The sequence below is a fragment of the Aythya marila genome, assembly GCF_965140915.1.
Source record: "Aythya marila genome assembly, chromosome: 3".
NCBI lineage: Eukaryota > Metazoa > Chordata > Aves > Anseriformes > Anatidae > Aythya > Aythya marila.
In genome coordinates this window covers 83033139-83171865 of record NC_139044.1, presented here as the reverse complement: position 1 = coordinate 83171865, position 138727 = coordinate 83033139, and the positions used below count along the sequence as shown (strand labels likewise).

General features: G+C 38.5%; 2 protein-coding genes across 4 annotated transcripts; both read left to right on the top strand.

Annotated features, from left to right (window-relative positions):
• Positions 1–34554: 34554 nt before the first annotated feature.
• Positions 34555–94877, top strand: HBS1L (HBS1 like translational GTPase). 2 transcript variants are annotated; one of them, XM_082756451.1, is made up of 18 exons: positions 34555–34678; positions 36529–36594; positions 38331–38468; positions 41561–41755; positions 69674–69782; positions 77668–77915; positions 78362–78527; positions 79612–79729; positions 82534–82680; positions 83380–83454; positions 84226–84343; positions 84528–84596; positions 87676–87780; positions 89808–89898; positions 91423–91531; positions 92167–92267; positions 93126–93270; positions 94208–94877. In XM_082756451.1, exons 1-18 carry the CDS (start codon positions 34636–34638, stop codon positions 94217–94219), a joined length of 2055 nt encoding a protein of 684 aa, XP_082612577.1. In that variant the 5' UTR covers positions 34555–34635; the 3' UTR covers positions 94220–94877. The 2 variants fall into 2 exon arrangements, with proteins under 2 accessions (XP_082612577.1, XP_082612578.1); XM_082756452.1 differs by lacking the exon at positions 82534–82680.
• Positions 94878–97315: 2438 nt separating this feature from the next.
• ALDH8A1 (aldehyde dehydrogenase 8 family member A1) lies at positions 97316–108689 on the top strand. Of its 2 annotated transcripts, none has more exons than XM_082756453.1 (7): positions 97316–97505; positions 101831–101978; positions 102369–102524; positions 103676–103825; positions 104439–104695; positions 105485–105646; positions 107012–108685. In XM_082756453.1, exons 1-7 carry the CDS (start codon positions 97368–97370, stop codon positions 107462–107464), a joined length of 1464 nt encoding a protein of 487 aa, XP_082612579.1. In that variant the 5' UTR covers positions 97316–97367; the 3' UTR covers positions 107465–108685. The 2 variants fall into 2 exon arrangements, with proteins under 2 accessions (XP_082612579.1, XP_082612580.1); XM_082756454.1 differs by lacking the exon at positions 97316–97505 and adding an exon at positions 97526–97622 and having other exon boundaries at positions 107012–108689.
• The last annotated feature ends 30038 nt before the right edge of the window (positions 108690–138727 follow it).

The following is a 138727-nucleotide window of genomic DNA, read 5'->3' as shown; positions in this document are numbered from 1 at the left end:
ATTGTCATGACGGCGCAGCTCAACTAATTGTTACCCTGTGGCCTTCCCATATGATGGATCCTAATGAACAGGATGTGCGTTGTCCCCTCTAAAGTGCCTGTTCAAGGCTGGTTCCCCCCCTACCTATCTAGGGCAATGCTGGTGAATTTTAGCTTGGATAGTAATGAAGATCCTTGTATACTAGCTCTGGCAACAGAAACTAATTTTAACTGTTTAAAGCTCATATACTTACCATGGATCTGGAAGTCCACTTTCCAGGCTTCATCAGCTACTAACACAAGTAATAGACCCTAAGAAAAATGTTCTGCATGCTCCTCCTTAGTGCCTTTTGTTTGGCACACAACTGAAAAATGACCTTTCCTCTGGCATTTCCCACATTTTGCATTTCTAGCACATCTATGATAAAGATCAGACTTTAGGTACTACCTACTGCTTTGATTATATATGGTTGCTATGCTTTTCTGTGTCCTGTCATTTGTTGGAAATACTTTTTAAAGTCTGTATCAAATATTTTGCTAAATGCCTGACATTTCTTAGGGTCATATCAGTGGTGTTCTTTAGGATGCCAATGGTGTATGACTAGAAAGCCATCCATCAAACGTTTTCAGAAATAACAATTACCAGGTTGTCTCAACTTTAATTGTTCTTACAGAGTTACATCTTGGCAAATACTTCACAGCCTCCCTTTGGCTGCACTACCACTTTTTAGAGCTTTATTTGGACATAAAAATAAATTCAGTTCAGTACAATTCAGTTTCCTAAGGCTTTCAAGGCTTTCATCATTTTTAAAATTTTTTTTTTTCCCTCCTTGATTAGGAAAACTGTGATCAGTAAAGCAGTGCTCTCCATTTACTACTCTGTTGCAAACTAAGGGATTTCTCCTTTACCTTTAACTGTCCTTGTGTTAAAACTTGGTAGCCACGTGAGAATTCCTTCCAGTCTTGCTGTTCGGCAACTGTCAGCATTTTAGTGCTTTGAAGCGTTAACACCAGACTTAGGTTTTTGTCTTTACAGAGATAAAGTTAAAATTGTTTAGCTTGAAATCACACTGGAAAGCACATTAGTGAAAACAGTGCAAAACACAGTATGAAAGCTATTAATATTGTTCAGTGTGACTCATATTAATTTAGCTTAACTATCTATTTTGGATAGTTAAATAATACATAAAATAATGCATATGCATAAAATGCATATGAATTGCACATGGTTTGAACTGATTTTACTACATCAACTTAACTGAAAATGTAATTTTAAGACTATATAACTTTTAATGTAGAGAACCCTTACTGGTGATACATAAATAATAGTATTTACAATTAAAACTATGTTTGAAATTTATCATTATTTACTTTTACATTCACTTCTTCATATTCTGAGTTAGTAAAAACTACAAGCCAAATTATTGGAGAAGGTGCAAGATACAGAGATAAGAAGTAGCTGACTTCAGTGTTTGTAGATCAGTTGCCTCATTTCTGTACTGAGGTTTGAGCATACAAACTGCAATTTAAAAAGCTCTCTTAAACTTTTGTGTGGCAGTTTCTGAGGTGGTGGGTGAGGATATGTAAAAAATCATGGAGAGGAGGTAAAGTTTTAAGTGGGGTAAGAAACAGGTTGTTAGAAGCGATAGAAAAATATGTGTACATATGAATATGTGTAAGTACATACATCGGTTTAGACAGACGAAATCGAGACTCAGATGTAAGCCTGAATTTAGTTCTCAGTTCTTTAACAGGCTGCCTTCATGATGTCATATGTCTGCTTCTGTTTATAGCAGAGTCAAAAGGATTTTTCTAGTAATCTAAATGAGAGAAGAACAAAGCCCAGAATATAAAGCATGAAGCTCCGTCCTACATGGGATGACCTCAGTAGCAATAGCCAGCAGCAATTTACACAGGTACAACTTCCTCAGGTGCTCAAGTGTTCTCCTGGAGTTGCTGAGATCACTTGTGGGGCTAAGAGTTTAAGTGAAGAGGATTGCATGCTGCCATGGACCCACTGCATGACGCAAAGCACATCATCTAGCTTAAGCATGTCCAGCTTTTGGACTGTTACAAGTGGTAATAACTTTTCCATTCCTTAGAGGACGTTGCAAAAGTTAGTCCAGTAATGTTCATAAGAGTCACTAAAATGATCGTGATATAAATCAAATGGAAAGTTACTGAAGCAAAAAGCTCTCTGAGAGATATCTTTCTTTTAGAACAGTCTCTCCTGCTCCACTTCCTTCTTTCCACACAGGTCAGCAGGGGCAGACACAGCTGTATTGACTCTACACATTTTATTAAATAGTAGCTAGGCAATTTTCTAAAAGGGGAGCAATACTTATGCCTTTTTTTAAAGCCTTCTACATCTTTGGCCTGAGAAAGTTCAGCTTGGGTTTTTATATCAGATATTTAGGTCTGTTTCTTCCTGGAAGACAATGCAACATGGAGGATAATGGTATCAGTGTCACCCATACAAGTGAGACCCGATTAAATAAGGTGGGACTTTTTTTTTTTAATCTTAATTTTTCCAAAGTTTATTTTCCATAACACTTAATCACCACAAATGCCTAGACTATTTGTGAGAAAAACTTCCTTGTTCATTTTTAATATTCTTATCCTTCTTCTGAGGCTGGAGAGAGCTCAAAACGCAAGGAGGATTGCTAACAAGGGAAGGTCTGATCTATAAAAGCAGGAAGAAAACAAAGCAAGCAAAAATTTGCATGAAGTATATGTTCCTTTAAAACAGCAGGGAGAAACATACCATGCCATATTTTTTTATTCTTACAGAACATGTTGTACAGCAATACTCAGAGCCTTCGTTACAAATGATAATAGCAACAATATTAACATGGGTCCTTATCTGAGACCTACTGAAGTCAGTTAAGGACTTCCATTGATTGCAGTGGATACTAGATCAGGCCCTTTCAGAACACATTCTGGTCAACTCTTGTCCAACCGTTATTTCATATGAGAGAAATGGGTTTTATCTCCTTTGTGCACTCTGGGCTTCTATCAGCAGAGTGACATCCAAGCGAGCGATCCATGCCCAGGAGAAGCCCAGGCTGTTGCGCTAGTGAAGTGAGGAGGGAGTGGCAGCTTTTAGGGAGCATCAACATGACACGCGAGGGAGAAAGGGAGGGGAGACAGAAAGAGTGAGGGAAAATAAATCACAGAGGGAGACTGGAAGGTGAGGAGGTAGAGAGGTATGAAGGCAGTTCTTCAGTTTTTCTAAAACAAAAATAGTCCGGTCATGTTAAGACCTGAGCAGGTGGGAAAGTACAGCTTCACAGCTTTAACATTTTATATTGTTATTCAGCTGTAACACAAAGGAGAGTTTGAAAAAAGTGAAAAATGTTCCAGCAAGTTTCAGAACAGGAAGGAGGCCATGCCAAATTACTGCTGATGTTCAGCCTTTACAGGTGTGCTGTCTTCCTCACCTTGATGGGAAATCCCCACGTTTAATCTCATAAAAAGTGGCAGAGTGATTGCAAGCAACTTCCTACCTGGTGTCCTTTTCTCCTGCATCCCAAGCTGCAGTGAGGACACAGGAGTGAAGACCCTGCAGGTTGCAGAAGACAGATTAAGTCCTCTTGCCTCACTCAGCAACAGTGGCAGCACGTGCAAGGGGCACTGAGTGGGGCAGGGGCCAGCGTAAGCTGCTCTCTGTGGCTTGGTCTTGCCCTGAATACTTTTTCCCATTTCTCTCTTTAGCAGGGAAGTGTTGACTGTAAGAGGAATGGGCAATTGCATGGTATTATATTGGAGTGAATATGCTTCACAGGGAAAAAATACTTTAAACTCTATCCTTGCTTGTCCTTTCTCCATTATACAAGAGGAACTACATATTAGTATCTCCAATTGCGTATTTTGTTGCCCCAAAACCAAAAAGGACAAAAAAAAAATATTGGAAAGGACAAACTAGAGCAAAATACATCACTTCCTAAGGATCATAAGATCCTAATTATTGGATTCCTTCAAAATACTAGCACATTTTTATCAGACAATACCATTCTGCTGTCAAAATACAAATATTTTAGAAAGTATTTTATTTATTTAATAGTTTGAACCTTACTGGCAGTATCAGCTTCTGTATGTTATTTCAGTTTTCTTGTGCTATTTCATTTTTACTTCACTCATTTTATATACATATATATTAAATTTGCATTAGCACTAATATGCTGTCTGTATTGTGTTTAACAATAAAAGAAAGAATAATAACACATATTGTCAAACTGACATCACATAGCAGAAACACTCTAATATTTAGAGTTTCAGTATAGTTGTTTTGGTGTTTATACAGAAACCTTTTGGAATTTGCTTTCTACAACAAACCTCAATATTTTGACTATTAGCCCCAGATCTGTAAATGCAATTTCTTTTTATCTGGCAATAAGATGCTAATCAGCACCATTTTCTTCTCAATTTTCATGGGGTGCATATGAGATCAGACATACTTCTTGTCTCATTTTCATTCCTCTTACCCACTCATTTCCATCCTAATGCTACAGCTGTAAAACCAAGACCAGCCCAAGCCTCTTCCCTGTGCAGTTGCTCAGCAGTCTGGGATGAGAGTAGAAACTCTTCTCCTTCAGTTTCTCCTTCTGTAGAAGCTTAGATGCCAGGATTCTGATAAAAAACCTAGATAGTTGAAGCAAACCAAGGCCACATCTTACTGATATAATTTGGGTGAGATGGTATCTTATTTATTTATTTTTATGACATATTAGTATGAGGGAAAGAATGGAAGATGAATAACTCGATGAGCTCTTGTAGTAATTATGCAAACATACCACAAGAAAATGTACACTTCACAATAGTTGGTAGCAATGCACATATACATGCTACTCCTGTATATGCAATGAAAACATACAACATGTTTCTCTAGCACTGTCACTGGAAAATGTGAGTTGTTGAAGAGCTTTTTCTAAATACAGAAAAAAATTTTAATTTATTTTTTATTATTGTTTTTCACTGGTTTTGCACAGAGTAAATAGAGTATTACAAATGAAGTGTTTGACTAAGATGAACTAAACAACAAGTTAGAACAGGCCTTGAGAAAAAAAATCTATTAATTATTTTTGAATAATTTATATCTCTTGAGATTTTTACTGTGATGAAAGATGTAATTATTTTTTCACCAAGGGTCTGATTCAAGGCTTGTGAAAGGTTATAGGTGATATCACAGTTTCATTAAAACTAATTGGCAAGACTCCTCCATCAGGAACAGATTTTGAACATGTAACTTGCTTGAGTTTTGAAAATTCAAGCCTTATATTTTGAGATTGAAATTCCTGTTCATGCAAGTACAGCTTGTAAAAAATAATGAATGGAAAGTTGGGTGGAAATCTTGTAGTGCTTGTTCAATTAAATCAAACTGTTTTCAAATTAAATTTTCCTCCTGTTGGAGGAACAACAAAATGTTGGCATCTCAGAGCCTCATGGGAGTGACATCACGAAGATGCACATTGATGTCCCACTTTCTTTAGTCATATGTCTGGCTTGCCAACAAGTTGTCTCGCTGAACCCAATCAAAATTTTACTATTGAGTGAAATAGGGGGATAGCTAGGAACTTTATTTTCTTTTACTTTTGATTAAACACAAACCTTTCTTAGCTGTTCTTTTTACCTCACCATTTCCCTTCCCTGTGCATCTCCACGGACATCTTTTGTTTTATACAGCCACGGCCTTTTCATACTCGATAGACCATGTGCCACATGGAGATCAAATTTTCTCACTCCAGGCAAAGGCCGCCTTATTGTGATGTCTTCTGGGCTGCCATCTCTCTGTGATCAAAAAACATCCCTGTTATGTGAATGTAAGCTGATTCTGACTAGCCAGGAGGAAGGACAAAAGAGGAAGGATGCTAGTGTGGTTATGGTGTTAGCCAGAGCCTCTGGGGATGAAGGTGTATTTCCTGCTTCTGCCACAAATGGCTGTAGTGGCCTCGGATAAATTATTTAATATGCTGTATAAGCCCCTAAAATGGTAATTAGGCAACAGAGGACACTTTAAAAAACAAGGCCCTGAAACACTTGCTTTAGCTGGTTGTGGTCTGAAATTCATCAGGCCCCTAAATTTTTGTTCCTATCTGCTTGTGTAAAAAAATAGTGCAGTGTGGACATGACCAAACAGCTCAGTGCCTGGCTCATGCCTGAGCCTGCCTGGCCAAAAAAGCCTTGGCACTTCTCCACCCATCTCCCGCTGGGGACGCGGTCTGCTTGGCAGGCTCACCTGCCACCAGCCCACCAGGCTGAGTCCCCCATGAGGAGAGCCTGCTGTGAGGGGCTTCAGGTGGCACCCCCACAGTTGAGGCGCTGCTCCAGCCTTTGGGAAGATGAAGTGTGAGGCCCTTTCCTGGGTGTCTCCCCCCATCACCCAGCCCCATGTCCTCTGCTCCTGTTTGTGCTGCACAGTGTCCCAGGAGTGCACGAGCAGGGTTTTTCCTTCCAGGTGGAAGTAACCTGGGTGTGTGCAGTAGGAGCACACCTAATGCACTGCTGTGCTGAGGAGCTTTCTGTGCGTAGTGCCAGCCTACAACTGCTCTCGATTAAGTCCTCCTGAAACACTCACCGGATGGACATGGGGACCCCACCTCCAACCATTCCATGCAGTTAATTCATTCCCGTTGAGCTGCTCTGCTTTCTAATGTCGACATAGGGTTAGGTGCTTAGATGCTCAGCTATGTCCCTTTTTTGTACCCAGCCTTAGAGTGCTCCGTATCTCAGCTCTCCATCTAGAAAAGAGGATGACTGTACATTTTTATCTTTCCAGTGTGTAATTACTGGATTTCACCAGTGTTTGCTTGAGAAAAGATTTCATGAAAATAAAAAATATTTTTTTCTCTTACAAAGATAAATGTTAGGTCAATTCTGTGCTTATTTAAATACAAAGAGCAACCAAGACCTTGGAGTTCTTTTCCTCTACTTAGACCTTTGCAAAGAGTCAGAAAACCCATTGTTTTTTCCCTGATTTCCTTTAGTAAAAGGCAGGCAACTGTCCTGTTTTTTTTTTTGTTTTTTTTTTTTTTTTTTTTTTTTTTTTCCCAAGACTATGGCTAAGGAAGGATGGGAACTCCACAATCTGTTTTCAGTGTTTTGTGGACTTTTACATTTCCCCAGTGTTTCTTAAGTGAACTATTCTCCACACCTCCTTTTTCACAGGTGTAATTAACTGATGTACATTTGACCTCCTTGCTTATCTCTCTTTGCACTTTGCCACTATCAGGTGGTTAGTCTAACTTCTCCAAAACTGTCTTTCTGTCTGTATCATTAAAATCTTTTATTTTCATATCCTGAATCTCCTAGTAATAACATAAAAAAGAAAAAAGAAAAAAAAAAAAAAAAAAGAAACAGCCTTTTTTATATTAAAAAAGGGATACATTTCAACCCATGCTAATTAATCTTTGATAAAATCTTGAGGAAGACAAGACAATTGGAGTGTTTAAGCCCTTTTAGCCAGTGAGGAAGAGCTAGGGATTTTAACAGAACTGTAAATACAAAAACAGTTTAAGATGTTTTGAGTATTTAAATCTTATGAAGTAAGTTTTTGACAAAGATTAAAGCTGAGGTAGAAGTCTGGCATCAGAACACTTGAATGACTGGTATCCAAGTGACTCTGGTTTGCGACATATTTTTAAGCTCCAGAAAGTCCAAGAAAATTCAGAAGAAAGAGATAGGTACACTTCCTAGATACCAGTCAAAATGATTACAGTAGGTTCCTTGGGCACTTGTTTACTGCCAGAGAAAGCTTAAAGATTGTACTTTCCTTGGTTTCAGGATTGTAGCATAGATCATGAATGAACTGGATTAAAAACAGAATTCACTTTTTTGTGTGTATCTATTCCTTTTTAGAGAAGACAAGGTCTGTATATTAAGTAACTAGGCAGGTGCATAGAAAAGCAATATATAGTTTCAATATGAAAATGACCATCTCTCTGCAGCAGCACCCTGTAATATATGCTTTATATAACATGATCCGGAATATGTTGTGATTGTCACTTCCAGAGTCTTCAGAGTCATACCAGCCTACTGTGCCCTAACAGTAAATTTTGGATCAGGCCCTTGGTTTCCTTTTCTGAACTAAGACCTGTCTCACTTAAAATCCTTGAACAAGGCACTTGGGGAAATCTTTTCTAAAAAGTCCCCCACATTTTGGGTTCTTCTTTTTTTAGACAGCCCAATTTAGACACCTGCTGGTAAGTGCTTAAAGCCAGACAACCGTAAACAGAGGCATGCAAAGTCAGTGAATACTTTTGAGCCCTTTCAGCCTTATCTCTATATGGCTGATTAATTTCTGCTATGATTTGGGAGGCCCAGATGAGTTACATCAGGGCTGAATTGTAAAATACAAGTTAACAATTAAAAAAAATATATTGATTTTTTTTTTTTTTTCCAAACTGGTCAAGATTTTTAAACTGTAAGGACTACAGGTAAATCTTCAAATCTATCTGCCTATTAAATATGGCCTGCTTGGATGGGGTTCTTTGTCTCTGTTGACCAGAGATGAACAAGACACATTTATTAGCTTCCATAATTTTAGGCACATTAGTTAAAGACTGAAGTGAACCAATCACTTCTGACCGTTATTACCAACAAGAAGTCCTGAATTGCAACTTAAATTGAAATTACCAGGGATGATATAATGAGAAGAAAGCATATTTGATTGTTACTGATTTTCAGTGCTAAGCTCATCATTGTCATGTGGAATTAAAAGCATAATCAAGAAATAAAATATTGAAAACAGAAATCCACAAGAAAAAGAATCTGACTCATAAAAGGGATGCCCTTACTTTCCCTATTGGTAAAAATGAATCACCTCTATGTGTGAGCTAGGTGAAAAAAAAAAGATCAACTGTAAATATTGCTTTCTTTTTCCTCCCTTTTATCCTGTTCTTGCACATACAAGCTGTGGTTGCTATGAAAAATAAATGACATTTGCTGAAGTGACATCCACAGAGGCAGAGTCCCAGTGATACTCAGCCAGCTAACATGGAATTTAATCTACCTTCCCTTATTCTGTTCAGTCATGGGCCGGATAGCATGAGACTAATTTTTAAGATTCAGTTGATCTATATTTTAATTTAAAGATGGTACCTTGCTATTTGGGAAGGTTTGTACTTGGCTAAGATGTAGGTGTGTTTTGCCTGAGCAGGCTTTTGAGTCTTTGATGCAGAAACTTTGTGCTTACCATTTGAGTTTACTATGTTTGATCAATCTTTATGGCACCTTGGTGTCCATAAATAAGCCTAGTCTTTTTCTGTGTAATCTGTAAGAGTAAAATAAAGAGATTCAGAACTAAATGTAATTTGACTGTGAAGCTGACAAAAAACATGGGTATGATTCAGTACTTAATGGAGATCCTGCCCCTCAGCTTGACTTCAGTGGATGCTGGCCTATGATATAAAGCCTAAGAATGGGATGTGTACCAATGTTTGGTAAAAAAACAAAAACAAAACCAACTCTACTGATTAACTTTTTCTTTTCTTTTCTTTTCTTTTCTTTTCTTTTCTTTTCTTTTCTTTTCTTTTCTTTTCTTTTCTTTTCTTTTCTTTTAATTTTACTTTTTTGACAAAAGATGACAAGATGACATATAAAGCAGAAATGTATATTTCTCTCTCTCTCTCTCTCTCTTTTTTTTTTTTTTTTTTTTTTTTTTTTTTTTTTTTAGAGACAATAAAACTCAAAAATGCTCCAAATAGAATAGCACCAACAATTCTGACTAACAATACTCATGTACTACTGGCTGTCATATTAGCATTTGAACAGTTGGGGCCAGACCACAAACCAGCTTATAAATCTAGCAAACTTATTTTTTCCAGGCAGGGTTATAGACAGCTTTCACTCTCTGAGCATCTGGACTACTGTTTCTAAATTAACATTAAATGAATGGTGGAAGCGTGGTGCCATCCCCAAAAGACTATTGTCATTGAAGTAGAAACAAGTGTAATTGTCAGATTATTGTCCAACCTGCTCTTGAAATACACCCATCACTCTGGCAGTGAAGTGACTGAAGTCTTCTGCAATACGTCCAGAAGACTTTAACACCCATCTTCATACCAGCACATAATCACTTATATTAACTGAAGTGGCCTTTAAGTCAGATCTGTAACATTTGTCAACTTCACAGTATTCCTCACCAAACCTCTCCAGCACAGGCAATATCCTTCAACCTCTTACATGTATTTAGCAGAAGAACCAGGATGGCTACCAGGATTTGCAGGAGGACTGAGACACAGAATACATCCACTATGCACTCTGGATGTGAGTAGCATACTTTTGGGAGCTCATAATACAAGCACATATAGGGCACTGTCAGAAATCTCCCTAGCAGAGAGTAAACCAAGATTTGCTTTCTGTCCTAGCCATGTGATGTTGTCTCTCCTCCAGTTTCTGGTCTGCCACACTGCCAAGATAGTTCCTCCTTTTGTGTTTGTGGTGTTTTGCTTCTGTGTAGCATTGGGCAGGTTTCTTGTTTGAATTTTGGTTCACTAAATTTTCACCATTCTTCCCATTTAAAAAGGCTAGCGTGAACTGTGATCCTACTTGTGGCTGCCCACAAGTTTCTTTATGTTGGATTTCCCTTGTACTGTGCAAGTCATTATTGAAATATTAAATACATCTAGAGTTGGAAGAACCATGGCAGAATCCACTTGAGATACTTTCTTTTTTTGTTGGGGAATTGCTGGTAACTGGATTTGAAACTAATTTTTCAGCCAATCTTATCTACCTGATGGTCACTGTATCTAGATTCTGCTTCCATATGAAAACACCACATAGACAATGACAAAACTACTGTGGTTGAGATACAGCGTATCTTCTCCTTCTCCCCTGTATGCTAGGTCTGTTAACCTATCAAAGAAATAATTTACTTTAGTTTGAAGTGAGCTGTTCTTGACACACCCTTGTTGCCTGTTTTTATCACTTTATTATCTTCAAGGCACTTGACATGGATTGTTTAGTAATTTGTTCCAGGATTTTTATAGACTGATTAGTTCATAATGCCTGGTATCTTCACATCTTCCTTTTCCCTTCTTTAAAAGGTGTATGTCCTTTCTCATTTTCAGGAGACTCCTTTGTCCTCCCTAAGTTCTCAAAGGAAATCACTCATATCTGGGAAAGTGTCTCTGTTAGTTCCAATTTCAGCTAGCTTGGCTACTTCCAAGTTTTGCTAGTTTTCTTCTAGAGTAATTTTCATCTTGCTCTGCCAGCTAGAATGCAAGTCACTTATCTAAATCTTCCTTAGAAAGAATACACTTGCTCTTTCTGTGCTCTGCCCAGTATTTTTCTGTCCTTGTTAAAATACATTTTCAGACAAATGTCTTGATTTGATTGCAACTTATTTCTGTGTTTGTGGTGTGAAGGCACATTTACTTTCCTCTTACATAAAGCAATGGATCTATGCATTTTTTTCCTCTTTTTCTAATACATTTGCAGCTACCTTTTTTTTTTTCTTGCCTTTTATGCTTCATGATAATTTAAATCTCTATTTCATCTGAGGTTTTCTGTTTTTTTTTTTTTTTTTTTTTTTTTTTTTTTTTCCCCCCCCACGAATATGTTTAGTAAATATATTTGTAAAATAATATGCCTCTCAAGACTGCTTGCTGTAACTGTGGAAATCCTAACCTGAAGGCCAGGAAATACAAGTTTAAGTACTACTTACCTTGCAAAATAAAGCTTCAAAATCAATGAGAATGAAAGTGAATAAGAAACAGACTACAATCACTGTTCAAAAAAAAAGTGACCTCTTCATCTGACTCGAAGCCGAAAAACAGTAACTATGTGTTATATGGCATTATGAACTAACTCAAAGATACTATATACACACACACACACACACACACACACACATATATATATATTTTTGCCTGTGTCTTCTAATATAAGGAAATTCTAAAAAAAATAGTGACTGATACTATTAGGAAGATTGTGCTAAGTGTATAGTGGGTATACATATATATATGAGCTATTGTTTTTTCTGTAGAAGATCATATTGTAGATTTGACAGGGGAATACCATAGCTATATTATGAGATGGGTTGTACTGATCATGTAACTGACCTAAAATGTTTGGAAAATATCATATATACTTCACAAATAGCTTCTGTGAATACTTATTGTCCCTTGCATGATCATGCACCTTTCTCTCTTGTCTTTAGAAGTCTGTGTTTTTCTAAAGAGGATGTGTTTTCTTTTAAAAGCTGCTGTGATATGCCTTTGAGCATGTTTCATTTGCTGTTTTGACTGGCTTGACTTCTCACTTCAACAATGCAGCTGAACTACAAGTCTTGCATTAATTTTAATTCATCCTTTTGATAACATTAATAAAAAAGAAGTCACTCTTATCAGGGGTGAGGATCAAGGAGGATTAAGAAGCTGAAGCTTATGGAATAGAATAGTGTGTGAATCAGGTTTGCCAGATGGGAAATGAAAAGATGAAGAAAGAGGAGTAGGGGAAGGCTCATGAAATGGAGGAGGAGGAGGAAATTGGGAGTAGAGTGTTACTGTGAAACTTCAGGCTTTGTGGGAATTGACGGTTATCAGACTTGCCTTCAAATATCCCAGAATTTTCTTAGGAGCACTATGATTATAGACAGTACAGTTCTGACATTGATTGCAACAGAGGAAGGTGGCTAGCCTCATTATTGTACTGCATGAAGATGGAAGCGGGTCACATGCGGCTGCTGTGGTGAGATCATGCGATATGAGTCTGTGCAGGGGTGTGAATCACTAAGTACTTCAGGATGCCTAGAGTAAAAGGCAGAGAAGGTTCAGATGCAGGCTGCCCAATGACCCAGCTCCAAGCCCTTTCCCACCCATTTCAGAAGGCAGTGGTGGGGCATCTGAAGGAAAAGTTGCTTTACCTCTCACCTGTCATCACATCCTCCCCCAGTATCCCTCTGCCTGGTCTCTGGAGATACATACTGAGTTTTCTTGCTCTTGGCCACATGTGGATTATTTTAAGTCACCTGAAGGAGCAGGGAAATTGACTGCAATGGATGGGTATCAAGAAAGCCAGGGAGCAGACTGGTTATGAATTAATGAACACAATTGTGGCCACATTAATTTAAAATAGAGACAGAGTTATTAGCATGTTACTATTCATAAGGGAATTTGCAAAACACTGAAGGGCAGTTTGTGCCTACTCTGCGGTGAAAGTCAATGATGGCTAGACACCTGACTCTCTTCCTTCTGAATCACTTATAAGGGCTGAGAGAAAATAAAATTAGGGAAGAGGTAGCCTAAGGAGTGTTGCAGGGGTGAGTGGAAATGAAAAGGGAAAGAAAAGGAACAACAAAACTTACCCACATTTTGGGCTTAAAGGAGTAATATCTTGACAGGGAATGGCAATTGGCAATGGGTAGTATGTGAGGCAGAAAAATACATCTGCATGCATCTGCAGAGAGAACTATTTTTATTTTTATTTTTATTTTTAACAAAAGAGTATTCCATGTAATTGCAGATTTCATGTTAAAATAAGTTGATGCTTCATTAGAGCATTTGCAGTGTGGCTGGTCAATTTGTAGATATATATAGACATCCTCTGGAGTCCAAGAACCTTTTCTCTGACTTCCAGTGCTATGTTTAAAATAGCACTATGCCTGTTACTATAACACAGCTTTATCATGTGCACTATTCAAGTCTGCCAAAATAAATGGGGATGCAAAGGGAAGAGGGACAGTGGCTGACTGAGTAATGTTCAAACTGTCAAATTCCTCATGAACAAATTAGCTGATCCTAATCTAGTTGACAATGGGAAACTGTCCAGGATTTTTTTTATTATTATTATTATTATTTTTTGATATAAGATGATGTTTTATTGGAACTGAAACAACTGCTTCATTGGCTTTGATTACATCCTTCCTCATCAGAGTGCTTGGAATGGCTATCAGAGAGAAGTCTTATTCCTTGCCTTACACATCTTGCATGTACATCAGTACAACAGGTTGGGGAAGGGGAGAAGGCGAACATCTTTACTGAAGGCAGCCTGGAGAGGAAAGCCTACAGTAGTAGAAGTGAAAATGCCAAGGGGTTGCTAGAAGGCTAAGCCAGAACTGAGCAGTTCCGCCATACAATACCAAGCAAGACTTTGTCCTGGTCTTTCTCAAATGGGGCCTTTCCTTATCCATCAGCTTGGAATAGTTATGTACTCATATTTTTTTCTCCTTGAGCCTGTTGGAATCAAACCTGACAACAAATGCAAAGACATGAAAGACTTCTGTTGTTGAGTTATGTGAGTGAACTGTGCCAGTTTTCTTGGGAAATCTCTCGGTGTGCATATGATGTGCTTAAATATGGTGCTTAGGAAAGCTCTTCAGAAGTCTGTTCTTCAAGTTTTGTTCCAGTTCCAGCAGGCTGGTCCACAAGCTCAGCTTTCTGCTTGAAGAATGAACAATTTGTTACTTCAAATACCTTTGGGTTATAGATTAAAAGTGAGGTTTGGCTAAGTATCAGTGGATGTTTGCTGGATGCTGGGGAACTAAAAGGCCACAACCAGAGGGAAGAGAAGGAATCTCACGTCTTCTGTTCAGAGACAAAGACAGAGGAAAAGAAAACCCTTGAAAGGGGAAAATTAAGAGTTACAGCAACCACATATTAGAGCTAATTGCCCGGACACTTTACGAAATTTGATTTCAGTGTGGGGGGAACTTAATTTGCTCTTGGCAACAGGGTAGAATGCTTAATTCAACTTAACAAAAATACGTTTTTTGAAAGAGGAAACAAGACTGACAGAATTTTGGCATGTCAACAAAAGGCAAGAATACAAAAAGAAAAGGATTAGTGAAAATGAAGATCAAGAAAGGATCAAAAATATATTGGCTAGAGTCCAGGAAACATTTGTTACATTTTATAAGCAGCGCTATTCTTCCCAAGTGTGTAGAACAGAGGAACTAGCTGATCTTTACCTAAAGCGATATTGGCCACCCTGCGTGCTAATGAACAGATGTCCCCATAGGAATCAGAAAAGCATTGATCTCCATACTGTAACTGAAATGGAATAAACTGCCAGGTCCACGTGCATTAAAAACAAATGGCAAATTCATAAGGGACTTGCACAATTATATTGATTAATAAGTAAATATTAATGTCTAATACATTAAATATGACACAATAAACTGGTTTTACACTTCGTAAAAGCTTTTCTTGACTTTTATTTCTACTTCTTACAATACAAGGACTAGAGTCACTCCGTAAAATTATCTGTAGAATTATCAGGCAACAGGTTTAAGTGAAGGAGCATATTTTTTCCAGGTGATGCCCAAGTGCCATAGGATACCAAGATGTCCAAAGTATAGATGACTTAAAAGAGATCAGATAAATCCGTATAGAATGTGTCCCTCAGGAGGTTTCAGCTTTCACCAAAACTGCTCATTGCTGATAAATACCAGCATTACTCAGTACTTGGCCTTGTTCCTTATGTTCTCTCCTTAGCATTTTTGCTGGTGGCTGACACACAGGTCCAATACGGAACTAGATCGGTCTTAGGTCTGATCCAATATGAATATTCTTACAGTCTACAGTCTAGACTTGCATTCCTATGCCCTGATCATATTTCTGCCCTATTTTTCTAACAAACAATTTAGGAAAAATTGACACCCAGCTGAGATTCCCAAGTGAGACTTGGTAACTAATACGTAAGCACTCCTTTAAGAAGTTGAGTGGATTAGCTCAAATGAGGCTGAGAGTGGTTCAGTTAGCCTCTCTGAAATGGACTAGGAGTATTCACATGGTGAGAAATGATGTCTCAGTGCAGTGCTCAATGAATAACCCAAGACCAGCTTTTATTTCATGTGGTTGCAATCACTGATGTATGCCTTGGAGTAGAACGAAAATTTGGAGCAGAATTACTGGAAGAATTATCTGACTATTGATGTTTCCCATCCCAAATTTTCATATTTCTTCTGTGTAATAAGATGCAATGGAATGAATAGACTGGAGAAATTCTTCCTGTGGTCTCAGCTAGGAAGTGTGTTGTTTATTTTATTCAAATAATTTATCTGCAAAGCAGATTTAACTTGAATGACTTTCTGAAACTATTCAAAGTTATTCCAAAACTGTATAATGTCAATTTTCAAACCTCTTGCCTGCAAAATTTGTCTGGATACTGTGAGACTGCTGGGACACTTTTTACCATGCCTAAATTCCGATCAAGAGAGGAAAGAAAAGGTTTAGGACAGAATACTGTGAGGACTGTCTGAAGGACTAGTAATAATAGAGCTGAGTCTGTCACTGCTAAATCCTGTCTAAATGGACTTTGCTGACTTACTTTGATTTAGCTAGTCTCAAACAACCCACAACCGTCTTTTTCTGATATGGAAAAACTTTTTTTTTTTCAGTTTATGTTATGTCATTTGGAAAGGGATTCATGCTTGACTAGAAGAAACGTTCTCATACCTGACAGAACGTCCATGGTTCTATTTTTATCTGTGCAATGATACTGGTGTAAGCAAGTGATTAAACATTCCTGCATAAGCAAGGTATGAGTCACTGGCTTAAACAGAGGCCATGTTAGCAACCAAAAGATAGAATCAGATGGCATTCCAGTGGTCTCTGAGCATGAGCCCTATTCCCAGTTCCTAGGAAATGACCATGACCACCAGAAGTAAAAGTAATTTATAGTCGGAGTTGGAGCAGTCAAGTTCTAAATGTACCACACTAGAAATGGCCTTCCAAGAGATGAGGAACAAGAAATGCAAGCAATCTTAACCTAATAAAACACTAATATGCTTGTTTTGGGGCTTACAAAGAAGATGCACGCTTGTGACATGAAAAGCTGTCCAAGCCATTTGTTTGAAAAAACGTTTTTGGAAACAACTAGAGATTGTTATCAGAGTTTTTTAAAAATGGCAATGAATCATCAGAAGTCATTTGCAATGACTCATAATGTGGTCAGAGTTTTCATATGTCAAGCAGGTATTTTTCTTAAAGAATACCTTTTGGTATTTCTTTTTATTTTCAGTTATTCAGGATATTACTTAGTATTTAATCTTCTGCAGAAGTTCATACTATTAGGACATTTGGCTCAGACTGCCAGACTAGCTCATCGTGCAACACTACCTTCTGTACCCCTTTCAGTTCAACTCTTGCATGCTTCAATTGTCAAAACAAAGAGGGTTGAACTCACCTTTGGGTTCCATTAATTTGAGAGAGAAATCTACGGGTAGGTACTCAAGATTGCAAACTGCCACAAGATGGGTTTCATGGGCTTCCTCTCTTCCAAGGCCAGCTTTTGTGCAATTGGGGCCTAATCCAAAGCCCACTGAAAGCCCACTCATGTTTGACTTCACTGAGCTTTGAATCTGGATTCTCGCTTAGAGCTAGCAGCAATATTGTTCGTCGACGTTACTGCCTGTCACATTGCCAGGACGATTTAGCTGTCTGCTGGAGCAGTGCTTAAAACTCTCAAGGCAGAGGGATGCAGTTGAGTTCCAGACTTCCTTCTTAACTTCTGTCTTGTTAAGCACCTGTGCAATAACAGTTCTTAGAGGTTCAACAGCAGCTAGGTGGGTAGGATTTCATTTTCCTGTAATGCATGATTTAGTGTGGTACCATACTACTTCCTTCAGGATACTAGCCTAAAACCACTCCACCCCAATTTCAATAACACCTGTTAATTATTCAGTAGAATTTTTTATTTTGACTGTACTCGGTCTCTGGGGAAGATTTGTGCTGATGATTTTAAAGGTAATTTTCCATTTAGCTTGTTATTTAATCTTCTTTTCTCTATTGTAGGTGACATACATTGGAATTTTTCATTATTTTAGCAATTAGTGCAGAACTGTAGCTTATAATTATGATCTGTAAATGTTATTGCTTGTACCTGCAGTCACATCAGGAAGATGTAAAAAATGTAATAAAAGTACTAGAGAGTTTCCCCACATTTATTTCTTCAGAAGTCAAAATAAAAACAAATGCACATATAAAATCTCTGTACGTATTTTTAAAGACATCTATTGTGTGTTAATTTTTAGGTAATTACTTCATTTTAGAGTGGTTTGTTGATCTGGGCAGAAATATTCTTCACCAGTAAAATATATTCTTATATATAGGGATGGATTCTTAATGCATGTTCAAATTAAAATCAGTGAGCTTAAAGCTGTAATGCAGTTTTGCCAGTAGTAGCCCCCACACTTCTCCCTCCTGGCATTCTTGGAGTGAAATCCAAGGGTTTGCTGTAGGTGGAATAAGAACATCTTGGGGAACAGTTCCTGGGGCACCAATACATCTCTGCTGGGCAGAGCAGCTGGGATCATGGGATAATCTGCAGCAGTATCCAAGCTGACTCCCCACTGCTCTTGTTAATGCTAATCTCATTTGCAGACAGTTTTGCCCTTTTGTCCGACTCACCAAGGCTTGCACTAAGTGGTGCATGGATGGATTTGATGAAGAAGTCATTTTGATTCTCCTCTTCTGGCATACTCGAATAAAGCTGTGGAGGCATGTATGAAGTAGTGTGGTCTACAAATGTGTTATCTCCTTTCTGTTGTTTGACAGACTTTTGATCCCCTGCTGACTCATAAAAAGGCAAGTTGGCAGAGAAGCCACGGTGGGCCATGTGCCCCACTGGTGATAGCAATAAAAAAACAATGTCTTGGACTGGAAGTTTTTTTCAGCCTTTGTTTCAGAAGATATTTTTCATTATCAGCCTTTGCTTTGAAACATATATTCTTTCAATTAATTATATTCAGTTTTGGTCTTGTAACAGTTTTGAAAGTGTTGCTTTGGCAAATAAATAAACGTATATACAGCATACGAAAATACTTTGGGATAGTTTTTAATTTTTTAATTTGACTTGAGATTTTTGTCACTAGTCTTTGGAGAAAATTGGTAGTGTTAATCAAACTGAAATAATAATCAAATTTGCTGGGTGCCTATATTATAACAGCTGTAATTGTACATTGTATTTGTATATTCAAGTAAGCATTTGAATATATAGAATTGATGCATAAACATATAAAAATATTCCTCAGCTATTTTGTACACATATTTAATGGCATTTAAAGATGCATTTGGGGTACATCTTCATGAATATGCTTATTGAAAAGCCTACTGCATACTGAATAATTCTGGTGATTGCAAAGATTTTTTGTATGGTTAATTAATAGGTGGTTCTATCAGCAGAGGAATTGCTGGCTTTTTACAGATTTGAATCCTTTGTTCCTTAACCCTTTCCACCACAATAGTCCCTTCTCTACAATAATTCCCTCAGTACCTCAAGAGGGAAAGAGATGTTGATACTGTGGTTAACTTGGGGGTAATACTTGGAGGTATTGTAGTATATCAGTGGCCAGACACTGTGAGTGAGTACATTGGCCAGTAAGGTAAATATTTTTTGTAACTGCCAAGTTCTCCTTCCCTGTGCTCTATTGCAGTATATATGTAGAATGCTATTCCACCTAGAAGCTGAATTCCATGAAACACTGAAAATCATAATTATCATTAAGATGCTTACCACACTTATAAGTTTGTAGAAACTGGTCAACGAAATCAGAAGATACTGGGCAGGAGGCACACAAAAGAAGGGACAGAAAGACCTCTGGACAGATAGCACAGTCAAATCCTCATTACATTAGGAAACCAAGATAAAAAAAATGAAGCCAAGCTAAATAAACTGAAAAATGAGGGCATCTGACTCATCTGAGTATTTTCCCCAACTCTTCGTTAATTCTAGGAGTGAGTTTGCCACAGACAACTCTATAGTTGTCCTGAAACTAAGTTTTCACTGAAAAAGTACAAAAGCTAAAACAGCAACAACAAAGTGTTGCATGGTCTTAGTGTTGTAAGCACAGTCTTCCAAAGAAACTTCAGTAAATAAAGCTTTTCCTACTTTGTTACATAAAGTCTGGAGTCGGGAAATAGGGTAGGGAAATTGTACAACACATGAAGATAAGGGCTATAAATACAATGTTCTTGCACAGTATTTCCTCTGGTCTAGCTAGAATGACCCATAATTCTCTTGGTTTGGGTTCTTTTTATCTCAAAAACAATTGTCAAAACTTTTGGTGCTTTTGCATCCTCTTGGCCTAACTTTAGTGTTTCTTTCTTTTTTTTTTTTTTTTTTTTTTTTTTTTCTTGCTTCTAGTCTTCAAGGTCTCTCAGCACCTGTTGACTGTCTCATTTCCCACACTTTGTGTCATCATGTGATAACACCAGCTGAAGGGCTTCTTCTAAAACAACAACCACAGAGGCAGTCTGTGGTTTTGAGAAAGGCACATCTTGCAGAGGGTGATATCCAACACTGTTGTGATGCCACCTGCATCTATGTTTGAGGTAGTCTCAAAAGTAATGTGAATCATGTGTGACTATATGAGTTCCAGAGGTCCAGTGTAGGACCTTGAAAATAAAATTAACTAGCTTTAGAGAAGTAACTATCTTAGCAAAAAGAAACAAATTTTAAACACTGAAGTCAATTACCTCCATTAAGGTACTTTGGGGCCCTAGCTATGTCCTCACATGCCACAACTCCTATTTCTTAGCTCTTTCCCAGAAAATATGACCCCAGTCTCTGTACCACATTCCCATCCTACCCTGGGATCCCAATAGAAGTTGTATCCATAGAAGGTCATTTTTATTCAAACTGCCCCTGATTCAAGGGCTGTGAACATCTACTTTCCTAAGACCTCATTCCCTGCCTTCAGACATATTGAGTGAAGAAGGAAGTGACATCTCCTGCCTATCTGAAAAGAAAACTCACCACTATCATGACAGAGTTATGATTGGACAAGAACAGTCAACAACTCCCTCCTTCCTCCACAAACAGATAAAACTAGGATGGTATCAGTAGCTGTCTCTCAATGTTCAAGCACCTCAGCTTGGAGGGTTTGGCTTTCTCACGTCACTAGTTTTCACTAGAGTATATGATGCTTTCTGAAAGATAGGTACCGCCAAAAAGAATACCAAATCATGAGAAATACTGACAAAAACCAATAGGGTATATGATGAGTAAATAGAAATTTCAACTACTTCACTAGCCCCCAGAATGAATGGGAACCTGAACCTGTGGAGAAAATTTAATGCTGTAAAGATTAACAGTGTACTCAAATTCATACTGAAAGATCGTCTGTGTAATAAATCTTGACTTCTCCTCTCACAGACTACAATTATGGTTGATTTTAAGACAGTCTAAGAAGACAACTGTATAGAGTTATGATTAGTTTGTTTCCTTTACCTTCACCTTTCTGTAAGTCCTCAGATTTTTCAATTATCAGTTTTTTAAAGATTTCTATGCCGTCTCATTGTTTTATTACATTCAAAATATCTTACCATTGCATACATCAAAGCTGTGACTTTTCCCTCACACACTGTTTTCGTTTGGATAAAACCAACCTAGTGTCAATCAAGATGGCTACCACCTGCCCATTTTCTCAGCAACTATGGTCAGGTTTCCATAGCTAAGGCAACTGCTTCATCCCACTGCTTTCAGCTAGCCGTTAGCCTGCTGTAGAGGATAGCTATTACATCACATTTTTATCTGAGGGAACAAACAGGAAACAAAATATGCAAGAACTGGGATGCAGGTTGAAACTGCAAGAGCACTCATCTCGGAGACCCTGAGGCCCCCAAACTATGATGGGGTGTAGCAGATAAGGTTTTTAGACACAGAAAAGTCAAGACAAATAGAAGGGAGGAGTGAAGGGATCATGACACAGAGAACTGAATAAATGACAAAGAAGTACACTGCAGATGGAGAAACCTAAGAGAAGAATGCTGCAAGCTTAGATAAAGGTCACTGAGCTTTTTTATCCTTGTAAATAAAACAGGGTTCAGGCTCATACTCATGCACCCTTCTGGAGTTGCTGATACTTTTACAGTTTTATCACACTTCCTAGCATGGCTTTAACCCTAGACAATTAGAATTACCCTGGAAAATGTGTGGGTATTACAAATTGGACAGCACGTTATATGAACGTTTCCATTTAGGACATTTGGATAAAATGGGTCTGGATTCAAACCACATGATGTCTAAGGTCTTCAGGGCAATCTGTTTTTCTTAGTTGTATTCTTAGTTGTAGCCTGTAAAACCTGTTTCAAAAATGGAGGTAGAAAAAAGTGGCCAGGAGTTTTTGATGCAGGCCTTAACTTTTTTTTTTTTTTTTTTTTTTTTTTTTTTTTTTTTTCTGATTTTGAAGCATTTACTCATGAAATTATCATAAAATAATACAGTCTAAAAGTCATGCACCAATTCATAGAAGAACTCATTCAGATAGTTGCTGTAGGAGGTCAGATTATGTGATAACAGCAGTCTCTTCCTGATTGATAATATGTAAAATGGTCAGTATTCCCGGACAAGACAGAAAAGAAGTTTGTCAGAAAAGAATAATAAACTTGCAGAGAAAACATGTACAGGTGAGTTTAACTAACTTGAAGATAATAGCTGCCTCAAGTTTAAAGACAGGAACTTACATGTGGGTCATAAAGTGTAACATGAACATAAAATATTGTCTTCTAGCTCTCACTGATGTTACCAGGAAAATCTCATGGTCTTCACCAGCTAGTGGATGAAACACAAATAAATGAAATATTTCCAGTTATATACTACTTTTATATATTATTCTTGATAGATTACTTTCTGTCTTTTGTACACGGATCAGATTTAATTGTTTTGTAAATGTTCTCTCACTTTTATGCAGATCACTGTTTCCTTTTAGGATTTTTTCAGGGGAGAGATTTTGATTTTTCAGAATCAGGTGGGTTGTGAGAGCAGAGATGGAAATAGTGAAATCATCTCATTTTTGTTTCCCAGTGGGAGGCCCACAGGGAAGAGTAAAAACTAGTTTCCTCAGCCCAGACAAGTTTAGCAAGATAATGTGTGGTGAGGGTTGAAATATATTCTCTGATCATCTGCAGGCCGTGGATTTGATGAGCATAGAGCCCTTATTGTTGATGCTGTACAAATCCCCCAAGAGTTGTCACACTCAAATTGCATAACCAACCATTCAGTGTTGAGTAGAACAAATTTACATTACTGAATGAGGAAACTCTGAGAAATATTGTTATGTGAATTCTCACGTCCATGAATCAAGCAGCTAAAAAAATGGTTCTTACGTATAGCTAATTTTTTTGATTGATGGTGGCTTAGCTGTAATTCCTTATCAGAAAGGAACGCCATAAGTCATGATTGCATGGTTAAGCCTGTGGTCTTACCCAGCTGCCTGCAGATCACTCCCAGACCCACGAAGGCTAGTGTTTGACCCTAGCTTCTTCCCCCAATCTCCTTTGACTCCCATGCCAGTGAGTCACCACCATTTTTGTTCTACTTCCAACCACCTCACCACTTGAAAAGCTCTGTGCTGGCTTCACTTCCTGGTTTTCTGTGCTAAGTTTAGTTCACGAGAAGCTGCTGAACTTCTGTACACAGGTAACATGGAGCAGGGGTTCACCACAATTGCTAAGGGTGAAGCCAAGGTCACCAAGAAACAGGAAATCACTAGCTGAAGGAGCAAACACCATTGACAGAAGAGCTATTTGTTCATCATTTAGGAATGTACCTGTAGATGTGTGTGTTCACAGAGGCTGGATCCTACTTCTCCAGCCCACACAGTGCATTCCTCAGCAGGAGCCCTGCACTCCAGCCCACCTCACCACTAACCTGCACTGCCCTGGCACAGTATGAGCCTTCTTCCAGCTGAGGACATTCAATTCCTACCAGCAGAAAGTCTAATGAAGAGTAATTTGAAGCTAATACTTGTACACACTGACAATAGAGCTCTACAGTTTGAAATATGTACTCTGCACATCTGCTGAGCTGTGGTTATACAAATCACTCTGTATTTTTATTAGACATTTATTCATCTTCTAAAGTCAAGAAGGGGAAAAGCGTAAAGAGTAAACAAAGACAGGCTACATATGGACTGCAGAGAACTGGTAGAAATTATTGATTTTTCAGTAATGTTTAATTGGCTGGCTTTCCAAAGGTCATTATTTAAAGATTTGGAATCACTGTTATTACAAATGTCCCTTTTCCTTGAAGATTTTGTCATGGGGAACATGAATATAGAAGAATCCATTATTCCCTCCTTCCCTGGGGCTGCAATTATAATGTTAGGCCAGATAGTACCTATTACCTGCCTGCTTCCTGTTATTTTTGGAAGGATCTTCAACGGGGTGAAAGTGCTTATTCAGGGTGTGGGAATAGGAAGGTTTTATTTCACTACAAATATAAACTCGGTATTGAGACAGTATTTTACATGACAAGCTAAGGACCAAAAAACATTGAATTTTATGTGAGTCTTACAATAATATCAAATAGATTTGGAAGACACCCTGAAATAATAAGAATGCACATCCTGTGAAGATCTGGAGACGATGTTGCATTATCATTCTCAGCAAATGCTCTACACCATGTGTCAGTGCTTGCAAACAGCATTTTTTTCACATAACCTCACAGAGTACTATTCACACAGTTAAGTGTGTTAGGTCTGTATCAGGCTTTCACTATAAATAATCACATTTGCTTATACCTTGAACAGCTTGTTTGTTTGAGCATTCTCATAGGAATAAAACTTGTTACATCGAAGCAACACTTTCATCCATTCACCAGCTAAAATAGTGTAACTTTCTTCTCAACCTTGGTGATGCTAAGAGATCAATTTTAAACTATATTAAAAGTCTGTCTGTGTTTTACTTCCTGCTACTTTATAAAGTGCTACAAGAGTCAGTGTTAGCTAGCAGTCTGAGAGACAGAATAGCAGAAAGACTAGCAATTTGTTTGGGTAAAACTTACATAGACCTACTTTTACGTGTTTTGCCTTTTCTGAAGGAAATATATGCAACCATTTTGACTTTCCTCAATTTTAATTTTCCTTTCTTGATATGTACACCTTTTTGTGGCAATAATTTTGCCTTCCATTTTCATTTGTTTGAGTTATGTCCCTGGTTATCCCCCAAAGACTCCAAGATATCATTTTGTACTTTGGAATAGCTCACAATCGGTGTGACTAATTAAGGCTTTTTTAACTTTCTTTGGTGAACAACACGATTTTCTACCATTTCACACATAGCTTTGGATACTTCTTAAAATGAATGCATGATGTAGAAGACAGGAAAATCAATTTATCTGGTCCTATAACTAAACAGGATTTATTTATTTATTTATTTATTTATTTATTTATTTATTTTTAAAGCATGTTTCTTGCATCCAGGTTATCAAATGGAATCCTGCAAATTTAATGTGCAAGCACGTTACAGGTGTCTGTAAATTCATTAAATGATTCTCATTTGAACAACGTTAATATACTTCAGAGACTTACATAATTCGTAGATCTCATACAAATGAAAAACTGCTCTAAGATCAGAAGAGGATTCTCAATACAATCTATTGGTATTCATATTTGTTGATATCTGCATTTGAAATACCACTGTTATATCACTATTACTTTTGTGGGCCAGACTTGGAAAAGGACCACATTGTACTCAGCAGGGTGCAAATACAGAAAAAAATAAAGATGATCCCTTTTCTAAAGTATTTATAACCCAAGACAAGCATTCTTTCTGGTTGAGAAATAGTTGCGTTTCAATGTAAGTTATTTTTAAAAACTTCAAATCAATGGATCACAAACAATCTCTTTTTCCTCTTCTGTTCGAGAAGTGATCATTTTTCATGATATGCACTCAAAGATAATGTGTCAAGTCTGCTTTAAAATACTGGAAAGTGTCATGTCTTTATTCCAAGGTGAAGGAAGTCTTGTATAAGCACACAGTACAAAAGATAAGCTCCTATATTTTTGTAAACTGGCAGGCTCCCTCAGCAGCCGGGGAAAAAAATCCGGCACCACACCCAAGCTTCTTTACGGCCCTTCCCTCAGGCACAGTTTATTATCTGAAATGCAAACTTTACCAAGCAGCACGACACAAGGTTATTTCCCCTGACTAAAACTACCCCCAAGGGCCCCTGCAACCAGGAGTCAACGGATCCAAACGAGTTTCTTGGGCCTTAGGAGGCCTCAATTGATGCCTTGCCTTGGGTCGAATAACTGCTCAGGACAGGCTGGTTCCAGTGCTCCTCTCCCACCCTTCTCTGACTCAAAGGGGCAGCCGCAGCTATTCGCCTCCTCTTTTTTTTTTTTACTCAATCTTGTGTTTTCACAGATAACATCCATTGACATTTTCTCACTGCCTGAGAACACAGATAAGAAGTTTTCTATACCTATTATTATCTTTTGTTGCTCAGCTCATGGTTCCTCTAGCAGTAATAGGGTGCCTCTCTAAAACAATTTACTCCACTGGAACTCGATGTACAATTTTGCAGTTTTGTTCTACCAAAATCATCTCCTTTATATGTTTTATTGGTCCAGTTAATGTCAAACTGATTCATGAAAGCCAATGCAATTATCTCCATTGACTTTCATGAGGTTTGGACCAGGCCCCAAATGCATTTCTATAAAAAGATGACCAGAATCTTCTAGCTGGAGAGTATTAGAATTCTGCTGTGGCATTTATTGAGAATGAAATGTGGATTTCCACATGAGCACAGCTGAATTGAAATGAAGTAGGAATATCTTTTGTTTCTTTTGATAATAATGCTTGTACTGATCCTGCTTGTAACATCTCAAATAATTCTAAACTTTCTTTTAACAAAGCTAAGTGACCAATACAGGATGCTGGCATTGCATCACAGCTGTAAATTATGATGTCAAAATTATGGCCTGTAATCCAGCAAAGCACTGATGCATCTGTCTAATGTTTCACCAGAATAAGGTTTCTGAATGGCAAGTAGATACTAAAATTTATTACTACAGGTTAAATTCATTCCTGATTAAATTTCATTGAAGTCGCTTTTACCTGCCTTGCCAAATAAATTACACTGATTTAATTCATCTACTTTTAATACTGCTGAGTATCAATTATTAAACACTGAATAGAAGTAATTTCATTATCTCCTGAATATCCTACCATCAACTTAAGTAATGTGGATAGACTGTGACTATTTATATTAAATACTTCAGACTCCAGGAACAGTTTCTGCCAAATGAGACAGGCTGTTCAGCAAACTGCGAAGTGATGAAACCCGGATTCTTCTGCACAGTAACTGTTGCACCCCAGATGCCCTTCACAAATGAAACCAGGGCTGTCTCTGCATCTCTGTGACACTATCACTGGGCCCATAAAATGGCTGACTTAAAACTTGGTACATGCAGGACATGCAATTGTTCAGTTTTGGATGTTGTTTTTTTTTCTGCCTGAGTGAGCACTCATTTGTGTCCTTCTCTTGTATTTACCTCACCACTGAATTTTGTGAAGGAATATATGACAACCATTTACCCATAGGGATGTCTTCTACAGAAGCTTGTGAAAACAAACAAACAAACAACAACAGAAAACAACCAATCAACCAACCAAAAAAAAAAAAAAAAAACAAACCACAACCACCCAGATTACTGATGTAGAAAGAAAAAAGAACTTAATTATTGATTTCTGAGAGTGAAGAAGATCAAAGAGAGGGATCAGCTTCAGGGACCAGCTCTGTTCATACATGATGTTGTTGTTATCAGAGCTCAGACATGTTAGCCTCTTCAAGGGTTGTCTGCAGGAATGATTTGTGCAAAGTACACTTGATTCAGCATGAAGTCTTGTGGGAAATGATTTTATCCATAAAAGAGGGATAGAAATAACTATTTCCATTGTGTACTTGTTTTTTTTTGGGGGGTGGGGGGGAGTGAGGGGAATGACTTTAGCTTTTAGGAGAACCTAGCTTACACTACAACATTGTGATCTTTTTCAGTAAATTTACTGCATGAATACAAATATTAAAAAGATGTGGACTTCAATGCAAAGGTGAACATTGATACCTCCAATCAGCAATAAAATAATATAAAGCATATTATAATTTTAAGTATATTAAGCAAAAATTTATGTGTCGTTAGCCTATACTCAGAAATGGCTTAGAAAGTGAGAAAACCTTTCAGAACAGGATACTTTGGAGGTAGGACAAGCTATATCAGTTAAGCTTTTGACACCATTGTTAAAACATTGATTCATAGAGCCTAAACCATGTTTGTTTTTATAAACAGTGTGAGTATGAAGACTGGGCAGATGAGTAAGGTACCTGCAGTTAAACTGCCATTGCACACAACGTAGCTGCTGCAGCACCATAAGGCCACAAGTTAAATGTTCATTTTTGTAATATACGGTGTACAGACTAGGGAACTTTGGGCTGCTACTGTTGTTTTTAATTGGTGTTTCTCCTTTACACTTTGTGGCTAATGTTTTCCTATTATCAAGGTCTTGCATATTTTCTGCACCCACCCAACTCTGTGGTATTATATATATTTTTTAAAGGTCTGAGTGACAAGTACATTGATATAAGTGAATCATCATTTTGCAGGCATAAAATTTTATCAGATTGGTTTTCAAGTAGATTTATACATTTAAGAAAGTGCATCTGCCATACAAGATTAGCGCATGGAAGATAGGACATTTGTTCTAATAGCAAGTGATAGAATTTTATACTTTATACATGTGAAACAAACTAGATAGTAAGTTAGCAACTTGTTAAGTAGTTCCTGGTTATCAGATACATTAACCAAAGCTGAACTTAAAGGACATTACTGTGAAAGATTAGGCCAAGTTTCCATTCCTTGCTTTATGTTCCAGGACTCCATTCAACCCTAGGGCAAACAACATATCCTAGGTTGATAACCTAATGACAAAACAAGAAAAGAAAAATAAAAGAACATCTGAAGTGCAGTATTTTCTTTAATTGCATGATGAATTAGCAATACCTGCTATGGGATTCTTTAGTCTGCAGTACATGAGAATTAATCAAGGGAAAAAAAGGAACTTGTTAATTTCATGTAGAAATACCCCTTTAAAGTGAAGATTCTGGGGTAAAGAAAGTGAAGACTTTAGTCAAAGACAGACTACAATCTCAGTCAGAATGACTTACTCATGTAGTGATGCTCCCTGTCACACTTCATAATACCATGTAAAGCTTTTCATCCTGACATAGCCAAATTACAAAGATTTTGCAAGGTGGACACATGCCACCATGGTGTGGAGGGCAGCAGGCCATACAAGCCCTGCCATGCTGCCAGTAAGGGGGTACTTGAAATGAGCCTAACAAACACTGTATAGCTGAGATTTTTTCTCTTTCAGGTCACCCTATGACTTGCCTAGAGCCCTAGTGTGAGTCTGCACTTCAAGTAAAACTGATACAGATTCACTAAGTTTGCCAGAGCCACAATTAATATATAACTATCAAATGACGATTCTTCTGGATGTCTTCCGGCAGTCTGAATTTATTCTTCCTCTGGGAGTCGTGATGTTTTCCATGTATTAGCCATGTATTGTTTGTTTGTTTGTTTAGGGCAATAGCCAGAAAGGGCAAAAAACAAGTCCCAGAGAGACTAGTATATGGAGTTTCCTTGACAACACATCCAGTCTGGTCTGCCCAGCTTATAGTTTATATAATGGAGTTTGCCAAAGGCTTGTCCCAAAAACTCAGAAGTGTAGGACACAGAAAACAAATTCAGAGTAATTATGAGATAATATTCTAAAGTTTAACAAGCTGCCTTCCAACAATTTAGCTATAATTATGCCTCCCTCAAGGATATGTGTGTCAGCATTTCTTTTTAATTTAAGGCCTATACGTCTATATGAAGAGATCAACAGTGGAATGTCCTGGTAAGATTTGCATGATGAATGACTGTAACCAGGGAAGTGAGGGACTTTTCAAACTATGTTAGTCCTACTTTGATTTGCACCTATGTTGCTTAAAAGATATTTTTCAGAATATAAGTTCTGTTTTTCTGTTGAGTGAATAGAATAAGATCCCAATGGTGTTACTGGAAACTTGCCTGAATCCCTATGTTTAAGAAATATATTGCACCACAGATGTATTGGTGAAGACATACAGTTTATGATAGTAGCAAGGATCCATGACAAACTTGTGACTGCTAAGTTAATGTACACAATCACATACAAGAGAATGGTGCTACACCATAAGTATATGAGTCATCATAATATGCTTTAGCACAGACACGTGCATCTTGTTTAACCCTGAATCATAATGACAGCCTCATGTTTTGTCTCTTCCTTGTCTGTAGCTCTCAATAATTTATTCTGTCAGTTGCCTGTAACAATTAAAAGTGGACTGAATCATTTATATGAAAATTTCAATCCCTTCCAAAACTTTTATACACATTTTTAAATATTTGCTGTGAACATGTTTAAATACTCTCATCATCTACACAAGTATCTAAACTTTTTGAACCCTGCTGAGCTTTTGACCTTGATATTTCTTCTGGAAGTGAATTTTACAGTCCAATTCAGTGTTGAATGAAAATTGTTTGCTTTTATCAGTTTAAATTTGGCCTCCTTTTAGTCTTGAGTAATTCCCTCTTTTTCTACGAGTGGAAGAAACAAACAAACAAGCAAACAAAAAGAAATAAAAAGAAACAAAAAAGAAACAACCAATGGCTGTTTCTGAGCCACTCCCTAGCATATGTTTTGGTCATGTCCCATTTTCTACATCTCCTCTGTAAGACAAAGTCTTAATCGTTTCAATCTTCATGTAAGAAATTTCCCATGCCCTTGATGATTCTCATCACTTATCTCACCCTGTATCAACTGTACACTTCATAAACCAATTAGAAGTGAATGCAACTCTCCAATTGTAATCATGTCATATCTCAACTTTTCATTTGCATTCAATGGTAAAAACAATTGATCTAAGATTTTCAGTGAGTGCTTTACTGTGGCTATGTTTACTATGTTTTCAGCAACTGTACTTGAATTCAAACTCCTGCTTTTGCAGCTGTGTGGTTCAACAACAGCACCCCTCCTCACAGAGGAGCTGAGCTTCCCTTTCTGGACCATCATTTGGTTCATTCCACATGAGAATTAGATGGAGAGAGAGCTGGGAGACAGCAGGATGACAGGAAAATTTGGGCTTGAGCCCGAAGCCGTCGGGGAAATAAAGACATAGTGAAAGTCTCTCAAATCCTTACTACAACGCTAAGCTTATAACTTGTGAGGAACACAAAATGCTCCACATTAAACCATCCAAACAGGCAAATTTTCCACATCAGATTGCCAATTTATTACCTATTCATCTAACTTATTTGGATCCTGTTGAAATTGTATAAGGTCTAGACTAATGTAAATCACTTTAACTCAAACACAAAACTTGCTGTTCTGCAGATAGATCCATTCTCAAAGAAATAAAAAATATATTCAACAAGCTCATTCATGCTGTAGGAAATTGGAAACCCTTGCTAAGTTACCATATGTACAAAATGATCATTTATTAATACTATTTGCCTTCTGACTCTTAATCAACTTCTGATATAGACGATTTCATTTTAAACAAAAACAGACATATTTAATTGGCTGCAGTTCTTTTGATCTAGTAGGATCGTTTATCAGCTGGAAGAGTACATAGTGACATTGATAATATCTATATTTTAAAACCTAACACACATAATGCATATGACATCTGGAATTATGCTGCTCTTTTCCAAACCATGTCTTGCTTAACTTTAGTTTAAAAAGAAACAATATTGAAATTGGCTGGATATTTTTTAACTAAGAATGTTATAACTGCTAAAAAGCTGGCTAATTTCATAACGTCACATCAAGAAAAAGTAACACCATTGAAAGGATTTTCTCCTTAGCTAAACAAATGATTAAATATTAAAATTACTTTATTCTGGATTATTAAATATTGTATTAGTTTTTTCTCACTGTTAGGAAAAAGAAAAAAAAAAAACCAACAGTGGTGCTGGGGATAGGATTGCTCAGAGACTGATGAAAAAAACAGATTACCAGTACTGCCGCCACCTGGATTGAGTCTAGTGGTCTTGGTACACTTCCTAATGAACACGCTTTAAAATAATATATAATCTCAGTGGGCAGGAAGGAAACAAATGCTCATAGTGCTTACCAGAAGTGACCTCGTTAGTCATTCCTCAGAACTGCTGGAGGCAGACTGACACGGTTCTCTGCTGGAACTGTAATTGCTGCTGAAGGAGTAATGTGTAGTCAGACTGCTTTGCTACCTGGTGAATACCTTTCATGAACCTTGCATCCACTTACAAATAGCACTAACTGAGCTATAGCTAGGGCTTGAGAACTAAAGCTCATTATTTCCTGAACACTTCAGTACCTCGTCACCTTCCATAAAATTAGAGTGAAGGAAAGGCAAGGGATGATCACTGTGTATTTATGACTCTTTGATGATACTGCTGTACTATGAAATAAAAGGGAATTTCTGTATGAAATTCTTGTTCTTGTTTTGCTTTGCAGATCTTTATTTGCTATAAATTACTATACTTTAAATGAATAAAAAGAGCCACCTCCAAGTTTACAGTTAATGTTGTGGAAAGACTGTACAGTATGTTGTCTCCTACACTGGGCTTAGATAATCTTTGTATTTTTTAATGCTATTATATTTTTTTCTTCTTTTAAATATTAATTTTGAAATCTTGAAAACAATGTTACATTTGAATATCAAGCAAATGAAACATGGGTTGTATCTGCAGAGGTCACAGTCACTGAAAATCAAGAGCGATAACATGCTGAATGTGAACATAAAATTCAAACATGAAAAAATGATTAGTTGATAAGCAGCTGGTGATTTGTGTAAAAAGTGTGATTAGAAAGGATAAAAGAAACATCTTTGGAATATGATGGTCAGGTTTTAAATGAGAAATGTTACTACTTGAGAGAGAAAAAAAAATCTAAATTTACGTGAGTAACTTTTATTGGACATTTAACATTTGAAAAATGGGATCTAAGTAATTTTGGAGGCTGAAAAAACTGCTATTTCCAAGTTAGAGCTGTTGGAGGCAGACTGGGAAGATGTTGTGAGGGTAGTAGTGCTACAAGATCTTAAGTTACCTTACTAAAGGCTCAGACAGTACATGCTGAAATCATTTTTTGAAATTGGAAGTGTGTCACTCAACAGGGGATACCACCACAACTCTGCACACTGTTACACAAACCTTTAAAGGATGTGGATCACATTTTAGAATTTTCTACAAACATTCCTGTTGCAAATTTATTTTGAATGTATCAGTCTGCTCATCTAGTTGTCGACTTCCGCTGCTATCAGCAGCAATGGGAAACAGCTATTTAGAAATTTCACACATTTCTGTTGGGAATCACTACTGTTACAAATGGTTTTGGTACATTTTTGTAAGCAGCCTTAATCCTTTAATAACAGGATTTCAAAACACTCAAGACCTTCCAAAGGATGTTTTGTACCATGTAGAACTATCATACAGCAAAAGTGTAACATTAAATCATAATGTATAGTGGCAATTCTTCACTTCTGTATCTTTGACCCATATCAAGAGATTGGGACAGATAGCGATTAACACTTCTTCTGTCAAACCTCTGCCGTAGAGAACATTTGTGTCACTGAAGGTCATCAGTACACCAACTGTACTTAGGAATTTTTGTTTCCAGCTCCCCTTTAATCTTAGCGCCATGTGAAAGACATTGTATAGATCATAAGTTTGTGCAGCTGCATGTGCTGTTCTGTACAAAATAATTAGAAATATGCAAATAACACAAGGAAACAATCTGCACATTTGCATACAATTTGTATATGAACACAAACTTTGGCTTATGTTTAACACACCCTGCCTCTGGCGGTGACAAGGAAGGATGTGGGGCAGATAGTGACAGTTTTGGCTTGTGGGAGGGGACAAGACAGTAGCCAGTTGCCAGCTGGAAAACCAGGGCCTGTGTGCTTGTGGGGATGTGTGTCTGGAAGGTGGGATATCTGGGGACATCTGGGCCATGCAAGTGGCTGGAGGAGGCTGGATTTGTGGCAGTGTCTGAGGAGGACAAGAAAATGGTAAATAAAGTATTGGAGGTCTCAGGTGGAAGGTAGAGACATCTGACTGGAGAAATATTGGTGGGATCACCAGCCTAGCAGCGCGTGAGCACGTGGATGAGTGCAGGTATCTGGGGAACAGGTGAGCCGTGGAGAGAAGCAGCAGAGGCTGTGGGGCTGGAGCTCGGCAGAGGCACACCTGTGTTAGGGGCCTGGGAGCACCCGTGGGTCTGCGACCTCCCTGTGCCACTGAGGCTGTAGGCGTGTGCTTGTGCTACCTGGCCTCAACTGGCTTTTGGGTGCTGCCTGTCACCGCATGGCAATGAAGTCAGAGCACGAACACCACGGAGCCCAGCCCTGAATTTTGGGCATTTAATGCTGCCAGTAGCGACGCTGAACAACGCAGCCTGCATTCACCGACAGCCGCCCATGTAAGCGGGTCAGGCACTGGGCTGCACTGGGTGCGGGTGGCCCTGTAAGCTCAGTGTAAGTGCTTAGACACGCACGGTTCCAGCAGCTCATCACCTTTGTGCTTAAAGAATAATGCCACAGACACTGAGGGTCACACCTCAAATGTCCGGACAGTGAGGTTGGACGGCTGCGTGCAGGCGGGCAGCGTCTGAGGGGAGCAGCACCCACCCCTTCCCCTGCCCCTCCACCCCCGCCTGCTGCCACCCAGGCAGCGGCCGCGACAGGCGGGAGTGTGTGTGTGTGGGGGGGGTGGAAGCACCGCGCATGCGCGAGGGCTGTCCGCGGGCGGAAGGGGCCTGGGCGCGCATGCGCAGGGTGACTCGGCCCGGCCCGGCGGAGACCAAGATGGCGGCCTAGTCCCGCCGTGCCAGCGCCAGCGCGGGCCAGCGAGGCGCCCGCCGCCATCATGTCCCGGCACCGCAACGTCCGAGGCTACAACTACGACGAAGGTAGTGGCGGGCAGCGGCCGCCGGCGGAGCTGCGGGGGCCTCCGCCCTCCTCAGACGCCGCCCCGGCCCCGGCCCCAGCCCCGTGGCGCTGTGGCAGCCCCGCGGCGGGGCCGGGCCCGGTGCCGGGGGCTGCCGGGGCGGGGGGTGGGCAGGGCAGAGGCGGCCCCGTCCCCCCCCGCGGGGGTTGGGCGAGGCCTCGGCCCCCGGCCCGGGTCCCCCCGGCCGCGGAGAGCGCGGCCCCGGCGCGCTGGGCCGAGTTGCGGCGGGCTGGGCTGGGCTGATCCGATCCGATCCGATCCGATCCGCCTGCCCCCGGCAGCGACCGCCTCCCGGAGGCGTGGGAGGGGCCTGAAAGCCGGCCCGGGGGTAACCGAGCTTGGGGTGCTGCGCCCGCGCTGGCCAAGGGGTGCCTGTATTCTGCCAGAGCACGGGGGAGTTGTCCTAAAGGTAGAGCTGAGCGTCTGGGGAAGAGCCACCTCCTCTGTGGTGTTTTACCCCACAGCTCGTTCGTTCCCTGCAAGCTGATGTCAGGGCTTGGTTCTTACCTGCAGTACGTTTACTTTATTTGTTTCCCGTCCCATTAATGTACGCAGACTGTCAATTGTGCCCTTCACTCAGAGGTTTTGTTTGTGTTGGCCCTGAGTGTGGAAAAATGGACCTACATTCACTTGATACTGTTTCAGATAACGCTTTGGTTTAGGAGCAGCTTTTTTGATGGCACTCTTGTCAGATACAAAACATTGCACCTGTCCACTGAATATTTCTTGCAAAGAGCGTAGGCCAGGTTTTGTGCCGTGTTTTTGCAACTTTTAGGGTAGGTCATTTAAATCCGTGTGAGCCATTACCATTGCATGGCCTGCCTTGCAGGTTATACTAGTGCAGGTATACCTAATAAATTACCAAATAATTCTGTGCCTCGTTTGGATGGATATGTTTGTAATGTCCCAGCTCAGTGGTTGTTAAGTTGATATCAGAGTACCAGAGTACAGAATTTCCTTGTAGCTGCTAGCTTTTCCCTTTCACTCTTTTTTTTTCTTTTTTTTTTTTTTTAAAAAAAAAAACAAACCCAAATGCAATAACATCCTTTAAAAATGTTTTTCATGTATTTCATTCATACTTAATGAAAAGTGCAAATTTATTTTCAAGACTTACATAATATTAGAATAATTTATTTTTTATTTGGAAATAGATTACTTTCTCATTGTGATTCCTGATAAATTATTCTTGATATGATTTTTATTTCTTAATTGAGAGAGCATATGTCTGTGTGTAGGTAGTTGAATAGGATTCTTCCTCTTTGGTTGAGACAATTTTGCGTAGTCAAAGGGGATTGTGAATTGCATTTTTGCCTTATTGAACTTGAGTTGACAGGTGGTTGACCATGTGGATAGACCAGAGAAGAAAGGTGAGAAATTGATAAGTATGGAGTAGAAATACCAGTGTGAGTTACTGACGTAGGGATCTCTCCGTGGTTAGGCTACTGAGGTGTCAAGCAGAAATATCAAGAGAAGTGCCATGGATAAAAGCCTGTGGAACTGTAGAAAGTTGAGTTTGGCTTATGAGGACTGTCTTCCAAAGGAGATGATGAAGGAGGAGGTGTGAAGCATTGCTACTTTAAAAAAATTTCAGCTAAGGAATAGTGTATTAAACGATTAATTCTGTTCTCTAAAGAGAAAAACAATTCTATTGTTGCGGCATTGAATTTCTTACCTCGGCAGATTAACAGTACTTACTTCTGAAATACTGGAGATACATAATTTTTTAATACCGTATATGAAAACGGTCATTTGAACCAATGCATTAAATATTTAGAAATTGTGCAGACTAATCTTAATGGTTTTGCTTCATAGATTTTGAAGACGATGATGTGTATGGCCAATCAGTAGAAGATGACTATTGCATTTCTCCTTCAACAGGTTAGTTCCAATAATTACATGTAAGTACTGTCTACGTGTTCAATCATGCAATTTTATTATCTTGGATAATGGATGGTCAGAATGTACTTGAAGATATCAAAAACCTGGTTTATGGGGATGTGTTGATGGTCTTAAAACATATGGTGTCTTTAAAAAGTGTCAGTAGGACCTGGCTGGGCATAACAGCTGTGATTCTGCACCTGGTATTTGACATCTCATACCCAACTTTGAGTAAATGTTTGGCAAGGAGTCTTATTGTGGGATGCATCACTGGTCCTCAGTTCTCATGCAAGATTGTGTGGTGTTAAAAAGCCTCTGTGCTTTGGGGACATTGCAAAACAGGAGCAAATATAGTGATGTTGTGTGCTTGGGTAAGATGTGATTGGAGTGGCTGAACCTAGCTGAATTCAACTTGACTGTAAAACCATGAGGTTGTGTTCATCACACAATTCTCTGAAAGATTATTAGTTCAGGGTTTCCCCAGATTTGGTGGCAGTGTTTCTAGAGCTGAGTAAGCCCCAAAAATAGTATAGCTGATGTTAAGCTTGTGATACTGCAGGTAACTTGACTGGATCTAAACCCACTGCATCTGTGATGTAGTCTGTGGCCTCTGGCTGCAGGTACTTGAGTTAATTAGGTCTTTAAAAGTCTGCCCCTCTGTCATCCTGTTCTTTTTAGATAAGCTAATCAAGTTGTGTGTTCTTGTTATTTGTAGTCATGCTTCCTGATTTAAATTAAGATGGTCTCATAGTCAATTTCTAAGTTTAACTGCTAGTATTTTGCAAACATTTTCTAAGAAATAACGTAGTTTCATATTTGGTGATGAACTCCTGTAATGTATAAACTACTAAATTGCAAAATTAATTCTGGTGTTTGTGCACAGTAATTTTCTTAAGGATTCTTTCTATTTAATTCTTTGTATAAGAAATAATCTCATATAATAGTCTTTTAATGTTAATAGTTGTTTCAGTTATGGTGATTGAATATGAAATAGTATCTGTTTGGGAAACAGTTGCTAAGGTAATACTACTTCTGGATATTGCATGTGGTTTCAGTAAGTATTTCTGAGCTTGGTAGAATATTAAATTTACAAGGACATCAGAAACATAAGGACATCAGTTGATGTTATGCTTTGTACATTTCTGAGAGTATGTCATGAGGTCACGTTCAGCATGAGCTGTACATACATGTCTGTATATATGTTAATGTGCTGTTAAGTCAGAATGGAGTTATGCACCTGTTAAAAGTTTGGTGTGAATGTACGTTTTAACTCATGACCTGTGTTTCCAGCAAAATTCCACAAAAAGAAGAATGTGCTCAACTGAGCTAAACTGTTATCAATAGTTTAGTAGTGCAATACTGTAAAAGCAGCGTTTATTTTCATGCTTTTGTTTTTTCCTGGCACTGAGTTTTTTAAAAAAGAAAAAAAAAAAAAAGTGGAGTAAGGCTATGAAGATGTTAGGCCACAGGTGGTAATTCAATATGAAAAATACTTTTTCATATTGAATATATTTTTCTGGAATATATTTTTCTGGAATATATTTTTCTATTTGAGTACTGAACTCTGTAGAATAATTTTGTTACATAGAGAGATACAAGGGTTTTGCCCAGCCTGTCTTTTCACTTGGTGAAGACTGGTCAGCATCTTAACCTTTTTTTGTTGTAGATAGGTTTTGGTTTTGAAGGAAGAAATAATATTTGAATTGTTTTAATACTTTGCTTTTTACCTAATATAGCCGCTCAGTTTATCTACTCAAGACGAGACAAACCAGCAACATGTGCTGAGCCGTTAGAAGAAGAATATGGCTACGAAGGTACAGAAGATACTGCTGGTTATTTTGCATCCAATCATCAGTTGGATGATGTTGATAGAGGTAATTATAGAAAAACAATATTTCTCAGATGAATCTCTTTTATGACTTAAAGACTAACTAAAATAATCCTAGTTTAGGGTTTATTACATGAAAAAGACTTGAATTCATTAAAATTCATTATTTTGTAATCTGGTACTAGAATAGCATTATTTTGTAAGCTGATGTTGGAGCAGCACACTTCATGAACAGTAGCATTGGTGGTTCTTCAAATTTGTAACTACCTTTTGTGTGCCACTTGTAACTTTCTTGCATACAGTGAAATACGGTCTTAGTTTATAATTGGAAATGATGAGATTTGATATGAAATTCAAACATAAGAACAGCTGTACTGTTTCAGACATCTAGCTCAATGTTTTGACTCTAAAAATGGATGACTAGGGGAGAGTATAAGAAATAGAGTATTTATCGAATAGTCTCTTGTATTACATTCAAAATTATTGCAGTTAGGAGTATTTAAGAGGTCTTCTAAATCATGCTTTTCCTTGAAACAATGTCTGTAGATTCTTTTATCCTCTACAATCTTCTCTAATATTGTTTTAAACCCACTAGGCTTTGGTTTTCATTCAGTCCTGCAGCTGTGAGCTCCAGGTTCCAAGCAGCGTTCCATGCTGATTGATGTGGGGAAAAAATCCTTGCTTTTGTATTTTAAACTTGCTAGCTGATAGCTTAATTAAATGTTTTGTGAAAAAGATTCACAAGTCTCTTTCCTAAGTATTAATAGCTAATTTAGTTCTTATTTTTGGGGGAGTATTCAGGATTATTTTTATGATGTTAATAAGCACAAGGTAAAGTGTATCGGTGAATGAACAGACAACAAAATGTATGAATGAAATTTGTTATTTAAAACAGAACTTGCAGAAAATTTTGTAACAACAGACATCTAGATTCAATATCAAGTAAATTGGTAAAACCTACGATAATATGCAGACGTGGGTAAATCTGTTAAATTGGGGTGTAATACAGTAGCAGTAGTTAATGCTGCATAGGGTAACTTAAAAGAGAGTCAGTCAGTCTGTGGATAAAGGTAGTCTAGACAGCACAGTAGACTGGGTTTTTGAGACCAGAGGAAGGGGGGAGAATCACTTTCCTCACCCTGCTGGCCACACTTCTTTTGATGTAGCCCAGGGGCTGATTGGCTTTCTGGGCTGCAAGCGCATCTTGCTGGCTCATGTTGAGCTTCTTGTCAACCAACACCCCCAGGTCCTTCTCCTCGGAACTGCTCTCAGTCTGTTCTCTGCCCAGCTTGTATTTGTGCTTGGGATTGCCTCGACCCAGGTGCAAGACCTTGCATTTGGCCTTGTTGAACTTCATGAGGTTTACAAAGGCCCATCTCTCAAGCCTCTTCTGGTCCCTCTGGATGGCATCCCATGCCTCCAGCATGTGGCTTGGTGTCATCAGCAAACTCGCTGAGGGTGCACTCAATCCCACTATCCAGTGCTAAACAGCATTGGTCCCAGCAGTGATCCCTGAGGAACAACGCTCATTACCAATCTCCATCTGGACATTGAGCTGTTGACCGCAACTCTTTGAGTGCAACTATCCAGCTGATTCCTTACCCACCAAGTGATACATCTGTCAAATCCACGTCTCTCCAATTTAGGGATGAGGATGTCATAGGGGACAGTGTTGAGTGCTTTTCACAAGTCCAGGTGGATGATGTTAGTTGCTCTTTCCTTATCCACCAGTGCTGTAACTGTGTTGTAGAAGGTCACCAAACTTATCAGGCATGATCTGCCCCTAGTGAAGCCATGTTGGCTGTCACCAGTCACCTCCTTATTTTCCACGTGCCTTACCGTAATATCCAGGAAGATCTGATCCATGATCTTACCAGGTACAAAGGTGAAACTGACTGGCCTGCAGTCCTATGGGTCTTCCTGTTTTCCCTTTTTAAAAATGGGGGTTATGTTTCCCCTCTTCCAGTCAAAGGGAACTTCACTGGACTGCCACAACTTCTCAAATATGATGGATAGTAGCTTAGGAACTATAATCAGCAAGTTCCCTCAGGACCCACAAAATGGTCAGCAAACACATTGTCCAGGGTTCTTCATGTACTTGTTTTGAAGAGCAAATGTGGGAGAGCATAGGCTTCTGTTTGCGTTATGGATCAAGGCTGCTGATTTAAGTAACCTCGTGGAAGCTGGAGTTCTGTGGTGTTGAATTTGTTCAGCAGAGTTCTTTAATCCTCACCATCTTTGAGGAGGTGTTCAAATAAAGAACCTGCAGTTTTCTTCCTGTTGTTTAGTAGTCTTCCTGAAATCTGAACAACTGGCAGAAGGTATTCATGATATTCAAGATTTTCTTTGGTTGTGTTTGTATCTGATAAGAACACTACTTCCAGCCTCATGAATTTTCAGTCTCCAGTTGTGTGGAAAGTCAAGATGTAATAAGGTTTATTTTAATTGGCAATTTTACCGGCTACTTTAACTTAAGAAAGTTTGCTTACCAAGTTGTATACTTTCTTTCATTGTGAGCTGTGCTCAAATTCTGAACATTAAAAATAGCTTCTATATATTTTTTTCACTTTTAAGATTTGATTATTTAAGTTTTGTTTTAATTTCCCTTTACGTTCTGTGACATTTTTTCATAGGAATGGAGAAATATGTTACAGATAAAATGAGATTTTGTGATCCAAAAGATGTTTTACAGTTTTAAGAAAGCTAAGATTGCAGGTAATTTTAAAGAGCTGACATGTTGATCCAGGGATGCTAGTATTTATTTATTTTTTGTTAGGGCCCGAAGGTCCCAAAAATGCTGTTTTATTTTAGATCTAAATTATACCATCTATAAACACTTAAAATGTGCTGTTAAAATTATTCAAAGTCATTTAGTAAGTCAATGCAGAATCCCATTTAAGGTGATTATTTGTATTTCTTCTCTGCGGTCAATTGTACATTAAGATTTTTCAGTGACTTTAATGAATATATAGTAGTCAGTAATATGTTCCTTGTAGCAATATTTGAAATGAGTCAAATATTCTGCAGGGTTTAGGGGTAAAATTTATCATGGCAAGAAATCAGGTGCATGGTGTTTGTAGGCTACTTTATTAAGACTTTATTTTATGCCAGTTTATAACAGTTGTTTGTCTTTTGTAGCCCGTCTTAATTCATGCCTTGATCAAATGAGAGAAGTTTTGGCAGAGTCTGTACCAGAACAAACAATGGTGCAAGCAGTACTGGATAGTAAATTTGATGTACAGAAGGCTTTGGATCTCGTGCTTTCCCAAGGCAGTAAGCAAAATGTGAAGACCCACAATGAGGATGCTATGATTGTAGGAAAGACGACAAAAGGTATACTGCTATTTCATTGTTTGGATTCAAGATGCTTCATTTCTGTATACAATTTAATTTTGGCTTCACAAGCTGTGAAGGTGATTATTGTTGCATTAGTAATTTATTGTAAGTTTTAAAAACACCAACTTCTATTTCTGTGTTCTAAAAAGCATTTAAAGGAAGCAGTAGCTTTTCTTGGAAGTTGGAAGTCAAAACCTTAGTCTCGGCTTAAATTCAGACTGTAAGCAACCATCTGCATTTCACAGTAAATTTCTGTATTCTAATATACGACTTAATTGTGTGAATACATTTCCTAAGTTGTACTTATTGTTTGTTTGGTGAGCTGATATCTCCCATCCCAAATGCCTCTTTTTTTTTTTTTCTTTTTTTTGGTAATGTTTATACAGTAACTCTAGTGTTTTTGTTTATACTTTAAATCTTCATAACCTTTGCTGGCATTTCTTTGCTGATTTGTAAAGTTTCTTAAGTATTTCAGTAGATAACCATAATTTAATTGTAGAACAGTGGATATATATGTGAGTAACACTTAGTAATTAAATGCCTTTTCATGTTTCTTCTTGATTTTTGTTGCTGCTGTCTACTTAAAAAAAAAAATAATGGATGTTTCGTTGTGACTGCACTTCCATCTGAAAATTATTGGCTATTGTAAGGTAAGGAGACTTACTTTGTTGTCCAGAAATATTTATTAATAAAGACAGTTTCTCTTGTGCAGTAGAAAATGTTGCTGACAACACCAGCAAACCTGGGCTTGGAAACTTGACAGCCAAAGCTGGTTCAGCTTGTTACTCCTTAGCTGCAAATGACAAAATGCTCCTTAATGTTAAAAAATCCAGTGTACCTTCATCTGAAAAGAAAGGATTGAAATCCTCATCACTTGTTCTGTCTTCTTTCAGTGATGATTTGTGTAAAGGATCACTTTGTGAGCTTGTGAATAATCAGGCAGAGAATCAACTACCAGAATGTGCTAATGTAGTAAGTTTGATTCCTGACAGTGAAGATGTTTGCTTTAGCATAGGAAGTAACCCATCTGGAAATTCTTCCTTTAAGAAGTTCAAAAGCAAGGAGACACAGGACTTGAAATCCTTGCTGACGCAGAATGTGGCTTGTGATTCTCTGAGTATTCAAGACAGCATTCCTCTTGTTTCCTCAAACGTTTCTGATGGTAATAGTAATGCAAATTTTTATAGTCCTCCTTATATATCAAGTGCTTTAGGAAATTTGGCTCTTGCTAATGAAGTCAGTCATACTGCAGATAGAAAGAATGAACTTCTTGAAAATTTATCTTCACTTGCGCAAAGTAGAAAACAAGAAAGCCCCTCTTCACAGATGGCTGCTTTGCCGGTGTTAAGGTCTGGAAGTACATCATTGGCTGACTTACTTCAGGAGCACCAGGAAAGTAGTGCAAGCCACTGTTACTCTTTGGCTGATCTTTATACCCAGTCGACAGCAAGTCTCACAGATAGGAGTTTGGGAGCGTCATCATTATCACAACTAGTAAGTCAACCACAAACTTCAGGTGGGATGCCAGAGTTAACAGGATCTTTGTCTTCGCTAGCCCTCTCTACGGTTTCTCCACTAAAGGAAGTTGAGAACTTATCACTCTCTGATTTAATAGCAGAGGCTATTGAAGTAGATAATGCTCAAGAAAAAAAGGACGTCTCCATGCTCAGTGTAACTGAGCCCTCTAAAAGAACAAACATTGATTTAAGTGTCCTTTTAAAAAATACAGATGCATCTGCAGAACAAAATACAGTAGGACAGTCAAATATCTTAATTCCTGAAACAAAACATTTAAAAGTAAAGCAGGGAAAAAGTTCTGGTTTTGCTAAAACAAATAAAAAGATCAAAAGAGGGCTTGCTTCTAAGAGGCAGGACTTGTCTCTTTCATGGGTGAAGGCTCTGTGTGCAAGACCTTCAGCTTTTGCTTTAACCTTATGTCTTCGTTATCCTCCAAAAGGATATAAGCGACACACAACTGGTAGGCACAAAGCTTTCCTATACAGTAGACAAGTACAAGATGTAAAACCCAAGGAAGTAGCTCCTGTAACAGCCATAACACCGTTTGACTTCAAATCTGCATCTCCTGATGATATTGTGAAAGCTAAACAACAAAAAGCTTTTACAAGACAGTAGTGCAAACAAAACTGAAATAATTGATGTTTATATGTTGGTATGTTGAAAAAAAAAAATAGGACCTGTTTATAATCCAGAATTGAATTTTTAAACTTTTTAATTGACATAATAGTTCTCACTACTAAATTGATAACAAATTTGTATGTGAACTTCTAAGGTGTTGCACTGAATATTTTTATTTTTGCCTAATTTTCACTGACAATTTAACATTTTTAACTTTTATGAAGTCTTGAACTTGAGTGTATAGATAATTCATGTACAAAATTCTGTAAACACGCTTAGACTTCTTGAAACACCCCTCTAGGGGTGTATGTGTATATAGTTGGGAAGAACACTGACTTATTTTTGTAAACAATTTAGTTTTGGTATGTGGTGTATAGTTTGGGAAGTGGGAACCTCAGTTTATATTACAACTGTTCTATTGAATAGTCTTAAAGCTAAATATTCTCCTAAGGTATGTTACTGAACTACCACTTGTTACTGATTTATTTCTACTCAATGTAGCTATTCTCTTCTGTCTTTATTGTACTTAAAATATTACAACAGAAATACCTTCAGTTTTTAAAAACCTCACTAACCTCAGGTTTTAATTAACGGTTGTGATAGGACATATATAGCTTTTTGATAGGACCAAATTTGTTGGGGAGCAAGTTAACAAAGTTAAAATTGTGTTCCCTACTCTTTCCACTCTCCAACCAGCTGTCAAAATGTGAGTTTTTTGTAGATACATACCTGGCATGTGTTTCATAAAAAGATTTAGTAGGATTCTACAGTTTATTCTCAAGTATTTCAGAAAAGTATTGGAATAACAATTCTCCTTTCAAATTTAGCATGAGAGTCTTTGCTTAATGGAAAAAAAAAACATTTTGGGCGAAACATAGGTGCTGTTTGTATCTGCATCTTGCATGTTTTCAGGAAAATTCCCATATTAGTGAATGTGTGTTCTTTTCTACTGTTGGCACCCATCACTGTTATTTAAAGTTTTACACTGAAGATCAGAATCAGGACATTTTGGACTTAATTGTTTAGCTTGTTACCATATTCTGATGCCCTCGTAAGTCAAATCAGTAACTGCATGTATGTTTCAATTTTTCTATTAGTATACATTAATTCTTTTAATATACTTCTAGTGTCAGTGTTTTAGATCCTGATCAGCAATATTTACAGTAAGGGTACTGCTGCAACTAAAAAAGAAATAAAATACATTTGTATATGTACTGCCATACATTTATCCCTACTAAACTAGGCAGCTAGTATGGAACAGGAGATAAAATTTTAATCTATTTCAAATCTAGTTTTCATTCAGCATGTTGCATCAAAAAGAATGCAAAAACTTAGGCTTTTTCTTGACTTCAGGTTGCACTATAATTTTCTTTCTAAATCAAAACAAATACGTTCCAGTGCTCTCAGGTACAGATTTCATGTTCTGTATATTTTGATTGTTCATCTAGTTGATGCTAGCTGTTGTCTTTTAGGACTATGCTGACTATGTTATGTTGACTTTTAGGACAGTTTGACCTCTGACCTCTTGAATAAAATTGATATTTCTTATCCTTACTAATAAATGTTTTATCCAATAGCAGTGCTGCAGTGTTTATGTTCTAGATTACTTCTTAAATGTAGCTGTCTGTATCTGTACTTATTTCAAGTGCCTTAAAGCATTGAAGAGTAAGTAATATCATCCAGCATACATACTATGTTCTCATAACTTCACCAGGAACAGACTTGATACGCATTTTTTCACTTTTTTTTGTTGAGGATCTAATCCATAAACTAACATCCAAAGAGTTTCTGGAGCCTTCTTGGTTAGTGTCACGTGCCTGTTCAAGATCTGTTTCAGAGTTCTGGCTGATACAGGTTGTACATACACACTGTTTGCTTCATTTGTTAGTCTTAACAGCAAATGCTGATTTTTGAACAGCCCTAAATATTTTTTAGCAATCTGTTTATCTGGAGTTAGTCCAACTATTAACTTCATACTGCTATGAAGTTGAAATGTATTTTTCCCGCTTGGGCAAAATGTCTTACTTGAAGAAGTTTAATAATTAAAGTTCAAGTTTTCCGAAATGGTTCATGTTTTTCTAGTAGGGGAATTATATATTTTAGAAGTAAAATACTAGTCCAAAGCTTGATGTAGGCATGCCTGGCTATGCAATGAGTTGTTTTTGCTTTCTTATGCTCCAAATACTATTTGGGCTCTAATTAACGTTTTTGTAGGTAGAGTTTTCTAATAACATGCCTTTTTTAATTTTATTTTTTCCTTCTAAATCTTTTCTCTTGTTCTTGTTGAACCTTTCATTGTTTTTGGTCTGTTTTCTCATTCCCTTGACTGCTGTTCTTTGCCTCAGACTTCTTAGCATTTGTAATAATCTCAGAGCCAAATACTGGATATATACCAAGATGTATGTTACATGGGTTCATTTGGGTTGTTTGTACAAGTAGTAGGTAGCAATGTGTGGTACTTGGAAATCAGTTCTGGTATGGGTTTCATGTAGATTAGACTTTGAACAAGTGAGTGAAGCTAAAGGGCATCAGCATTATATGTTTATAGGAGATCTTACTAAGGATTGATATTGTAGTAAACAATTTTGGATCTTGTTTGGTAGCTAAATTTTCATATATAAATATCTTTTCATTTGCATGTATCTCAGTGTTGTCAGTGATCTTGAAGAAGTAATACATACTGTTCAGTGTATAAGGAGGGGGGGAGGGATTTTTTCTTCAGTTTGTAATACAGAATCCTGAAATGAGCCTTGAATTAGTACAAACCTGCAGGCTGAACGCTGCAAAGCTATGTGATGGATAAACCTGAATTCCAATGAATTTTCAGCAGAGATTTATTTTGATGCTTGCAAAATTTTAGTTTTTTTGTTTTTTTTTTTTTTTTAACTAAAGGTAATATGTTACTATATATGTTGTTCAAATGAAAAAGGTATTTTAATAATTTCCTTAGTTATTCCTTAATTTTCTTGATATTTTTCTTAATGAGAACCAGGTTTGTTTGATCGGTGACAGTTTAAATTGTCCTAGAATCACAATGCTGCATGATATTATTGTGTATGGTATTTTTGCATAGGAGCTCTGTTCTGTCTTTGCACTGAACTGTGTCTGCTTAATGAACATTAGATTTAGTTATCAGTCTGTCTGTTTTATGCTTAAAACAATAAGCTTATTTTATTGATTTGTGTATATATACATTTTTTCCCCCATTGTGCATCTAGTATGTGTTTGTGTCTAATATGAGTTAGCTGTGTTATTTGTTTTGGAATTCACATATTTACATTGTAAAATATTTGTGTCTATGTTGACAAATACAGACATGCAAAAGTTAATATTTAAGCTACATAGACCTACTCCTGCTGGTATTGGACTGTATACTCTTAAGGTATTGTGTACATTAAATTTATTTTGTACATATTTTTTAATTAAGTGGTTGCTGAATATTTTTTTAATATAAAATTGCCTTTTGGATATTGCTTTATGTGCTTAAATAAAATGTATATTCTGAAATATTGACTTAATTACAATTTCTTATTCCTTTACCTACTAGAAATGGAGTTGTAATTTAATGTTCTATGATGAATTTTTCTGTTGTGGAAACAGACTGTAATTCTTATCTAGGTTTGCACAGCATTATTCTTCTTGTGGAGGATTCTTCTGCAGAAAGTAAGGCAAAAACTGGTATATGCTAGTGCATCTTCAGATGGGATACTGAGACTCCAATTGGCTTTTGGTTACAAATGGGTTTTTGAAGTTATTTAGATGCTCTTAATAGCTTTTTCAAACCTTATCAGGGTCATAGAAAGGAAAGGATATCAGTGAAAAAAAATAAAAACGCTCTAAAAAAAACTCTAATACTGGTTGTCTAGCTCTTTGTTAAAGTAGAAAGTCAAGCTACTACAGCTGAATAAAACTTTCTAAATACATCTTTGATTTTGCTAAGTTTCCTTTTCTAGCTGAACTTGTTTTGGAAAGTTAGGAAAGTTAGGGTAAATTGATTTTGATTTCTATCTGAACTTGTTTTGGAAAATCTGGGCAAATTGAAAGTCAAAATACGAGAAGAGTAGGAAAACAACAGCGCTTGCTGGGATATCAGAAACGATTGCTGCATTGTACACTCTGGAATGTGATTTTAATGTAGTTATATTTAGATTATTTTTAATCACAACAGAAAATGATATATTTTTTTCAAAGAACAGGATGTTTGAAGCATAAAATTCAGATTTTAAAACCATGACGTTAAAACTTCACATATCTAGCTTTTATTTGTTATTCAGAAATATCTATATGAGTAATTTCTCATTGAATTGTTCAGACAATTCTAAGGATCTTAAGCTTCAGAAGCAGCCAGGTACTTGAATTTCTGGAACTATTGTACAATAATATTTCGAAGAGACTAGGTGGTACAGAGAGTTAGTCTTTGTAATTTTGTGTTCTGACTTTTTTACTCTAATCATATAATTCAAATACACTTTTCAGTAATCAACAATTTCTGAAACTTAAAACGTAAGCAAAAAGTTTCTGAGCAAGTACTACTACTGCAAAAATGAATAGCTATGCAAAATTGTTGTATGAAGACAGGGTATGATTTTTTTATGGAGTATAGGTAGTTAATTACAGTACCTTTTAGAAGGGCACTGGTCAAATACAGTCTTCTGTGTCTCTGAAATCTTAAGTGTTCAGTTTTGCAAAGTTCTTGTTTAAATATTTTTTATATTAAATGTTGATTATGAGTTGGGGTTAGGAAGGGAAAAAAGCAAAATTTCATCACGTTATAATTCACTAACTATTGAAAGTGGTTGCTTATCTGGTTTTGTTTCTTTGAGAATTGAGGTAATTTTTAATTGATAATGTCCTTTTTTTCTGAAATATAGACAGTTGATAAATTCTTAAGTGGATTTTATGTTCAATTCACAATGTTTGATCTTCTGTTTAGATGATGAGGAAATGTCATTACTCCAAATTATCTATACTTTTATGTGCTAATGGTTTTGATGTTACAGGATTTTTTCCATGGTGATGTAAGAGATTTCTTTTTCTGAAATTGTTGTTTATTGTCTAGTAGAAGATATGGATGAAACAACAATCAAAGCCACTAGCAATTTATTTACTTCTCAGCAGCTCTCTTGCGCTTCCTAAATCACTGGATATAAAGGGACGGTTTAATGAGAATGGGTCTGAATTTTAGTAATGCTGTACTCTGCAGCAATTGAGTAATTGCTCCTTTACATAGGCTTGTCTTTTGAAGTACTTTTTTTTTTTTTAATAACCAACAGTTAAAGCTAATTGCAATTTGTGAATTAAGGTGATTTTGGGAAATGATTCTTATGAAATGGTTCATAAGTTTCTGGTGTCTGTGTGGTTACAGAAGTATGTTATCTGGTTTGTGAAAACATTATGTTGCATACTTAAAAATGGCCTGTTAGAAACAACAGTCTCTGACTTCAGAGGCATGTCTGTGGTTTGATCAGTTAATAGATTTGGATATTTAGTGTTGGTAAGATTCCTTTAGGAAGCGACTCATTGCCCTTCTCTACAATGTTCTGTTAATAAAATGAATGCGAGATGACCTTGTAAGAACTTGTAAAGAGTTGTTGTGAGCTTCAGAGATTACAATGGTAGATTTAAAAGAGAGTTCATGCTTCATGAACAATTTGATAAAAATTACAGATTTATGAACACACAGTGCAAATTGTGTATAATGAGAATATGGGTGCTCTAGAGAAGTTTTTTTTTTTTTTTATTATTGTGAGGTGTTCATTTATTACATCAATAGCAGATTAAGATGGACCTTATCTTCATATTTCAATTGGCTATCTTGAGTCTCTTTGCATTTATAAAATCAGAGTGAAATCTTTGTGTTTTTTTTTTTTTTTTTTTTTTTTTAGGTGATGATGTTCTTCACATATATAGCATTGCTCAGGTGTCTGCTTTCTTCTGAGCAGTGACTACTCTGTGATATTTAGAGATTCCAACTTGAAGTGTGCTGTTGCAGTGTGTTTGCTCACTGTAGTCAGAGAAGCTGTAAAGTTGAAATTTCTCAAAAATGTTTACATAAAAATGGTACCTTCTTAGTCAAAAGGATCTGCATTCTGTGCATATTGGTTTAATTTCTGTTTGCTTTTTCTGGCTAAACTACATTTTCATTTCTTTTTACCCTTGTTAGTATTTCAGAACAAATACAGATACTGGTGAGTGAGCTAGATTCTATTCCATTTCAGGCACTGTTAACGGAATTGTTAACCACTTTATGACACTAAGATTTTTGGTTTTAGTGATGCATGAGCAAGAAGGAGGTCAGATCTCTGTAAATGTGCCATCCTTGCAGGAAATAAAAAAAAAATACTGTGAACTGAGTATGGTTAGTTTGATTGGTGGTAGGTAGCAAGGGATATAATTTTTTATTTTTTTAATGAAGCCATTGTCATAATTGAACTCTTTGGGGGCACCAGCTATTTTGTATTATGGTTGCTTCTCAAGACTAGCAGGGACCTTTACAGGGCTATATATATTTAAATACCTGATGAGAAACAAGCTTTGCAGTAAAGAGGCAAAATTGAAAGTAAGGCACCGGAAGGTGAAAAACCTTACTCATGGTGTGCCAGATAATCTAGGAATAGAATGCAGGTCTCAAGCTCAAGTCTACTTTTCTAAATATTGGACTGTACTGCTTTGTGGCTGTTAACAGAGAAATGTGTATTTCTTCAATGGTGTTTATCGATGATTTATGATTTTTATTAATAGTCCAGGTATTCAGATTATTGACATAGTTATGAAGACAGTCTAGGCAGTTTCAAGAATACAGCCCACAAGCAAAACAACTAGATGCTTAGCTTGCATTTTCTTAACATTGTTTATCTTTCAATTTTCTAGAATTCTTTCTTCGCCTCTATAAATATCTTCCTTCACTTTTGCTTTACACAAAAAAAAAAAAAAGAAAAAGAAAAAGAAAAAAAAAAGATGCTACCACAGTGTGACTTAATGTAATTAGCTTTTTCTTTTCAGTCAGTTGAATGCAGCAAGGTTTGTTTTTGATCCACAATGATGGGGGTTTCTCAGTCCAAGGACTGTCCAAGTTTTGTCTTCTGGCATTATAGCCAGAATATCAGCCGGACATCGATATTAACAGGTAGCTTTGGTGACTTTTATGTTGTTATGGGCAGGTGAAGTTGGGGATCTTACTGAAAAAAATCATGAACTGATATTTTTCGATTTTATTTTTAGGGACAATTCCAAAGAAAGCTTGGAGGAAAAAAACATTCTGAAGTTTAATGGTGATGTCCAATATATTTTCACTAGCCAAGAAGAAACCCTGAGGTTTTACTTCCACTTATCATGTTATCATGCATGAAAATCAGTTGGCTATGCCCATATGGCTCAGAAGAATTTTTTCCCCCAACTTCTATTGACTTTGCTAATTATTCAGTAACAGCAGTTCTCAAATGCCTGCTAAGCCTATTGTACTTAGTGATACTCAGGTACTGCATGTATTCAGGCTGAGACAAGGAGAGTATGTTCTTTACTGAGTGGAAATGTATGAAATCTGACATGACTGATGATAGATCTTAAATCATGGAAAGTAATGAGAATTTAAGACTTCCGTGTTTTGGGTAAGAAAAATGTATACACAGACTTTAAGAGAAGTTACTGAATCTTGACATAAGGTACTGTGTGGGTTTTAGAAAGGAAGTGGCTTATTTCAGGGAAAAATGTGTCATCAGCAGTGAAAAGCTTTTTAAAATCCTTTGAGATACCTCTTTGAGCTTCTCCTTATATATATTGCACACCTACACTGGAAAAAGTGACACTCCAGGCCTTTTCTGAGTTTTCTTTTACGGTCCTTTAACACTAGCATGGTTTACCTTTTTCAGACAAAGTATACATCAATGTAGAGTTGATCATTTTCACTGTTGACTACATCATGTATAAAAGTTGGATATTTTGGTTGGAAACTTAGAGTGCTTAGACTAAAAATGGTTGCATCCTTTTTAGAAATTCAGGATTCCAGAAGGACCAGATATATTGGGGGAACAGTAGCTCTAGTTGCTCTTATAGTGGCCTTCTATGTCAGACCTTTCAGATTATGGTAAAGATCAACCACCATTTGCTTTTTCTGTGTCTGTAGAAGGTCAAATGAAAAATGTACAAAAATCTCAGATGTGATTGCTGGAGAGCAAGGACGGTATGGTTGGAGTCACAGTTTTTAAAAATCTTGCTAATTGGAAGTCTGCAAGGTAATATACTCTTCACTTCCTATTTTGGTAAAACATATGTTTTTCTGTCATATTTATGACAAATTCTTATGTATGTGAATTTTCTCCATTAACATGTGAGAACTATATATCTGTAGATTCATTAATACTGTTGAAGGGCAGTTTTCTTCCCTTAAGAAGATCATTGGAAAGTCAATAGAGCAGTGGGTGCAGGAAGTTGAAGTTCCTTCTTTCCTTGTGTTTCTTTTTAGTCTGGGTGGACCGTGTTTCTAAAGTTGTTTCGTAAACACTTTTAGATAGTATTAAATGTCCATTATCAATATGTCAAGGTTTTAAATACTTGGTTTATATCGCATCGCACTGTCATATTTGGATAAATATGGTGCTGCGAGCGCCAGTCAGTCTAATGCTGCTTCAACTTCAACATGAGCATTCTGAATAATCAAAATCATTAAAATAGGAAGCAGGCTGGTAGGAGGAATTCACACTATAATGGTTAAAAGATGTAAGAAGTTAGAAAAGAAATAAAAAGTTATTTTCGTCATAGGATTCCGAAGTTCTGAAAAATGGTTGTAGAATTATGTACAACTCATGAAAACTATATGGTAAATAAAGAACCTCGTCTTGGAAAACATAACTTAAGGAAGTAGTCTTTCTGAAATTAAGACTACAGAGACGTCTCATACAAGGACTAGTTTATTATTTTATACATTTTTATCAGGTCATTGATCAGATTTTTGTATTGTCTGTGAGAAAAGTTTTTTTTTTGTTGTTTTTTTTTTTTTTTTTCTAATTTATTGGATTGACAGTTGGAGTTCTTCAATAACAGTGAGTGTTCAGCTTTACCATTCCCAACCAACACTTACCCCACAGCAGGAAACAGAATTCAGGGACATTTGCTTTAATGAGATATTAATTTGAAGGCAGTTTAATTAGATTACTTATATTTTATTCCTCTGTTTTCTGAGGTAGAATACTGTTCTTTCCAGAGACAATCCACTCTTTGCACAATGTACCACTTAGCAATTCTATGGATAAATGACTGCTGCTGTAGTGCTGTTATATTATCGATTTGGAAGTTGTAACTTGCCTGAAGTTTACATTTGAATACTCAAAACAAGGCTGTTGACAAGACTTAAACAGTGGTATTTCACAGGTGTACATCAATACATTTCAGCTCTAGAAAGTGGTTAACCTAAACATTAGAAGTATTGGTGTATCGAATTCAAAATTGAGGAAACAAATGAAGCAGTTTAAAATATAATCAGTTACCAAGAAAAAGGAGCTTGAATCCTAATAGGAAGCACATTTAAAAATTCAGAAATGAAATTAAAAGGCAAAAAAAAAAAAATCCCTCAAAGATGTTAAAATACAACATTGCATTACATTGTATGTTTTACACTAGATATCTTTCCCTGCAAAAGCTATTGTTCCCTGTAAAATTTACATTATCAGTAGCTGCTGTATCTCTCTACTGTCTTCTGGATGTGTTTCTGGAGTATCATAGATTTGCTTATTCTGTGTATTGTTACAAAACTTTTTAGTCAAACTCTACTGTATTATGGCATCAACAGAAATTCTGCCCACTCACTACTTGTGTGCCTCTGTTTTTACCCAAAGTGTTTTGGCCTTGGGTGTTAAAATATTACCCCTTTTTAATCATCCTTCTTGTGTATACTTTCATGATATTATGATTCTTTTATGATGTCTGACACATTTCAGTGTTCAGAGTAGACACTTACAAATGCTTTCAGTCTCAGGTTCTTCTCTCCCTACCCGTGACATTTAAAATTTGCAGTCAGAATCTCTGGTAGAAATTTATGCTTAAAAAGCCATAAGCTTGGAAAAGTAGGGTTGTTGGTAACTTTAATATGAAAGATACCTGTGTTTGCAGAACATGTGATGCCCAGTTGACAGAGACTGGGAAGAGCTGTGACTCATTGCTTCAGTTCTTCCATATTTTTACTGCATTTAAAAACTCATATTAAATGGAAATTTTATATCTAATAAATTCCAGAATATGAGTTGAAGTTGTTTTGGGTACTCCTTGTTTGAGTCCCTTTTTGTGGTTTTAGAATCACATTTTCCTATTTTTCAAGTTTTCCTTTTCCTTATTGCTGACCTATGTAAACAGGAAAATGACTAACTTTGCTTGTCAACTAGGCAAGATGGTGAAACTGAGTATACGCGAAGCGCTACTGCATATGTAAGTTTAAAAAAAAAAAAAAAGGAAGAGTATTGCCACTTTTTAAGTAAACATTATTCAAGACAAAAACATGATTTTAATTGTATGATTTAAAAGCAATTTTTCTGGCAATATACATATGTTAAGAAATACTGTGAGGTGGTGGTGGCTATCTGTATGCATGCAGTTACTACTACAAGCGTGAAGTGTTTTAACTCCACTTTCACTGCAACATGGAAGAAGAAGAAAACATTGAAAAAATGAACTTCAGTCCACACAGGTTCCTCTCGGAAGTCCAGGTAAAGTGAAACGCACTTCTTCAGACTGGCAAGTGAACTCTCCTCTTCCCGATATTCATCTGCATCTGATAAAGTTTACAGAATTTATTTGAAACTCTATATTGTGTCCTACTATATTCAGGTTTTATACTAGACTTGGATACACAGCTTTTTTATAAGTCATCTTGCATCTCTGAATGGTTTTAGCAATGAAGAATGGAGCCCCCAGTGCTGTTTCATGTCACTTTTATATTCAGGGTGTCTTTTCCACATAACGGGTCTCCCTTATTCAGAGTATGGTAACATTCAGTCTCTAGTCTTTTTCTAGTCTTAATTAATCAATTCATCTTTGATAACTCTGGAATCCTGATCTTTGACTTGGGGCAGAGGAGTTCATTGGAAACTGTGGAATAGTTAGAAGGAGTTATCAGAGGAATAATGTATGTAAATTAATGCAAATGTAATATAAATAGGTAATGTAGATAATGTAAAACGGGCTTCAGTTATAAAGGGAAAAGTTTATGTAAATGAATTAATTATGCCAAAGAGTAGGGCAAATTTTATAAACTTTTCCTAAATTTTAACGCAAAACATTTTTTTTAAATGTATCTTTTGCTTCTTAAATGTATGCTACTATGTATATATATACATATATATATAAAATATATATATATTAAAAAAAAAAAGTAGGTTACATTTTGCCTTGCTTACTTCTACCTTCTTACCTTAGCATGACCAGGGTCTTCTCACAACAGTTTCCCTGATAAATACAATTACTGCCGAATACTAGGATATTGTATCAGTTAGTGAAAGCCCTACTGTCAACTTAATCAACTAATTTATGTTAGGTTCACTAAATTCCTAATAATGTCCACTGTTACTGGCAGCATACATAATGTGTTCCCTATGGAATAATGTCTTGTGTATAATCTGTTTTTGCAACATGTTTGCACAAACGACATGGTGTGTAGTGGTGGTGCAGGAAAACTGCCTTTTTAGCTTTCTGGATAGCTTAAGATTTGTCTCTAAAGTTGTACTAATGTTTATATAATAATTGACTGCAGATGAATTCAGTATGCTTGATCAGCCTACTGCACTGATAGAGCTTGTGTTTGTTTTGCGAGTTAGATTCAGAGATCTTTAGCAGTTTCACACCTAGGTTTCAAAGATCCTTTGTCTGTAAATGTGTTGCCACTAACACATTTAAATAACAAAGAACAGTAAAGCTTTTATTTTTCAATATGCTTTGTATTTTGAATAGCCATTGCTTCCTCTGCAATTTTCCTTTTTCCCTTCCTAAGGTTAGACCAGATGATCTTAGAGGTCTTTTCCAACCTAAATGATTCTATGATTTAAATGCAGTCATGAACAGGGCAACATAGCAAAGTGGCAAACCAATTGTGTTTATTTTGGAAATGAGCAGGGTGTCTTAAATTAGAATTAAAGGAAATGGCAAAAGCAGATGCTGAAGCCCATTGATCTGACAGATGAGACAACAGAAAAAATAACAGTAACTGGAAGAAAATAACTTGGCAGTAAAGTATGCCTCAGTAGTTTCAGACTGCTTTATCTAATCATTTCCTTCTCAATCCATGCGTGGAGAATGTGGTTGTCCTTCCCTAGGAATGTGTTTAGTAATGTCTGCATTTCTATGATAGACGGTTGATGTTGATCTATTGAACTTTAATCTGTGTAGCACTGAGGACAAAATTGAGATTTTACTTTTTTGTTTTCAAATGACAGAAGTTGCTAGGGTTTAGGAGGTACATAAGTTTAAAAAAAAAAAAAAAAAAAAGTCCTTTACAGCACAGGAGTATCTGGAAAATGTACCACCAGAGAGCTCCTAGAGGTGATGTAACTACTTATATCAGAAGAGTTGTGTCAAGAGCTTTGAATTGTAGTAGTAAGATATAATTATACTAGCAAATCGGCATTTTTATTCTGACCAGTTAAAGGCTTGTCCAGTGGAGAGTTGTGAACATACGGAGTAATATCCCCCACTGATTTGGATGTCCTATTGAAAACTGGTAGATTGGTTTGAAAAGACCCTTAAAGGTTTAATTGATGTTGAATGTTTTTGAGTACTTAAAACTGCCCATCTAAATAGAAAACATTTTAAAATCTTATTTCTTTTTAATTATTCTATGTCAGATTGTATATAAGAAAATCTGTTAAAAATTAAGTATTGTTAATGAAATTTCTATAGAAGAAATGTGATGCTGCAGTATTTTTTTTTAAAGCTACTTAAATTAATATCTTAGTTGAGGAATAATGCCATAACCCTCCCTCCCCCTGTAATCTAAAATCATCATATAGTAAAGGAGTGGAAGAGCAGGTATTTGATCAATATCAGCCTCTTACTGGGATTGAAAAAGAAAAAGCAACACCTTGTTAATTACTTCACTTGGTTTTGATAAGCGTGTGTTTTGCTTCATTATTTTACATTTAGTCCTAGTAAAACAAGTACTATAAAAGGTGTATGTTCACTCAGCAAATTTCATTTGAACAGATTTTGTGTGAAATGTTTAACTTTACCTAATTTGCATGTGCAAAGGAGAACAATGCATTTTTAATGTCTTTTGTTTCCCACTTGTCCTTTCTTAACAGTTATTCTTTCTGTTACATTAAGAATGATTAAAAAAAAATTGAACCTGCTTAACATTATACTCTTCAAAGTAATTGCTTTATTTATAAATTGACTTTTAAATGTGTGTATTAAACAGACACACAGCTTTTTGAGGTCATTCAATATATCATTTACCTCTTTACAAGGTTATACATTTCCAGTATCTTCTTAGGTTTTGGATATTAAGAGAGTGGTTGGAATTGCAAAAGAGGCGGGATTTTCAAGTTACAGTTCCACCTTTGAGCTATGGTGTTTTACAAAACCCTGTAAAATATATCTGAAGTACTTCTACTCTGTCCTTGTTCTTCCATAATTGGGAGCTTATCAATTGTGGACTGGGAGTTATTTTCTGGCTTGAGATCATCAGCTGTGAGGAACCTCTTGCATCATTCCATCAGCTGTATGATTAAGGGATGACCTTTTTAGTCCCATTTCTGTTGGCAAATACCATTGTTACCATCTCTAGCTTTACCTTTAATGAAGTTGTAATGAATATTGTCATTTCCTTTCATCTTCTTTATAGGTAAAACTTTCAAAATTGTAGTCAGTTGCTGACTTTTTGTAAAATGGGTAAGTAGAGAACATCCATCTTTTGCCATTTAAAAGAAAAAACAAACCAGAAGGGGGCGTTCCTGAGGATTTACTATTGAATTAGCATAACATTGCAAGCAGAAATGCAGAATTTGAGTTAGTGAGTTTGTCTCCATTGTACTCATGCAATTCCTACTAGTGTGATTAAATACATTTGTTTCAATTTGCTGTAAGCTGTGTGTATATTTGTGTGTATATATAGTTTTCAGTAATTGATGTACTGCTTGACCATATCTTTATTTTTTTTTAATTGTACTTAATCTGTTGAACATTTTTTTTAATGATGCCTTATGTTGCTAAACTGCTTTTTTCAGTAGCTGATGAATTCTTGACTATATGATTAAGTTATTATTTTGGTCCCTTGAAGCCACACATCTTTCACTCTGAAATAAGGTTAATGTGCCCTGTGCTATGACATTGCAATCTCTACTGTGATCCCTTAAACCACAGAGTGGCACCAGTAAACGTATTTTTTCTTATACAGGGCTGACTTTGCAGAGAAATAGAAAAGTGAATGTGTAAAGTTTTATTTGTTTTAATATACATATATACACACACACACACATATATGTGTATAAAAGTAAATTTGCCTGACTTTTTAAGAAAGCATTGATTAATTTTCACAGACAGGTTATCTCTCTGACCCAGACAGGGTCTAGTGTGGTTGTAATGTTACCAGCAGAGTGGGAGAGTTGCAGATTCAGAGAACCTAAATTAAATAAGGTTTTAGCTAATCTTACCTTGGAAGTTCTCACTGCACTAATAGTTGACAGTCTGGAACTCAAGCTGAAAATACTTGCAGTTTCAACATGCTGAATTGTGCAGAATTAGTAAATACATTTTTTTTTTTCTTCTGCAACTTTAAAAGGATACATCATTAAGTTTCTGGAAAAAGTATGGAACAGTTGTGGAAGAGCTGAACATATAACATGATGCCACTTTCTGTGTGCTTTCGGTTTGCCAGTATAGTTTTCTTGTATATTATTTTCCATATTTTTAACTTCTTGCTGAGGATTTTAATTTCTTGCTGAGGATATTTTGGTGCATAAATAATAGTTGCAGGTTGGGAAAGCTTCCTCTTGTAAGATGACTTGCATTCCTGTAATACAATCAGTGGGAATGTACTTGTGTAGATCTAGTCTGTGTGTGTGTAAAAGGTGTGATGTGTCTGAATTACCTTGAGGATGTGCAGGCAAATAGCACCATCCTCTGGCATTATAATATTGGTTAAGAATTAAACTTGAAATTACTGTCTGTTACTTTTGGAAATTGAATTCTAATTGTAATAGAATGTACATATTGTACTTTCAGTTTTACATACTCATTTTGGGTCAAGCTTTTAACAGAAATTCTGTTAATTTGCATGGGCTGTGTGTATTCTGTCGAATTAAGTGAGCAGCAATGGATGTATCTTTTCAGGGTTATCCTGCACATTGTGCTGACTCTGCTCTTTGTATTACCATTTATGGTAGGAAGTTGCACTTCAGAAATACTGGACTGAGCCTTTTCTAAATCTGTGAGAGACAAATCACAGTCATTTAAGAAAAATTCGTTGAATTAGAGAACACCACCAACGACTCAATGTTGTGTCTGTGTGGGAGAGTAAACATGCGTGGTACAGAACAACTGTAAATGTCTAACACACAATATTTTTACAGCAAATTGTAACTTTGATTGCAGATTGAGAAGGAACATTATTGGCATTGCTAGAGAGTAGAGCAAAGAAATACACCTCCCACAAATAAGGTTTCGGTAGTTACAGGATGAGTTGTACTGTGTTACGATTACATGAAGGATTGGATTTTAGTCCATTTAACTCTAAGCAATAGGCATGAGAAATACCTCAGGGACATTCTCATCAAGAACTTGACAGATGAGAAAATCACTGTTTTGACAGTTGTGGATTTGTATTGGACCTTTAAATGTTTATTTGTCAGAAACATCAAAAGGAGACAGCTGATACTTGTGTAATCTCTAGAAGATGACTGGCACTCCCCCCCAGCCCCTCCAGGTCTGCCTTTTTGTACCGTAGACCTCTGTTCCTTTTACGCTGGAGGTGTGATGGCTTAACGAAACTGGAAATCTTGAAATGAGAGTTTTACTCCAGCAATAGTGCCTTTCTTTCCTCATTAGTAGATAAACTGTGAATGTAAACCTGACTAATTGTCCGTGTCTGTGGAAAGACCATACCAATGACCTGTATATAGAGCTGAACTATGGGTTCTGTTGTTGAAGTAAATGACTTGAAACATCACTTCTTTGAGGTGGGTGCTGGTTAGAATGCCATATTAAGCATCCAGAAACTGGGAGAGAACGGTTTAATTTACTAAGATACTGAATGTTTACAGTTGTGAGAAATTTTATATGTAAAATATACTACACCATTCTCAGAGACATCGTTTTTTTCTGGGACATCAGGAATTCCAAATTACTTCCTCATGTTGGGTAAAGACAGTGTGATTAAAAAAAATGTACTAAAGTGGTGAAAATAAGTTTTCTTGAGGACCTTGCAGGTACAGTAACAATGGAAAAAAAAAAAAAACAACACGTGAAAGGAACATGGAAAAATGAACAATTTGGCATTTTAGAGGGCAGATTGGAAAAGAAAATATTCCCGACTCATTAAATGAAGTCAACGGACTCATTGCAATAAAGGATCAGAGAAAAAAATAGCTTTAATTGGTAATATTAATTTTGTAATATTTAAGTATTCAAATACATACAATTAGAAGCCCTGATTGGTAAGAAGTTCCATCAGAAGGTATTTATTTCTAGTAAGAAGAACTAGAGTATGTATCAGTAACTGACTGCTATTTCTGCATCATTTGTATTCAGTTGGAGATTAAGTGTCAGTGGCAAGGGACTGGTGGGACTACAGCAATTTTGGCTAAGTTCCAGACAGGGAAGAAAATGTATTGTTGCCTAAGTATAACACAGTCCACCCCATCCACTTCAACTTGATCTACTTTCAGTGCATGCATCTTTCTCACTTTCTCATTCTCAGATTTATTTAGTCATGGTCAAAGTTTTTCATTTGACTCCTATTTCTGCCTTAAACGTTCATGTCACTCTGAGTTTTTTATTGCATTTCCATTTTTTTACACTTCATTTTTCCAGTCTCTGTAGCTAGCCATCCCCACTCTCCCTATCTATTTTCCAGTCATTGACCTTGATTTTTTTCCTCACATTCACTTTTTTTTTCTGCCCATTGCTTGTATTGCTTTTCAGTGTTGATCCTCTTCTCGTTTGTTCATGCTTAGCTTCTGTATGTGATTTGTCCCTGAGTATGTGTCCTCTTGCTTTTTCCTTAAACACGTTTTTTCCACGGGTTAAGTCATTAACATTGTCAATTTTTATTTATTTATTTTTTTTCAGCTCTCACCTGCTTTGTGTTACTGATTTCTTGTAATTGTTGATAATATGCTTGCCTTTCTACTTGCCAGTGATCACTTTGCCATTGGCTTCTTCTCTTGCCCTCCAGTTGGGTTTAATTTTTAATGATTACCCCAGGCAGGTTCACGCCTTTGGTTTACTCGTGTGGTAGGAAACCCCAGGGAACACAGGAGAGGTTGGATTTGCTCTCAGGTGTCAGGACTTAGTCCAGCCTGGCCAAAAATAGCCAGAGCAGTTATATATTTAATGTTGAAGTATTTGGCTGATTTAGTTGTTAAAATTTAGGCCATGTGAGCATGTGCAAACTGTTTTCTAAGGCCAAGAAAAAAAAAAAAGACGTCAGCCTTAGGCAGGCACTTCACTTGAGCAGATGACTTTTTTGGACAAAAGAGTTCAACTAGCCAAAAGTTGTAAGCATTGACAGCAAAGCCTGAACAGTGACAAGTGCCCACTAACTCTTAACAGGTGAAGCTGGCAGCCTTTCTGCCTGTGCCTGCTGGGCATCCAGTTGTTGTAGTAAAGCAAGATATTCCTGCATCTTGGGTCATGGGGTAGTAAATTGTGGCGGTTGCATGTTGTGGGGACTGCAGAGAATTGGCCGATGTTAGAGACACAGCAGGCTATTTTATGATACTCCTGAGCATCATCTCTTCCCCCCTGCTGTATCAAACCTTAAAACCAAAACAAAAAATTCATGTAGTCAGGTGTAAGTAAGGATTTTTATTTTCATAATTTTTCAGTGAAAATACCTGCTCCTAGTTTCATGAAAAAAGTTATATTCACCTTCTGAAACTTTGCAGAGAAGGTAATAGTTAGAACAACAAGCCAAAGTTACCTGGAAAACCCCTGACTGTGGTTTCTATTAGGAAATAACCTTTCTTTTAAAAAGAAAAAAATAAATGTTCTTGTTTGGGGAATTGTTTTCAAGTAAGATCTTTAGAATGGCTGTGAATCAGTACTGGGGGGATGACTTAGCATATTGCCTTTTATTTTTATAGACTTTTATTACTTTTGTAAGTGATGGATGCATCACTTACTACATCAACGGTAGCATCTGTTGTACATTGCAGTTTATAATACTACAATCCCATATCTTTTCATAAAATCAGTACTTTGAGCTGATGTAGTTTAAATACAGGAGAGTAACATTTTATTTTGAATTTTCACAAGTGACATATTTATTAGAGCTAGTTGGTATTTCTTTTTTATGCAGGTATTTCTGTGGGTGCTGAAGTTTTTGGGATTACAGAAGAGTAGGAGAGACTTTCCTAAATGATCTTTATTTCCTTTCTGTATTATCCTTTATTGCTTATATATTTGCAAAAGAAAGGATTTCTGCATGTCGAACTTTAGCCACCAAACTGTTGCATGAGAAGGAACTTAAATATTGGACTATAGGGATGAGCACATGGCAAATTCTATGTATGTAGGCAGAATGATAGCAAACTGTGAATTTGGGAAATCTGGGGTGTTTTAAGTTTGGTGGTTGTGTTACGTGGCAGTGTAGGACATGGCTGGGAGTCCTGGGTTTCTGGTGCTATTCTCAGTGCTGTGATGTGTTGATAATATTAAAACTGTGCACCACCACCACTGATGATCCAGTGTGCTCTGGGGCAAACTTAACTGTGCCAATAGATGCCCCTGTGTTCTAGGGCATTTAATGGAATTTTTGATATTTTTAAATAATTCAGTTGGATTATACAAAGAAACACTTTCACTACTGTGCATGTCTCTAACTTGACAGGTTTTTTATATTTCCTCATATTACTGTTTTCACTGCATGCTGTGAAATTTGAAGGGAGAAAAATAAAACTATACTGTTTTTTAGTAAAATTAAAGGATAAGATCTGTTGAGTTTTATGGTGTATATGGATAGAAACATTATGAAGCATGTTAACTGGGGTATGTTATGGTCAGTATTTTGAAAAAAGATGACTACAATGATGGATGTGTGTGTTAAATGTTAATATAAGCCCACGTACATGTGGGCAAATAGGTGATAGATGCTTCTGAGCATGAGATTATATGTGATGAGTCTGGCATCTCTTCATCTATTGTCTCATAATCCATATTTTGAATATTTTTTGCAATTTTAGGACCTTGAAGTTAGTTTTAAATTGTAACATAGCATATAGGAAGGAAATTATTGGGATATAGGCCTCAGTTACTAAATCTGTTTTTCAGACAGGACTGTGTCTTGTCTGTACTTTTATTGCTAATATACTCACCAGTTGTACTGCCAGTAAGATGTGCAAAAAAAAAAATATTTTTTAATCAGTGAGTCATGAAACACTTGGAACAAGCTCATGACATGGTAGCATACAGCGCAAAACCAGTGCCTTGCCTTTTCGCTTTTATGCAGTTGGTGGATGTTGCTGTATAATCAGTTGACAAAGGTTTAAGTGACTTGGTTGTGGTTATATAGAAAGTCTGTAGCAGAGCATGGGATGCAAACCATATCTTGTAGATCAGAAGGCATGGTTGTGTGTATATTTTTCCATGGTACTGCTGATTTACACAGTACCTAACCCCTTCCCACTCCTTTATTATTGCTTTTTTTTTTTTTTTTTTTTTCGCTTGTATTACTTTGTGTGGTTTATCTAGAGTGGAAACACAGTTGAATGCAATTTATTGGGAAGTTTTGTAAAGCATAATTTCTAGTTTGAGGATGAACACTAGAGTTGAATGCACATTTTACTATATATAATGCTAGAAAAAATGTTTAAAAGTAACTTCATACTGAAAAATCATTTTCTGATTCTAGCAACGGGTTGGTGCTGCACAGAAGGATGAAGATTGGATTATCTGTAGTATTACAATACAAATTTCTTTGTCGCAAAAATGAATATAAATTTATTGGGATTCTTAGGAACATGCAGTGTTCAGCTCAGGGGGCACTTAGCTTTCAGCACAGAGGTGTCTATCAGAAATAGTAGTTCCAGTAATTTCATTGGGGGGAAAAAAAACAAAACAAAACATACAAAAGCATACAAAAACCTGAGTGGACATTCTTGTTTGAAACCTTGTTACTTGAGATTAAAAAACTCAGGCTGTGAGTAAAAGGTAAAGATTGCATGGATGCTGCATTTATTATGTGAATAAACAAATTTCATTTTCAGAATGACCTGCATATAAATGTAACATTTTTGAGCACCATTTAAAAATAAAGTAGATGACTGAGGGAGGGCCTGCTTAAGGTAATGAATTCTGTCTGTTGTCAGTAGCATCTAGGCTCCCAGCCACATTCAGAATAGGAATTGTATGCAACTTCTTTCTTTAAATGCTCACACCACCTTTGCAAGCAGAAGGATTAATATGCACCAAGTAAAAAATACCTGAAGTATGTAAGTGGCTTAAAGCTTTAAAGAAAAACTGTGATCTGGCCACAATTAGTTAATACATAACTCCTTTGATGGTGCTCTCCTTTGCCAGTGCTGCCTTTAGTTGCTTGGTACATAGACTTTCTTTTGGTGGACTGTCTTTTTTCCCTGGTAAAGCTAGGTTTAGAGGTTCCTGTCCCTTGGTGCTTTAGTACTCTTCCAGTTGTAGTAATGCAGCTGTTACGAAAGATACTGAAACAGAATTGCTGAAATAAAGTTTAAAAAACCCATAAACAACGAACCAAAGCAAAATTAAAAGCGCAAAGTATTAACTGCAGATGGGTGAGCAGACCTGTATTCATTTAAAGGAATTGCCATCTGAGAAGGCATAGGCTTCAGGCATGCCTGACACCATGATATTTTATTCCTTTTGTGTGTGTGTGTGTTTTTGGTTGTTTTGTTTTATTCAGACATAATGAAAATTCTAGTTTATTTTATCTTAATAAGGATTCTCTTTGTAATGATAAAGTTGAGTTTAGAGTTTCAGTGCCATTGAAAATTGTATAATTTTCAATTTTTGTATACAAAAATTACATTGTATACAAAAATAACAATTTTTGTTTTACAAAAATTGTATAAATTTTATAATTTAATGAAGGGAAGCCAAATTGTGAGGACCAGTCCCTGTGCTTAGGAATTGAAAATGATGACATTTTTTCATTGTCATCTGAACTAAGACAGTGTGGTTTTAGACACCCAATACTAGTGTTCATTTCTCCAAATTTACCAGTATAAACACTTTTTGCTCCCCACTTCACTTGGCATCAACAATTCTTAGGTGAGATGGCAGCTGTTTAGCAAACTTGTGGTGTTTTTCTGCACCTCTAATTTACCTGGGAACAGAGTAGACCAATAATCGACTGTTTTAAGTAGTGAAAAGTAACTCCCCCATACCTCCAGCAGAGTTAAAGACCAGTTCTTACCTTCCTGTTACTTTCAATGTAAGTAAACAAACAAAAACTGAAAAAAACTCAAGCCTCAAACTTTCTATGCGATAAAGAAGCTGAAGTAATCTGTTGGTTTGTTTTTTACAGGTAATCTTTACAAACATTTTTTACAAAGGAAGCCCAGAATTTGGGGAGTTGCTTATGGTAAAGGAAGATGGTTGACTTTATCCATGTGCTTTTGCTTTTCTACCATGAACACACAGAGGTGTTCTGATGTTTCACTTGGTTCCTGTGTATATGTATCTGCCTCCTGTTTTTCAGACTGAAAATACTTTATGTTGCCATCAGGTTTTAGGGTTGTACTTTTAATTGCAGTCACAATAGTTGTCACTTTTAGTTTGAAGTTGCAGAAGGTGCCACTAGTAATATTTTTTGAGCAAATCAAAAGGATCATCAGTTGGAAGACCACAGAGCAATCACAGGGAAGGGAGAAGCAAAGAGAAGAAAGAGAAAAGATATTTGGTTGTTAAGTTGTCACACACTGCCATAGTGAGACTGGAGTAACTTCAGTGCAGGACTTTCTGTTACGTTTTGTATTAAGCTCATCCTCATTTGACAGTGAGGCAAAGTGCATCAATGCATATTCTGCTTTGTGTTACTGTTTTGACTTGTAGCTACAGTATACAGGTGCAGTGATGTCAATGTAGTCTTCAACAGCAAGTATCTGTCTGAAAACTACTTTGCTTAAAATATTAAAATACACTGGAAGTTTATTTTTTTAATCATTTTGAGTTGTGGTAACTATCATGCTGACAAGCCTTTGTATTTTTATAATTTATGAATGATTCACTCTAATTTTTGCTTTTTGTAAAGCTAAAGTGAAGCGTAGCAAGGAGGAATTGGAGATTCTTTAGTAGTTGATTAAATATGCAAAAGTCAGTATCTCTCCATTTCTTATGCACTCTTGGTGTAGGAAATATTGCCATTTAGTTGCTTACATTTGCACTTAAGAAGGTCCAAATTGCACAGTGCATGAAGAATGTTTATCAAGACTTCCTAGGCAAGTTTATATCCTTTCCCTTCAGAGACTGATTTCCTTGCAGCTGCTCTTTTCCTAATCGGATTGGGATTACCACTCCTATGCTTTTTTCAGGGTTTTAGCAGACCTCAATTGCTATAGGATACTCTGCTTGCTTATTCAGAAGTGTTTCTCTTAAGAATTGTATCAGCATTGTGCATTGACTTCCTTTTAGTTCCAAGGTGCAATGTAAGGATTTGCTTTTGATCTGTTAAGTGTTGAATAGTTTTTGCTTTGTCTGCTAAAGCAGATAAGCATTTATCATGCAGTTTTCTCCAATGCCCTATAGATTAGATAGTAAAGTATACTCCTTTCCTGGGCTTCTGTCCTTCGTACTGAAGCTCGTAATTATTAATCTTTAATGGCACCTGCAGTACAAAAACGAAGGTTGGTCCTTATCTCAAATGAACTGTTTGATTTTATTGTACTTGGTTATAAAAACACTGGAGTTGATGCTTCTGTCAGTAATATTACTAATGATTCTTGTTTGCAACATGGTTGTTGCATCTGTTTGAGTGCAGCCTTTCCACAGTTATCTTCTGTGGGTTGGTTTGCCCTTATATATGATCTTGGTTTTCTTCTTCAATCCACCTATACTGATCTAAGTGGTGTTTTTTTGTTTTTTTTTCATCTTTAGACAGCAACAAACTGTTTTGTGCTGCGAGTGGACAATTATTTTACTTTCTCTTGTTCTTTGTACTTTTATTTTTTAAATGTTTTTTCACCTTTTTAGTGTTTCCTATTTTTTTTCCTCTGGTTTTATTCCTTTTTCTCTAGTTTTAGATTTCTGTGATTTCATTTGTCGCGTCATGTGTTTTAGTCTTCAGTTGTTTCTGCTCAAACCTGTTTTCCTAGCCATGTTAAGTGTTTTGCATATGGAACCTTCTCTCCTAACAGCATCGCTTCATTGATACGACAAAATATTTCCTGAGGGTTCATAATTTAAAATGCTCACTGCAAACTGAAGAATTACATTGTCTTATGACAGAATTATGCTGTCTCAGTGATGCAGTTTTAATGAGTCGTCTGGTCTTCTAGATTTTATCTAGAGAGTGAATAGCGTAGTACTTCTGAAATGGAAGTCAAATTCTAGATTCATTAAATGTATTTCATCTCCTTGTACATTTAGTTTGGATCAGTCTCAAACACCCCAACAGTTCAGAGTTTAATTTCTGTATTTACAAGATAATATGTATTTTTTTTTTAATATTCATATGTATTCAATATGTATTATATTCAATATGTATTTTTTTTATATTCAGTGACTTTTGATTTTGGATCAAATGTAGCAAGTTTTGCAAATAAATTGCAAGTTATATGCAGGGTACATGATAACAATTGTTATCTTGTTTTCTTTCAACTAATCTAAGTTCATGTTCACTATGTGTTTGTTTTTTATTTGCAATTTTGAATTCTTAGCAGCCAGACTTCAGATGTGGTATTTTCTGAGAATTGACTGTCATTCAGCTTTCAAATGACTTGTAAAACATTCATGTTTAACTGGTAGTTGAAGGTGATGTCTGCTTGGAAATTGTTAGAATTGAAGTAAGAAGAAAACATACCAAGTTGGCAACAAAAGTAATGCCTTTTTTTTCTGTAACTCATGTGAGTAACTTCTCATTCAAAAATAGGTAAAGGTGACCTGTGTAGAAGCTTGAATGTGAAACAAAATCTTAGTTTAACTGGTAGTCCTCGTCCTTTAATGTGAGAATTTTTTATCCTGAATCCTTATGATTTGTTTGGCAGTTTTATCATATGTAATTGTTGTTAACCATCATTTGTGGTATTGCCTTTATTTCCTTGTTACTGTTTTTTCTTTATTTAGTATAATTGGTATGTAACTATTAATAATATGCATACAAAGTACTTCTTCCAGAGATCTCTAGGCATTTTATAACTAAAATAAGTATCAACAGATAAGATAAATGAAGGAGGTGATGACCAAAGTAAATAAACTAAAAAAAAGTTGCACAACAGAACAGCTTTTTTGGTGTGCTATATGTTGTAGACATGTCTCTGGTATGTTTCTGTACCTGAAACATACCTTCAACAGGCTTGACCACAACTTATATATAACTTGCAAAGCACTACAAGCATGAGGTTTTAAAGGTGTAGTTGTCATGATTTAGAGTGCAATAAAGAGTTCATCTGTATGAGTAAGACCAAATGACTCCAACAGTTCATCTTACAGTAGGAATCTAAAATAATTTAAATTAAATAAATAAAAATTAACTTGTTCTTCAAAATAAGTCCTCACTTGTTTGTGAGTATTCAGAATCAGGGTATTGCTTGAAGAGTATCAGCATATTTTCAGATGCATCAGTAGGTAAAGATTATTTCAAACTTTCAGTTTAATTCTGAATTCAGGTTATTGTTTTTGCTTTTCTGTGTATATGATGTCCTTCAGAACACAAGATACAGTCGTTGTCACTCATACTGTATAACGTTGGAAGTATTTTCCCATAGAGAAGGGGAGAAGGGAATTATTTAACATATTAAAGAGGGGGTCATGGAAAGAAAAGAGCTAGTTTACTATTTTTATTTATACTACTCTTCCCCATAGTAAATACATAGCTAGTTTGGGTATTTCTTGGCTTCTTAGATGTAACTAGGTAGGAGACAACTCTGGTCACAGGTCTCAGGAAAGGCCTGGTAGCTTGTGCTGCTGTTAGCAGTACCTCAGGTAGACTAGTGTTTTTTTGGTTTGTTTTTTGTTTGTTTGTTTGTTTGTTTGTTTTATTGGTTTAAACTTGTACCCTTGAGGCTTGCCAACGTTAAGGCAAAAGAAAACCTGTAAATAAGAATTAGCTTAATCAGCTAGTGAGCAGCTGCAAAGCGTTTCTTCATCCTTGTATAAAATGCTTCTGGCATTCTGCAGAACTGCTATCAAAATAGCAAAGCTCTTAAATGGTGTGGGTGTCAAGCTGATCCTTGGAGATACTGATAAGATTTTCACAATAAATACAAATGTTTGTGGATTAATTTGAATAAATATGTAACAGATAAAAGTAAAAGACTGAAGTGTGAGACTTCATCATTATCACAGACTGCTATCTTTGGGTTGATGAAAAGGAATGTAACTTGTTAAGCTTTATATTTAACACCTGTTAGTCACAACATTAAGTTCAAACTTATTTTTGTCTATTACTAGGAAAATCAAGGGATTCCCAGTCAGCCAGAATGGAATCTGAAATTGTGCCAAAAGTTACCAAAATGACAGTGTCTGGAAAGAAACAGTCTATGGGATTTGAAGTTCCATGGTAAGCCAAAGCCCTCATACATCAAGGTACATCAGCAGCCCTTCTTTCAGACTGATGCACCTGTAGCAAGCTTTCTTCTTCTTTTTTTCTATTTTTACAGCAGTTTTAGTGTCACTCTCCAGAACTAACCATCTCAGCTTCTTGTTTGACTCACAATTACTTTCAGAAGATGGTACCTCACGTTTTGAGTTTAACAAATCCTTTCACTATGAATAGTGCAGAGAGATATCAGCTAGTCAGATTATTTAAACATCCGCTTCATAGAATACTGAACTTTCTTGGGGTTCGTTTATTTTAAATTTAGTTCTCTAAGTGGAATTATGAAATCAATAAATCTTAACTGCAAATGCTTGTTCTTCAAAGGAAGTAATACATTTAAGAATAATTTATGGGGAAAATAATCATTTATAGCTAAACTTTGCCTTCCTCTGCAGCTTTTATTAACTTTAACAGGTGTTCGAGGTACAACTGTTATAGAGAAGAATAGCGTAGTTGAGTAGTAGTTCTAATTTTACCCTAACTTGGAACTGTTGGGGGGATGCTCTTGTAAGAGCATGAAAACAGACATGCTGGATCAGAGTCCATCTACATCAGTAGATGCAATGCTTCAATAAATGAATAAGGACATGTTAAGCATGCTGGGAATACATTCTATGAAACGTCACTGCATGAAGCATTCTGTGCCCCACCGCTTCTTTTGCATTGGTCTGGTTTCAGCTAACAGTGGCTAATGGATTTTTCTTGTTTGGATGTGCTTATTCTGGTTTTGGGTACAATCTTGCTACTCTGTGGCAAGAAATTCCATAGTTATGCTCAGGAAAAAAAAAAAAAATTGCAAGCATGAGCATTGCCATCATCCTTGCCTCAGCCTGCACTGCTTTCAGTTCTGATCTGGAAAGCATTTTTGGGAGCAAGAGGGATAGCATGGTCTTTACTTTACAGTATCTTGTGCATGTTTGGTGAAACTATGTGGAAAGCATTATGATGCATCTACATAGTCTCTTCAGTGCATTTAATACAAGGATGTAAGACCGATGTCATTATTTTCTTAAAACTTCTAAATGCAATTGATGAATGACAGTGATGTCTCTTAGCTACTTAGATGCAATAAACTAAATGAAGAATTCCTGTGACTTTCATAATTCTTTCTGTGCTATTTGAGATCTGAAATGCAGAGAAAGAACACAATGTTTTGTTTTCTTTTTTTTTCCCCCCTCCTCATCTCTGCTAATTAGTGACTCTGGGTGTGACAACTGGACTTGATCATTAAATTCCTGTGAACTTAATGTAATCTTCATCTTTTGTGTTCCTATTACACCTCTTACAAAATGGAGTTTGGTTTTTTTTTTTTTTTTTATGGTGACTTGTGTGGATTACAATGATTTACATGAAATTTTATAAAAAGAAAGGAGTCATGAAGGAGTCATGAGTGAAAAGGATCTGCCAATTAGTCCTTCATAAGATCACTATTGATTACATTTTTTTTAGCTGTAATAATAACTATTTAAGATATTTATATAGAAGTCCAAAATTTTGTATCTCTGTTATTGATTAGTGACTGCCACACCTTGTGTGTGTGTGCTCCATAGGGAAGGATGAAATGAGAAGAATGCTTTTTCCTTTGCAGACTGGAATAATTCCTGGATATGCTAATGGTGACTCAGTCTTTGAGGGAAAGTAGTTGTTTCTAACATGGCTCTCTCAACCACTCTACTTCTCTTCATGGACCTAGAAACAGTTTGTATCATGCTTGCTTCTATTGTAGTGACATGGTCTTTTTTTGTGACAAAAAGTGTTTAATTCTCCTCGCTTGTTTCAGCAGTACTGCTAAGTAAGAAGAAACCTCTCTTCTTGTAGAAATTGTATCGACATTAGGCATTTATTTTTAAGCTAGAACAAATAGGAATGGAGTGGTTTGGAAGATAAGAGAATAAGATTTGGAGTATAACCAGTGACTAGGAAAGAAAGCCCAGCTGAAATTGTGAAGTTACCTGCATGCGTAAAGACCCATGCTTCAAGGAAACGGTTATGGCCTCCTTTCTTTGACTGATTATAGGCCTCCAGAGGCACTATCAAGTCACTAGGACTTTGACATGAAGAACTGGGGAAGGAGGCCTTGACCATACTTGTATCTTATTTTTCCTTCTCTGCTCCAGGACAGTCTAATTTGCTCTGTCTCATTCCTTTCCTAACAGATGAAATTTGACTAGCTCCTGTCTAGTGTATGCGTAAAGTCTGTGCTAAATTTTATATTGAAGTTACATGAAGTGCTAGCATTGTCTTGCAAGCTTCTAATGGCTTTATAGCTTTTATTCATCCACTTATAAACTAATAAAACAAGGAAACAAATGGGGGGGGGGGGGAGACACGACATGGGGGACAATACACACACACGATATTTCTCCCTGTCCCAATTCCATGAGTGTCAGTGTTGTTTTTTTCTTCTGCATTTATCTTCTGGATTATTGACGGTTTACATGAGGATGAGTTGTCAGGGAACACAGTGAATTTGTTTATTAATGCCTAAGAGACTCTCTTTCTTTTAATTCTTTTCAAACTCTCTTCATGTTACTTATGCATTGATAAGTGTACTGTGAAGGGTTTGTAATAATACAGATTTCTAAGTACATAGTTTTGTTTCACTCACCAAAAGCACAGTGCTCATAGCAGTTTTGATAAAATCTAAATTCTAAAACACCTGTAATTTATTAGCCTTTTCAGTTTATGCCCCCTGCTCACATTCCTGAATGTTTGTGTGATGTTGGTGCAGACACCATTGAAGGTGATTGTACAGCATGTATGAATTAATTTTTGTTATCACCTCTTATGGGATCTTAAACACGATTCTTGGACAACGTTTTTAAAACCACTGGCCTAGCATTAGCAGAAGTAAACATTCTTTGACTAGCTACTCAGTCTTCATGGTTAAATCTTGTTATGAGGCATGATCTCATTTTAATGAAGATTCAGTTATTATTACGTAAATGGATTATTAGAAGTCATGAATTGCTTTGAGCATTGATTGCCTTTGCCATGTGTTCTTAATAGAATTGTCTCTGGAAAATGGAGTGTGCTTGTTTCTGACAAGATGCCTTTCTGGTGCTCTAGCAAAACTAATTACCAAGCTTTTTCTTCTTGTTAAATCACGAAGGAAACAAGAAAAGGTTGTGAGCAAAAAGGAGTGATTATTTTAACCAGCCTGACCAATATTGTGTAATTAATAATTTTGAAAGGGGAAATAAATGTAGACATTCCTGTAATGACTATAAGTACTCCGAAAGAGTCGGTTGCATAAAAATAATTCACTAAGCATCCAGACTAGAAGATTGAAAATAATGTTTAAAACCTAAATTATGCAGAGTTAATCTTTAGAAGATAAACTTTCAGGTTCTTCTTTGAATGCCTGGTTGTGTGAACCTCAGTAAACACAGTTGTATGAGGATTAGTCTTTTAATATGTCTTTTAACAGCGCATGTTGTATTTCAGTGTTTCTTACTGTTCCCAGAAAACAATGTAACCATAATATTTTACTCAGTTTACTCTTACTGTCTGTCTTGGCAAGACAACATAGGATATTTCTAGCCTGGCAATTCTAGTTTCAACTAAATAGTAATCCTTGCCAGGCTTCTGTATGTCTTCTGATTTGCTAACAAAAAGCTTCAGTAAGTGCTTTTGACATTTGTGACTGAATTGCTGGTGGTCAAGCCTACTGTAATACATGAGCTCAGTGTAAGTAGAGGTGCTTAATTGTTCTGTTAGTTCAAAGAAGTACAGAGTTAATCAGTTTAATGGCTCCACATTAGTGAGCTAGTAGTGATGTGGCAGAAAGGCACGGATGTTGGCAAACCAAATCTGCTCTTGGCAGTTTGAACAAGTTTGTATACAAAGATGCAAGCAATTGGCTAGGAATTGCTCCTCCTCCAAGTAGAAATTTATCCTGGTATGGTGGTTCAACATAATTCAGACCACATTGGAACTTGGCTACCAGAGATGTTTGCTAATACATTTGACCCTTATTTTATACCCTCAACTGCCTGCAGTAGCAACGTATCACATACTAGAGTGCTCTCTTATATGCTCTGTCTTTTGACAAATTTTCAATTAACTAATTTTGAAAAATCTCAATGGGAAAGACTGAAAAGAATTTTCAATGTCATTCATTCTTTAGACTGTTAGAAGCAAAGCTTCTTAGCAATTTTCTGAACTTCTGTTAGTTGTTATCAAGCTTTCAATAAATTACTTATCTAGTTGCCATATCAAAGTCTTTTTTCCTGCATCTAACTGCATGTGCTTCTGTGAGATGTGAATTGTATGTTTCACCTGTGCATCTTCCTGTTCAGGTATCTGGTAATAAACACCCTCTCCTTTTCCCCAACACAGCTCAGCAAAAAGCTGAGATGGTGTAGAAGTACATCATACACTCTCTCCATTCTGATGTTTCTCTTCAGAAACAATGAGTCTTGCATTAGCATGGAACATTTTTTTTCAGGTTTCTAGAACATGGTGATATCTGAAACCTGTAGAAGTCTAAATGGAGCGGTCTACTAACATTTTCAAATATTATACCATTGAAATAGTAGCAAGGCCTGATGTCATGACAGCTAGAGTCATGTTTCACTCATTATTTTACTCGTATGTCTAGCACTTTCTCTGAAGCACCCAAATGCAAACTATTTGACAGTATTTAGCAGTGGTAATCACACCAGAAGGTACTTGTTAGTAAGAGAATAGTTGTTTCATCAGGCCTTGTTTCTTTGAGGTCTTTAGTTTGAATGTTGCCATTCAGTGTCCATTGTGTTTTTTTGGAATCCTTCCTGACCTAGGCTTACAGGATCTTAGCATCTGAGACTAGAAAAAAATATTAGTTAAATAAATATAATTTAGAAGCTTACTGACTACCTGTCTTTCAAAATACATTTTCATCTTTTATGAGGCTTAATGTGACTGTCTTTAATGTATTTTGAAAGGTATAGAGAAAACATAGTTTTGGGTTACATTATTTGCAGTTTCATCTAAATGTCTTCCTTTTAATTTTTTTCATTTTTGAAAATTTGGTTTTAGAAGTAATGCAGACATTGAAAAGGATTGAAGGGACTGACAAATGCAATGGCTGTTTTGATATTGCTTCTTATACAGATGCTTCTCTCTAGAACTTAAAATGTTGGAATTTCAAGGAAAAATAACAGATATTGATATAAAATATCATATTTGTATTACAGTATGACTTTTGCATATAACAGTAGTGTTTCAGTGTGAAAGTGTGTTTCAGTGTGAAAGTGATAGATGTTATGCTGACAGTGAACTGAAGGGTGTCTGGGGGAAAAAAAAAATGAGTCTTGATGTAAAACTTCGATCACAACTGGGAAGACTTCTAACACAACTGAATTTTAACTATATTAGGTTCTCTTAATACATGGTTCAGGACAAACTGGTCTGGTGTGCTCTATATAATGTAGGTGCTTTTAAATATGTTGCTAGAATATGTAGAAAGCTCTGTCACTGCAATTCTATGCATATTGCTTTCTATCAACTTGATTGTTTTCAGTCAGTTTTTATGAAGTAAAATGTCTGTGAAGAAACATTGGATAATAATGCCATTCCACAGTAGATTTTTAGCTTGAACTTAATGGAATTTAAAAAAGAGACTTCTGTTCAGACTGATAGAAATGCACTTTTCTTTTACCAGTAAAAGAATGCATGAGCAACTAGTGACTATTTTCCTTGGAAAAATTTTCCTTGTAATTGCCTCTTTCCCATAACTGCATGTAAGACAATGATGAGTCACTGATTTGGGAAGTTTAGGAATTTAAGTATATCCTCTTATAAAGTGCATTCAGCTTGTCAATGTGCAATATTATATATGGGAGCTTGTCAAAGGCTATGCTTGATGGCACAGTACAACTGGTTTCTGAGTGTCAAATCAGAAGTGTCATGACTGTGTGACCGAAGGTGTAGATTGATATTGACTTGTTTTCCCTTAAAAGGCTTAGAAAATGTTGATAAGGTAACCTTATGTAAATAAACATTATACAGAATTGTACATCCACTATGCAGCAGCACAGGTACTAACCTTCCCCTGCAACCATCATGGCTGGCACTAATTAAGTTTGATGTGTAGCTAATTTAAGAAAATTGTGGTTGTGTGTCCACCCTTGATGCAAGATTTCAACCTTGGATTGTGGAACTGTAGCCAAGAAACCAGTGTTCACATTTCTGCTTTGGGGTCTCACAATCTAGAGCAAAGACTTGGGTTTGGGCCTTACAAAAAAAGATGTCAAAATTAATCATTCCGCCACAGTACCAGATACTTAGGTAGGTTCTGAAACTGAGTTAAAAAAGGGAGGCCTTATAAAATGACCAGCATTGGTTCCTGGTAGTAGAGAGGCTAAATTTGCATTCGATCTGAATATTTCCTAGGTTTAATGTTTTAGATTGTAACTCATGAACTGCTTTGTTCAGTAGGCTGACATGGTTGGACTTCTTTGTTTCCTGAGATTCAGGAAATGGAAAGGGACTAATACAATGCAAATATTCCTATGAAGGCCGATACAATGCAACATTACTATTCACTTTCTGTCTGTATTATCAAATGAAGATTCTATGAGATGGGATTCTGATGTACCAAAATAAGTAGTTTTGGTTATAAAAATTGAAAAGAGGAAAACTGTGAAGTTAACTGTGGTATGTAAATGGAAAGCGGAGAGTGAAAAATTCACTCTGGACATGATGACAGTTCTGTTTCCTTTTGGTAGCTCTCTGAAAGACTGCTTGAATCAGTTCCATAGAAAGTAGCCTGCACCACAGTGGTACTGCATTGAAAAGGGTTCCAGTTTTCCAGAGGAGGAAGTTTCTGTTTTTTTTTTTTTTGTAGAAGGCTTCTTGTAGAAGAATTTTTAGAAAAACTTTCAAAATACTGGAATGGCCAGTGGTTTGTGTGTTAAAGCTTGCCATAACATGTTCTGATGCCTGTAGTAGCTGCTTCTGTTTCTGTCTTGCTGTACACATTAATGACTCACCGTGGAGCTCTGTCAGCCAGCAAGAAAGCTTTTGCTGTCTTGAGGATGTTATTTAGGTTTTGCTTTTAGTGGTCATATTTGCCATAACATGTTAAAAAAATCATATATCCTCAGAACATGTACGTGAATTATGAAAATAACCTTATTAATAAATGGGAGAGAAAGAGTGTGAGAATAATAGGAGAATAATGCATTCAAGATATTTAGTATTAGCGTTAGTATAGTAATTTGTGGTAGAACAGGGTGGAAGAGAAGGTGAGTTGGGAAATCCAAATATCTGTAGTTCTAGATGCCTTGTTTTGTACGTAAAATAGGTTTTCTCAGTGTTGATATGTGGCATATCTGTTATGGCTGTATGCAAACATTGCTCCTTAAGTTTCAGCTCTTAGTATCTAAGTATATACTTATGCTTAGTATGTACTCATTGTATTGCTGGTATTGTCTCAGTAGAATATCACTGCATTTAGCTGTAGTACTTTTAATTTAAGTGAAAGCTGTTTTAGGATGCTTCAAAGCTGACTTGGGCTCTTACTTCAGAGACGACCATGTCTATGGCAGTTCATCATTTCTCTCCCTGTCAAAAGAAGTGGCTGTGAGAAGCTTTTGTTTATGAGTTTCATGAATTTAACAAGATTATTTCTTATCTTGTTTGTGTACACAGTACGTCTCTTGCAAGATGTTCAGAGCTGGTATCTGTGTAGTTTGCATCCAGTTGCTTATCACTTCCACCTTAATGGGCTTGTTTCTACTTATCAGATAATATTTGTCTGGGCCTTTTGTGATAGTGTAAGGAGAACTCCATTTTTCTCCTGTATTTCTGCAGCTTCTTTAACATTTGCATTCACTGTTCCTTTGTTTTATTTTCCCAGCATGATTGCTGAAGAAAATGGCCATGCTAACACACCTCAAAAAGGACTGCTAAATGAAGATGCTTCTGGGGTAATTGAGGCAGTCTCAAAATCTGCTCTTTCACCCCAAGTAGCGCAGGTTTCAGAAGAGCAGAATGCCGTGCCTACTCCAGTAAAAAAGACGAGCAAGACAAAACCACAAATAGATGTGAAAGCAGAGTTGGAGAAGAGACAAGGAGGAAAGCAACTACTAAATTTGGTGGTAATAGGTAATACAGTTAATTACATTTTAGGCATAGAGATTTAAAAACTCCATTGATTGAATCTGGAAGTGATAAAGAAACAAAAATATCCTCTCTTTAGGAAAGAGAAATCTTATACTGTTTTCAATTCCATCTGTTTGACCATTGTTATGTGGACATTCAGACTTCTCTAGACTGTGAGGTTGACATAGCTTGGTTTTGACAGACTAGTAGTTGGGTTTGATTTCATTCCTACAACTGTTTTTAGTATGGATTTGCATGTGGTACATGGCTATTGCGCTAATTACCTGTTTCAGGAAACTGTCAGTGAGTCAAAATCTTATGGATTACATGAGCATTATTGGTGTATGTGATTTGCATATGTTTTTATTTACTTATTTATTTATTTTCATGTTGTACATTTATAATTTGTAAATTAGTTAAATTGAAATAAATTTTATTTTCCTCCGTAGGACATGTTGATGCAGGTAAAAGTACTTTAATGGGTCATCTACTCTACCTTTTGGGAAATGTGAACAAAAGAACTATGCACAAATACGAACAGGAATCTAAGAAGGCTGGCAAAGCTTCGTTTGCTTATGCATGGGTCCTGGATGAAACTGGGGAAGAAAGAGAAAGGTAGAAATATATTTAATGGGAATTATCATCGCTCTTCTGAAAGAAAAGCATATCTACTAATAATGCTGTGGTAGAAATATCCAAAATGCATAAAGATATTTACTTAACACTTACTAGCAAATATTTTGCTTTGTCTAAGTATGCATTATCAAAAGAAAAATAATATCCTGGTTTGGTACACAAATATGTACAAGAAATTGAGTATTTCTTCACATATTTCTGTGCTGGGAAGTGCAGAGAATAACTACAACGTACAAATGCTTGAAGTAGCCACATTCATTTAGAGCTGTTTAGACCAGTTCATTTAGACCAGTTTATTTCACACAGAATCACAGAATCACAGAATTTCTAGGTTGGAAGAGACCTCAAGATTATCGAGTCCAACCTCTGACCTAACACTAACAGTCCCCACTAAACCATATCCCTAAGCTCTACATCTAAACATCCTGCCAACTTTTTCTCATCTTGGTTATTGCTGTATGCTGTATGTATTAAAATGTTTGTATAAAAGGGCGTCAGAAGTGTAAATTAAGCACTGAAATTTTGGTACACACGTGACTTGGATTATATTGAATATCAAATTTATCCTAATATATTATGAATTATTTTATTTATTTGAAGATCCAGAGGCAACTAAACATAATCTTTAGAAGTAGCATGATATCAGTTAAGGCGTGTAATTAATTTTTGGTATTTTATTAACTATGGGTGGTGGTATTTGTGGAAATACTGTGATGAGCCTTAACACTTGCATCCAGTTATCTATGATTTTTTTTAGTATCTGTCAATTATGCATTTAAGATCCAGACTTCACTGCAGAAGATAAATTGTCATTTTTATGGGAAAAAGTCTCTGAGTTGGTATTTTTGCTTGACTTTTTTGTTTCTTTGTGACTAGAGTTACTCAAAACAGCTCTAAAGGTCTTTTCCAGCAAGCAAGTTTCTTTCAACATTTTTGGTGCAGGCTGAATCAAATGAAAGCTGTAACATGTAAAATTTCATTATTGTTTTTATCATAACTTAATTTATATCTCTGAAGCTTTTAAAAACATTACTAATGGTGTTATGTGTATGCTTTGTTTAAGGGGAGTAACAATGGATGTGGGCATGACCAAATTTGAGACAAAGACTAAAGTAATTACATTGATGGATGCTCCAGGCCACAAAGACTTCATTCCAAATATGATCACAGGAGCTGCCCAGGTAGAGCGAGTCTAAAACTGCCTTTCCAAAAAATTACATTTTTTTTTCTTAAATTGGCTTTCTTCTTCTTTTAATTTCTAAGATAAAATGGAATTATTGATGATGCTAAAATACCTTACAGGTTTTTATGAGCTTACTAAACTTGAGAATTAATACATTTGTTTAACTTTAAAAGTAGTTCTTTTTGGTAAGCTACCTATTTGGAGGAGAGTTATTAGGGAAGTAGTTTGAACACTAAGTTGCAGTTTGATTAAATCAGTTGAGCTTTTAAAGCTATTCAAATCAAATGTGTCATATGCCTACTCAAGAATTTCTTTGAACTTGGTTTTGCAGGTAAAGATTTTTAGTGGTTTTGAGCTTAAAGGAAAAAAAAAGATTTATTAGGTTTAAACAAGACATTATTCTATTTAATATATTTATAAGGGATAACTAAACATAATGCAGACAACAGAGTTCACACACAATGCATCTGTATTCTTCAATAGGACCGCATGCCACCATTGTTTTGGGAATGGGAGGTAAAATAAAAAGCATTGGGCACTATACATTGAATTTAGTATGGCACCTATATTCTCATATAGGTCAATTATTTAATTTATGGTAATAATAAATGAAGGAGGATAGCACATTGTTAAATGACATAGTATGTGATTTTTTATTTCCACTTAATAAGGCATCGTTTTTTAAAATGGTAGAATGAATTCTCTGAAGTTGAAAAGTTGGTGTGTTGTGACAGATTTTCTAAGTTACCATGTGGAGGCTTTTGTACATGCTGTTATTGCAATCTAAAAATTGAGAGTGTTATCTTAAAATCTCAGAATAGATACTATTACTGTAGTTTTACAGAGAGGGACTATGCTGTAGGAAGATTGGTTTGCCCCAAACCATGTGCTAGCTCTGTAGCAAAGCCTGGGTAAGATAAGAGTTCAGATGTTGTAACTCAAGGTTAGGCCACAGGGTGGTCAGAAGTTCTCAAATTATGGTGTAGGGTATGTGTAGTAAACTATATTGTGGAGCATACATTGCAGGGAGATCAGGATTTTTACAATTAGAATAGACTTTTTAGTTTCATAAGCAGAAGATGGTGACTCAGCCTCATTATTTTCTTTACAATTATTTAAGTTGGTTTGTCTTTTTTTGAAAAAAAAAAAGTAGTACAGCCAGCAAGTGTTATGATGCAAATTCCAGATCTACCAGCAGTTGTATCAATTCAGCAGAAGATGAGGCTGGCCAACTAAGACTTGATGTATCTCTGTTCCCTCAGCTCTCAGAATTGTGAAGGGCCAGTCTAGTCTGAAGCCTATCGAGGAAATCACAGAAACAGCACATTTCTGGTGCCAATTAGAGTAGCCTCAGCACTAAAGAAATGGGTGGAAAGAAGCAAATATGGAAATGTCCCTGTGCCTTTGTATCATGGGGAATTCTCTTACACTGTGAATCCCCAACTGCTGTTAAACTAAATGCAAATCAGCCTTATCAGGGCCAGGCTCTGGCTTTTGATGCATACAGTTAATTCACTTAGGTCCCTAGGTATGGGATTTTTTTTTTTTTTTTTTTTTTTATGATTCAGAAAATACAGGATGCCTTTTTCTTGTGGGAGAAGTTTACCACAATGCAATTCTGAGGTTCAGAGCTGTGGGAAAATCATCCCTTGCTGTTTCACCGTTTTCACACATGCACAGCCTCTCTGTGTAATATGAGGTGTGGGGAATTTGCATTTAGGTCAGTGGGAGGAAGACTCAGGACTAGGACAACATGCTATCTTTGTTCCTTCTGCCCTGAAGCTTATCTATGTAAGGAAAGAGAGAAAGCATGGCTTTTTCTCTTCTCTTTTCATTATGTCCAATTCAACTATCCTGTGAAATTGACTGTCATACAGCTGTTTTGACAGCAATACCTTTAATATTCACATCTGTTGCTGTTGCTTGGTTTATGGTGATGGTTTAACTGGCTGTTACTTACTAAAGCATGAAAAGTGTTTTGTTGTTGTTGTTGTTGTTGTTGTTGTTTTTTGTTGTTTGTTTGTGTTGTTGTTTTTTGTTTTTTGTTTTTTTAGCAAACATATACATATTACATAGCAGCATTTAAACTGACAGCAAAATCCCCTTCTTTTTTTTCACCTGTGCTTACATGCTGACTTTTCTATAGCACCATAGATTGTATGGTACCTATTTGCTTTTAATGTCCTGACAGAGATGATAAAACTTGTAAAAAGCTACTTAGTCTTTTCTACCTTATGAGTAGAAAACTCATTTTCTACTCAACACATGTTCCAGTGTGTTGAGTAGATTGTGAAATATCAACATCTAACATGCAGCAGACTGCTTGTCCCAATTGTCTGCTGAGGTGATTTATCTGTTACTTCCGCAGCTTCTCAGTATGAGTGTGTCCAGACTCAGGCAGAGTTTTGGGCTTACCCAGCAATGAGAACTGGTCATTGTGCTCCTACCTGTTCTTAAACCTCTGGAGTATCGTCAGCTTTTTTTTTAAGCAGAGGTCTGTGCAGCACAAAAGGTACTCTGAAGAAGACAGGTTCCCCACACCAAGTATTGGCTTATGTTTAATATAAAGTAGTGGTGTATGACATTAGATGACATAGTGCCATAATACCTCACCAAAGTAGGCATGAGATGGATAGAACTAAACAATTTCAGTTGCATATGAAGCACAGCAGTATTGCTTCCATGTAAAGTGCACTCTGTGTGGAGTATTGCTGATTGACATATTTACTTGAATTATTACCACCTTTTACACAGTTTTAACTGTATGTTTTTATTATTATTACATATATATATTTAATCTAGGCTGATGTAGCTATTTTGGTTGTGGATGCCAGCAGAGGAGAGTTTGAAGCTGGGTTTGAGACAGGTGGACAAACTCGAGAACATGGATTATTAGTGCGTTCTCTTGGAGTGACACAGCTGGCTGTTGCAGTCAATAAAATGGATCAGGTACTTATCTAATTTTTTAATTTAATTGCAGGACTTTCACCTAGGCTCGTGTACCATAAGTGTAAGGATCAGTATTGTGAAACTAATAATATTTTGTTTTTCTTTCTTTGATTCTCAGCTCTCAGTCTCTTCTGTACAGATTTTTCTACACTTTTCTTCCTGTTCATGATTATATTTTCAAAGCATGCAAGAAGGGTAGTGTAGGTGCTAAAACGAGTAGGGAGATTGCCTCTCATAGGTGTGAAAATTTGGTATAAACTACTAAGCCACTGACATCTGCAAGGGCATTGTGTGGAGGTCATTCAGGTCAAATCCAAGAACTTTATTTAAACCTGTGAAGTGTGTTAAGTATTACTTGTTGCATTTTAGATTGTTACTCTGTCCTATATGATATTGTCAAATCTGAATGTTCTGTTTTGTGTAAATACTAAAACAAAACAAACAAAAAAAAGATCTTTAAGGACAAACCAAACTTAAGGAGCTTGCAAGTTAGTTAGTGTGTTGATTGCTGTCATTAATTGTTAATGCATATGCTTTTACCTATTCAGCTGTCAACCCACCTGGAAATCTCATATTTACAACATCACTGGGTCCTGTGTGTGAGAACACCTACTAGTACTACAGACCTGATGACATGCAGCTGTTGTTTGTTGTCATTAGAAATCTAGTTTTATTGTCATAAACTATTTTCTATTTTAGGTCAATTGGCAGCAAGAAAGATTTCAGGAAATTACCAGTAAGCTTGGCCAATTTCTTAAACAAGCTGGCTTTAAGGTAATGTAAATTTGAGGTCTTTGAGTAGAATGAGCTGTTGTTATGGTCGGGTTATTTTGGATCACTTTCCTGCTGTTACCATGTGCACGTAGTGTAACAGATTCCTTTTCTTACTGGTAGGGTGCTTGCTGAGCCTTGGATAAGGTTAGTCAATTCTTTACTGCTTATTCTGTCATTGTTTTTGTTAGGCCTGTTGAATCTTTGGGATAATTCACATCATTCTTAGTCTATTGGGATTGTTTTCTACAAAGCAGGACAGACCAAGGATCGTTTAATCCAATGTTCAGGATTACATGAATGGCAGTAGATGGTTTTATATTGGAGCAGGTCTTGGTGTGGATTAAGAACTAACAAGACCTTTGTCCATTTGCCATTCTTAATTCTACTTCTCATATTTCCTTAGTTCAAACCATTTGGATTGATGACAGTTTACCTGAAATCATTGTGCGTAAAATAGCAATTCAAACTGAAGCATGCTTGTCAGATACAGAGTTGGAGTTTGTTACCCAAACCTCAGTTTCTAGTTGTTAATGTTGCTGTCATCATGTTTAAAATATCTCTTAACTCCTTGCTGGAGCATTGTGATGAGGAATGAGATGAACAGAGCGGAAATGTATTCACCAAGTAATCTGCCTTCTCCAGGGGAAGTGGAAAATATGCCAACTGTTCTTTTAGTATCTTAGATATGTAATACTGAAAAATGCATCCCTTGTTTTTTCTAGAAGATGCTGTTAACAATATGTAAATAAATTGTTTTATTTTCATAATTAGGAATCTGATGTGGCTTATATTCCAACGAGTGGTCTTGGTGGTGAAAATCTAGTGACAAGAAGTCAGTCAAGTGACCTTACGAAATGGTATACAGGAAAGTGTTTGTTAGAGCAAATTGGTGAGTACAATTTAAAAACAAATACATCTTAGTCTTGTGTGTACTAAAATATATGTATCTTTTGGGGAAGATGTGGGGAAAAGTTTTTGGAACACAATATGATTGATTTATCCTTAAGTGATATGTTTATGAGATAGTGCTTTAAATACAGAAATTCTAAAAGGTCTTATCAATTTCTTTGCAGATTCTTTCAAGCCACCACAAAGATCAGTAGAGAAACCATTTAGGTTGTGTGTTGCTGACGTTTTTAAAGGTTGGTTGTTTTTCTAATGTTTTCAGCATGTCATTGTTATTTAACACACGAAAGTTGAAAAATTATATAAAAATAGGGCTTAAATAGGAGCTTTACAGCTATCAGTAGACTTGAACAGGAATAGTAATTTCTTAAGCACTGTTCTTTTTGGAATTTTAGGTGGTAACACTGTAGGAGAAACACATTTGTGTGTTTAAAAACAAAAAAACCTTCCTAATTGGCTATGTAATAAGTTGGTGATTCTGTGTACAAGATTCTGAAGTTCTTCTTTCCCAAACTCTTTCTTTTTAACTAGACTAATGTTTCTCTGATTTTTTGCAGGTGCAACTTTGAGGTATTTTATCCTCTAGTCTTAGATTATTATTTTTTTTTTTTTTAAAAAAAAAAAAAAAAAGGTTGACTTTTAGGTTCATTTTTATAGTTGTTAATAAGACTTTATACCCAGCCAAGGAAAAAATGGAAGGCTGTTAGCTATTCTCTAACACTGATATAAATATGGACAACTAGTAACTAACTATAACCTATTTTTATGTCCGTTGTCTGGAGAAAATAGAATGCAGTAACCAATTAAGGTTTTTCATAGTAGACTTGATATTTTCTGAGTTAAATGCACTGATCTTGTTAGAAGCTTTCTGCAGGTACCTTGAGAAAATGTTGCAAACCAAATGACAGACAGGCATGATATGAAATGTTGTAAATACATTTAATCAAATAATATTATAGAAATCAGTATTTTTAAAGAAATTTGACTTTATGTATAAGGTGTTTATAGGGGAAGTACAAACAAACCAGATCAAAATACTGATTGTAATTGGAAAAATCATTTCCATGATGTTCTGATTGGGGTCTTCGAGAAAATACTACATGTTATGCATGCCCTGGGATAGCTTACTTAGCATACTGAACCCATAATGGTAAATAGTGAAACATTATATGAGAATGTACCCTATTGTGTTACGCTAATTTTGTGATTAAAGCTGTCACTGTATTTGTGAGCTGTGGGAAAGTGTGTTGGGATTGTTGATTGAGATCTTTCAAAATAATATCACAACTCTTTTGTTGCAATAATCATTTCTGTGTTGAGTTAAGTTTCACAAAATGAGCAATTTTGATTAAATCTGCTCTCTGGAAAAATCTTTTTTTTTTTTTTGCTAAGTAAGCAAACAAATATTGGCTTTGGAAAGAAACTCAATTTACAGATAAAGGGTTCATCACTAAATGTGGCCTTTTAGGTACTTTTTTTTTTTTCTTAGCATGTGATCTCAAAACTTAATTAACTTGGATGCTACCAGAGGAAGTAGCTACTACATGGAAGCTACTACCAGTGGAAGGTGCCACTACATGAAGCAACAGTTGTTCTCAGCTCTATTCCAGTGTGCATTCATAGTCAGGAGAAGTGGTCCATAGAAGTGTGTAAAAAAAGAGAGTGCTGAGTTTGCTTTATAGTTTGGAAAGCTCTTTTCTTTGTTAAGGTTATCACAGGCACAATTCATCTAACTTGGCCTGGTTTTGGCTGCTGTCCTCCATAGCTGTCCTAATATTATCTCCAGGCAAGTTATCTCTTGACCCAAGAAGTATCTGTAAATTCATTTGCCTTGAATCCCCACTTAGGTCATTATATAGTGCTGTCTAGGATGTGATTTGACATGACTTTAGAAAGCATTGCCAAGTATTCTGGACAATAAATATATCCTGGCAGAACCCAAATACTATGGTGTGTAGAAATCAGGCCTTTTTTAGGCCCTGACTGTGTCGGCCATTATGCATTTTGTACTCGCATTGATCTCCTGGGGAGGGGAGGGAAGCTGGCACTCTGCAAGAAGCAATCAGCTTGTGCAAGGGCAAGGCTTCAAACAACACATTAGTTTACCAAGCCTGAGCTGGTGATGGTGTGACAGAGAAATTGGCTCTTGATTGTGTCTAGGGATGGTTGGGAACCAGGAACCATGATTCTGGTTGCCTGCATATGCTTGCAGAGCCAGCTTCAGGTTCTTTTGTATACCGTATCGAGGTGGCATGTGTACCATGATCTGTGGATTCTTTTTTATCTACTTCTCCAATTTTCTATTCTTTTGACATCCTATGTCATCTGCTAATTGACTGCATTCATCTTGTTTGCTGGAATGAATAGAGGAGATTAGCTCACAGGCAAACTGGTAATATTTTTACAGCTAGATAGATGGAAATGTTAATCAGTAATAGTGGTAAATGGAAAAGAAAGAGCTGGTGGTATGAGACTCAAGATTAATAGGACACACTAAAAAACTAAGACACTTGCTGATCACTGGTTTCTAATAATTGACAAAAGGTGTATTTGCTTTTTGCATTGATACTGAAAATGTCTGCAGAATCACTGCGGAGGATTCTTTTTAAACACACCCACAAACATGCGACACGGATGGGGAATTTCTTAAGGTTTGTATGCATAAATGTGGGTGTGTAGGACATCTCTTAAAAATAACTGATTAATTGCTGATCAATGAACATATTGGTAAGGTATGTGGACATTCGAGAAGAAAAATAAATCGCAGATCTTTTACTTAGAAGTGCATAAGTCATCCACAGATACAACTACTATTAAATAGGACAGGATTATTATTATTATTTATTTTATAGGAGTAAAAGAAACATGCAGACAAAGCATGTAGGATTCTGACTCAGTTAAAGAGTAAATGACATAGGAAGTTGCACCTGTATGCATGGGAATTTTAATGACTGTGGTGTATTTTTTTTAATTTGGAATTATAGTGAGGAAATCCTGAATTAAACAAAATCCCTAGAAATTAAGGGGCTTAATCTAATATTGAAAAACTAAAAAATATTTCTTCATGTTCCTACATCTGTGTAACGAAGGATATTTCTCCCTTAGTTCTCAAAAACATAAGATCTAGAGGTTTTGAATTTAATGTTTCATTTTCACTATGATGCACAGCTGGCTAACTTGCAAGTACTGAACTCTACAGTGGAAAAAAAAACCTTCGTTATATTAAAAACTTATCTATGCATTTCTCAAGGGCTAGCTTGTGATGGGAAATTGACTTTATGAAGTTGTTTCAAATTATTACTGTGTTTATTGCAGACCAAGGATCAGGATTTTGTGTGACTGGAAAAATAGAAGCAGGCTATATTCAAGTTGGAGAACGACTTCTGGCAATGCCTCCTAATGAAACTTGCACTGCAAAAGGTACAGTCTTCAGAAGCATGTTTACTTTCAGGTCATACTGGGCTAGAAGCAGTTACTGAAATGGTAACAGACTGTCAAACTGATACTAACTGTCAAACATAAAATGTGAAAGCATAAAACGAATTTCTTTAGATGTGACTGTGTCTGTATAAATATGTCTATGAAAAGTATGCAAAATCTTGCATGTTTTTTTTTACTTTTTTTTTTTTGCCATAACAGATATTCCAGATGTTATGGCCTTATAATTTTGACATTGTTTTATGAGAAAACTTTAAAAACTTATGAATTACAGCAATATCTGTAATAAATAAATAAATGCAGTACAGGAATCATTAATATTCAGCTTTGCTGTGCAGTGTTACTGCTGCTAGGAGGTGTGAAGATGCTGAACAACCTTTAGAAATGAATCTTATGAATTAGATGTGAAAAAGCATGAGAATTAATTTTATGCTGTTTGTTCTATGAGGTTTGTCACTAATCCTTTCATTAATATACAAACTTTCAGGATATAATTGTCTTGAACAACAAAAGAGAAGGAAATTGGATTTAAATTTTAATACAATTGATTTCTGAAAAGAGAAATAGCTAAGTCAAGATACTGAGTATTCACCTGTTTTAGCTTTCTGTCTTTGTGCTGCAAAGCTGGTTTTGTTCCATATGCAAACAGAAGGATAAAATTACGATTTTTCTACATGGATCAATGAGTAAAAAATGAAGCCCTTATAATAAATGAATAGGTAACTATATGCCTGAATTCAGCAGTGTGCTGTTGTCACTATTCTGCTCTGTTCCAGAACCAGCTTGCTCAGTGTTAATCTGAGCAGCTCTTCAGTGTGCCTGTTTATACTGTTGTATGCTTGTTGTTTGCAATGCACAGGAACGTTACCATAGTGTGTGTAAGAATAGGTGTTGCACTGCTATAGTCACCCAACAGTTTTGGGAATGGGGGAAGTGGCATGGAAAAAATTTTGGGGGGGATCATATTTGGTTTGAGAATCCCCAATGGTACAAGTCTATGGTTTTCTTGTGTTCCGCCCTCTCATATGGCTAACATATGGGTGAAGATAAGGAGTATTAGTTCATTAAGCACGTATTATTTATATTTATTGTAAAGAAGAATTTAATTTATTGTAATATATTAATGTCGTGTGCACATTAGAATCTCAGTTTTTCATTTTCAAGAAACTGTACTTCGTTTATCATTCTGTGAGAATGACACATACGTGTGAAATAATTATCAACGCTGTTTAAAAAGCAGTACTTAACATGCTTGTAGTTGAATGATGCTTTCTGACACGGCTTTGACAAGTGTTTTTGGAAACATTTGCAAATAAATAAATACAGTCTGTAGTGAAATAGAACTAGAGTCTATAAAATGTATGCAGTAATTATGAAGTGTTTTTGCTGAGAAATATCAATCTTCGTGTCTACCAAAAACCTCAGAATGTTTAATCGGGAATAATTAGTTTTATCCTCACCTACCAGCCAGGGTATCTTTTAAAATGTTTAAAATACATAGAAGTCAGAATAAAATGACTTTCAATGATGCTTTCTAATAGATGCAATGTTGTGAACGAAAGGCATCTGTTACGCTTTTTTATGAAAGAGTCAGCAAACCCACTTAAGGTAAATGAAAGTTGACATAGTACCATTAAAGTATATGAAAGATGCGGTCTAGGGTGTGCATGTGCCTCAAAGGAAGGGTGGGGCAGGCACGGAGATATTAGTACTACGGCATTTTCAGGACTGCGTCATCTGCGCTCTGTGACAAGTGCCAGGTCCCCTCTTCTGGCTTAAATAAAGCCATGTTATTGTGCAGGGTGGGGTGAGAGAATAGTGAGTCCTCACCAAGGAAGAAAAAATGCTTCCTCAGTGTTCTCAGTTAATAAGCTTTTACTCTCAACCCATTCATACTGAAAATTGATGAGTAATGGTTGATGAAGCACAAATGGCCCAAACAGAGCTGTTTGTTTGTAGCCCAGAACCTAGGTACTTCACTGTGAGGTTCTGTTCTTACTCATTTCCAGGAATCACACTGCATGATGAACCAGTTGATTGGGCTGCAGCAGGAGATCACGTTAGTCTCACTTTGACCGGCATGGATATCATCAAAATCAAGTGAGCAAAACGGAGTTTCAGTCTAAGTAACGGTTTGTTTTTAATGAAAAGCTTTATAACTATTACACTTAACAATCAGCGGTTTACTTGAAGAATGATGTGGCTACCAGGATATTTAAAACCGAAGTGATACATATCACCTGGCTTGCATGTACAAACGTTGGAAACATCTGCTATATGTACAACGGCAACCTCAGAAGAATACTGTTAGCTGTCGTATGTCGTGCTGACACTGGCAGCCTTCAGAGCCTTTTTCCTTAAGCTGTCTCCTTGGGTATCTGAAGTGCTGAACTAAATAAATCCTTATTACTAAATGAAAGAAAAGATTTTTGAAGAGCTTATGAAATCATAAATCATTCTAAAAAACACATCCAAACAATTGCCATTGCATACCAATAGGCAAAACTGCACAAGCCAAGTTGGTGCTAAACTTTGTTCAACACATTGAGATGCTTTTTCTTTTAGTTGACCTTTTTTTTTTTTTTTTCCCTGACATATTTAATGAGACACAGCAAATAATTTTGTGTCTATTTCAGTCTGTAGGTTTTGTGCTAAGCCTTAAACTTTTAGGTAAGTGACAATTGTTATTCAGGCTAGATAATTGGATCCATAACTTGTACAGTTTTTTTACATTCCTGTTGGACTTCAAACATGAAACTTTAAAGCTTCTGTTTGGAAAACACCTTGTCTTGATAGTTTGCAAATTTGTACTCTGTTTTTAAAGAAAATAAGTCGGGCTTTTCTGTATTTCTATTTCACAATGGTGAGTGATTCTCTTCGGTAAATGGAGAAAAAGGCTTGATTCAATTCTTTGATGTCATTTCTCTTCTGGAGATGTAATAGATTTGTCAAGAAGAGGTACAAGTTTTAAGTCCTCGTGATTTTGATGCAAATAGATTACATCTGATATGTAGGTTTAATCATGCAGCTCACTATCTGTGTGGGATTAATTTTTTCTTTCATTTTAGATGGTTAAAATTTGCTGCTCTTGAAAAGCTGTGTCTAGTCTATCTTAATGAGCCTTCCTGTGCTTGAAGGCATCAGCCTTCTTGTGACTCAATTTATTAGAAGTAAAGCTCTTTGGAAGTGAGTGCTGCTGAGAGAGCCTAAATTTTGAGAGTCTTGATCATGATGTTCATTTATCCACAAAATAGTTAAATTACAGGCAGCAGCACTGCAGTTTTAAGCACCTGGAGGTATTTCATGCTGTTGATCTGGAACAATTAGTCTCTGAATGAAAGTCTAATTCTTCAAAGTACCTACACACAGGAAACGGTGACATTTTTAGAAACTGATTAGCAATGGATGTAATTGTTCATTGAACTAGACAGACCTCTTCATGCATGCCCACAAAACAGCATAGACATTGTATAGAAATTAATTAGGTGACAGTTTTTAATACAGTGTTCCTGATTATTTTTTTCAAGCTACTGTTAAAATGTTGTCTTTGCTTTGTTTTTCTTTCCAGTGAAGCAATTAATATTTCTAAATCAAGATGTCAAATTTTGTTCTCATTTCTCGTAGCGTTGGCTGTGTATTTTGTGATCCCAAGGAGCCCATTAAAGTTTGCACTCGATTCAGAGCTCGGATTCTCATTTTTAATATTGAGGTTCCAATCACTAAAGGATTCCCTGTAAGTCTCTTTGAAAATTCTTACTTTCATTGCAGGTTGCTCAGGGCTTTTCCTCTCTGCATTCTTTCCCACACCCCCCTAATACAGAGTCATTTATTGTCCAGATGTACTTCCCTCCCTCAAGCAGAATCTCATTTTTCCTGCAATTTGAAGAGGATGTAAGGTGCTTTAGGGTTGCTTATGCACATTCTTACTGACTTCTGATACCTACCTAAGCATTTCAGAGAACATGTTGTTCTACCACAGTCAGGCTAGGCTGTTCTTTTGAAAGCACGTACCCTATAGGACTATAATGATGCATTTGATTATAAGATACCTTGGGGGTAAGGGGATGGGGAATCGGTTCATGCTACACAACTGCAATGACATGACACAAGCAAAACACTGAAGAATGAAAAATGTAGTTATGATGAACTAATACATGACCTTTTTGTCATTTTGTCATATTGGCAGAGAACACAAAGTGTAGTAAATTACTTTTGTAAGTTCCTGAATACAGTAACTCTTCCTGTGAGAGGATTTCTATAAGAATTTGTTTTAAAGATCACTCTTAAAGAAACTTGATATTTTCAAGTATTAACACCTAGGATTTCTGATTATTTTATAATACTTAATAATTGAAAAAATATTTTTAGGTGCTTTTACACTATCAAACCGTAAGTGAACCCGCTACTATTAGAAGATTATTGAGTGTCCTGCACAAAAGCACTGGTGAAGTGACAAAGAAAAAGCCTAAGTAAGTGTTTTAAATAGTTAATGATTACACAAGAAATGGGCTGATTTTTAGTTAAAATATTGGTAGCAAGAAGGTTCTATTAAGAAGCAATAATATGTTTATAAGGACATAAAAATATACTTTCATTGTTATAGTTGGTTCATGTTTAGATTTCAGAGTGCTTTTCAAAGTGAAAAACTTTATTCCCACTTAATGAGTGCTGAGCACCTGAGAAATAAAATGACATAAAATTATCTCTTTTCTTCCTGAAACAGTGTGGGAACCTTGTTGCAATTCTGGATATGGGTTACTTTCTAAAGTAAATTCTTCTACACAGTCAATCAGAGAAAAACAGAGAATCTTCCCATACAAGTTAAACTATGGGAACGTTGCTCTTGTTGTTTAAAGCTGTATTTGGATAGAGGTGTTATTTGATATATGCAACATTATCAGAATAATCATTTTCCAGAAATAGCATGGCTCAGACTGTTACTGAAAAGTAATGGGAAGAAAAGTCATGACTTCCACAGAATAATGAATTGGATCTTCAGTGTTAGGATTTGGGTTTAAAACAAGACTGATTTCTCCTAGATGTAAAAAACAGGTGCTAATGGGATAATTACATCCTAAATAATTTTCTAAATGTTGCAGTGGATGACCTTCTCTGGAAGCTTTAAAATTAAAATCAGATACCTTTTTAATAGGTGTGCTCCAGGTGAATGAGTTTTCAATCTGGTTCCGTGGATTACACTTGAAATCAAGTTCGATCATTATACTTTTGGCATTACAAGTTTATTTTTTTTTCCCATTTACTCACTATTCTTGTTTTCATTTATACATGCATATATTTTTAATAGTTGTCTCCGTATTTACCTTCAGGTTCCTGACCAAAGGCCAGAATGCTTTAATAGAACTACAGACTCAAAGGCCTGTTGCTCTAGAGTTGTATAAAGATTTTAAAGAGCTTGGGAGGTTTATGTTACGCTACAGTGGTTCAACTATTGCTGCAGGAGTTGTCACAGAGGTATGTCATTGTTATAGTGGAATTTCTGTACTCTAAAGGAATAGTGTTGACTTCATTTAGCGTTTATTTTTTATGACTACGACAAAGTTGATTTTACACCCTTTAACTTTTAAAAAGTGAATTTATTTTGCTGAAAAAGAGGCCAGGCTTCAGAAAGGTATAAGGAAAACTCGCCATAGTTATGTTTGATTTATTAATAAAAAAATTTATCTATTTCTAACTTTTGAATCTTGTACGTTTTTTCCCCTCTCAGTAGTTAAAAATAGCTCTTCACAGTTTTAGCATACATTAGTCTTTTTCCAATCGTGTAAGTGGGAGGAAGCTGTGGGGCTAAATAAATATACTTTACCTTGTATTAGGAGCAAAAAATAAAAATGTCCCTTTATCTGTCATGTGAAAAAAATATTGCTATGATCTTAAAATTATGATTTAAGTTCTAATTCTAGACCTGAGGGAGAGAAATTTAGTCACATTAACCAAGTTCTGGTACTGACAGTTAAAGCTAAGTCACTTAATGTCAAAATGTGCAATTAGAGCTTGAAAATTTTGGGCTTCTCTCTGGTCTACCAGAGGCTCTCTGCTTTATGATGCTTTAATGGTATCTGGTTTTAAGTAGGATCCAGAATGAGGGCTTGGATCTTGCACTTCTTTCTCTCTCTCACGCTCTCCCCCCCCCCCCCCCCCCTTACTAATTTGAACTTGTAATTATTACTAACTTGTATTTTGAAGTGAGTAGGGTGATATTTAGATCTATGATGTCCTAAACTGTTGTTTAGATGTTAACTGTTTTAGTCCTTGTAAACTTGTTCCAGAGAATTTCAGAGGAAAAGGAGTTATTTTTCCCATGTTTAACAGTACCATGTTAAAAAGAGGTGATCGTTTTACAATTAGTACTTCATTTTTCACCAGTTTTTCTTTCATTTGCTTTTATTTTTAGATTAAAGAATGACAGTGGTGCCAGGACTTCCATAATCCAACCAAAATGCAATCAGATAACCAAACATCTGTTTAAGAATCCAGTTACTTCAGCTGAAGGAACAAGTGCAATTAATTTGGGGATAGAAGATGGTGACAAAAGTTACTTTGTGTTAGACTTCTGGGGAGCCCTTCATCAGTCTCTCCCATTACAGAACAAGACGCCAACTGACAAGAAGTTGCTAATGTTGCACTTAGTGATCACAAGAGTCCATGTATTACTCCATGTGGAATTTACCCCTTAAAGAGCTTGATGGAAAAATGTTAGAAAGTTGAATTAGAGAAAAAAAGTGGCGAATCATCACAAAACAAACTTCTTACTTCCAGACATAAATTGTTTACATATTTTCTTTGATTTGCTTTTTTTGCTGCACATTAATTCAGTAAAGTAACTTTATTGGTCTAATATATTTTGAGGTTTGAATTGAATGCATATTCAGGGAAAAAAGAACTATCTACTCTGGTTCCAAGAGACTGGCATGTAGTGTTGTCCCAGGATTGTTTTTCCTGTCCCAAAACTTATTTAAAAAAAATTAAAAAAAAGTTTCTTTTGCTGTGTAGTGGAAGCTGTGCCAACATTGGCTAATTTTATTTTTTAAAATGTAAAATTAATAAAATAACTTAGAGCATAATTTTGACTCTTTGTTTTTTTTTTTTTCTTATTGAAGCACTTCTAAATTCTTTTACATCTTTCTTTGCTTTCCCTAATTCATAAATTTCAATGTAAACTTTCAAACTAAAATGCAAAATTGGCAAGTGGCTTGTCTTTCTCTGGAAATAATTTCAGCTTTTCTCCCGCTGCTTCTTAGTGCAGCTGCTGTGTGTATACGTCCTTTTCACGCAGATGTAGTACTCTTTTGAACAAAAGCTGGGAGTTTAATCTTGAGATATATGCTGAAGCCAGCTTGTTCTGGTTACTGAAGCCTGTAACTCCTTCCCACTTTTCAGGCAGAGGGCAGGTGAAGCCACCCAAGTGATGAGAGTTCTGTAGAGTTCTTCTGCCACCTCCAGAATAAACTCGGGTCAACTCCCCTTTACCACAGTTTGGAAGGTGTGTGGGTTTTTTTCTGAGAGGTCCTCAGGAACTCCTGGAAATGTACACAGCTGCAGCATGGAAAGAACTCTGGTTAGATCACAGTGTGGGGGGAAGAACTAGAGTACTCAACTGAATGCATCAGTCACTTGGTTTAACTGAAGCCTGTAAAGCTGTGTTCTGCATAGTAAACACAAGAAAGCTATGATTGTTATTTTGTTCAAAATCATGCATTTGTGCTGGTTCATACCTACTCTTCACACAAGTGAAAGGCAACCTGTTTTGTAACTGCATGCTTTAGCCCCAGTTCAGTAGGTATTCGATACACTTGACCACATATATAAATTTTATTCCTTGTTGCATGCATGTCTGTAGAAGTATCAAGAGATTCTTTATGTGCAAATGAATAATGCCAAATCAAATGAATACCTGAAAACTGTTATTGCCAAAATTGAAGCTTATGATATATCACTACTTAGTACGTCTTCTCATAGTCCAGAAATTGTGTTTAAATATGCAGCAGTTTCAACATGTCAATCATGAATGTTTCAGTGCATTTGTAAGATTCTAGAAGTGCATACTGCCAAGCTCCTGTTTTGAACCTGTTCCACTTGAACTTGTGTTCAGTCCTAGAAAATGTTAAGGTTGATTTTACGTCAGTTTATTTCTCAGTTTATTTCTGAGGTACTGCGAGCAGAAGAATGTGTCTTCCGTTTTAAGACTTTGGCATGTTTCTTGCTGCTTGTAGACAAGGAAGTGTGATATGGAATGAACCTCTGATAACCCTTCTCACACATAGTTGCCATAAATTTTGCTACTCTGTATTCTGTGACTGCAGAAAAGCTTTCCCCCTGCATAGCTTGGGAGAGCCAGAGATATTACCTAATCCAGTTTCAACATGACTGCGCTACCTTTCGACACTGATTTGAACCCTTCCCCAGAGGCTCCAATTGGTTGACGAATAGAAGATCTGTTGTTGAGCAACAGAGCCATATCACCTTTATTCAATCAAGATTTGTGTTGATCCACAAGAAATTTTATGGCTTGGCAGTGGTCTAGGTTTCAACACCTTGCTAGGCTGCTGACTGAGATGTCCACAATCTCCTGGTGATCATAGAATGGCTTGGGTTGGAAGAGACCTTAAAGATCGCTTAGTTCCAACCCCCCTGCCACGGGGGGCATCCACAACTTCTCTGGGCAAGCTGTTCCAGTGCCTCTCCTCTGAGAGAAACTTCCTCTTAACCTCTAATCTAAATCTCCTGTCTTTTAGTTGAAAACCAGTCTCACTTGTCCTGTCATTGTCTGCCCAAGCCAAAAGCTGCTCTCCATCTTTTTTTATAAGCCCCCTTTAAGTATTGAAAAGCTGCAGTAAGGTCGTCCCAGAGCCTTCCCTCTCCAGGCTGAACATCTCCACCTCTCTGAGCCTTTCTTCATAGAAGAAATAGGCATTCTGCTCTTCAGTATGGATGTAGCAGTTTGATTAAGTGTGGAGTGCAAAGAGATAACATGCAATATTAGAGCCATTTGATAGTCTTAAGCGTTCTTTCTTGGAGTAAAATATATTTGAGACAGCTGTTACTGGAAAGTTGAGGTTCTTGGGAAGTTGAAGCAAAACTAAATTATATATAACAGGCTTCTCTATAGTCCCTGGCTAAGTATTTGAATCTTGATTTTATTTATTTATATATATATATATTTTGTATAGCTGTTGCAGAAGGACTTTCTGCAGACTGTAGCTTGAAAAAGTCAGGGAGAAATTTTCTTGTGAGACAACTGTTTTTCTCCCTTTCTTCAGTGCTTTTTTTTTTTTTTTCTCACAAAGAGAGAGGAACTCTCTTCATAGATCTTAATCTGATCCTGCCTCCCTGCTTCAGCTCCTGGGGTGGGGGAAGTCACAGAAATAATAATTTTCCCCCTTTACTCTTTGTTTCTGTTGTTGCCAGAGTTTCATCTGACTTATGAACGAGCAATGCAGGGAAGACGGAGAGAGAGGGGAGGAGTTCAAACTTGCTGTGCAAATACTTACAGAACTACAAATCTAAATTGACACCTCTTAGGAAAAAATCGCTGATGAAGCAAGCAGCTAACAATGGCTCACTCAAAGGCTCTCTTAGTGCTGGAAAACTTTATAGCTGGCAAATTTGTTCCCTGTTCCTCCTACATAGACTCCTATAATCCATCCACGGGAGATGTCTATTGCAGTGTGCCAGACAGTGGCAAGGAAGAGGTGAGTACTATCCAAGGGCACAGAGAGGTAGAAATGTTAAATGCGTATCGTGAGTGGGAGAAGTTGGAAGGTGAGAGATCAAAAAAATAAATGCTGAAGACTTCAACGTTTAAAAGAGTAAGTTCTTGATTGTGTTGTAACAGTGAACAGTGTAATTTATTGCTGCGGCAGCAAATACTTTTTTTTTTTTTTTTTTTAATGTTGCTATTCAAAAGTTACAGGCTAGAACCTAAGCCAATGTAAACAAACTTAGAGGCACTGTATACAGTGTTCTACGTTTGTGTCTTGATCATTTGCAAAGGATTTTGGCATTCTGGCTCTTCCACTGAAGTGTCATAAAAGAAGAAAAAAAAAAGCTGCAGAGAGTGTGCATTTCCTCATGAAGCAGTCTGTCCTCTGCAACAACGTAATGCTTCCTAGACCTGTGCTCTCTGATGGGATGAATATCTCCTGGTACCCTGAATGTATTCTAGTGTGGAAGGGTAACATAACGTTTATTGGGTGATCTGCAGTTTCATTGCTACTGCTTTATAAGGGACCTAGAAGTGTCTACCATATTGCTTCAGGTTTGGCATGGAAAGAAACAGCTGGAAAAGATAACATAATGCAAAAGGCTCAAAGCCTTGGAAAACAGTCACTAGTAGTGACTAGTACCATTTTCATTTTCAAAACATTTATTTTTTTAAAAAAACAAACTTCTACTATGTGTACCTGTTTCCTCCACTTGTATTTCATCCCTGTTGACATCTAGCTTCTTTCAGCAGAAACCTTTGCACTGTAATTTCAATTGAGTAAATATTTGCTAGATGCTGATGACCAAGGGTTAAAGTGTAACAGGTTGGGTTTGCTAGAATTCATCTGTGTAAGTTCACTCTAACCTTTAACTATGCCTGAAAAGACTTCTCTTTGATGTGCAGGTGCAAATCTTCCTGTTTGCAGAATCATAAAAACAAGAGAGATGTGAGAATGCCAGAACAACTTAACAAAACTAGGCTACTGGCCGTGCTGGAGCTGTAGTTCAAATGTATGTGAAGAACAATGGCGTTTCTCTTTCAGCTTGGGGATTGTGCATAGTGTTTGGGTCCTGTAAAGTCAGCAAGTGCTATACTCCTGCCTTCAGACAGCTATATAAAAAGATTGGGCTTTGCAGAGCTGGCATCCACTGGTGACTAGTGGAATGTGCTGGAGGAGAAAGTGCAATCTCAGACTGCTTAGAGGATATCCAGAGATTTCAAAATAAGCATCTAAGTCCAGGTTCAATGAAGAATTCATGTTTTTCTCATAAGGCTCAACATCCTGTTTGAGATTTTGTGGTTGGTTTTTGTGGAAAGTTAGGACACAGAATGGAGACAGAGGGGAAACCCATTGCTGGCCATGGTATTCAACACCAGGTCAGCTGCAGGGGCCAGGTGAGCTGGTTTCTGCCAAAACCACGATGCAGGCTACACAAGCGCCCTGTATCTCCAAAAGACAGGCTGATGACTGCTAATTAGGCCTGGCAAAAATCTCTTTAAAAAAAAATTCTTTAAAGAATCTTGCTCCTATGCATCATACCTTGGGGAATGCATATATAATGTCCTCCTCAGGGCAGTTTTGGGTATTTTGATGTGAACCTTTTATGATAGCTTTAAAGTGTGTTCTTTCTGCCTCTTTCTTGTTCAGGAGAGGAAAGCAGAAGGAAGTGTTTCAGACACAAGTTCATAGCTGAATTCTTATGCATGTCTTCTTTATGGCTTGACTTTCTTCACTTCTTTTTGCGAGTCAAACTAGGTGGCTGCTCCCTCTTACTACTTCTGTATGAGCCTTTTTTTTTTTTTTTTTTAGACTAGTCTACTGTCACTTCATATTCCTTCCTTTGCTAATTTTATCTTCTGCTGTCCATGAAAATGTGACTTCTTCCTTTTAAACTTGCTGGAGGGTTTAAAAATGCAGATAGCCTTACCTTCACATCAGCCTCTCTTGGAGCATTGCAGCACCAGGTGGAAAAGACAGCAGAGGAGAGGACAGATGAGAAGCAGCACCACAATGGCACCTAATGACGGGAGGGTGGAAGAACAAGTTAATTAGTGAAGGTGGTATCGTTTCACAGAGGATGAATCTTTTCAGGGTAGCCTGCCTTCCACACCTGACTCACTCCAGAAGCTGCAGTTCCCCTTTCCCAGGCCTGCTTTGGCCCTACTCCAGCAGCTTGGTGGTTGAACTACAATCAAAAGGGTAGAGTCTGGGTTTGTGGGCTTGGCCAATGATCTGTATGACCTTGCCTGAGCTGGTTTATCTCCCAGCCTGGCCTCCAGACCACTAACATCCTGTCCCTCAAACTCTGTCTCTTATTTTGAGGAAAACTATAAATTCTCCTGTGCATTTCCAATGCTGTGACATTAGTGGGGGCCAGAATCATATAATTTATATTACACGGACATCTTCCTGGTTAATGACTTGGTTAGGTTACACAAAGCTGAAGAAATTTTTGAGCAAAAATGATGGGAAACCAACTAAGCTTTGGCTAAAAGCCCACCTTGATACATACATTAGGCAGTAGAAGCAATTTAGTGATATATAATCAAAAGTTGGTTAAATAGTGCATTTAATTAAAATATGTAAGGGTGTTGGTAGCCATTTTAGCAATCTGGGAGACTGGTAAACAGCATCCAGAAGGACCCACTTATAAATCAATAGACCCAGGTAACTACTTTAAGTGCCCAGAGAAAAAGACTGATGAGGGAGAGTGCTTTCAGTTGAATTTTAATTGTTTTAAGCCTATTCTGCTTTAGAAAAGTGCTGGTATTCTGCCAGTATTCAGAAAAGTCAGGCTGAAGGACCATGCAGAAACTATGTATATCTCAGGCAAAACACACCAGCAAAACAGCCACTATTGTTTTATATTTAAATATAAATATATTTTATACAATAATATATATAAATTATTCTACTATAATTATAAAATATTATGTGTTTATAGTAAAATGATATATTTATATTTATGAAGTGCTTATGACCATATTGATGAACACTGGAACCACACTGATGGCAGGGGTACAATAGGAGTAGGCCTGTTAGTGCCCCAGCATTTCTGCTTTCAACCGATTTAAACAACAATGACAAAAAAAGCCACAAGACTTTGCTGCCAGCCTGGTGGGCTGATGTTTAGTACTGCTGCTCCATCAGGGGTGGAGGGAGACCTATTGTGAATGTGTTTGTGCTGTGCCTCCTCCAGCTGTGCTGCAGAGCAGAGTCACAGAAGGGCAGTGGGACGTGAAAGCTTAGGCCTGCTGCCAGCCAAAACACCTCAGCAGCAGTTCTTTCCTAGGAGAGAGCAAACTAACCATGTGCACAAAGCTCTTGCTCCCCATGCTTAAGGCAGTGAAGCTTCTGAACTCTTCCCAAGTTTCAGAGGATCGGCAGACAGAAATACATGTCAGTTATAAATGTATTATGTCAGTTGGGGGAGGAAATTTAGAATGGGTAAAGGGAAGAGAGAAAGGAAGAAGACATTTCACATTTCCAGTACTGCAAACCGCAGTTTTGACCTCACACAGTAAGTCACTGGTCCTTTTCAGTAGTCTTATCTAGCTAATGTCTAGCATCAATATAAATGCATATAAAGATATTTTTTTATTTTTTATTTTTTTTTTTACATCTGTAGACTTCACTAGGTATTTAATGAGAGAAATAACTAAAACCCAAGAGTTAAAAATAAATAAATAGTGCTCCTTTCTAATGTGGGGACAGTATTGAGTTTCCAGCTGTGATCAGGTAAGTTTTTTTCTCTGAGTGGCTCTTCTATAGGCATGCTCTCAGTCCTTGATTGATCCAACTGGGCAAAGGGGAAAGGGAATCAGAGGTTAGCAGGGTATGCAATCTTTTCCTTCCACAACCCCTTACTTTCATCACTTATATCCTGTGTTGCAAGGCCAAACTGTGGACATTCAAACTGAGGCTCCATTTGCTCCAGGAAACTCTTGTACCTTCCCCCATGAGAAACCAGATTCTGCATGGGTTGGACCAGTGGTGCTTGCTGGTGCCAGGTGACTGGCCTGACACTTTCTCCAGTCCTGGAGGGTTGCCTGCAAGTTTAGAGAAAAGCCAGAGTGAGAGTGAAATGCAGTATCAAGAAAAGAAATGTTCAAAAGCATTTTTCAGTTATGGGATAGTGTCTTGAGAAAATGAAAATGGAGAATCTATCAATAGTCACAACTCTGGAGAGATACAGTGTTCCCAGCAATGTGATTTGGATTATTAATCCAAATATGAGCAGGTTGGATTGATTGATATTCTCTCTAAGGCCTTTCATTAATATTCAGCACTGCTCTTTTGCTTTTTTTTAGGTGGAAGCTGCTGTCAGAGCTGCCAAAGATGCCTTCCCAGCTTGGTCCTCAAAAAGTCCATTGGAAAGATCTCGGATCATGAACAAATTGGCAGACCTTATTGAACATGACCTGGAAGAATTTGCCCAAGCAGAGTCAAAGGATCAGGGTAAAAATGTGAACTGTTCATCTCAAATACATTGTCTTGATGAGCACTGGAACAGAGGACATGGTCCAGATTTTTAGCTGTGAGCTGTTGTTTCAAACTGTTGTAGACGTGCATGAATTTTGTAGAAGTCCCTGATCTGTGATTTCTGTGGCATCTGAAGTCTTGCTTCTCTGACTTGCAAAGTGTTGACTTGAGCTGTTACATATTTGTGATGCAATATTACAGGGGAGCTGTTATTGATGGTGATTATGCTGTGCTGGGGATTACTTGGGTGCAGGACAAAAGACATTTCTCCCCAAGACATGAAAAAACATGCATTGTTAGCAGTGGTGTTTAGAGGAGCTATTTACTGCCTGTAATAACACAGCACTGTGCTTGGTTTTGTTTCAGGAAAAACTATTACGTTTGCTAGAACAGTGGACATCCCCCGGGCCGTGCACAACCTCCGGTTCTTTGCCTCATCTATCCTCCATCACACCACAGAGTGCACCGAGATGGCAAGCATGGGCTGCGTGCACTACACCTCACGGGAGCCTGTGGGAGTTGGTACGATGCTCCTGAAACCCCGAAAACCGGGCAGTGCCTGCCTCAGACAACTGGGAGATGTCTTTTTTTCCTAAAGCTAGCATTTATTGTTTCCTGGCCGCGTGCTAAACATGATTTGGCTGCTAGATCCGGAGCCACCCCATGTAAATTCAGTTATGATACTTTGTCGTTGAAGTGCAGCAGCTGCTCGCAACGCCACGTCTCAGCCGGGGCACGGGGGGCTTCGAGCCGGGGAGATGCTCTGCTCGGCCACTAGATGCTGCTCTTGCTTCACAAAGTGCCTGGGCCCACTTTACGAGCGATGGAGTGGCGAGGACTCCATTATTAGTTTTATATGATTAGGTATAAATGTTCCAAATTCACGTTTCAATTGCTTAAAAGCTAGAGGACCCTTTATAAAGTTTTATGAGCAATGGAGAACAAGAAATCTGGTGAAATTGCTCATAAAATTCACTCTTTCTGAAGCCCCATTCCTACATCTGCTCAGTCAAGCAGTGAGGAATCCTGCTGTGGCTTTTATGAGCAGTCACACCGAACACTTACAGATATTTTTTTCCTTCCATTTTCTATTATTATGTAAAGTAGAAGTATTCCCAAAGGCAGTTACTGAAAAGGAAAAAAAAAATCTGGTAATTCAGCAATTTGTGGAAACAGCAGTTAGCACATTGATAAACTTTGGCACTCATAAGTTAGACCAAAATTTATCAGGAAAAAAAAAAAAAAAAAAAAAAAAAAGAGTCTCCAAGTCTCCAAAGAGTAGCATAAAGCAAGAGTGATGTAGGCTAACACAGAATGTTACCACAGACCAGTTGACGTAAATAGTTTTTATGGCTTTGCCATAATGTTCCTAGAAAACCCTGAAAAGCAGTTGTGAATATGATTCTGTCCCAAATAAACAGCAAAACTCAGAGTATGGCTGATCACTTTTAGGATCATTTGCACAGATCTTTTAAAATTATCTGCCTGTGAGAACTGGTTCTAGCTGCAGCTTTATTGTGCAATTGTCTGGAAATGCAAGTCATATCTAAATTTCCTTCATAAATATGAACTGGTTTATAACTGCTTGAGGTTACAGGATCAAGTTTTGTATCCCATTAGACTGAATTCCTGCTTTTTATTTCTATTTATTTATATATTTTTTTTCCTTGTAGCTGGTTTAATCAGTCCTTGGAATTTGCCACTGTATTTGTTGACCTGGAAAATAGCTCCTGCCATTGCGTGTGGAAATACTGTAGTTGCCAAACCAAGTGAGATGACATCTGTTACAGCTTGGATGATGTGCAAACTCTTGGAGAAAGCAGGTAAGTCCCTTAATGTGTTAGGCTGGATGAATTGTGTGGACCTGCTGCACCATTTCTGTTGCAGAAATCGGAGTGCTAAAAAAAAATGGGAAAGATGGTCTACTGCAACTGATTATTGCACTGGAGAGTGAAAAGCTCTTCCTGTGATCATACTACTCCATCTGTCCACCCCAGCTATTTCCCTATTTTTTTCCACTATCTTCTCATGAAAAAGTCTTCCCATGTCTCCCTCCCCACTCCTGCTCTCCCTTTGAGAATTTCCTATGTCCATTATGCCAGCAGAGGAACTGCAAGAGCGGGAGATGGTGAGAATCAGCTCTTGGTGATTCTCATGGTTGCATTTGGTGTGCTTTTTAGAAAAAAATGTGAGGAAAACTGCTTTTTCCCTATTACAGAATAAATGAAAATTGAGTTACTGATGATGAACGTCAGGCAAACTGATGAGTGGAATGGGTTTTATTGTTTAACTCATGACTATGCATGTCAGCCGCTGCCTAAGTTGAGGGTCAGTCTTTGTCTCTAGTAATTTTCGATCTCCAAGGACAAAACAGACAAAAGAAACCTACAAAGCAAGGGAAAGGGTGTGATCACTTTGTGCCTCTCTTCCCATGAGGGATGCCCCACGGGGTAGTGAACGTGGTGTTTGGAACGGGTGCCAAGGCAGGAGAAGCCCTCGTCTGCCATCCCGACGTGCCCCTCATCTCCTTCACGGGAAGCACGCTCACAGCCCAGCGGATCACGGAGAAGAGTGCCCCACACTGCAAAAAGCTTTCTCTGGAGCTGGGAGGCAAAAACCCCGCAATCGTCTTTGATGACGCTGACTTGAGCCAATGCATCCCCACGACCCTGCGGTCCAGCTTCGCCAACCAGGTGCCTCTCACCTTTGTACTCTGCATTTGCAGCAGGAGGTTTATGTGTGTTTGAGAGTGAGCACATGTGTCTGTACTTTTGAATCCAAATCCTAAATTGTCAAGGGCTGTTTCCAGATTCTTTGTTATGAGCAAACCCCAAGTGGAAAAATATGAAAATATTTTCATTATTCCACAAACAGGGAAACAAAATAATAAGGTGCTCTTCCTAGGGCTCTCCATAAGAGGTAACAAAGTAGCCTTATCTCTCTCAAAATAGATATATTGTTTATCCCCCCAGGAAGCAGTTGCTTTAAATCCCTTCCTGCGAGTTAAGTGGAAAACTTTTGTTGGAATTTAATTAGGAGACTTCCCCCAGATTCTACCAGTGTTCCCGTTTCTTCTTCACCATCCTCAGGAGAGATCACCAAAGCCATGAAATCACCTCAGGACTAGCATTCAGAAAAAAAAATAGTCTGGCATCAGGAAGGAAGGGAAGGAAGAGAAAGATCATTCAGAAATGGAAATCACATTTTCTATGAAAAATGTTGGGGAAGATGGCATGTAATCAATGAAAAAATCAGATCTGCTTGGGTTAGTAAGTGACTGAACAATCCTGTTATTATTGTACTTTTTTTTTTTTTTTTTTTCTTCCTTTTTGATCTGGGAAAAATCCTGTTTTGCAGTGTTGGTGATTGTAGCTTGCACTCCTGAGGCTGCAGGGACCCAAGTCTTATTGTGGGAAGTAACTTCTAAAACCTGTGAGTTGTACAATGTAATATGAACTGATTTTGTTTGCTTGTTTTGATAGGGTGAAATCTGTCTCTGCACCTCCAGGATCTTTGTTCAGAGGGGTATATACAGTGAGTTTGTGAAGAGGTTTGTAGCAGAGGCCAAGAAGTGGAAGGTTGGGAACCCCTCAGATCCTACAGTCAACATGGGAGCACTAATAAGTAAAGAGCATCTAGAAAAGGTAATGTTACATGGAGTTTACTTGATCTTATCTCATCTTCTAGTGCATTACAAAAGGTGTTTTTAGAGGTATATGCCATGTTCTCTCCAAGATTAGATGTGAGGGATTAGGATTCAAAGCCAATATAAGGTATTTGTTTAGTAAAGTTTCTGTTGGCTGTGCCCTGGGATAACGTGATTACTCTGGAAAAATCAACTGCATGGGGAAAATAATTTAAAATAAAAGATTTCCCATTTGAAGTGAAATAAGTCAAAACGGGTATGCCCAAGTCATGAATTTATACTGACCAATGTTACAGCTCAGCAACATTTTAATGTATTTTAATGTTGCATTTGCTGAGACCACTTATTTGCCTCATCAATTAATGGCTGAGGTAAAAGTCTTATTTTTATAACACTCTGCACATTCTGGTGGGTACAAGTGCAGTTGCCTAGGAATGTCAGCAGGAATTTGGAATTGCATGGGTGTAGAGAGCTGAGAGTGCACAATTAAATGCTGTCTGCTTCAGTGGCTTACATGAAATGATTTTTGTGGTCTTAGACAGAGTTCAGGACAGCAGATACTCATGTCCCCATACTATCTGACACGATCAGTATAAACAAGAAGCTTCCTGAAAACCGCAGACTGAGAGAGAAAGACAAACCTCTTCCTGAGGCCTTGGCACATTCACCAGCCTATTGTGAAGTAGAGTGGTAGGAATGCCCACTGCTTGAATGCCCTCTGTCTGTGGTACCACAGAGGACTTCCGAGTCTAACCTACAAAGGTGCTTAAGAAAAGAAAAAGAGAAAGAAGCACAGTGGTATCTCTGTGGTTTTCTATAGGGAGATAAATGAGGAAATGATTTTGGACCAGAAGATGTTCAATAGCATAACCAATGATAACAACATAACCATAACGATAACAACAGTCATGGAAATAACTTTATTAATGAGATTTTCTGTAGACTTCATCATGGCTTCATCATTCTATTGGTATGTAAACTTTTAATAAGCCTGCCAGTAAAGTTGAAAAATATTACAGATCACTCAAAGTAAGTGAGTGAACCATGGCACAAGAGATATGGCAAATTGCCCAAGCTCCTGGAAAAAGGGAGGGATGTTCTGGGACCACTTGTATTTTCACCATGGGTCCTACCCTTTTAAGAATACTTACTGAAGGGCTGAAAGTGATGCCTGCTAGGTTTTTACAGGAACGTAACAACAAAAGTTGGGGAATAACCAACCCTCTGTCATTAGAAAGGAAGTAATGGCAGTGTGATGCCATTAGAGATATTCCTGGACTCTGGTTGGTTTGTCCAGACTGGAGAGATGAACTCTGAGAATGTTGTATCCTTTAGGAATGATGTTTTCCTGCTGTTTCCTCAGGTAAGGAGCTATGTGAAGAGAGCCCAGGCCGAAGGGGCTAGAATCCTCTGCGGAGAGGGAGTGGATTCCTTAGATCTCCCAGCTGGCAACCACAAAGGCTATTTCATGTTGCCCACCATTATTACAGAAGTCAGGGATGAATCTTGTTGCATGCAAGAAGAGATCTTTGGTCCTGTGACATGTGTGGTAGCATTTGATACAGAAGAGGAAGTGGTTGAAAGAGCCAATGGTGTGAAATACGGCCTTGCAGCCACTGTGTGGTCCAGCAATGTAGGACGCGTTCATCGGGTGGCACGAAGGCTACAGTCCGGATTGGTGTGGACCAACTGCTGGCTTGTTAGAGATCTGAACTTGCCGTTTGGTGGGATGAAAGCCTCAGGTATAGGAAGGGAGGGAGCAAAGGATTCCTATGAGTTCTTCACTGAGGTCAAAACCATCACAATAAAGCACTGATGTAAGTCAATGGAAGAATTTTAAGGTAAAATACATGACAGTAATTAGTGTTACCTTAAATGGTTTTCTGGAATACAGACTACTGTTGTGGCCATCTTTTTCTTGAAATTTGTTCAGGAAACATCAATGAAATCTGAAAATAACCACCCCAAATGGTAATGTTGAATGTGGTCTTTCATGCTAGATGAGATGATTGGTGTGGACTCCACAACCAACCCATCCTAAACCAGATTGCTTGGTTATCTTACTGAACTTAAAGTAAGATTTTTTTTTTAGAGTAACTATGTCTCAGAAATCTTTCCCTCTAAGGCAGAAGAAAAAATGATGCATAACTGTACCTGTGTCTGGTGAATTACATTGAGGGACAAAGAGGCAAATACATTGTGAGGTTGATATTGTAATGAGAATGTGCCCATTTCCACTATAAATAGTACATTCCATGTACCAATCCATTTTACACTTCACTGATGTCAGACAAAGATTAATGCTATAGCACACTGAATGCCTGAGGCAGTACCTTTAATCTATTAAGTGGTATGAAATCATGGGGTCATGATATTCTCATGATATACAGAGGCAATAAACTTTTTAATTATAACTTGTTTTACATTACATTGTTAAAGCATCCTAACACTTGTTCTTTAACTGTTCTGAAATTACAGCTTTTTGTCAGTTGTCGGTCTCAGTGGTGATGTTTTTCACATCCCTGTACACTGATTTGTCTAGAACGGACAGCATAATTCTTCATTAGTAGAGGCTAGAAGTGACGTCTGTGAATCTGCTGTTGGAAATATTTGTCACAAATACATAAAACCACTGGAAAAATTCCCCATTCATTTACAGAGCTTTTTAAAATTAAGTATCTCATAAACTTGTTCACATTCCATAAAAAAGAAAAATAAATTAAGATGTATGTTTTTCTCTGCTGAGATGACTATGTTGCTATTGAATTTTCTACAGCAGCCTTTTGTGATTTGTTTTCCAAGTTTTGAGCTGAGTTTCACAGCACACAATACTGCATGGGGTTTCATAAACTCCTGTATTCTGAGAAGAGATAACTATGCGTTGCAATATTTTTCCAGAACTGTTGGGAAAGAAATGCTCCTCTAAAATATAAAAGAAATGATGAAAATTACTACTAATGAGACATGGGAGAATGGAGTAGCAAATTACTCTGCTGTTCATCTGCACCTCAAAGAGAAAATAAAGGAAGAGGTTTGGGATTCATAGGACATGCAATTTTATTATAATGTCTATAATATTTTTAGAGTTATGAAGTTATGATATGCAGGGCAGTAATGGCTTGTAAAGGTGGTTTCAGTCAGTCTAGAGTACTACCTAGACCTTTGATGCTAATCCATTCCTTTATGTTTCTTCATAAAACTTTTTCTTCATAGCATACCTTTCAAAAGCATATTTTCTAGAGAGGATGTATTTTTCTTTCAAGAGTTTGGCCAAGCTAAAGCAAAGATTTGCACTTTCCTTAGTAACAATCAAAATGCCAATAAGGTGTTTTAAATTACCTTTTTCCTATGTGCTTACTTCTTGCTCTCTGTAAGTGCCTGATGGTGAGAAGAGTCACTGGCATAACAGCCATGCCATTGTCCTGTCCTTGTGTAAGCCATGCCAGGGACTGTTCGCAAGGTCTTGGAGTGGCAGTGGGTCTCACCTGCTCTTTCAGGTTTCACTCCAGAGTAAGTCATTGGATATGTGGTCCCTGAGATGTCTGAAAAGCTAGTTTTCTCTCTCAAGAGGCTTTTTGAAAATAATGGGTACCTTAGGACTGACACCCATGTGCATAATGAACCTTGAAATCTCTGGGTCCGGCTCAGCCCTAGCGCAGACCTACGAGGCAGGCTGGGAACTTAATCATATCATGGGCTTGATACAAGTGCCCTCAGCTGGAGATGAGTTAAAGAAGCACATAAAAATGATAAGCTTAATGAATCAATGTATTCTGAAGAAGCATAAACATTTCTATTTTAAAGCTCCTGTTTTACATGCCTACATGTATCCATGACCGTATGGTGGCAGCAGAACCCCTGTTTTACTGTTTTAATCCCTCAGTTACTCATTTTGCTAGGAGGTGAATGAACAATTATATAAGTGCATGTTTTACTCCATTTTTTAAAATATATATAATTCTATTTACAAATCCAGTTTGAAAGAACAAAAGAAACTGTGAAACACTTCATTAATTTGGGGGAGTTTTCAGCAAGAGCAAAAGGATATTACACAATTTGTAGGATTAAAAAATTCCTTCACCCACCTGGGTCTGGTCTGGGTTCACTTTTAATGAGCTGTTTTTTCTTTCAGGTGATAATTTTGGCTTAGTGTTAGATGAAATAGGAGATTTCCAGATATGTTTTGTGTATAGGAGACAAAGGCCTGTGTATCATCCGTGTGTTTCTGGCCCAAGATGACAAGGTATTTCACAGTGAGGTGGAGAAGTAGGTGGGGAGGTGACAGAACTCTGCAGGACCCCCAGGTGAGCTGTATGGAGGTGGTGGCTCTGTGCCCAACATGGCTCTGCAGGTTTCCCTGAGGTGAACTTCTGGAGTGCCCAGTTTTGCCATCCCTATATCCAGCACCATAGAGAGGTAAGGGAGGTCTGCTGATGCTAACGGTGATACTTACATTTGGGCAGGAGGAGAACCCATGTGAGGATACAAGGTTTTCTCTCTCTATATATATTTACCACCTGCAATGGACTCCTTTTTACTCCAGTTAAGGTGCAGTTTAAGAGCTTTGCTAATTCTCCTACTTGCCTCTTTAGGTGAGTAGAGTTTTGCATAGGTATATACACATGTGTATTGCCTGGCGGGGAGATTTCCTGTTTGTATTAATGGGTAATTCTTGCATTTCAGATAGCCACTTCCAGCCTCAGGGCCCTTGCCCACAAGAGCGCTGCTGGTGCTTGTTGCTGGGAACATGAGTGACACAAGAGTGGTTGCTTGCTTGTACCAGGCAGCTCTCTGTGGGGATGCTGATTTCTCCCTACATATGAAAATTTATGAACTTTCCTATATTTTCTTTATTCAGATTGACTTCCAGCATAACAAGGTGTGAAGGTGCGTGGATAACTTTCCATCCTACAGATGAAGTAGTCAAATAATTTTTTCCCGATGAAGGCAACTAGAGCTGCCCTCAGTCCCAGTGTGCAGCGAGAAGGATATCCTGAAGGATGAGCCAGGTTGATCCAAGGCTCATGGAGCTGTCTGGGCTGGAATTTTCCAACCCAGCAGCAAAGCTTTGACTACCCTGGCTTGTGTGTGAAATCATGTGGCCATTGTGAGGATTTGTTTAATTACTGTTATGTAAAGCCTGAAGAGTTGCTCCATCTGTTAATTGTTACAGACCGAGACAGTACAGTTCTTTTTAGCACCAGAACTGTTATCTCACGGGTGTGAGATGATTGCTTTACATGGGTAGGTAGTAATATATTTCCTGAAATGTACATCTCTCAATTAGCATAGTGATTTTTGTTGTTGCTGTCTCTTTCTTAGCATGTTTATATCTGTATCCAGCTATTGTGTAACGCTTGAAAACAGCTTTGCTTAGGGAGACTATTGGCGTACTCTGGAGAGGAGACAGATCAGTTTTAATGTTTATATTCAAATCAAATTATGTCCCTGTTCCCACAGTGTTTGTAACTTTTACAAATACTTCTTGTTTTGCCTAACTCCTAGTGATGAAAATGGAATTCAGACTCTTGCCTTATTGGGTCAAACACAGTTTAATGTCTAACTTAACTCAAACATACAGAACTCAAATATAAGCTAGACTATTTTTAAAACTTTAGCTTTGAATTTCAATGCTTTAAAAACTATATCTTAAGATTCAGATTCATGGGTAGAGACAGATCTCTTGTCTCTTCCAACTAGAAGGAAAAAAAATTTAAAAAAAAAAAAGGAAAAAAAAAAAAAGAAAGGAAAAGAAAAAAAGAAAGGGATGGTGTGTTCCTGAGGGAGTTATGAGGACCTTTTCATCAGGCTATCCACTTAGCTGAGGTATAATTTTTTGCCCAGACTGACAGGATGTTTGCTCAACACCTGCCTCAGCTATAGAGGGATGTAATCTGAAGTGTCTGAGTACTTTATTTCAAGTTTATCATTAAGCCTGTGGACTTTCTGTGTGGTGAGAGAGTGAAAAAATCAAAACTGAATGCAAATTTCCTGAGCTGGGGGAAGACCTGGGTCCCACTTTCCACCTCAGTTAGTAGTTAAGTATGCTATAAAAAGCTGAATGTAATGACCAAGGGAGGCTCAGAACAGTCCCAGGAAAGGTGGCTGGGGGATTTTCTTGGTTGAATTATTTTTCCCTTCTTTTCAATCATTTTCTTTTGCAAGCTGAGGGTGCAGCTTGTGCTTAGAGGCCATGATGCACTAGTTTTGTTGATCTAGAATATACAAAATCCCCACTGGTAACACCTGAGAACTAAGTGGAGAGTGTTGAGTAATGAGAAAAGAGGGAAGTCCTGATGGATAACTGGTTCAACTGGCTATATTTTATTGCAGCTGAATTTTAATTTATGCATCCAGAAACTATGTGTACAGCACTGCCTCCTGAAAAGGACTAGTTAAAAAGGATTTGGAGGTCATGAGGGAAAGCACAATCAGTATGAGAATACCAGCCCAGGTGAATCAAAAAAGGAGAACCCAACGTGAGCTCTGCTACAACAGTGCAGCTAATGGGGGAGACAGCATGGTCCTGGAAAAGATAAACAGAGTGTGCTGAAACAGCAAATAATCTTTTATTTTGTATGTATTACTGTCATGTCATACGTCTATTTCTGATATCTTTTAAAGTGTGGGGAAGAAGGTAAACAATTTCCAGGTTTGAAAAAAAAAATACTTAGGAGAATCTCCATCCTTTACTGGATGCGGGGGGAAACTTAGTTACAAGAGATGAGGAAAAGGCGGAGGTGCTCAATGCCTTCTTTGCCTCAGTCTTTAGCGGCAATACCAGTTGTTCTCTAGATACTCAGTACCCTGAGCTGGTGGAAGGGGATGGGGAGCAGGATGTGGCCCTCATTATCCATGAAGAACTGGTTGGTGACCTGCTACAGCACTTAGATGTGCACAAGTCGATGGGGCCGGATGGGATCCACCCAAGGGTACTGAGGGAACTGGCAGAGGAGCTGGCCAAGCCACTATCCATCATTTATCAACAGTCCTGGCTATCAGGGGAGGTCCCAATCGACTGGCGGCTAGCAAACGTGACGCCCATCTACAAGAAGGGCCGGAGGGCAGACCCAGGAAACTACAGGCCTGTCAGTTTGACCTCAGTGCCAGGAAAGCTCATGGAGCAGATCCTCCTGAGAGCCATTATGCAGCACTTGCAGGGGAAGCAGGCGATCAGGCCCAGTCAGCATGGCTTTATGAAAGGCAGGTCATGCCTGATGAACCTGATCTCCTTCTATGACAGAGTGACGCGCTGGGTGGATGAGGGAAAGGCTGTGGATGTGGTCTACCTTGACTTCAGCAAGGCTTTTGACACCGTCTCCCACAGCATTCTCCTCAAGAAACTGGCTGCTCTTGGCTTGGACTGGCGCACGCTTCGTTGGGTTAGAAACTGGCTGGATAGCCGGGCCCAAAGAGTCGTGGTGAATGGAGCCAAGTCCAGTTGGAGGCCAGTCACTAGTGGCGTCCCCCAGGGCTCGGTGCTGGGGCCGGTCCTCTTTAATATCTTCATCGATGATCTGGACGAGGGCATCGAGTGCACCCTCAGTAAGTTCGCAGATGACACCAAGTTAGGTGCGTGTGTCGATCTGCTTGAGGGTAGGAAAGCTCTGCAGGAGGATCTGGATAGGCTGCACCGATGGGCTGAGGTCAACTGCATGAAGTTTAACAAGGCCAAGTGCCGGGTCCTGCACCTGGGGCGCAATAACCCCAAGCAGAGCTACAGGCTGGGAGAGGAATGGTTGGAAAGCTGCCAGGCAGAGAAGGACCTGGGAGTGATGGTGGATAGTCGGCTGAATATGAGCCAGCAGTGTGCTCAGGTGGCCAAGAAGGCCAACGGCATCCTGGCTTGTATCAGGAACAGCGTGACCAGCAGGGCTAGGGAGGTGATCGTCCCCCTGTACTCAGCTCTGGTGAGGCCTCACCTCGAGTACTGTGTTCAGTTTTGGGCCCCTCGCTACAAGAAGGACATCGAGGTGCTTGAGCGGGTGCAGAGAAGGGCGACGAAGCTGGTGAGGGGCCTGGAGAACAAGTCCTACGAGGAGCGGCTGAGGGAGCTGGGCTTGTTCAGCCTGGAGAAGAGGAGGCTCAGGGGTGACCTTATCGCTCTCTATAGGTACCTCAAGGGAGGCTGTAGCGAGGTGGGGGTTGGCCTGTTCTCCCACGTGCCTGGTGACAGGACGAGGGGGAATGGGCTTAAGTTGAGCCAGGGGAGTTTTAGGTTAGATGTTAGGAAGAACTTCTTCACTGAAAGGGTTGTGAGGCACTGGAACAGGCTGCCCAGGGAAGTGGTGGAGTCACCATCCCTGGAAGTCTTCAAAAGACGTTTAGATGTAGAGCTTAGGGATATGGTTTAGTGGAGGGCTGTTAGCGTTAGGTTGGAGGTTGGACTCGATGACCTTGAGGTCTCTTCCAACCTAGAAAATTCTGTGATTCTGTGATTCTGTGGGATTGAGACCTTGGACCATGTGTTGTGACATCCTTCGGCTTTAAAAGTATCTGCTTTACTAAGACTGGTGGGATCAGATGAAGGGAAGCAATTACAGGGATCTGTGATGAGTCCAGAGGGGAGGATGCACACTGCTGGACTCATATTTGGAAGACCAAGTTTTGTCTTCTAGAACAGGGGAGGTGGTGGAGCATATCTGGCAGACTTCCTCTCTCTTGAGCAAGTGAGTTAACCAGAGCAGATCCTGGCCTAACAGTGCCTCTCTCTGGCACAAGGTGTCCTTAATTGTCTCCTAGAAAACATAATGCTCCCATGGAAAGGAGCACGAGGGTGTCTCAGCTTCAAATGCTCTATGGCCTGTTGTTAGAAGTGTTCTGCTTAGGGAAAGTGAGAGATGTGGAGCTGTGACCTATCAGGTAGATCTGGCCAAGGTTTCTCACCTGGCTACGGCTACTCTGTCTCTGTGCTGGGCCTTGGGAAGATGTGATGGACTTTGCAGCCCTACTCATGTGAGGGTAGGGTTGCCTGGTCTGAGGAGCCTGCTGGGATGTGGGTAGGTGTGGGATAGATGCTAAACTGCAGCTGAGACTGAGACACAAGTATTTGTGCAACTTCACTGCAGATGGGTAGGCATGTGGAGCTCTGCACAGTTAGGCGTAAGATGAAATAAGAATGTTTCCCTGTGTATGAGAGGTGCTCATTTACTATAACGATGAGGCATATATAAGACCCCACAAGAGCAAAATGTTTCTTTCAGGGTAAGGCTAATAAGAACTATCTCCCAGTTTCAGAAAAATGGAAGTAATTATAAACCATTTATTATGGAGAAGTAAGGACACATTCATTCACAGAGTGCTAAACTTGTCCAATTAACTCTAGGTTCCTGAAATAATAACATAAAAATTATGCTGCCATTCTAGTAATTGAATTTTCTCCTCTTTTGGGAACAGTGCATATTAAAATGATGGTTTACTCTCTGTTACAGAGAGATTTCTTCGTTTTCTTCAATTTTGGCTCCCTCAACACAAAAGTCAGGCAAAAGTTGCATTTTCTGCAGCTGTAAAATAGCATTACAAGGGTTTATTAAAAAAAAAAAAAGGGAAATAAAAGAAACATTTTCTAATCTTGTCTTCAATTTTTAAAATGGCCTTGTTTACACTGGCTTGACTTGAGTGAATTGCTGTGTTTACCTGCTGAAAATGCAAACTTTTGTCCTCAGGAGGAATATCAAAATATTTGTTGGTGGAGATGGCTGGATGTAAACCTGATATTCTGCTTGGGATTCTTGTGCTAAAATATCCATGTTTTCACATGAGTACTTGCTAGCTGCAAATAGACAATTTCAGTTGTGCTTAATGGTTGTATTTCAGTCACCCTTTTCCAAGAAAGTACTGGAGCCAGTTTGCCATGTAGAGGACATTGAGTAGCTATGATAAGATAGTAATGGAAATTTGATTAGGAATTTATCTCCTTCCTGTGCTGTTTTGCTCCCAGAACTCCAATAAACTGTCTGAGAACGGAAAGAATAGTTCTGGAGCTCATAATTACATTTCTATGTTTAATCATATTTTTTTTTTCAGAGCTGTCAGCTCTGACTCTTCAAATGCACAGTGTGGATTTCTTTGTTTATCAGGTACATCTTTGGACTTTTTTTTTTTTTTTTTTTTTTTTTTTTTTTTTTTTTGTGGCTTTGAATCATATGGCACAGTTGAAAAAACAATATCCTGCAACAGCCATGTGCACAAAAGTCAGTCAACTGTTCCAATAGGAATTTGCTCTTAGAGTACTCTGAGATTCTTCTAAATCAGTACTCTGAGATTCTTCTAAATCAGTAAACTCCTGTGAGAAGCTTCAGGCTGCTTCTTTTCTTGGTGAAATATTTTGAAACCTATGTTTTGCTTTTGTACAATAAATACGTGTATGTGCATAAGCATTCAAGTATGTCATGTTCTTAGAGTGGTGCTCCAGTAAGGAGTGTAAGCGGAGGTATTGAGTCATGTGCTACTAAAAAGAATCTGTCTCTGGTCTGAGACCTTGTCTTCCTATTCAGTTTCTTTCCATGAACAGCCTAAAAGAAAAATAGTTTTGATTCCTGAGCTCTTTAGAGTACAACCTGATGTTTATTTGTAGTGCTTAGTCCCGTAGGCTCATCTAAATAATAAAATTCCTTTATTTTAAGAACAAGGGTTCAGAGGAGGTCACATTCCTCTCAGCTGAGATACACTGATGTCCACTTTTTATCAGCTGATGGTCCTGTGGTTTAGTGGAGGACTTGTTAGTGTTAGGTCAGAGGTTGGACTCGATGATCTTGAGGTCTCTTCCAACCTAGAAATTCTGTGATTCTGTGATTCTGTGTTGCTGTCTTCCTTTCTAAGACTCTATTTTCTTTTCCGCCCAGGGTCTAATCAATATCACCAACCCTTGTGAGATTAGAACCAAGTCAGTAGGAATGTGAAGTAGTGAAGGTAGGCACATGCTTTGCTAACCAATGTGCCCTGCACTTTGCCTGAGAAACATGGCTTTTTACCCCGGGTAGAAATGTACATCTCCAGTTACTCTTTCTGAGGTTTGGCAAGGTTACTGCAGCTTTTTGGACAGGAAGGCGAGAATGTTCTATCCAAGAAAAAAAAAATCAATGAGAGGTTGTATCTCTGATTTTTACCTATGCCTAATCATTATTTCCCTCTTAATTGATATTTGGAAATGAGCTTTCATGCACTCAGATTCACTTGTTTTGCTTCTAGATACCAGTTCTCACTAGTGTTAGTCAGTGATATAAATTATTTAATGGGCACACTGTGCTTCAGAAAGAGCTTTTTATCTGGGCTGCTATGTACTTGGACAGGCACAAAAAAGATCACTTTTGGGAGAAGCTGTCTAAAATATCCTGTATTTAAACATCAAAATTGTTAGCTCTGAATGTTGAAGAAAATGTCACAGTGTTCTAGCAATATTTACTCTAATGTCCCACTTGAATTGCCTGTCAAAGATATGTAGTGAACTCACATTTCCAACTGAGATACAGCTTGGAAATACGAGTTTCTAAAGAATCCCTGAGGCTTCAAGCAAAACTTTGATGAATAATCCTATGATTGGACAATTTTTCTGGCATATATTTTCTCTGCAATATCTATCTGCTTTTTATATTTTTCTACCAGAAAACATGGATACCGGCTATCTGTTTTTAGAACTTCACTTGGAGGTCTTCTCAACTTCAAAGCTTTAATATCAAATTTAGCTAATTAAGCCTCCTTGCACATCTTACATCTAGAAGTGTGAAACATATTTCACTTTGCTGCTGAGGCAATTTGTGTGAAGAATATAATCTAATACCTGCAAGATATTTTCTTCAAAGACTGTCAAGGGTGTTTTTTTTTAATCTTGTGCAGTCATGACCTGAAAGGTTTGGATAGCCTTGCCAAAGAAGAAAGTCTCTTTGGAAAGGGGAGGCAGAACGGTAAAATGGTCCTGTCTGGAATTGTCTTGTTTATTCCTTCCTTTGGTTGTAATGTGGTCTACAAGTTCTCCAAGCACCCTGGAAAATGCTCACTGCTGAAACAGAGGGAAAAAGACACTGGCTGTTGTGTATCCTGGCTGCTGTGCATCTGTTGGGGATGAATTGGAGCATAGATGAGATGGGAAAAGAAGGAAAGCATTCAGTATATATTACTCAGAGGACCGACTGCTTTAATTCAGGCTATGCCTGGGTAGTATTTATTTCACTGTGGATGGCTCTTGTAGATCCATTTATATACTTTGAAACCATAAAGAAACCATAAAGTACTAGTAGATGGTATTTACACCACAAGAGAGTTCATAGATGTAAAGATGCCAGAATTTAAGTGAGAGAGACTCCAGTGAAGGTCAGAAAAAAGAAAAAAAAAAAGTGTTGGTACTCAAATCATGCAATACAGTATTACCTGAACACAGAGAAAAAGTGACAGCTGGCTCACATGCATGCACAAGACAGGAAAATCTCTCAAATTCTACAGCAATATTCTGAGCTGTATTGAATTTTCATTTGGGTTTCACTGCCATTAGTTGTGTAAGAACTCAGTTTATTTCGTATTAAGCAAGCAGACACTAAGGGCTGGACTTGAACTTTGTGGGTGTCATTGGAACTGTCAGATTTTAACAGCTTTTGAAAAAGCTCTGTTCCCTGAAACTAGGTCAGATAATTTTGGAGATTAATTCACAGCATTATGCTACTTAGCTATTCTCCTGGATAAATTTAAGAAATGAGGTTGTCTTCAAAGCAGTGACTGTACATAGACTAAGCCTTGCCTGGCCAGAGCAGCAGGAGCATTAGGCAGGCCAAATCAGGATTGTGCTGCCTTATCTAACCTGGAAGTTGTTCAGGTTTTCACAAACCTTGTCTAAAATCTTTTGGTATGCAGCCCTGAACAGTTTGCTGTGCTTTGAACATCTACAGGCCTCATTTTTGAGCCTGCATGCTTCTGTCTGAAACAGCAGGAATGGGAGTAACTCTTATTTCTCTGTAGGGGAAACTGGTCCATATTTGCATGTTGTTAATGGGAAAGTGTAAATGAGGAAAGTGCTCTCCAGTCCTAGAGAGGCCTTTGAATGCAACATTTTATTCTTCCAACATAAATGGATATATCTCTACTGCCGAGGGCAGCTCTGCTCTGCTCAGGGGAACACAGTTCTGGAGCTCAGACCAGCCCTGCAGAGCTGGGGACACTCGGCCCATTCCCATTACTTAGCCTTGGCTCATCACAAGAGGAATTTGGCTGAGCACTTGTTAAATCTGCAGGCCTCTTAGCTTTCCACTCAGAGGCACAGTTCTCCACTGCAGACAGCCATGAGATGGTGTGCCCAAACTATCATTTAAAGGTGACTCTATATCCTGGATCAGCATCTGTCTCATTTTCCCCCTTTGCCTCCACAAGCTCCTAGAAGGTTAATACAGTTCATGTTTTCAGACAGCGTGCAGAAAGCGCAGCACTGCACCCTTTCCTCAGGATGTATCCAGTGCAGGGTAATCTTTATAAAGACTATGTCCTGAACTGGGAGGTGAGGGTCATGTTGCCACACATGGAAATGAGAATTTTTTCCCCGCACTTCTTGTAAACGTCAAAACTAAGTGATGAGCTCTGTGAGAGGAGAGGGGAATCTCCCCACCCCATCCACGGACCTTTTGGCACCACATTGTGCAGCGTGAAGTCCACTCCACCTCGTATGATAAAAGGAGTGCTTCTATTTCTGCCTCTTGGCACTGCTGTCCCCCTGCCACAGGTTTGCAGTGATAAAAGGGCTGTCAGGTCCTTAGGCTGTGTGGCTGTGGCCAAGGCTGCACTTTGTCCCATTGTTGTAATGCAAAGCTCGCAGTCCGGGAATGAGGAGTGGCTCTGCTTGGTAGCAACCTATTCGTGATACGTTCCCATCTGTTCTCGAGAAGAAATACGGGCAGGGTCATACACTCCTTCCTCAACAACACCCTTATTACCTTGAAATTACAATTTCCAAAGGGGCATTACTCTTGCTTTGTGTAATTTAAAAATTATGGCTCCACACTCTTTTTAGGGTGGTACTTTTTTCTACTGTAAAATGTTTGCGTGCAGGCTTGCTTCCTCCACCCATAATTCTGAGAAAAATATGGTGAAATTATGAATAAAAGCAATCAGATTTAACATCCCAAGGGGACCTAAATGTGTTCCTCTGCAAATTGAGGAAGATCAGACAATAACTTCAGCAGTAGGGCCTCTTCTCTGCCCTGCTGAGGCTAAAGAGAAGAAACTCATTCTCAGCATGGACAGAAACTGCCAGGAAAAGTGCCAGCAGTCAATGTTGTTGCCAAGAATCAGATCTAACTCATCCACTTTGTGCCGCTCAGCAAAAAAGCATCGGGCAGCACCAGCTTTTGGGCTACGACCCTGCTGTGATCCACGGCTGAACCACGAGCCTGGCCTACTGAAGGCCCTGCAGCATGTGGCTGGCTCTGAGATATTTGGGGAGAGGCAGCAAACTTGTTTTTGTCACGGTGACAGGAAGGCGTGCACACACAGGTACACACAGAAACAATTGTTCTATACAGTGAAATTGCACCAGGATCTTTGTAGTCTCCCTTCTGACAAGGAATCTGCTTTAGCACCTGAAGTGTCAACATATCTTTTGCCAGGGCCTGATGTGGTGGTTAGCCACTGAGGTATGTATATAAACACATGTAGTCTTCCTCAAATCCCATTATCTTACAATTTTCCAGAGTAGCCTAGACCTTGTTTCGTGCTGCTTTATCTCCTATCAGAGTTCAGAGAGAGCAGCTGAGCATGAAAATAAGATCCCTGATTTTTTTCAACACTACTGATGAGCTCCCTGGGAGCACAAAACTGCCAGGCAAGCATATTTTTCCTGTAATCAATCTTGAAAACAGTAAATATGATGGTTGAGTTGCTATTAGCCCATCATATTTTCTCTTATTCTGTCCCTGTCTACCTCCAGTCATGTTTGGCATGTTTGAGTTTGATCTGTAACTAGTACCCATGCAGTTTTGGCAATTTCCTTGGTTTATACTGATTGGCAGTTTGTCCTTGTTCATTGGAGTAGCTCAGAAGGGACACTAAAAGGACACAAATACTCTGGCATGTCTTTTAAAAAGAGTCCTTACTCAGTCTTTTGTGCCTGCCAGGACTTGTGAAGCTGCATGGGCTTATAGGGCCAGATTCACCAAAGACTTTAGGTGGACAAGGCAAGACCTCAGTGCTATTTAGACAGTGACTTTTCATGTCACCATTTCTCAAGCCCTTGCTTAGAGGCCATGTAAAATTGCAGTCTCCAAAGGTCTGTTGTCCTTTCTGCATTTAAATTAAATTTTGATGTTACAAACTTTCCTTAGAGGTAGCTTATGACAGAGCAGGACTGCTGGGTACACAAAACTTTCATTTTCTTGCCTCCTGTCCAATTTATCTAATGAAACTTAAATGCAATTTTTAATAGAAATATCTGTGAAGATATTCAGCATGGGAACACAGACTATCTTTTTCTCTGTGCTGAATGTTTCTGTTCACTTTCTCTGGGCTCTTTATGCATGCCCAGGACCACAGATTTTACTTAGGGAACAGGCATGTAAAAGTTTGGTGTTACTATGTGTAAACTGCACAGGGCTGTTGGTCTTTGCGTGACTTCTTGAATGTTTTTGAAAGGTTAAAGCTGAAAGGAGAAAATGGTGTCATTATCGAGGGAAAGGAAGATCACACTTTTCCTATCACTGTGTATCTGATTGCCTGCTCTCTCCTTCCTCTGCCCAGCCCAGGCTATGAATAGGGAGTTCGGAGGTGTTTCCTGCAGGCCAGCTGCAGCATTGCTGCTGGAGAGCCTCAGCCGCAAGTGAGGAACACAGGCCAGATTGAAAGCGACATTTTACTGATGACTGATCTCAGCTGATGGGGGAAAAAATGACTCCTTGGTGAACTGGGCTAGCTCCCAGAAAAAGAATCCATCGCTTTGGAAAAGAGATTAATGAAGGACATTCAGCTGCTCTGCTGGCCAGTGGACAGCAGCTTGCACTGCAGCCACCGGATTAGGCGTTTCGTTGTGTCACTGTGTGATTGTTTATATCTTCCGTTGACTAGCACATTCACTTCCCTAAAGCAGAGTATTTTTTATTCTTTATTAAGTTCTAAATATAAATCAACCCTGAAGGGCATGCAGAGCTGACTGATTTGTATGGGATGGGAGGAGGCTGGGGAACTCCCCCAGCCCACAGAGGTCTCCTCTCCATCTCAACTTTCACAGACTTCTGAGCCTAGCTAAGAATTTTCATTTCTGCCTAGTTGCTGCTTATTCAATGAACAGTTTCCCTTAGTCTGCAGAATTAAGACCATTTGATATCTCTTCTCTCAAATGCCACAGAGAATTTTACCCATAAAATCATTTGCAGTGTTGAATGTGTTCCTGATTTTTGCTTGTGCAAGCATATGTTCTGATATTTATAAGCCTCTTTGTCAGTAAGTGGCTGAGAAAGCTAAGATTATAGGGTATTTTAGTAGTGTTGAACTGAAAAGTGAAACCTTCTTGAACAAAAGTTGTTGATAAATGTAATGCTTTTATATATACACATATTTTATATAATATTTATATATGTATATAAAGAGAATGGATGGAGCAGTTCTGCTACTTCTGCAAAACATTTTGAATAATGTCAAAACAAAAGGGAATATGAAGTTCTCATAGTGGTAACATATACCCACGTACAGCATGCAAGGTGTGTGGCTGGAAGGCCCCATTAATTTTAAGCAGGAGATCTAGTGTCTGTGAAGAATGAACTCCTGAGGCTTTCCTGTGCCACTATCAAAGATGTTTTCCCACCAGGGAATTGTTTAACTTACCTCTGGACAAGGAAGAGATACTGGTTTTCATCTTATAGCCATTGATCTTTATCAGACCACTGGGGTACATGTCCATTGTTAAAGAGAGTGAAATACAACATTTTAAATTCATAAATAAGAATTTAAAATAAGTAGTTGCCTAAAGCTCACCAATTTCTTGAAACAGAATTTGATTCAGATAGTTTCCTCTAGTCTAATTTTCATCTCTAGTGACAAATTATAATTTTATTATGGGATTTTTTTTTTTTTTCAGCCTCCTTTAGCTAGGATGAGACTTAAGCTAGTGTCTTTAAGTGGGAGGGTGTCGTGGTTTAACCCGGCCAGCAGCTAAACACCACGCAGCCGTTCGCTCACCCTCCCCTCTCCCTCTCTGGGATGGGCGAGAGAAACGGGAAAGTGAAGCCCGTGAGTTGAGATGAAGACAGTTTATTAAGACAGGAAAAGAATAATAACAATAATAATATTAACAATAATAATAACAACAACAATGACGACAATAGTACTACTACTACTACTGTGTACAAACAAGTGATGCACAATGCAATTGCTCACCACCCGCTGACTGATGCCCAGCCTAACCCCGAGCAGTCTGGCCCCCTCCCCCGGCTAGCCACCCCTAGATGTTGTTTAGCATGATGTCAGATGGTATGGAATAGTGCTTTGGCTAGTTTGGGTCACCTGTCCTGGGTCTGTCCCCTCCCAGCTCTTGCTGCTCCCCCAGCCTGCCCGTTGGCAGGACAGAGCCAGAAGCTGAGACGTCCTTGGCGTAGGATTACTAGCGCAACAACACATCATCAGTAGGGTAAAACTAACCTGTCTCATGACGGTCTAAACCAACTCATGTTCCCTATTAGTGGTGTAAGTGTGTAAGCACTGCTCTGCAACAATTAAAACATCGGGGTGTTATCAGCACTCTTCTCATCCTAAGCCAAAACATAGCATTCTACCAGCTACTAGGAAGACAATTAACTCTGTCCTAACTGAAACCAGGACACCCTGAAAGACTGGCTGACAGCAAACTGTGTTCAAATGTGCAGTAAGCTCTGATATCCTGAACGAACACAATACTCAGGAGATGCTCTCTGTGGCTTCCCCTCCTTTGCAACGGAGGGCTCTGTCTGGGCAGCAGGAGGGAGATGTGATTTATGAAACCACGGCAGGTTTATTTTCAAGTTGATGTCCTTTGTTGTCTCCAGTGGCTGGGGGTCACACTTTCCATCAGGATATCTCTGAAGTGCCCCGATAGCCCCACAAGGACGGTACTTTGTGCCTGAGAGTGCAGGTACCAAGCATGAGCCAGGCAAGCTGGTGCTCTATACAGACAGCCACCGCAGGAGCTTGCAGCAACACAAGGACTGAGCTGCAAGGAAGCAAGCGTACCTTGTAAGCAAGCTCCTTTCGCTGGAGGAATGAGTGGTGCTTCTGCTTGTCTGACAGCAGCAGTCCCAGCAGCACGGTGGGACAGAAAGAAATTCAGTCTAAGCACTGTAGAGCCCCTGTCAGAGTGTTTTGTGGTCAAAGAAGGAACAAATTGCTGAAAGAGGGAGCAAAGTGGTTTCCAGAGCCACGCCTGCAGACTCTGCTCTCAGATTAGGACACTTAATCTCCTTTGAAATTCTCTTGGTGCCAGCAGCTGAAGAAGCGGAGGCTGGTGCACTTGCTCCTTGTGCAAAAGGCAGAGCCCCCCGAGGTTTCTCCAAGAAGGGCGGGAAAAAGCAGACGATGAGGTTGTGAATCCGAAGCTTTATTTGAGCAAGGTTTGAGAGACGTGGGGTGGGGTGGGGTGGGGTGGGGTGGGGTGGCGCGGAGGCGTGCTGAGCTCTCTTGGTCCATAGCTGCGGGGCCTGTTGGTGTGCTTGTAGGCCCATGGCCGGGTAGGGACAGGATCCTTGTGTGCTTCCTGCTCCTTTGGTGGCTGTGGTTGTAGAACGCTGCCCCAGCCTTCAGGTCAGCGGCCGCGGAGGAAGAGGACAGTGGCAGACGTTGTTGTGCTCAGGGCTCTGTGATGGGGTGCGAAAGGAGAATGATCCAAAAGAGCAGCCCCAGCCTGTTGCCAGGGTCAGCCCCTGTATCCCCGGGAGAGGCTCTGTGAGACTGACAGCAAGGCTGTCCATCCCGGGTCTCCCTCATGGCCAAGAGTCAGCCGTGTTGGGCCAGGCCTTCCTGCAGGCAGTGAGACTGTGGTGGGGAAAGGGTTGGGGAGATCTTATCTGTCCTGGAGAGCGTTGGCAGCTCTTCCTTCCAGCTGAGTGGTCAAGGGCAGTGAGGCCAGGTTGTGCTGTGTTCTGGTCCCATCGCTGTGTGTGTTTCCAGCTCAAAGAGAGAAAGCCAAAGGGCAGCAGCCTTCCTCTGTGGCCAGGAGCAGCCCCTGCCTCCCAGCCTAAGGCTCTCCCAGCCTCACCACAGTGCCATCCACCCAGTTTCTCCCTGTGGGCCTAGAATTATCCATGTTTAACCAACTCCACCGGCCTTGTGATCATGGTGGGGAATGGGTTGGGGGTAGCTTATCTGTCCTGTAGAGCGTTGATACATTTTTCAGCTGAGGTCTCAAGGGGAGAGAGAGGCCAGGAGTGTGCCGTGGTCTGATCCCATCGCTGTATGTGTCTGGCTGAAAGAGGAGAAGCAACAAAGGGAGCAGCATCCCCTTGTGACCACGGGCAGCCCCTGCCTCTGTGCCCGAGGGTCTCTAGTGTCTCACCAAGGCTCTTCGTGTCCCGTCGTCCTGATGGAGTGGTCACTGCTGTCCTGGCCTGAGCGTGTCACTGTCCTGCTTACTATGAGACCGTGGTGGGGTGTGGGTTGGGGCAATCTTACCTGTCCTGGAGAATGTTGGCACATTTCTAGATGACTTCTCAAAAGGAGAGGCCAGGAGTGTGCCATGGCTTCATTCCCTCGCTGTCAGTGTGTTCAGCTGTAATAGAGGAGGCAACAAACCAAGGAGCCACTCCCTGTCAGCATCAGAAGCCATCCCTTCTTCCCTGTGTGAGTCTCTCCCAGCCTCCAAATAGTGCCATCCATCTCACATCTTCCTGATGTCCAGGAGATGTTTGTTGTAGCTTCAATGTGTCCCATTCCCACTTAGTGTGGTGAGACCGTGGTGGGGAATGTGTTGGGGGTAGCTTATCTGTCCTGTAGAGTGTTGGCATTCTTTCTGTACAGGTTCTCAAGGGGAGAGCGGCCAGGAGTCTGCTGTGGTGTGGTCTCATCCCTGTGTGTTTCTAGCTGAAAGAGAAACACCAAAGGGAGCAGCATCCCCCTGTGACCACAGGCAGCCCCTGCCTGTGTGCCCGAGGGTCTCCAGCTACTCACTGAGGCTGTCTGTGTCCTGTCGTCCTGATGGAGAGGTCACTTCTGTCCTGGCCCAATTCTGTCACGTTTCTGCTTGCTGTGGATCATGTTGGGTGTGGGTTGGGGTGATCTTACCTGTCCTGGAGAGCGTTGGCAGCTCTTCCTTCCAGCTGAGTGGTTGAGGGCAGTGAGGCCAGGTTGTGCCGTAGTCTGGTCCCATCCCCAGACACACATCTTAGAGCGTGTGTGTTTCCAGCTCAAAGAGAGAAAGCCAAAGGGCAGCAGCCTTTCCCTGTGGCCAGGAGCAGCCCCTGCCTCCCAGCCTAAGGCTCTCCCAGCCTCACAACAGTGCGGTCCATCCAGCTGCTCTGTGTTGGCCAAGAATTACCCACGTTTTACCAACTCCACAGGTGCTGAGACCATGGTGGGGAATAGGTTGGGGGTAGCTTATCTGTCCTGTAGAGCGTTGACACATTTTCCAGCTGAGGTGTCAAGGGGAGAGAGGCCAGGAGTGTGCCATGGTCTGGTCCCATCGCTGTCTGTTTCTGGCTTTAAGAAGAGAAGGAACAACAGAGCAGCATCCCCATGTGACCATGGGCAGCCCCTGCCTCTGTGCCCGAGGGTTTTGAGCATCTCACCACGTCCGTCTGTCTCCTGTCATCCTGATGGAGCGGTCCCTGGTGTCCCCGCCGGATCGTGTCACCTTCTGGCTTGCTGTTAGAGCCTGGTGGGTGTGGGTTGGGGTGATCTTACCTGTCCTGTCGAGCGTTGGCAGCTCTCCCTTCCAGCTGAGTTCTTAAGGAGAGAGAGACCAGGACTGTGTTGTAGTCTGGTTGCATCGCCATGTGATTCCAGCTGAAAGAGAAGAAGCACCAAAGGAAGCAGCATCCCCCTGTGACCACGGGCAGCCCCTGCCTCTGTGCCCAAGAGTCTCTAGCAACTCACCAAGGCTGTCCGTGCCCCATCATCCTGATGCAACGGTTGACTCCCATCCTGGCCCGATTCTGTCACCTTCCTGCTTGCTGTTGGAGCTTGGTGGGTGTGGGTTGGGGCGATCTTACCTGTCCTGTAGGGCGTGGAGAATTGTCTGGCCCGGTGCTGGCAAGGAGCAGCCAGGAGCGTGCCACGGTTTAGTTGGGTCCGTGTGCTGTAGGGCGCTGAGAGCCATTTGAGGTGAGGGCCTGAAGAGAGAGGAGAGAGGAGCTGAGTTCCTCTGGTGGAGTTTGTGTCCAGAGCTGAGGCTGAAGCAGGAGCAGGCAGCTGAGCAGCCTCCCCGTCAGCACGGGCAGCCATGGCAGGGCTGTGTGGCCGTTGGGACCAGCGGTCTGGGGCCAAGGCTGTCCCCGCCCCTTTGTGACATGGGGCACCCCCTGCCTGCTGTGACATGGGCGCTGCATCCCCATCCCCACCCGCGGGGGGTGGCAGCAGGTGATGCGGAGCCCAGGCCCAGGCCGGGCGGTGGAAAACGTGTCCAAGTGTTTGGGCAGGGCTGCGGGGCCGTGCCAGGCAGCTGTGCGAGTGTGCTGGGGTCTGGCTGGGGCTGTGCTGCCTGCCCTCTGAGGAACCTGCTTTGGCAGCTGGGTTGGACCCGATGATCTTTCCAGGTCCCTTCCAACCCCTACAGTTCTGGGATTGATTCTGTGATCCCCACAAGCAGGGCAGGGAGGCACTTTGCACCTAGAAAGAAAATGTGTGGAGCCCTTTAGGAGAGCTGGAAGCAATTTGTAAAGAGGGCAAATGTTAACGTTACTCTTTTGTATTGGGAATGTTGTGCTCTCAAGAGCTGCTTTCATTCTGCACCTGTACAGCAAGAACCCAACAGGTTGGGGCCCCAGCCTGGGCCAGGTTGCCTCAGTATCCCTGGTGAAGAGCAATCAGAAGATCATCCCTCTTTCAAGTGAAAAGGCCATAAAATATTCTTGCTGAGCAATTCTTACTGTCACAAAGACTTACAGTTTATGTGTTTTTTTAACCCTGTGTCGTGGTTTAACCCGGCCGGCAGCTAAACACCACGCAGCCGTTCACTCACCCTCCCCCCTCCGTCTCTGGGATGGGCGAGAGAAACGGGAAAGTGAAGCCCGTGAGTTGAGATGAAGACAGTTTATTAAGACAGGAAAAGAATAATAACAATAATAATATTAACAATAATAATAACAACAACAATGACGACAATAGTACTACTACTACTACTGTGTACAAACAAGTGATGCGCAATGCAATTGCTCACCACCCGCTGACTGATGCCCAGCCTAACCCCGAGCAGTCCCGACCCCCTCCCCCGGCTAGCCACCCCTAGATGTTGTTTAGCATGACGTCAGATGGTATGGAATAGTGCTTTGGCTAGTTTGGGTCACCTGTCCTGGGTCTGTCCCCTCCCAGCTCTTGCTGCACCCCCAGCCTGCCCATTGGCAGGACAGAGCCAGAAGCTGAGACGTCCTTGGCTTGCTGCAAGCACTGCTCTGCAACAATTAAACCATCGGGGTGTTATCAGCACTCTTCTCATCCTAAGCCAAAACATAGCATTCTACCAGCTACTAGGAAGACAATTAACTCTGTCCTAACTGAAACCAGGACATCTGTGCATACCTTATTCCATACTATTTATTTCATGCTCAGGTTACACTCTTTCCCATACATTCTAATTAATCACCATTTCATCTAGGGTATGTAGTAGTAATGGTAGTGATGACATACAGTATTATATAGTAATTAACATGATACAATTCAATTCATGGGCTATTCTCACCCAGTATTAAATCACCTTGAGTTACACACCGGACCTCTCCGTTCTTTTGCATCACCCACCAAGTGTATCCAGGTCCCTGAACAAAAGCAATTCCATGAATGGGTTTGCGTTTTCCTGAGGCAGGAGTAGCCCAGACTGTTTTACCCAGCATATTTTTTACGTGTACTACAGGAACTTTATCCCCTTCTACAGTACGTAACAGGTTTGATTGGGCAGGTCCAGCTCGGTTGGCAGATCCCCTAGTATTGTCTAACCAGGTGGCCTTTGCCAAATGCATATCCCAATTTTTGAATGTTCCAGTGCCCATTGCTTTCAATGTAGTCTTTAACAGTCCGTTGTATCGTTCAACTTTCCCAGAGGCTGGTGCATGATAGGGGATGTGATACACCCACTCAATACCATGCTCTTTGGCCTAAGTGTCTATAAGGTTGTTTCGGAAATGAGTCCCATTGTCTGACTCTATTCTTTCTGGGGTGCCATGTCACCATAGGACTTGCTTTTCAAGGCCCAGGATAGTGTTCCAGGTGGTGGCATGAGGCACAGGATATGTTTCCAGCCATCCGGTGGTTGCTTCCGCCATTGTAAGTACATGGCGCTTGCCGTTGTGAGTTTGAGGGAGTGTGATATAATCGATCTGCCAGGCCTCTCCATATTTATATTTCAGCCATCGTCCTCCATACCAAAGAGGCTTTGACCATTTGGCTTGCTTGATTGCAGCACATGTTTCACAGTCATGAATAACCTGTGCTATAGCATCCATGGTCAGGTCCACCCCTCTATCACAAGCCCATCTGTATGTTGCATCTCTACCTTGATGGCCTGAGGTGTCATGGGCCTATGGGGCTATAAAGAATTCACCTTTATGCTGCCAATCCAGGTCCACCTGAGCTACTTCAATCTTAGCAGCCTGATCCACCTGCTGATTGTTTTGATGTTCTGCAGTAGTCTGATTCTTGGGCACATGAGCATCTACGTGGCGTACCTTTACAGCCAGGTTCTCTACCCGAGCAGCAATATTTTGCCACAATGCAGCAGCCCAGATGGGTTTGCCCCTGTGATGACAGTTGTTTTGCTTCCATTGCTGTAACCATCCCCACAGGGCATTTGCTACCATCCATGAATCAGTGTAGAGATAGAGAACTGGCCATTTTTCTCGTTCAGCAATGTCTAAAGCCAGATGAATGGCCTTCACTTCTGCAAACTGACTCGATTCACCTTCTCCCTCAGCAGCTTCTGCAACTCGTCATGTAGGACTCCATACAGCAGCCTTCCATCTCTGATGCTTCCCCACAATACGACAGGACCCATCAGTGAACTGGGCATATTTCTTCTCATTCTCTGGTAACGGGTTGTACAGTGGGGCTTCTTCAGCATGACCCACCTCCTCCTCTGATGAGATCCCAAAGTATTTGCCTTTGGCAAGTACATAATCACTTCCAAGATTCCTGGGCGACTGGGGTTTCCTATTCAAGCCCGCTGAGTAATCAGTGCAATCCACTTGCTCCATGTAGCATCAGTTGCATGATGTGTAGAGGGGACCCTTCCTTGGAACATCCAGCCTAGTACTGGCAGTCGGGGTGCTAGGAGGAGCTACGCTTCAGTACCGACCATCTCCGAAGCAGATCGAACTCCTTTATACACTGCCAATATCTCCTTTTCAGTTGGAGTGTAGCGGGCCTCAGATCCTCTGTAACTGAAACCAGGACAGAGGGTATCTGATATTCAGTTATGTAAGACCTGACTAATATTGCAAATTAGACTATGTCCAGTTACAGTGAATGAAGAAACACAGCAGTATTAAAGATGTAAGTGGAGAAAATTAATAAACATTTTATCTGATGAAAACAGGGAAAGTCTAGGGTATACAACTGATTTAATGAGATGTTCCTGACAAGACCAAAAATGGGTAGCAAAACCAAAAGAATTTTCCATGTATGTGGTCCCACTTCATTTCGAAGTAGCACTTATTAATATGGTTCAGTCTTTTTACTTAATTTCTTGCATTAGCAAGTTATTTTTATTTTACATGAAAATTGCCCAAATAAATACCGATTAATTTTGAAATATACTGTGGAAAGTACCTACCGTGGTTTTTGTTGCTGTTGTTGTTGTTGCTGTTGTAGGTGTTTTGGTTTTTGTTTTGTTTTGTTTTGTTTTCCAACTATACTCTTGGACACTTAGTGTAGGCCTCTTGCTGTCCGAGGTGTATTTGAATTGGATTTCAGGGATGTTGTTGGTACTGTACTTTTAAAAGGTCATCAGAGACACACTCAGGACCTCACTGCTTCTGTTGATGTCTTTCGTAGCTATCTGCATTCAGTTACAAATCCTGTATGCTTTTGTGGTAAGTGATATCAACACCCTGAGTAGGAATTATCCTAAACTGATGTCAAGGAAAGAGATCTGACATTTTTCTACTGGGCATGGTCACTGAACAGATGGGATAACTGTAAGCTGCAAAAGCTCAACTACGCTTCAGCTCAGTAATGGGGACACTCTACTGGGGAACCAAGTTTTCCCTCACGAATTCCAAAAAATATAGTCCAGGACCAGCCTTCAGAGTGTCTCCTAAAGCAGGCAATTTAGGGGGTCTGAGGTTTCTCAACACAGCAAATTAATTTCAAAAATTTGTATAAACTTACATGTGACCTTCAAGCCAGACAATAATTTCTCTATTCTGTCCTCATCAATACTTTTTTTATTTATTATTTCCCACATATCTATTTTTGATTCTGGCTAGTTGTTGGTATTTCTCTGCTTACACTGAACAAGATGATGCTGTATTTGTTCTTTGCTCTACAGGGCTCTGATTGAAACTGAACTCATATTTTGCACACAGTAAACTATGGGCTTATGATGATGAATTGGATATCCCCTTTTATACCTCCTTCCGTCATGATTAGCATTTGCATAATGTAGTCTATTAGGTGTTAAATTTTGAGGAGGATGAATTTTCCTTACCAAGGTAAAGATGGTTGCCTTGTAGATTAAGTATCTGTTCTACAGTGTCATCTTTGGTCAGGGAGGCAATTTCTTGTTTATTCTGCAGTATCAAGCTGTCAGAGCATGCTGTAGACTCATTGACTTGGTGCAGCTTATCAGAGCTAATAAAGACTTGCTGTGGTTTGTTGAGCAAACAGGAGGGACATTAGCTATTAATGAAACAATTTAATTCTGAAGCTTTAAATTTCCATTTAAAAACCAAAGCACACCACCTTTTACCACTAGCACTGTTCTACCAATTGTTGTCATAGCAGCTATATTGTATTGGAAAAATAAAAGTCATTATACAGAGTTAACCACAGATTTATTTTTAAACATATGCAATTCTGGCTGACCTCAGAGGAAAACTTGCATGCTTAAATATCTTACTGAAGTCAAAGAAGTCTCAGAAATACTATTATGCCTTAAGACAAAATCTTAAATTTAGTCAAGTTGAGGTGCCTCTTTAATAGTCAGGGTGGCAATAAACAATGGAAAACAAAATCTGGCATTCAAAGTTAATAGCCTGAAGTTAATGATTGCTTATTTTGGTATTATATTTAGAAACAGTGGAAAATCAGGAGCTATGCCAGAATAGAAATATAAGGACATAATTACCAAATAATGTGAGAAATAGCAAACTTATTGCACTATTCAAGCAAGAGCATTACTGTTGTTTTCAGTGGAAAGTTGTCTTTGCTTGTCCCTATCAACTATGGGTATATGAATAGCTTCACCATGGTAAGTCAAACTGTCCTGAGTCTAAGCCATTGGTGGTTAAAAGAGGCTTGAGCCTGAGCTTTTGATGTCCATAGCTTCAGATGGACTTCTCATTTTACCTTGGCCTTGTCTTCAAGTTGAGCTGGATAAACTTTGCTTTATTAGCTCCTGGCATAAGAGTGCCTTCTTCCTGCTTAGTTAGCTCACATTCAACATTGTCTTCAAAAGTGTGTTAAACAGGAAAATGTCATTGTTACTTCTAGGATAAGAGTGTTAAATATAATCACTACTACACGCAATACCCTGTGGAAGCTAGGTCTTTACCATCCCCCTTACCCCTGAGCAGAGGAGATTTCTGATGCGCAGTAGCTGATACAAGGCTTGTCCTTGTCAGTGAGTAAGTTGCCTTAAAGCTGATGGTGTACTGACTACCTTGCCCATCATGGTAAATAGAAGGAATGTTTAAATGCTCCTGTATGTAATGAAAACTGCCTATGGATGTACAAAAGAGCAGTGGAGTTTTTTGGAAAGTGTTGGGTAAGTGATTTCCCTTGGGACAGGATGCAAACACAGAAGTAAAGGTACCTATAGGACGTTGTCAGTTGTGTTGGTAAGAGTCAGGCAACCTGGAGACAAAGTGGAAAAATGTGAGTTAATTCTGCTGAGGCTGCTGGGAGAGTCATTAATTGATTTCAGCAAGGGAAATCACACTGGATAACAGTGCTTATCTAGAAATAAAAACTAGTTCTCCCAGTAATTTTCTGAATTCCACTGGAGGTCCAATAAGTGGGAATTCATTTCTAAAATGAGGTTTGATATATCTGCTATGATCTCATTTAATTACCTGGGGATATGCAAAGCACCCTACAAATGTAAATGAACTAATCACCCAGCAGACTTCTGGGGGGAGAAAAATATGATCTCTGTGTTATAAACTGGAAACAACTGGGGCACAGAGAAGATCAAAGATTTAGATAGGCCTTTTGGTTCTCTTCATAATTAATACACGTACCATGTATAAAATTAGCCAGTTAAAAAAAGAAAGTTATGTGAAACTGCTAGCTACAGAAGTCAGAAAAACTGGTTTATTAAGCAGAGTTATATAAAAAAAATATACTGATCTCCAAACCTTACATCAGTGAGTATAAAACATGGTTTAGGGGCATCAAATCATCTTATTTTTCTCCTGGCTAATATTATTTTCCATCTTGTTACACTCCTCAGGTGCCAAGATAATGAGGTGATGATACTGTTGTAGTTATAAAACCCAGAATAGAACAGAACAAAGAAACTAATATGGGTATAAAAAATATCTTGAAATTGCTGTGTGTTACACTAAAATCTATTAGATTAAGGATCCTACACACCATTTTTATGGGCATTACAGCAGCACAATTCCACTGCCTTTAGCTTAGTGGAATCTGATTTAGACTAATGTGTGTGAAATTGGGCTGTACTTGTAATTTGATTCTGTGTTTGCATTTGGAAGGAAGCTCATTTTTTTTCTAGGCTAGAATTTTAGTACTGGAGGCTCATATAGCAATGAAGAACCTTGTGAGCTTGTCTGGGCTTTGCTTCTGCTTAAGGCCAGAGCAATTATATCTATAAGTTTATTAAATTTGTCCTTAAAGAACTCTGATGATAGTGAGTCCGCAGTTTCTCAGGTACTCTATTGCAGTGTTGCTACCCATACAGCTAAAATGCTGTTTGCTAGCATCCAATCTGAATTCTCCTAATTACAAATGAAGGTCTTACAACTTCCTCCCATCCATGATGGACAGGAAGACCTTACTACTTCTTTATTATTTTCAGTAGCTTTTTATATAGTGTTAGATGATTTTATGGCATTCAAGCCTTCCTTGTGTGTCGTATTTTCTAGATCACTCTTGTTGTTCACTCTTTTCAACTGGATTTCTTCACACCCTTCATGAAGGTGGCACCGAATACGAGCTACTACAATCCAAATGGGAGCTTTCCAGGATGGAATAGGGCAAAGGATGGCTTTGTGTGCCTCGTGTAATCTGTAGTCTGTTGGTACTTATAATATGATATTTGTCTTTTTGACAATTACATGACAGCACTGAACAAAGATTGGATCTCAAATATTTCAGCTCCCAGGATCAGTTCCTCTATTGTTCAAGAAACCCTTTCCCCACTGTTTTCAACAGACCTTTCACATTCCGTATGACCATGCAGTTACTATGGCCCAGTACAAAAACTATAATTTTCCAGAAAGTATTTCCAGTTGAAGGAAAAAACAGTCAAAAACACACAGAAAACTAGCTCAAACACAAATGTACACTAGTTCCTATCTGGTTCCATATCAACAGTTTGACTTGTGCGGGGATATGTTTTAATTTTTCACTAAAAGAACGTGGGAGAACAGTTACTGCTAATCCTTGCACAATTGTGTTTCTTCTTTACCAGCACTCTCTTTACTACAATTAGAGAGAAGAGCATGTTCTTGTTGGAGACCTCCCTCCCCAGTATGGGGTTAATCCTGAAGTCCTAACACAGATGGTAAAAATGCATTAACATTCCTGGAATGCTTTCCTAAGGCTTTGAGGAAAGCCTGAGGATCCATGTTTTGAGTTTGAAAGAAGTCTTTCCTCCTTCATTTACACTGGTGCTGTATTAGCAAGTTCTAGTAATGGTTAAGTTCAGTACTTTGACTTTCATCATGAAACATGGCTATTGTGATAAAGATAAGGTACTACTGGTGTTCTGAAATACCCTCAATGGTCTTGAAAGGTAATATATTGTTGAATGTTCAGTATTTTAGTGCTCTCACATTAATTTTTATCTCTGAACATAAATCTAATCCTTTCTGATGTGAATCATGAAATTGTTGGCAAGGATATTATATGCTCTTTTAAACAGTAATTTTCAGTGTGTGTGCAGTTGTCAGGAAAATTCTGTTACTCATTTTTGGTTTCATAGTACTATTAGACAAGCTATGATAAAGACAGTGCTTTTTGGAATGGTACATTCAGCACAGCAACTGAGCAAAAATAAAACAATCCTGTGCAGATCTTGATTGCATCTAACCCTCTGACTCCTGAGGAATGGCAGTGCTTTATGTGTTCATTGCATGCTGATCACACATTTGTTGTGGGATGCAGTGACTGACAGGACCAGTTCTCAACATCTTCTGTTATTTACAACTGGAAATCCACACAGAAGGTCTAGTTTGATATTTCTTGAATTCCAAGTAGGTAGGAACACCCTGATTAAAGGTATGTACTTTACTCAAGCTATTTTTTAATACATATTATATCTATCTAGTATATCAGTTATCTATACATTATACATATCAGCTAGCTACTCCTGATTTGCTGGTGGAGCCACTCATTCGCCATGGGAGGCACAGCTGCCTGACAGGCTTCAAACCAGTTTAAGATCTCAATGTTCTGATCATTGTTTGTTTCCTTATTCCCTTGACTGGCTGTCTTTTCATTCTGGTCCTTGTTTTCCCTATCTGTAAAAGAAAATAATATTATTAACTTCTCTCATCTCACAGGCAGAGCTGCCATGAGATAGCAGGCATCAAACCATCCATACAAAGCTGAAGTCCACATTAGTAATTTGTAGACTTGGAATTTGTCTTTTTTTTTTTTTTTTTTTTTTTTTTGCTGATAGTCTTCACAATTTTTAGAAGGTTACTTACTTCAATTTCAACATTAAGCACTTTGGCCCAGACAAAACAAAAACAGCCTAAAACAGTGCACACACACAAAAAAGCCCACCAGACCTGGACTGCTGAGCTGTAGGGATTCTTGCCTCCTTGAGCCTCCTAGTCTCTTGCTTTGGTCTCTCCTAGATGCGATGGGCTTTCTTTGTGGGAGAAGGGGGAACAGGGGAAGAGGAAGGGTATGATTTACTGCTGGGTCGTACCTCAGAGCAAGGACTGGATGTTGCCAAAGAGTGCATTCAGAGTGGAAGTTGGGTGGCACTCCTGCACCTCTTGTGCTTAGGGAAACACAGGGTCACTGTGCTCTAAGGTGGCATAGGAGCTGTGTTTGGCACTCCCAAGTCCCAGGCTGGTAGGCTAGTATTCCTCTTAGTCATTTTGCTTTTGGTTAGCAATGAAGAAGATGAAGCATGGATTTAGTGGTGAGTGAAAGGTAGTAGTCCTCACCCACATCTGCTGACACACGGGTTGTCACATATTGATGTTGAGGCCATGCTGCTGTCCCCCAATCCCCACCTGTATGAGCAGCTTGTAGTGGTCTCCTGGTCTGGGGCAGCAGTGCAGCAGTGAAAAAGGGTGGGTTTCTTCAGGCCAGATGGCAGCAGAAACAGAAATATGTGCTCTTCACCTGTACCCAGCCTGGTACTTTGTTCATGAGAACATGTGGCTTCTGGACAGCACCAACACCTGAATCACATCTCACAAGGACAGGGATAAATCAACTTTTAAGTAACTGTCAGCATCAAGAGATCACTGTATGTTCCCAGAGTTGCCTGTGCTGAGCAGTTTGGGTTTCACTTTTCTCTTAAAATAAGAAAGTTCCTTCTCGGTTTTGTAGTTTTCCACACTTGTAAAATAAGTCTTTCAGAATAAAATACCTCTTTGATATATTTATTTGAGATAAGTAAGCACCAGTATTGCAAAGCTGATAGCTGGCAGTATTAGATATTATTCTCTAGGACTTTGGAATCGTGCAGTAACATTTTAATCACTGTTTGTTGTTGTTGTTTTGAACAGATTTCCTTGGTTTCCTTGTTTCTTTTTCTTTTTTTTTTTTTTGTTTGTTTATTTATTTTTAAAGCAAACAAACCAAGCAAACCTGTTCTCATGACTGCTCAGAAAAACACTGACATCACGAACAAATTGAACAGGTCTAGAAGGCAAAGAGTACACTCAGATGCTACTCACAGAAAAAGCTCATGCCTTCAAGCCCAGCTGACAGCCCAAGAGGCAGCGGGTGAGGGAAGAGGTCCTTTTAACTGGTTCGTGGTTGCAGCGCTCCTGCTGGCATTGAGCTGCAGCAGTTCTCCACTCTCACACAGGCACCAGCTCTTGGCACTGACGTATCGCTGCCTCTTGGGAGCTGTTATTTAGTACAGCAGCAGCTAATTAAACCCTGGGAAGCAAAGTGCTGGCTAAGTGAACCCCAGCTACATCTGCCGAAGCTGCACTGCCTTTTACATGGGCCTCGGGGACCCTTAAATTTATTATTAAAAAAAAAAAAAAAAGTGTGCTTACATGCTGGCTTGCCTGCAGCTGGCAAACCGATGATGAGATCCATTGCCCACCAGTTCTCAGTGTCCAGGGCCAGGCACTGAGGCCCGAGGTTCCGAGGTTGCTCCCTGGTCCCTGTCCCCGCAGAGGGTGGTGAAGGGGGCGATGACTTTCATGCCAAACCTCCACAGCAGCTGTTGCCCACTCACCCCACACCCTGCTGTGGGAACAGGCTGCTTGCCAGGCTCTTTCTCCTACCCTGAGATGTAATTTAGGTTTTTCTTAGCTGAAGGTGTAATTTAGTGGGTTTTTTAATTTTATTTCTATTTTTTTCCTTGAGGGAAGGACTCGCTAGATGGCACTGTGTCACTGCGGGACATGCAACCTCCCTCTGTCTCTCGGATGGGTGAATGACATTGCCTACGTCTTTATTTTCAGCTCTCTGCTTTCAGTCTTTACTAACGGTGTGTGCGTGTTATGGGGTGCCTAAGCCTCTGTTAATAAAACTGTGCTTTAGCACAGTTTCCCTTTCTAGCTTCAGTAGCCCCAGATCATTTGCCTGTAGGACTTTCTTGTTAGAATAGACTGTATATGACCTGATTTTCTACGTTGTTCTTTCAACCTGTTTCCCTCCCTCTGGTAATGCCAATGCAACAGGCTCTGAAGACAGGGTGAAAAAATGGGACTGAAAATTTAGTTTTAAACTGAACTCCCCCAAATCTGGGTGTTTGGCAATGCTGATCCCCAGCTAGGCTTATAAATTTTGGAAAATGAACAAAAAACCAAAAATGATAAATGTGTGTGCTTTGCTACATGTACATAAATGACTAACAGACAGCCATCCACTGACACATGAGCACAGATAACATTGTTCACCAAGCTGTAGTTTCAATAAATTATTGCTTTTATGTGCTGAAAATATTTGGGTAGAAATACCTTTAAGTAGGGGCTTGACCAAAATTAACTTTAGCCACCGAGCCTTCAACATTGGGCTGAAAGTCTCATGACTACAGAGTTGCTTGGAGTAGTTCAGTATTTCTATACCTTGTTGGGTTCCATAAATTCATTGCTTGGCAGAAAAGGGGGATGAGTTTATGAAAAAAGCATTAAAAATGCATAAAATGTTTACTTTGGTCTGAAGCCTGAGTGAAAAGCTTATGGTCATTTCCTATTGGCTCAATGAACCTTAATATACTACTGTTTCTGCAAGAAACATTGCCAAATAGAAGCACTTGGAAGGAGTGGGTGTTGGAGCTCTTTGCAATGTCAGGGAATCATTCTCACTACTGTGCTGTTTTGATTAGTAGCTGGTGTGGCTGCAGCACAATTACCAGGGACAGAAATTCCATTGTTGGTGGAGAGACCAA

Coding starts and splice junctions, on each gene's coding strand:
- HBS1L (XM_082756451.1), top strand. CDS start 34,636: ATGTCCCGGCACCGCAACGTCCGAGGCTACAACTACGACGAAG. Junction 36,595..38,330: donor TTGCATTTCTCCTTCAACAG/GTTAGTTCCAAT, acceptor TACCTAATATAG/CCGCTCAGTTTATCTACTCA. Junction 92,268..93,125: donor GTGACAAAGAAAAAGCCTAA/GTAAGTGTTTTA, acceptor ATTTACCTTCAG/GTTCCTGACCAAAGGCCAGA.
- ALDH8A1 (XM_082756453.1), top strand. CDS start 97,368: ATGGCTCACTCAAAGGCTCTCTTAGTGCTGGAAAACTTTATAGCTGGC. Junction 101,979..102,368: donor AGCAGAGTCAAAGGATCAGG/GTAAAAATGTGA, acceptor GTTTTGTTTCAG/GAAAAACTATTACGTTTGCT. Junction 104,696..105,484: donor GGTCCAGCTTCGCCAACCAG/GTGCCTCTCACC, acceptor TTGTTTTGATAG/GGTGAAATCTGTCTCTGCAC.